The sequence below is a fragment of the Pagrus major genome, chromosome 1, assembly GCF_040436345.1.
Source record: "Pagrus major chromosome 1, Pma_NU_1.0".
NCBI classification, from domain to species: domain Eukaryota; kingdom Metazoa; phylum Chordata; class Actinopteri; order Spariformes; family Sparidae; genus Pagrus; species Pagrus major.
The window spans coordinates 37,839,074-37,983,252 of record NC_133215.1 but is presented as its reverse complement, the minus strand read 5'-3'; the positions used below and the strand labels follow the sequence as shown (position 1 = coordinate 37,983,252).

The window sequence follows — 144,179 nt, the reverse complement described above, 5'->3', positions numbered from 1 at the left end:
AAAGTGTGTTTGGTTCTATTTTGACCTCATCCCACACCGTACACTTTACTCGTATTTCCCCGTCGCACATGTACATGGAAGACGTGCGAGCGCTTCATCCTTGACTGTCAGTCACCAGCTAGCCGACCCCCTTAGCAAAACGAAATATTACCAGAACAACATGGCCTTGCTAAGAAGCGCAAGGTTGACCAGGAGAACCGTCAGTTCAAAGTAGGGTTGGGCGGATCGATCCAAATATCAATAGTATCGATACCAAGGTGAGTATTGGTATCGGATCGATACTAGCGTGATGAGATCGATGTTTTTGTTGTAGTTTCTCTTCTATAAGTTCAGCAAATCACTCGTATTTCTTCAGAGTTTGGTGGGCGCAGCATCTAGTCCTTATGCGCAGCCCTCCTCTCCACCTCTCTCACTCCGCTCACTCAGTTCACTAGGCCCCTCCCCTCCCCTCCTGCGCTGCCTGCCAGAGCAGAGACAGACTGGCGAGATGGCAGAGAGGAAGAGGAGTGCTGTTTGGAGTTATTTCACAGTTTCAGACAGAGAAACTGCTGCCTGTCACGTATGCAATACTTGTATAAGCATTTAAAAGCAGCACACCCAAAAGTTGCTGAGCTGCAAAGCAAACGGAGGGAGGAGGAGGAGGAGGAGGAGGAGGGTGCTGCCCAAACCCGAACCAGACCCCTGGCACAGAGACAGACGTCACTGACAGAGACCTTTCAACAAAAACCTCAACAATATCCAGGTAGCAATTTCTAGAAGTGAAAGTTATTTCCAGCATTAATTAATGTTGTTTTTCAAAGTGTAATTGGTGGTCAGAGATGTAATTTTAGCAGAGTGATTAAACTATTATCATATATTCAGACAGTTGAAATAAATATTAATTGTTTTACTGGAACTCAAAAATATATACTTATTTTAAGATATATAGCCTACCTCAAACCTGAAGTATGAATATGGCAGAATATAACAACCCTTTTGTGTATCTGCTGAAGGAACATTAGTATTCCGATTTAGGCTACATGCAGATTTTCAAGTAAAAAGTATCGGTATCGGTATCAGCAATACTGGCCCTGTAATTATTTGGTATCGGATCAATGCCAAAATTTGCAGTATCGCCCACCCCTAGTTCAAAGCTGACTGGACAGAAGAGTTTTGTTTTATTTTACTGGACCATGCCAATGGAAAACCAACATGCTTAAAGGAAAAGTTCACTCTAGAACGAAATTCAGTCATTACTGACTCACCCTCATGCTGATGAGAAGTCCGGTGTAGTTTCTTATTCCTCAAAGTGCAGCTGGAGACCCGCAGGGGTACCCTCCAGCAGGAATAATCCATATAACGAGCATTAATTGTGCCCGAGAGGAAAAGGTCCATAAAACTACACAAAAACTTTGTAATATTCCTCCATACTGCTCGTCCGCTGCAATCCAAGTGTCCTGAAGTGGCGACATCCAGAGTTTACTCGAAACAACGTCATTTAGTACATTTTTCTAGCCTAAACAGTCACTATGCTATATTTGCCTGGAGGCATGCTCCGCGTTCACGCGAGTCTCCCTCACAGCCGATTGCACTACGGAAGCCGCGCCGGACAAGATGAACGAGACTCGCGATAGATACACACCGGTATTTACATCCTGCTGTGAGTTTCAAAGTTTCAAATCACTAGTGCAGGCAGATCCCTCTTGTGTTTGTGTGTCGCGCGGTCGCTCAAAGCAGGAAGTAAATACCGGTGTGTATCTATCGCGAGTCACGTTCATTTGGAAGGATTTTTGCAAGGATTTTGTGTCGAGTGTGGCAGAAAACTTCAAGCAACGAATTCAAAGCTTCCCTAAGCTCTCATGTGACATCCTCCTCTTCCTGAGACAGCCGTTCTCTGTTCTGGCTGATGGCCAGTGGACTGCAGAGGCCAAAATACTGGTGCCTTCTATTGATGAGGAAGCTCTTCAGATGGAGGTCTTGGAGATGGCAACATCTGATTTGCTCAAAGCACAGCACAGGATGTTGGGGTGGGTGACTTTTGGATCAACATGGTTCCACAGGCTCGATTCAAAAACACCAGAGCTGTTGCAATGCTCTTACTCACAATGTTCCCCTCCACATATATATGTGAGTCATCCTTTTCTTAAATGAACACTATCAAGAGTCAGGACAGAAACAGACTCTCCAATACACATCTTGGACAGTGCCTCAGGATTGTGACAACAGAATACAAGCCCAACATCAGAAAGATTGCCTCATCCTGTCGCTCTCACTTCTCTCACTGATTGGTGAGTTAACAAACATTAATTTTTGCCTATTTGTATCAATCAAAAAGAGTAAATTAATGAAATGAGAGAACAAAATTACTTCAAAACTGTTAAAATGTCATACAACAATAAAATAAACAAAATAATTTAAATAATTAAAAAATGTTAAATAAAACCAAATTATATTGTTTGCCACAAGAAAAGCAAATATTTGTTGTTTACGGCCTGATATTATTTGGTACACACATATTTTAAACATGCTTAAAGCTATAGTTGGTAATGTTGGAGAGCTCGCAAGATTTGAAAGTGGCACCTCCTCTAAGCTCCACCCCCTCCCCCCCCTCCCATCAGTGCTCCGTCCAAAGCCACGCCCCCACAAACTTGAATGCGCATCTGACAGTAGGAGTCAGCAGGGCAGAGGAGAGCCGAGTGTCATATCCTATAACCTCTTCAATACGAGCGCCCCCTAATCAGGGACCAGCATGAGATGCATCAAGTACAAACGCTCAATGCTCCGTGCAGGAAGCACAGATCCTATAAGTTAGATAAGCAGTATACCGACGACCTGTAACGTTACTGGCTTACACCGACAGAGAAGCTTATGTTAGTACTGGGCTAATACAAGCTACAAAAGTAGCTAAATTGGCTAACGTTACATATTTCATGAAAATAACAAATCCCCCCGAAGCAAAACAAATAATTACCTGTCCAACAGAAAGACAGCAACCTCTGCATCACTTCTTATTCCCTTCAGCTCCCTCAGTTGTCTCCACCGTTCAAAAGCTGAACCGATGTTGACTCTGCTTTTCCCTCTGGTTTTATCCAAAGCCTTCTTCGTTGCAGCCTTTTCTGCCTCCGGCTTTCTTTTCTTAGCCCGTTTAGTGGGGCGAGCCGAACGCTGGAAGTGCTACTTTTGGCTGCATTTTCTCTGCCATTGTTCTCTCCTGCTAACTCGGTATGGAGTCTGCTGAATATTTCCGGCAACAGTGACACGTGATGAGTGCACGCAGGGAGGAGGGAGGGACAGAGGGGGGCGTGGGCAGTATGAGACATGAAGGCATCTGATTGGTTCTTTCCACTCGGACCGAGAGGCAGGGATTGGTCAGAGTTTTTACAGGCCTGCAGCTGCCACAGAGGTCTGATTTTTTTCGTTCCTTTTTCTGAACACATTATGTATTGACTACTGTCAGGATGGAAGGACCATTTCACCCAGTATAACAAAAAGTGTTTCTGAACAGGATTACCAACTATAGCTTTAACTAATAATATTTTGTGTTCTTATGTTATCTAATTTTAAAAGAGACAAACTGATAATCTCTCTCTCTCTGTCTGTCTCTGTTTGTCTTCCTGTCTGTCTCTCTAAGTGTGTGTGTGTGTGTTTGTGTGTGTGTGTGTGTGTGTGTGTGTGTGTGTGTGTGTGTATGTTTGCTGGTTCTGATGTCCTCCAGTCTGACTGTATTCACACATTCTGACTTGGCTCTTCTTGAGGTGAATGTGGTTGTAGAAATGCTGCTGACAGCTGTCTGTGTGGAAAGCTGGAAGCCATTTGGACATTTTGCTGAGGGGGACACTGTTTAACAATCAGCATCAATGTTACTGATATTGGTATGCAGAAATATTCCAGGTCTGTGTAGAAAAGTTATCAGTTATCTTTGCCTGAGGATACTCTTTTTTTCCCTCTTGTGCACCACTTGCTCTAGTGCTGTTGTTTTTTGTTGTTGATCAAACTGGTCATATTATGTTGATCAAAATATTCTCCAGGGGCATTCAAATAAATAAATCGTTGATATTGGACTTATTTTCTTTTAAGTGTGCATTTTTTTATCTTGTCTGTCCCTCAACACAGGCTATGACTACTACTATATCTGCTACTACAACCAACTACCACTGGTAGTACTAATCATTACAATAATACTACTTCTAATAATAGCAGCAACAATAACATTTGCACATAAAACAATGTTTACTGGTCCAATGAAAAAAAAAATCCAGACAATTTGGCCTCGACTTGGCAACCTGGACATAATTTGGCCCTCAGTGAGAACTAATTGGGGAACCCTGCTCTACAGCCACCCTACAGAGGTAACTCATTTTGGCTGCTAGTATCCGCAATCTCGTTCTCTCGGTCACTACCCACAGCTCGTGGCCATAGGTGAGGTTTAGAACATAGATGGACTGGTAAATTGAGAACTTCACCTTCTGGCTCAGCTCTCTCTTCAGGTCCGGCGCACTACCTGCAGTACCAGAGAGAATTATTTGCCATATTGGCTAGGGCGATATTTTACATCAAAATCCAACAGCCAAGCGACTCATCGCAATTGAATAGCCCCTAAATTGGCTTTGGAGATGTGACACAGTGGGCTGTTATCTGTGAGGATGGTAAACTTTGACCGTGGTAGGTAACTTAAAAATAAATGTAAACCTGCCACATTCTGTTCCTAGTGCCAGGAAGGCCGGCTTGGCTCCCACACTAGATTGGCTGCCCTGCCACTGATTTGAATGTTTTCCCTGCTCCTCCTCCTCAGGGGGAGCCTGTGCTCTCTGGACAGGTTCTCTCCCACTGCCTAGCACAAAAGCTGTCCAACTTCTTTACTTTTTGTAACAAAAAGTGATACAAAAATGTAGAATTTATAAGATACATGATTTTTATCCTCGATTGTGGATGATGGTACCTGTAGAGTCAAGTATGAATGGGATGATTGCTTTCTCTACTTTCTCTGCTTATAGTAGATTTGCCAGATATTAGCTTGATTTGCTACTGTGTTGAAAATGTTCATATTTTAGCAGTTAAATGAGGAACTGTTTAAAAGTAAATAATAATACTAATTAAAGCTGCAAGCAGCGATGAACAGGCCCTCGCAGTCCACGCGCGTCGGGGTGTGCTGCTTACCCGGCCCCATTGCCCAATTATTGTGCACACATGTCTTAACTGTCCGTGTTTGGGTAGGCTGCTCCTGACTGTAGTAAAGAATGTGTGCTGAAGTTCAAAGAACTCCCTGCAATCTACATGAAGAATAAAGAATGAGACAACTACACTGCGTACCCTACAGATTGTTAAACAGAGGTTTGTATTCATTAGCAAGGCAGCACTGCCATCTGTTGGAGAAAGCCTGAATTTACAATCAAAAGTGAAGGCAGTGAAGCGGTTCTGTCGTCATTTAGCAATAAAAGCGCCACCTATTGGCCGATTGGCACCAAATTTTGCAGAAACCGTCAACGGGGGATGGAACACAATTAGCAAAAGTTTTGTGGTAATGGGACTATTTGGTCAAGATATGCAAGACTGTCTGTTTGACCACAATGTGCAGGAAATTGTTGTTTAATATTTTGGGCGTTCTTTAGACTAGCACAATTCTTTTAATAACTTTTTGTCAGGAGGGTCCACAGATGCTGTGTGCAAAGTTTGGTGCAAATCAGACAAATTGCCTGGGAGGAGTTCGAAAAACTAGTTTTGCGACATTTCGCGAGCTAGCGAAAAAAAACGGTAGGCGGAAATGGGCGTGGCCTATATCAGGAGATTCAGCACAATTCACTGAACGCGCGGATATACGGTTTTTGAATGTGTGAGAAAGTATGTGGGAGTTATTAGCCAAAACGCACTTTCCTTAATAATAGCGCCACCTAGTGGTGGAAATTCACAACGACAAGAGATTATAAAATTTTTCGCCAGGTGTGACATATATTCTAAGTTTGGTGAGTTTTGGGGTATGTTCAGGCAGTGAAAAATGCGATCATTTTGGACAAAGAAATAATATATATATTATATATATATATAATAATAATCATTCGAAAAACAATAGGGTCCTTGCAGTTTCACTGCTCGGGCCCTAAATAATCACTACAAAAACAATAGGGACCTCGCAGGTTTCCTGCTTGGGCCCTAATAATAATCAGTAGAAAAACAATAGGGACCTCGCAGGTTTCCTGCTCGGGCCCTAATAATCACTACAAAAACAAAAACAATAGGGACCTCGCAGGTTTCCTGCTCGGGCCCTAATAAATAAAATCCTATTGTCTGTCTTGTTTATTGCTTTGGAACTGCGTTACATGACAACACCTGAACAGAACACACACACACATTGGCTGTTTCTGCCGGAACTTTGAGGTGGGGGTCCCGCTGGTACTTTTCTGGTGGACTTCAGTAGTTGTAACTTAACGTTACGTTACTAGCCTAGCTAAAACATGGAGGACGCCAAACAACATCTGTCATCTGGTAAGTTTAAAACTACCAAAAACCACGCAGGGAAATCCACGGTATGGAGGCATTTTGATTTAGTCGTCAATGCAGAAAATGACGAGCCAGTTGGATTTGTAATGTGTAAAACGTGTGTGGTTCTCATGAAATACGACAGCAAGAAGACTGGGAATTCAGCTATGATGAGACTTGTGGAAAGAGGGTGCAGGATGCAGGATGCAGGCTGCAGGTGATTCCAATTTTTCCAATTGAAATTCCTGATGAATTAAATAATGTCGGGCTCGGTTCGGTTTCGGACATAACAAAACAGAATGACTGTTGGGTTCGGACGGGTTCGGGTACTATTCTCTCGGGCTCAGTCGGGTTCGGACAGAAATATGCAGCCCATGCCGCACTCTAATCTGCAAGGTCTAATAACTCATTTCGTTTCTGTGCTTTTTTAAAAATGTCTGCCACACCAGCCATTGTGCAGTTGACTGTCCCACTGCCTGACACCTCATGTTTGATTGTGGTTGGTAAGTATGTGATTTTCAATGTGAATAAAACATGTACAGCTACACCCCTTGTTTACAAATTAAATAACTTGACTGGAACTTTAAATCAGATTCATTTTTACCATACCAGGTAAAAAAGCAAATGCGCCATACACATTAATTGAGTTCATTATGGTTTGATTCAGCATTTAGAGTTTAAAAAGCAGATATCTAAATTATTTATAATTTCCAACAATACAGAACAATGGAAACAGCAAAAGTATACTTATTATTGAATGTTTATTGATGTATTTGTGGTTTTGACTGTTATATATATATCCTATAGTTTTACAGTAACTGTTGTATTGTCTTATTGAGGCAATATTATGATCAAACATGCTCTTTTTCATATTGTCAGACTTAAATTTGAAGTAACTGACTTACGTCATACAAACAAGATCAATCAGAAGAGATTGATTATATAATTTTTTCCCTTTTCTTTTAACTTATTTCTAATTTGTAATCTTTTTTTCAGGTCCAATGACAAAGCCAAACCAGTGATGGATGACGTGCATAGAAAAAGAGGTGCTGTGTGAAGGAATGTCCTTTGTGCTTGGGCTTGCGGTACTCTTTGACTCCTACTACAACTTCAACCTTCAGTATCAACCTGAGGCAGCATGCACACTGGAGTTCATTCAGAGGTAGGCACTTTTTCACACAGACTGTACTACAGAGCTTGACTTCATTGACTGTTCTTCACACATTGCCATTGTCCAATAACCTAGTGAAAACCACTGTTGCCTCTGACACAAGAAGAGCAACTACCACCATTACTGCTGCCTCTTCTAATATTGTTATGGCTAATAGTATTTCCTTTCCATCATATTCTTCTTTTAAACTTGATTATTGGTGTGAATTACACTGAACAGGCTCTTGATATGTCTCTTTCATACAATGATGTCACCTAAAAGAAAAAATATTTGTGTTGTTTTGCATTGTTTTTCAGAGCCTGCATTGACATTAATCCTAAGAGGGGCACAAAAGCAAGCCTGGGGAAGGTGCACAGCAAGAAGAGTGGGAAGATGGTTAAAAAGAGGGCAACATCAATTAATCCGCATTTCTGCACACTGATCAAGAAGCTCAGTGACTTCAAGTGGTACCTTGTCTGATCACACACACACACACACCGACATGCACACACACACACACACACACACACACACACACACACACACACACACACACACACACACACACACACACACACACTCATCCAAACATGCATTCACTTGTTTTACTTATGCCAGTAAATTACTGTAAATTTACAGTGAAAAGTTTTACAGTGTGATGTCATGGATAAGTTAACACAAAAATGAAAATTCAGTTATTATCTACTCAATCCCATCCCGATGAAAAGTCAGGTGAAGTTTCTTGGTCCGCAAAACATTTCTGGAGCGTCAAAGCAAAACAGTGTTGAAACATTCTCCAAAATAACTGAAGTAGCTGGAGACTTTTTTTAAAACATGTGAAGCTGCAGACATCCCGACATTCTCTAAATGAATTGAGAAATGCCATTTTAAAATTTTAATTATTTCTGAACATTTCTGGCTAAGTGCAGTGATGCTGATAATGCTGTCATGCTTTAGCATTTTTTTCTGATACTATACAGCAATAATCTATGATTTAGTCTCATTTTTTACATACTGTGTGCACCTAACACTGTTGCCTGAGCATGCAATGTACAGTTTTTGAGCCATATGTATAAGCTTACATCAATGCAGTCACATGAGCAACAACATCTGTTGGTGAGCCTGGCCTCCACCTCAAATAATTCCACTCAATCATTTTGGGTCATGGGCTTCAACACAGCTAGAGTGACTAGGTGAGAAATTCGGGACAGGGGAGATGACGTGGACGTGGTCACATGGTCAAGGTGGCAAATGAAATGAGTCAAAACTCAGTGCTGAAATAATTTTTATTCTTGAATTCAGTTGTCAGTGCAGTTGAAAAAGCACAATGCCTGTGTTTTACAAAGGCCAAACAGTGTCTAAATAATTATCCATCACACCTTGAATATAAAATACTTAAATACAAATTATTTTTATTCATGAAGTCAAGCCATAAAGTCAGTCATTAAGAAAAGGAAGCAATGACTGTTGCAATTGTAACAATGTGTAAATCAACATCCAAACAAAAATTCATTTTATTAGACTATCTCTTCTTTCATTTCATCAGTGCAGTGCCTATTACAGTATATTTGTCCGTGCAATGCGCGTATCTGCACTGCCTGCCATTTCCCTGCCCTCGCAACGGCAACTTCCGCTATGCAGACTTTGCAAAAACACTTTGCATCTCACAAGGCAGCAGTAATCCACTGGTTTTTCCTTCCCCACTCTTCCTGATACCTGCAGTATTTTTTGCTTTTTGGCTGGATGGTTTAATTTCCCTCTGTATTTTTATTTTTTATTCAATATCATCATAACATCACCCTCATAGTAGCTATAGCACAGCTAAGGAAAAAACCCAGCCTTGATTCATGTAGGATACGAACTACTGTAGCCAATGCAGAGCCATCTGCAGGATGACACCAAAGAAGTATTTCACAACAATCAGTATTTCATGTTGTATCAGGCTGTAACTAATCAAAACTCTGGTGTTGTCTAATTTTTGGGACATTTAGGACGTCTGGTCAGCCTGAACACAACAGACCAGTTTAATGTTTGAAATGTTTTCACAGGTTTCATGCTCTGAATCATCTGCACAGGTCAGCAGTAAAGCAGAAAAGGCAACAATGCAGATTTCAAGCCAAGCTCTGAAAATGCAAGGCAAAACCTGGATATAAACAGAAAAATATCTCACATTTAGGGCAAGGGGAACAGTAGGAGAGCTCTCCATTTGTTGATTATATAAAGGTTGATTTAATTTAATTCTGGTTTGATTCCCCTTTAAATAACTTTTGATTAAGACATGATCACATTTTAGTTATATCAACCCTCAGCTCTCTTCACTGGCTTTCTGTCAGTTTTTACTCACAGAGAACTTTTTTTACTCCTCCTCCTCCTACAACTGTGCATTTTATTTATCTTCTGGGCCACAATACAGCCTGATATAATCTTACATAGCTTCTGTAGTTCTCCCTTTTCTGTCTCCCTCTGTTGGTGATGTCTCATCTGTGTGTGTGATGGCGTGGTCCTCCCTCCTGGCCCTCCTAGACTCCTGGGGCCTCATTTATTAAAATTGTGTAGAAAAGCTTCTAAATTCTCTCTTACAAATACAATTTTGAAGACAGTGCGAAAAAATCACGACAATCACAGTGCTTTCTATTTATAGTTTCTTTATTCTACCACCAAGCACAAGTTAATGAATTCCACACTTGGCTTAGGAAGCATCCTAGCACCCATTAAGTACATATCTGTACATAAGCACTGTTGATAAACTGGTCTAGCATTGCACTGCTTTAACACTGTGGGACTCTTTATGGACAGTTTATAAAACAAATGATCAAAATCAATACAGCAGAACCATAGATATCACTTTTTTTTATTCCAGTCTTTTTTCTTTCCAAAACCAGGTGCTAACATTACCCACAATGCAAGTTAGCCACTGAGTGTCATAACTAGAGGCAAATTATGAGATTACATGCGGCTTCTTCTGGAGCCACAAAAGGCTTTCTACTACTTATTTCACATATGCATTAGTACTCCCCGAGACCTATAAACACACTTAAATGTGTTAGATCCTCTTGTTTAAAACTTTTTGTTGTTTGTGCCTCAGGATCACCTACTTGCCTTGCAACCTGCATTCAAACCTACCAGGCGTCATACCACTGTTGCCAGCCATGATTCTGCTCATCTCTCCCACACTCACACCTCAGCAGCCTTTGCCTTCATCCTGCCTCACCTGCTGCCACTGGACCTCATTCCCTCATGAGAAAACCTACCTCATTCATTATTTCATTTCATACATCATCCATAAAGACCTCAGTAATAGGGCAGAATAACCTTTCTGACAGTGTTGACATAAACTGAAAATGTATAGTTCTATGAAAATAGAACTCATTGCAGAGCTATTTTACGGGATTTCATTAGATTGTACAGCTTTAGCTATTGTGGCTTTAAGTGGCCACTTAATGTATGTTCTTATTTGAAAGATGATTCTCATAAACAACTGAAACATTGACTTTGTGTAACTAGAGAGAAGTCTAAGGAGTTTTGCTTTGATTTTGATATGGTCCCAGGTTTCTTGGAGCCAGTGTCTACTCGGGCAACTACAGGTTAAAACACCAGAGCACTGGAGGTTGCGGCATATGTTAGACTTCAAATATCACTTGTCTCATGTTGATGTAATTGCAAAAGTAGAATTCTGTAAGAATGTATATCTTTATTTAAATGATCTTTGAAAAAAGCAATGACATGAATTCATTGTCACCTAACACTGTTTTCTTCTCCTCTGTCTCTCTTTTATTCTCCTGTTGATTTACTGCAGTGTGAGCAGGTCAGTTGTACTGCCAATTTATTGGTCATTAGTTGTGATGTTGGCAGGTCTTGCGCCTCTTAATCCTGGGTGGCCGTCTCCTCCTGCTTCTGCCTCCCTCATGGTCAAACCCAGGAGTTTGTCTGAGAACATACATCAAAGCTGCTCTATTTCAATATTTCCAAACACGTTTTTAAACAAATAAATAAGATAAAAATGTTTTGGTCTCACACAAATTGTGTCAAAATTGTAAATGTGCAGACAAAATTTGTCCTTTCTTGCATTGTGGAAATTTATAGTGCTGTCATAAGCTCAATGAAAAGTGCAATACATAATACTAACCCTAACCCATTTATTAATGTAATAGCTAAAATAGGGCACTGTTAATATTACTGCATAATGTCAACTTTGTCATATTCTATGCAACCAGCTGTTGTTGAAAATCGAAGTGACATAATTTTTTTGTGACAGACTGCACTAAAAAGCAAGAGGTCTCCAAAGAACTCAGCGATGACTTTCAAATGCATAAGCTGCATGTTCAGAGAGTAGAACCCTTGAAGAATGCCGACTGACATAATCCTGAGAACCAAGTTTATCACTGAGCACATTTATTAATCACAATATCAATTAAGAATATACCCACAAAAAAAAAATTACAATTGTACCTGTTTTTATATAACAGGACTGGGGCAGTGGTGGCCTAAAGATTAGAGAAGCAAGCTTTTGAGCAGAAGGTCGCCAGTTCAAATTCCTGGACAGGCAGGATAAGTCTGGGTGGGGAAAGTAAATGTGAAAAGGTAGCATCTCCCCCTTATTACCACCTCTGAGGTGCCCCTGAGCAAGGGCCTTAACCCCAACCAATCCAGTGGAGTTGCTTATTGGCCAGCAGATCAGACTGTGGTTGTATTGAGCAGCTTCCAGGTGTGAATGTGTATCTGCATGAATGTGATCAATGTGTTCCTGAAAAAAACAAACAATTCTCTCTGTGAACCCTTCCTGAATAAATAAAGTTTAAAAAAATGACACAGTGCGCTCCCAGAAGCCTTTTGTTTGCACCTAGCCGGAATACAGAGCATTCATTACAATGAAACTGGGTTTTTTTTTAGTCCCTTTAACTTATCTTAAACATAAGTATAACTAACATTAATTTCTCTCAGGAAATGTTATATGCTGTATTTGTTTTTGTTTTTTCGTTTTTTCTTATTCAGTTTAAATCTCAAAAGACTATCATGGTGGCATAAAAGTCAAATTAAACAAAAACAAAAATAAAAAGTGATAGTATACTATGTACTGAAATCAGTTAATTAAATTAAAGAATAGAATAGAATAAACTTTATTGTCTAGCCGAGCAGGAAAATGTACTTTGCTCTCATCTAGGAAAATATTAACACAGACATGTCCATAAGATTAAAAAAAAAAAAAAAAATGCATGGTGTACAGCTTACACTCTCATATTTAAAGTTACTGTAGTTGGTTGACCACATTAATTGCATTTGGGATGAAGAACCCTTATAGAAATTTTTCTTTGCTTGGGGTTTTCTGTAGCCTCAGCCTGAGGGGAGCAGCTCAACCTGGTAGAGGGGATGCGTTTTGTCATAAATGATGGAACAAGGCTTTCCTGTGTGCTGCTGTTCTGTAAATACCATATCACCTAGTTGCGTCTGTTGGCGGCCTACTGTCTTCCCTGCTGTCTTAACAACCCTAGCCAGCTTTTTGTGATTTATTAAAGCCAAGCGCACATACAAAACAGAGATATTAAAATTGAGGATGCTCTCTATCAAACTGACCCTAAACCCCTTTAGTTTCCTAATTAAACACAGTCTCTGACTACCCTCCTTACATATAAAATCAACATTGTCTGTGAAACTCAATTTGTCATCTATATATGTTCCCAGATACTTAAAATAGTTCCAGTGTTTGGTCACACAGTATCAGTGATGAGAGTGGGTCTTTGGTTTAGAACAAATCACTTTGTTTCTCAAACATTAATTAAAAATGAGCTAGACTTGCACCACTGTTGTAGCTTTGAAACCTGAGCAAAACCTGAGCACAAAAATAAAATACATTTAAAAAAAAAACAACTTTAGGGCTACACTGAATTTTAAGAGACAATTCAAAAAGAGAGTACTGTCTACGTCTAGAGCGTGAGGATAACAATGGCAAAATTTCTTTTTCCTGAATTTGAGAACTGCGGATGGTTCCTATTTGACAATCTCAGGCAGATAGATGAAAGAAAGCCAGGTATCATCCAGTTTAGCACTAATCCATGCTAGACGGAAACAATGCTGGACAAAATATAGCTGCATGGAGAAAAAAGAAAAACAGCTCCTAATGATTCATTCATGCTTTCACTTTAAATGAAAGGAGTTGTGATCATTCTATACCCATGGGTCTGTGACACTCATTTAGCACACTTGATCAGGAAATGAGACAGTTGTAAAGACATGCAAATTATCCAACAACACTGGTACCTAACAAGTACCCCAGAACACAAACACACCTTGCATTAAATCATGGGACCACCCGGGTCCGAGCAGACCACCTGACTGATCAGTCCACTGCTGCATGTTTTTGATCAGTACGTCTGGGAACATGCATATAACCTGGTAAAAAGGGGGACACACACACACATTCTTACACATGGGTAGCTATAACACTGTCACATACACAGCTACACACAGACAGACATATGGACAATAATGGAGCCCTGGGTTTTATGTTTTATGTCCAGCTGTGAGTGCATGCGTGTGTGTATGTGTGTGTGTGTGTGTGTTTCTGTGTGCACCTTGTGTGGCTGACTGAATACACAGTGGGGGAGTGGATGGGGATTAACATGGGGGGATACCAGAAACACAGCCAGGCCTAATTAATTAGAGTTTAGCTGATGCAGACTACAGGTCAATGTTAAAATGTTTTTGTATTGAAGCTACTTATAGTAACAGATTTGAAATCTTTGCATTATGTATAGTGTTTTGCAGGTGGAGCATAAATGAGAAAAAAAGTTTATGAATTATGTAAGATGTCATTAAATGCATTCTGTGTGAAAGAAATGAAAAATGATTCACAATTAGGACCACACAGACTTCTGTGTGCAATAAACAATATGTAACTCTTTGAGAGTAACAGGGACACCAATAGTAGTGTCCAACAAAAATGGATTTCTGAAATAGGGGATTATCTAAACGAAAATGAATGTAAGCAAATGTGCGGAGACATTCATAAAACAAAAAAATATTAATATTGGTGAGAATTTGCATGGAAATTATATACAAGATGTTTCATTACTCCAAAATACATTCAAAAATGAATAAATCAGTGAAATCAAACTACGGGTGAAAACATGGTGAGACAAAGGCAAAGCATACACACATATTCTTCTTCTGTTCATTTCTTTAATTTTTCATCTGTCTGTTTGGTTACCTCAGCATTGTGTAATGAACAGGGTTTTTCAAACAGTTAATCTGTATGTAGAGTTACATATATTCAAATATGCATGTTCATACATGTATGTACATGTGTGGATATGAACGGATAAATATATAGATTTTGTGGTTTGTTGTTGTTTTTAGTTTTTGATGTTTTTGTATCACTACGTATATAAAATACAAAAAGAAAAAGGAGAAATAAAAATTGCAAATACATGTTAAAGGAATAGTTCACTCTAAAACAAAATTCAGTCATTATCAACTCACCCACATGCTGATGATAAGTCCGATGTAGTTTCTTATTCCTCAAAGTGCAGCTGGAGACCCGCGGGGCTACCCTCCGGCAGCAATAATCCATATAACGAGCATAAGTGGCGCCCGAGAGGAAAAGGTCCATAAAACTACACAAAAACTTTGTAATATTCCTCCATACTGCTCGTCCGCTGCAATCCAAGTGTCCTGAAGTGGCGACAGCCAGAGGTTACTCGAAACGACGTCATTTAGTACATTTTTCTAGCCTAAACAGTCACTATGCTATATCTGCCTGGAGGCAGGCTCCGCGTTCACGCGAGTCTCCCTCACAGCGTTTGCACTACGGAAGCCGTGCCAGACAAGATGAACTAGACTCGTGATAGATACACACTGGTATTTACATCCTGCTGTGAGTGTCAAAGTTTCAAATCACTAGTGCAGGCAGATCCCTCTTGTGTTTGTGTGTCGCTCGGTTGCTCAAAGCAGGAAGCAAATACCGGTGTGTATCTATCGCAAGTTTTGAAAGTATCCAGCCAGTAAATCCCACCCCCTTCACTTAGGCCTCTCTCTAAAGCCACTCCCCCCAAACCATGACTGCCATGCACTGTCCAACGACTGCCAAATACCGCCGACGGAGTCCCGAGTCCTCACGAGTGGTTGGGCGAAGAGTGTATCGGTGCATCGTTTTAATCACAACATCTACCTACAAGTAGCTCATTCACCTGTAAGTAAACACCTAATATTATCATATTGAACATAAACAACCAACATAGCCATTGCTAGTACTGATAGCTGTCAAGCTAGCTTTGTTAGCATTCAGTAATTGTTTTGAGAGTGTATTTTGATGTTGTAACTTATTGCTGGTTACCTAGCAGCAGCAGGTTACAGTAATGTTCGATATGGTAAAGCTAAAACATCAAGATTAGTGGTGGGCCTGCTACACGTTTATTTTGTTATCTTCAGTGATTCACAGACAAAGGTGAATATTGTATTGGACTCATGATGACACAATGTTTTGCATGTTAGAGCTTCTACGATGAGAGCATCGTTGACTCTGATGACAAAGACACGCCAGAGCGAAGCACATCATCCCGTCAGAGAGGACGACAGGAGGACAACCAGCAGTGTCCGAGGAAGTGGAGGCAGAGGCCGTGGACATGGGAGGGTAACAAGTCAAGGAGCAGATGTTCATACGTCAAGTAGAAGATCTTCAAGCTCAAAGGATTGCATATGAGTAGGTCAGCATCTAACAGTGTTTTTTTTTTTCCTGATAAACACCACCTCCAACTATTTGTGTCTGTACAGTATATTGACCAGGCATGTAACTTGGGCACACAAGCACCCTAATCAGAATCATATTTCTTGCCAAGTAGTTTTTGACAATTTGACTTTGTGCATAACAATAAACACAGTAAGTAGAAAAATGTAAAGAAAGATAAAGGGCTGGTACTTCAAGTCAAAAGCATGAATAGATGAAATGAAAAAATGTCATATAAACTGGGACTTCTGTACAGTTTTTTTGGAGAAGGCCTTCGACCATGTCCCCCGGGGAGTACTGTGGGGGTATTGTGGGAGTATGGGGTACCGGGCCGGTTTCTACGGGCTATCTGGCCCCTGTAAAATCAAAGTGAGAGCTGTGTCCCCAGCTGTGGGGAGGAAAGTGTCTGGCTCAGGAAACTCAGAATTGCATCTCTGCTCTTTGCAGATGACGTGGTTTTGTTGGCTTCTTTGGTCCGTGACCTCCAGCAGGCACTGGGGCGGTTTGCAACTGAATGTGAAGCAGTCGGGATAAGGGTCAGCACCTTCAAGTCTGAGGCTATGGTACAAACTGCTGGCGCTTCTAAGCCTGCTGGTTTCGCGACCCGATCCCAGTCAACCTATAAAGAACAAGCATCTCTTTGGGTCTCTGCTCAAAAATTACATGCCCATAATTAGCAGAGTGTATCTCTGCAACTACAAGGTCTATTTGAATAACCAAGGTATCATAATAAAAGGGAACACTCAAAATATTTGTTCAGATGTGTAAGTATAAGTACATATGTCACTGGGTCTGAGTAAATTAAGTTGGCATTCTCCGCCTCAAAATAAAGACAATTTTAGAATGCATATCCCCGAGGAATGATGCAGCTGCAGTTCCAAATCTGTTACAGTGGGGTTTTGTTTAGACCCAAAATGCAGAGACCAGAGACTGGAAATCAGGTTCTTTTGGGAGAAGCAGACAAGAAGGGCAGGTAGGCAGGCTGGGTTGTCTGGTGGCGGTGTGGAGGGATCTCAGGCGAGTCAGTGGAGCAAGAAGCACAATGAAAATTGGGCTGGAAGTTCTGCACACGAGGGGAAAAAACACAAGACATGAGACGAAGCCCAGTTAGGGAAAAAACACTGGAGCATAAGCACCAGAAAATCTCAACACTAGAAAAACACTTAGAAGATAAGCTAACACAATAGCAAGCGGCACTGATATAATCACCATACAGGACGGAACAATCTGGCACCAGAGTGGCGAAGAGACTGGGATAATATAGCAGAGGCTGATGAGAAGATGATCTGCAGGTGCAACTCTCTGCTGCTGCAGACACCACTGCCACGCCCACAGACACACACACACAGTGTAAGGAGCAGATGAGGGAGAAGGGAGGGGGAAGAACAGAAAAACGAAACAACAAAAACCCTGACTGCCATAGTAGAACCGTGACAAAATCTCTAGCAAACCATAGCAAAACATCTGAACATTACCTCTGTAAACTTTTATGCTAATACAGTGAATCAGAGCAAAATTATAGAGGTTTTAGTACAGAGTACCCAGGGGGAATCTCCAAATGTGCCATTTTGGCATATTTTGGCACATTTTGGCACCATCTGTACGATTAAAAATGTCCCAGGTGCCAAACTTTATATTTCATTTACATTTCAACTTTATATTTAGTTACTAAGTTGGGCTCCAACTTAAGCAGAAGGCATGGATGGATGGATGGATGGATGTCCTGTTTAGGATGACTCTGATTATAAGCATGACAAATTTAGATTCATGTTACTGTACAGTTTTTGAAAAAAAATAAATGGAAAGTCAGTTCAAACACATTTTACGATAAATAATATTCTCATTTTTCACCTGTAATAAAAATGCTCCAACAATTGTTAGGACTGAGGATAAGACAAAGGGCAAAACTGTGCGCTGTTGGCTTTCTGAGGTGCTGATCCCGCTGCTGGGGGCAAAGGAGTGCCTGGCACTCGCTGACAGTGAAGTGACTCTCCAGGTAATGCTGCTTTGTCCCTCATTGCCCACCTGCCCAAACTCGTGATTATTTTCGGTTTATAGGTCAACCTGCACATCACTAATAGTGAGTTTTTCTTAATGTTTTACAGTTATTTTTTATTCCTACGATGCACTGGTCAAAACTGAAGTCACATTGTCAAAACTCTTCAGTCAGTGAAACAGAAGTCTATATTGACCAAACTTTGAATAAATTTTCATTGCTTTCACAAAAACAATGCATTTGTTACCACATTGTCAAATTCCATGAACTTTTCATTCATAATCCACCACCTGTCAAACACCATATACAATATGCAGCTGTTTTTCAAATGCTTATACACTCTGTTCAAAACTGTTAAAAACACATTAAAAACGAAAAGATCGCAAATTTTATGTAGTTCTAATAATGTTAAACTACACAAGAAATGTCAGCAGAATATTTGCAATACAGTTTTCCTCAATTGCATACACACAAAAACTGGAACTATGTACACAATGCTCAAAATTTGTATCAGGCTACAAATCTTTTAACACAATTCCAATGTTTTAACTCAAATCTAAATTCAAAAAATCACATTTTTTGCTAAACAAACAAAAAAACCAAATCAAAACAAATTTGCCTCCAAATTTGGAATCTGTCAGTCTTTCTGTCGTTCCCATATCTCGAGAACTGTTCAAACTTTGTTGCTGAGTACCCAAGAAAGTGCAGTGACTAATACCATTGGTGCAATCTGGACAAACAACAATTTCAATATTAAGAAAGTATAAATAAACTGGGATCTCCACTCTGTGCAGCAGTGGGGGAGGGGCTGAGGGCTCAACTCAAGTCACTGAGAAACACACACAATACACACACTACTTTAGCTAAAGCTTGCTCTAGAGCCAGACAGCCTGAAGCATGCTAGCCCCCAGCCGACCTCCTGGCAGCTCCAGCTCCAGCTCCAGAGTCGCCTACCTACCAGTCTGCTAGGCCACTGCCTGCTTATGATACAGAATCAGCTAGCCTCCAGCCAATTGACCAGTCAATTACCACAAAGCCAGCCAGTTCCTAGTCTTATTATGCCCTAGAGTCACCTCCTGGGAGGCCCTCCAGGAGGAAGTGAGGCTCTTGCCAATGCCATACCTCATTGCCGCCTAGCTCCTTGTCCTCACCACTGCCCAGTTGCTACTAAGAGCCACTGAGCTTCAGCTGCCCGGCAGCCCTGGAGGTCTTGCTGCATGAGGTACGCACCTTCTCACATCACATTCTTCCTATCTCTAAGTACAAATTTCTGTGTTGGAAATGGTGTACGCATGTTTAAACATCTGGCCCCAGAAGGCGTTGCTGCCAGTTGCCAGCCCAACCTCCAGCCTGACCATCAGAGCTGGTCTGCCCAGTATGCAAAGCTTCGTCAGTATTTTCCTCCTCCAGCCATCAGAGCAGCTCCAGCATCTTCCCTGTTTTCCCGTTGCTTCACTTCATTCCCCTCACATGAGCTTCTCTGCCTAACTCATGCACCTAATATCCTCGTCGGTTTAGTTTGTATTTAAGTCCAGTTGTCAGTTCAGTCTTTCTTGAGTTGTCTACTGAGTTTGCCTGTTCCTGATGCTTGTTTTGAATAAAACGTTCTACTACTTTTCCTGTGAGCCTGCCATCTACTGTATTTGTGTCCACCTTCATGCTATTTATGTGACAGTGACAGTAGTATATTGGTACTCTCTCAACTGTTGTAGAGCACAACAAAACATGGGGAGGCAGCAACCTGTGGTGCAGAGCTAATCTGCTTTTTCAGGGGTCCTGCTCACTAGCTGCATGCTGTTACACCAGACTGGACCATCAAATCTGGAAACCTATCCAACCCTAGTCCATATAATGCTGCATTATAAGCGAGTTGATCTGATGCCATCTGGCAGTACAGTGTGTATTTTACACTGCCTTATCACCAGACAACAGACCAGCTCTTTTCTCAAGCTGTTAGATACCTATTTTCAGCACTAAAGGTTAGGCTTAAACTGAGTATTCCCTATCTTAGCCTGCCCTTCTGTAGGGCAGGAGGCGTGGCTTCGATCCTCCAGTCGATCTTTGTTGGCAAGTTGCTCCATGTGTGGCTGCAGGCATTAAGAGTTACTACATATGAATACCCAGTCTTCTCACTGATGGGTTTGTTTGCTTATGTAGGTCATAGGCATCAGTATTAAATTGAGACTGTTTTGTAACCAGTTAAAAAATGCTGTTTTGGGAAATGTGTAAATTAAAGAGTTTGTAGAAAACACTCCATAACATCAAGATACTTTAAAAAAAAAAAAAATCATATTCAGATAAGCTGCAGACTATCTGTTACATTCACAAAAGCATGTCTACTTAAGGCTACACATATTGACAGATAAAGAATAACCTAACTGGAATTTCTTTCTGTAGCACAGTCTGTTTTGGAAAGGTGAATGGAGGGGTAGTGGGAAGTATATGGAACAACACTGACACACAGAGGTGCATAAGAGCTATTACAGTAGAAGGATAACAAGCTTGAAGCCAATAGTGGCTTGAAGACGTATGTGTCAGAGTTGCATCGAATCAGTCACCAGGTCCTCTGAAATACTACCCATCATTCATTGTATTCAACATTATAATAGCTTCAACATACTTTACAATTCCATATACCATATAAACGCAAAAAGAAAGTTGTTGACAGTACCAGATATGGTATTTTGGATATTACTCATACAATTGTTAAAACAGTTACAATATAGACCGCATTAATTTAGTAATCACTTGCGATTAATAAAGCACTCGTAAATAGGGCACCACCTCCATTATTTTATCTCTTTGACTAATCCGGAGGGAATTAATCAAATTCAACTGGACAAGGTTAACTTGGATCAATTCTAATCAATTTCAGATCAATTTATTCAATCTCATAACTGAAGCAGGGACTTCTACACACAGTGACCCTTGGTTCTCCACATTAAAACAAACCTGCACAGACAATGACATACAGTTAAAAATGTTTATTGACTAAATAATTCAGAGTAAATAAATGAAATGGCAAATTAAACAAATGATAACAGATAACAGAAAGATGCTGAGTCTGTAATGACTAAAGTAATGAGATTATGAGTGAAATATGCACGGATGGTGAAATTACGGGTTGGGTGAAAGCATTTGAATATTACGAGAATAATTTACTAACGGAGCCCTGACCGAATTTCTCTTAAGCTCAAAAGATCTGAATCAAAGCCAAAGACACCAACTCGTATTTCATGTGTGAATCCAGCAGGATGAGTGATGGTTAGCCTACTTTATTTGAAGAGTTGTGGAGTCAGCAGGCTGCAGGCTGCAGGTTTTGTCTCCAGCGGGTGTTTTGTAGCTCAGATGCAGGCTGGCAGTCTCGGTCCAATACCCGGAGGGAGGCCGCGGCTCGTCCGGTACCCAGCGGGTGACGCAGCTCGTCCGGTACCCAGCGGGTGATGATCTTGGTCCAATACCCAGCGGGTGACGATCTTGGTCCAATGCCCAGCAGGATGGCACCGCTAGTGAGTGTTGGGGGCAGAGCTGGTTTGGTTTGGCAAAGAGTCTTATTTTCGTTGGAAACCGCTTGCATGGTTCCTGTAACAGCCAGTTGCTGTAACGTTGTGATGATGATCTTAATGAAGATGATGGTCTGCTTTTGTCGCTTTGAGTGGTGGTTCTTAGGCTCTGACTTATAAACTAATTTAACTTCTTTGCTAAAATAACTGAAGGATGATCCGCCGCGATCAAATTATCCTTTGTTACTTAACACAAGAGAATTTCAAATTAAAGTTCACTTCCTCTAGGTCAGGTTACGATACTTAACTGTATAAAACAAATTAGAGCAGAACTTCGTTCTGGTAGAAACTTAACAAAAGTTAAAGTACTTAAAAGAAATTAATCAATACAACGAAAAATATAAAAGTAAGAAAAATTAACGCATGAGCAACTCCAGAGAACGCTGTCTTGAAGCGAGCGTAAAGCAAAAGAAGGTTTACGAGACAGCGTACAATTAAAAAGAGTTATGAGAGTGAAAGGGATAAGAGTAAGTGTGGAGTTACAAGAGAGTGAGAGAGGGGGTGCCTCTCAGTTTCATCCCTTCTGATAGCAGGCCTGACCCAAGTGGGCGGGCTGAACTAAAACTAAACTAACATTTTTAATGTTTCAAGATCGTGTTTCACCTTTCCCAGAATCTCACCATGGCTTAATATGTGGATCCCGTATTAACACATATCACATGGCATCACTAAATCATTAACATTCGAAGAAAAATAAAACTTGATCAAAACATCTAAACACACTTGATTATATTGTATAACTAATCACTTATACACATTTCTTTTAGTTCTAGCCTAATACTTATCATGACAAGGAATATTTTAAACATTTGACTCGTAAGCGTCTATTTGACGGCTTTATTACAAAAGAAAGTTCTTCTTGCTAGATGGAGGTAGGGGAGACTGCAAGGCACCCTTTGGAATAACAAAGCCAGCTTGAAACTCAAAGGAATGTTTAATGCAGAGAACAAGGCCTCAATCAATAGAAGAGACATGAGGCATGTGTCCCTACACTGTAAACTTTGGCAAAGATTAGAGTTAGTGGATGTCTAATGTTTGTATCTTATTTAAACATGTTTGTTCATGGTTTAGTGGTCAACCTAAAATTATATATATGTTGTTGTTTTTTTAATGACTCTGTCAAGTATTTAATTTTTTTATTCACTGTTTCAAATTCACTAAAATTCTTGTATTTCACAGCCCAGTATCATCAGTAATGCACTCAATACAGATGTGGTCAATGTGAACACACACAACAATGAGATTTTTAATGTATTTATGCTGGACCCTCCGCTCAGGTGGTAGAGCAGGTCATTCAGTATTCGGAAGGCTAGTTCGATTCCCTGGATCCCCGCTGCACTTCGTAGTATCCTGGAGCAAAATAATGAACCCCAAATTGCTCCTGATGATCAGGTCCGCACCCTGCATGGCAGCCTCTGCCATCAGTGTATTACTGTGTGTGTGAATGGGTGAAGTCAAGCTGGAAAAGCGCTATAGAAATGTCATGAATTGGATGATGTAATCTGTTTCGTGAGTATTGTGAGCTTGTATCTTTTTGTCAACTTGTTATGTTTTGAAAATAACTTTTCCTTGTTGGAAGATGTTTATATGCCAATTCATCACTTCATAACTTCCATTCTGAGAATATTTTATCAACTGATTTCAAATATGTGCAGTTTTATGAAAATGTATGTCAAATCCAAAATATGCTCCTTCTTTCTTGGAGATGAGAAGCTCAACAAGTGCCTGCAGGGGTAGCTAGCTAGCCAGCCAGCTAACTGCCTCGATTACAGATCCCTCTTGCCTCATGCTCACACAGACAACTGCAGCCAACGCAGCAGTCAACTTTAGCAATATGTACTACTGTATCTCATTTGTTTTCTTTGGGGTTTGACATGGTTAACATTTACAGTTCAAGAAGAGCAGACTAGAGTTCCTATTGTCGTGCTGAACACAACATATATATTCTGTGATTTCAAACACAGCCATATTCTCAGCCACCATCTTGAACTTGAGTCCATTCCCGTTTGGCCACATTGTAGTTTTCTTTTGTCAGCTTTTGTCTGGTAATTATTAATTATTAATGATAGCCAAATTAACCTAAATGCCTTATACATGTTGCATAAAGCCACAACAGTGTTCTCTGGCAAAACTTTGTTTTCTTATTGATTTTTCTCGCCTTGTGTTACTCACAGCCCTCATTTACACTTTTTCCCATTCCCCTGATGCTCAAGAAGAAGAAGATTTTAGCAGTTATTCTAGTGGCTCCAGAATGCACAGGTGTGTCATGGTTTCTGAATGATACAGCTGCTGTGTAACACAACGCACATATGGATATTGTGTTTTGGGTTTGCCCCCTGAACTGGAACGCTTTGGCCAGCTAAATGCTGGTAAATGCTGAAATGCCCATTGCTGGATCTGCAGAAATACAAACCCTGGCCCACTGTTGGGAGGACACAGCCATTGTATACGAGGCAAATGCTCTACCAATTGAGCTACTGGGGCACTCCTGAGATGTGGTATATTTTAACATGGCTAAATCCAGTAGTGTCTGTCAAAAAGACACTGACATTTTCTTGCGATCCTGTGCATGGACATGAGCTCTATGCTCTAATGCAGGGTTCCCCAATTAGTTTTGCCCAAAGCCCAAATTATATCAAGCATGCCAAATGAAGAGCCTAAACATCCAGGGTTTTTTTTTTTCCTCATTGGACCAGAAAAAGTTGTTTGATGCAAAGTTGTTATTGTTGCTGCTATTTTTATTAGCAGTATCATTTACTTTTATTTCTTTATTATTTTAATTTTCTATCTTATTCCAATATTATTTTATTGTTGTATTCAATTTTACCAACTGGTTTGCTGTTTTTTGCAGCTCTCTCATTTAATTTCTCTGTTCTTTGTAATTTAATAACTTTAATTAAAATCGAATTATTATTATTGTAATTATTATTATACCACAATAAAATGCAAATGGGCAAACAACAATCAACTGCTGAGAGAAGTGAGAGCAATGGGATGAGGCAATCCTTCTGGGCCTATTCTGTTGTGGCAATCCTGAGGCACTGACCAAGATGTGCACTGGAGAGTATGTTTCTGTCCTGGCTCTTGATAGCGTTCATAAAACTTTTTGTCCTCTGGTTGCCTGTCGGCACCTGCTTTAATAGCTTTGCCAGCCATATCAACTGCACACTTTTTAATCAATTTAGCGGCAGTGAATGGCTTCTTAGCTTTAGCAAGGGTCCATGAAACGTGCAATGATACAGCTGTTGCGCTCCCTTGTGCTGATTGTCTATCGGTGACTGGTGATCATTCACTTGGATGACAGGCGTCTTTATTGGCTTCAGCATTCACAACGTATGTTCTTCAAATGTTTTATGGTTGTGAATGCTGGATGCATTCACAACATATCTTCTTCTACACATTATTTTTTAATTTTTATTCTGCAATGTATTTGGGCACCTAACTCCTTCCACATTTTTCAACGTTGAAACTTAATTCAAACATCAAAATGTTGAGTTCAAGTAGGACATTCCTGCTATCATTCAGAATTTTGATATATTTCATAATTTCAAAAGTATTCAACATATTCCACGATTTTTCACCATTAAAATGAATGGGGGAATAATGTTCAAATATCCCACATTTTCATACTTTTTTACAGCATTTTCAAAACTTAAATACGTATTAATACATTCAGCTAGAAACTCCATTCAAACTTTTGAACAAGTCACAAGACTTTAACGTATGAAACTTGTATTCATCTTTTATACTTTTTAAAATATTACAGTTTTAGTGCTGAGGGGTTTTTTTTAGCTCCTCTTCAGATTTCATAATGGGTGTGTATTGCAGTGAGTGATAGCACCTGTGAAGCTACACACACTGAACTCTTCTCCCTTCCTGCCTTTTTCAGTTATTCTTTTTCCTTTGTACTTTCCACAATTTTCACTTCTCATACACAATTTAAACCTAAAATGTAGGAAATTGTGTCTTCTTTAAGCTGATTTGCTTATTTGAGAAATAGGACTTATACTTTTGGCTGTCTAAGTTTTCAAGCACAAGCACTCCAGCCAACTCCCTCATAAGATCCGATGTAATTTTGAGCATACATTTTCTTGAGCAAAGCAGTTGGCACCAGTTTTCTAATTTGCTGTCACTCCCTCATTTTTGACTCTACAAAAACAAAATCTACAACAAGGCGTTCAACAACTTCTCCTGTTACTCATGGTGTGACAAATCTGTGCAATAGCAGCGGTAGTAGCAGCAGTTTGTTTTCTATTAGATTAACTGAGCTCAGTGACACAGCCAGTACTATTTATGCTGTGTTGGTAGTCCTAGTATTACTACTACTACTACCACTAATACTATAGCTTTTACTAAGAGTGAATGTTTTTACCACTACTACCACCAACATTACTACTACTACTAATGCTACTACTACTATTATAGCTTTTATTTCTAATTTCAGTCATATGATTGTGTACAATTTGTGCTGATCTGTTTCAGGTTTAAACTCTCTCTTTGACACGGTCTGTCTCTCTCTGTGTTTCTTTCTGTCATTCTCTCACAGACACACACACCTGTCTGTCTGTCTGGCTGGCTGGCTCTCTCTCTCTCTCTCTCACACACACACACACACACACACACACACACACACACACACACACACACACAGTTTGCCTTCAATCAACCCTGCCTTGTCTCTCTGCTCTTACTTCAAATCTCTTCTCTCTTCATCCATTTTGTAGTCTTCTCCCTCATCATCCTCTTCTTCTCCATTATTTCACTTATTCTTCCCATTCCTTCTCTCTGGACATTATTAAATCCCCTGAATTTGATCCACTTTCAAGTTCTACCACTTCTGTACACATAATGAAACGTTCAAATTTTAAGAATTTCAGCTTTTTAAGACAATTTATGGTTTTCTACTTTTTGAACTTTTGAAGTTTGATGCTGTTTTCAACTTTTACTATAAAACTAATCCAAGAAATTCTTCTTAAAAAAAACATTCAAGTGTAAAACATGCTCTTAATGGACACCTAGCTTCTACACCTTTTTGTACCTTTTCTGTTCTTTAAAATATATTACGCCTTTCGTCATTACAATATTAGTATCTCATTTGAACTTCCAGCTTAAAAATACTAGCCAGGCACTAGCTTTATTAACCAAAAATTTACAATGGAGGTAAATGGAGAATACGTTCACTGAGTGTGATGGCAGCAGTTGCAGATATCCCACACATTTTCTTCAGAAAATCCTCCTTTCCTTTTTCACAACAAAGCATTTTCTCAGTTTTAACAGAATTGTTTTTTGTTATACTATTTTCCCTCTTGTTAATACAAAAATGAGAATATGCCATTATAAAATGAAAACTGTAATGCAAATAACATTTCTCCAATCAAACTGTTAATGTGAAAGTCAGAATGATGAAATGTCATACAAATTATGTTTGTAATGATTTATTGAATTGAGTTACAATTGTTTTATTCTGTGTATAGTCTTATATGTATTTTTAATGTCTTATCCAGTTGTTATAGGCCATTTTGGAATTCTACACATGTAACATGAAGTGTTACCAGTGATATTAATATAAAGCATTGATGTCTAATGCACAGCGTAGGGGTACTGGGGCAAACACAGAAAGGTTTAATTTACATTAAGCACAATGTCCTGTATCAGACAGAGACATACATGCAGTGCCTACATAGTATTAAAGGGGACTCAAACCAACAACCTCTAGGTTTTGTTGTTTTGGATATACACTTACTCCCAGGGACCCCAGCAGTCTCTGCAGCTCTGAAAACATGGCTCTGAAATGTTAGAAATCTGGATTTTACCAGTATACTGTATATTTCAGTACATGAATTTGCCATGTTATGCAATATTAGTATGGTGGCAAATGGCAGGATACAAACAACTTTATTTTCACCCTTTTCTTTAGCTTTTACAGATAAACAGACCAGTAGACAACATTAAAGAATAGGAAGGAGAACGGGAACAGGGCTCTTGCATAGAGGTCAACGCGTTTAGCAGCAGCAGGTATGACAGGTTTTGGAGGTGGGGGTTTCTTGTTGGCCTTGTTTTGGGACTTCAGGGGCCCTGTCACTTCAACTGGTTTGCCATAACAGTCAAAGTTGGATAGTTCAAAGTCTCGAGGTAAAGATCCCACGATGCTGAAATCATTGGAGCGAAGGTCCGACTTGGAGGTGCAAACTTTCTTACAACGGGTTTCTACCACCTGTTAAAAGACAGAGAGACTGAATAAAGTACGCTGCTCAAAAACATTAAGGGAACACTTTAATCACACATCAGATCTTGATGAACGATTATTCAAGTAGAAAATCTTGACTGATGTACATTGTATAATTGGTTGAGAACTAAGTGACATGGCAACGCTCAATGGAAACCAAAATTATCAACCAATTGAAGGCTGGATTCAAAATAACACTGAAAGTCAAAATAAAAAACTGAAAACACAGGCTGATCCAACTTGCATGAATTTTATCATGGCAAGTCATTATGTGACTCAGTAGTGTGTATGGCCCCCACGTGCCAGTACGCACTCCCAAAAAATGTCTGGGCATGCTCCTGATGAGTCGGCAGATGGTATCCTGGGGGATCTGCTCCCAGACCTGGATCAGGGCATCAGTGAGCTCCTGGATACTCTGTGGCAGTACTTGGGAGCGTTAGATGCACCGATACAAAATAGATACTCAATTGGATTTAGAGCAGGCCAGTGAATAGTATCAATGCCTTCGCCATCCAGCATCTGCCTACACACTCTGGCCACATGAGGCTGGGCATTGTCCTGCACCAGGAGGAATCCAGGGCCCACTGCTCCAGCGTAAGGTCTGACAATCGCTCTGGTCTCCGAGTATCTCCTCCATGCTCTTAGGACTGTGCCAGGAGATACAGCAAACCTTCTTGAGACGTATGGATGTGCCATCCTGGAAGAGCTGGACAAACTGTGCAACCTGATTGGGTTAGGGTTACTGCCTCATGCTACCAGTAGTGAAGAATCAGTCAGGGTGGATAAGGAGAGAGAAATTGTCCATTGCCCATGCCCTCTTTGGGGGTTGTCTTGCTTTTGCCTATCCATTGAACCTGTTGTCATTTTAATTTGCACCAAAGCAGGTGAAATTAATTGAAAATCACTTGTGCTTCCTAAATGGACAGATTGATATCCCTGAAGTTTAACTGACTTGGTGTTATACTGTGACAATTAAGTGTTCCCTTATTATTTTGAGCAGTGAATTCTGACACTCTGTCACTCATGGCATTTTGCTGTATAAATAAACATTCATCAAATGGGTTCAGTCTTGTCTACGGCTTTTTAGTTCCACAACTTTTAACTATCAACTATGGTTAGCTGAATTTAAAAAAAATGAATCATAGTCATATGGAACCTGCTTCCATTCATGGGTTTAACAGTCAACAAGACCTCACTACGGAATCAGTTTGTTGAAGAGGTCAAGCAAATTCTGGAGGCAACAGTGAAGGAAGGGGGCTGAGACAAAGCTACAAGCCATCACATCAGTCATTGTCAGCATTGCAGATGTACAGTTTGTAGCAGAGGAGAAGGCTCCAGAGCACCTTACTCCAAGAACCAAAGAGTGGTCAGGATCTACAACATCAGACAGGAGATAAATGCATTGAAGTCTCAGTACAAGGAAGCAGGAGAAGGAGAATACATTGGCCTGACCCAGCTGATGTGCATCCTATGAAAGAAGATCAGCGTCCTTCACCAAGCAAAGTGGCATCAGAGGTGGTGCAGCAAAAGGGCCCAAAAACATGCAGCCTTTATCGCCAATCCCTTCAAGTTCACCAACGACTTGCTGGGGCAGAGGTGAGGTAGGAAGCTGGCCTGCTCACAGGAAGACATAAACTAAAATCTGAAGCGCACTTACAGCTACCATGAAAAAGAACAGTAGTTGGGACAGTGCAACATCCTAATAGGCTCCCCTGAAATGAGTGTGCAGTTCAACATGACAGAGCTGCCGCTCTGTCAGGAAAGCAGAGAGGTTGTCCATAACGCAAGGGCAAGCTCTGCTCCTGGCCAAAGCGGCACCTCGTATAGAACTGTTCCAGACTCCTGCTGTAGAAGATTCTGCAAGTCTTCTGGTGAAGGGGGGAAATCCCAGAACAGTGGAAACTGGCTGAAGGGGTGTAGATCCAGAAGGAAAAAAAACTCACAGATAGATTAGATACACATCATCCCCCTGCTAAGTGTCAAGGCAAAACTCTTCTTCAGCACCATTTCAAGAGGACAAGTTCAACCATCACCAAGAAGCCAGGCAAGAGCCTATGCAAGGTCTTTTGGTCAAGTTGGATGGCTGGCTGAAGCTCATGGACAAGTCTGGCCTCTCTGGGAAGTTCAGAGCTTGAGTGAATGAGCATGGCATTCTTCCCATAATCATATGGCCCATCCTCATCTATGCAGTCCAATCTCAATAGTCAAGACCTCAGAGAGGAGGCTGCCAGATCAGCCTAAGGTGTGCCTGAGCAGCATTAAAATCAGATAATGCCTGAGAAGCATTAAAATCTACAGACATCACAACAAACTGCACCTGCCCTTGAGGACAAATTCAAGGTCACAAGAGCCAGAGAAGTGGTTTAGTACAGGGACTCAAATGATCCAAAGGTGGCTAAAGGAGGGATTCAAGTGAGGACTGGCATTAAGTAGAGGGCAGAGAAGGCTGTTCAGGAAGCAGACTGGAAAGCAATTGTTAGCAGGCTACATTGAGAGCAAGTGTTGCCCTGTGGAGGTTGGATGCAGGGGATTCATAGCCCATTCTTTAGCCAGAGCCTTCAGACTTTTGCCCGACAACCCAAGCATGAAGTAGAACTTAAACAAATACTGTACATGAGACATCATAGCAGTATTAACTTTTGAAAAATAAACTTTTCGCGTTCTAACAATATAAATTATCACGTTATAACGTGAAACTTTTCACATTCTTACAATATAAATTATCATGATATGATGTGAAACTTCGCGTTCTTACGATATGAATTATCACATTCTTGCTATATAAATTATCACGTTATAACGTGAAACTTTTCATGTTCTTACAATATAAATGATCATGTTATAACATGAAACTTTTCACATTCTTACAATATGTTAACAGGTTTTAACGTGAAACTTTTCATGTTGTTACAATACACTACCATTTTCATCTAAAGGAATTCAATGAATGTAATGGATTTTGTGCTGTCCAATCTCTTCACAATTTCTTCTAACCTGTTTTGTTTGTTTGTTGTATGTTTGATTTCGCTTTATACTTTCTCCTTTTTTAAATAGTCATATAGGTTTATATATTGATATGGATTTAAACAAATTTGTGCAAAAATCCGAGAGGAATAATTCTGTGTGTTTAAATATCTCAAATCTTTTTGCTTCAACTTGTGAAGTGTTACCTTTATATTTTTGTGGAGTATATATTTTTTACACTGATAATTATAGTCTCTTCAAGGATGCATGTGATGCATTATTTGACTAATGTGTGTGACAGAAATACTGGTCCATTTAACTGATTGTGTTTACCTGCAAAGTGTTGACATGTATGGGTGTTCCACCGGTCCCATTCACCGTATTGTTAGTCTTATTTGAAGGCTTCTTTCCTTCTTTTTCTTTCAAAGCTTTTTCCTTCGTAGCCATTTTGGCCTTCTCCTCTTCAATCAGTTTCGGACTGTTCAGCATCACCTATGTTTCCAAGAAAGATGGAAACATACAGAGAGAGAAAGAGAGATTGAAATAGAGAGGGGGAGAGAGAGATGATGGATTTAGCTGATTTGAATGGACACATTTTGTAGCATATATAAGTAATGTACAGTATTATACACATAATCATCCTTTCAGGCAGTCAAACAATTGTAAGGTGATTGTTTAAGGAAAAGCTGTGCTATCGTGTTCTCTCGCTCTGCTAAATAAAAGTGTGCACACTTGAAGTGGGAGTCACTGTTACACTTTACAAAGATGTCAAACTATTGCATGATCCATAAATCTGACCCACAGTTTGATAATAATAACCATAGCTATGTTTGAGTTTGTCACACATCATCAGTTTGCCTACAGAGATACTGTTCAAGAAATCTGATGTCTAAAAATGATCCACATACTGAGTATATGTCCTGTAAGGTTATGTGTGTAAGGGGAGCAGCATGAGTGATTAATGACTGTGTATTTGTATTTGACTTGTATTGTCATAAATCTTATTAGCATTAACAGCAGCTGACTTCTTCACTACACTATATATAACACATAAGTATTGGACAGGACAGGACTATAACATCTGAAACTTAATATTTACCAAATTTTCCACCATACAACTTCTTACATTTGACATTATTTTACATTTTATGCTTAGTAATAAAATGTACATCAGAAACACCTATGCCCATTTTTTGGGCATGCTTAGTTATTTCTGGGCTTCTTTTCCTGCCACAAAAAGCTTGTATATAAATGATTAATTTCCTAAAACCATTGCTGGAGAAACTTTAATGGTATAGCTGACATAAGCTGATATAAGGGTCCTCCTGCTCCAAAGTCTCCGTCTCTGTCACCTTTGTCCTGTCCTCCGGAGGAGAACTACCATTTGTGGTCTAAGACCAACAAATGTGTACAAAGGTCAGCAGCATTTGTTTTCAACTCCTGTCATATCCAACTTAATAACAATTCCTTTGTCAATACAAAGGGGGGAAATTGCATGCATGAAATGTACATTCTCCTAGAATATATCCATATGTGTAATAATAATAATAATAATAATAATAATATGCAGTGTAATAAGTGTCTGACAATCGAGGAGCGAGGAGTTGAACAGTTTGATGGCCACGGGCAGGAATGAGTTCCTGTGGTGCTCTGTGGTGCGTCTTGGTGGAATCAGTCTAGTACTGAATGTACTCCTGTGGCAACGTCATGGATTGGATGGGAGTCATTGTTCAAGATGACATGCAACTTGGACAGCGTCCTCCTCTCTGACACCACCATCAGAGAGTCCAGCTCCAGTCCCACAATGTCACTGGCCTTGCGGATCAGTCTGTTCAGTCTTTTGGCTACCCTCAGCCTGCTGCCCCCAGATACTTATAATCCTCCACAATGTCCACACTGACCTCCTGGATGGAAACAGGGGTCAACAGCACCTTGGTCCTCCTCAGGTCCACAACAAATTCCTTGGTCTTTGTCATATTGAGCTGCAGATGGTTCTGCTTACACCATGTGACAAAGTTGTACACAGTAGTCCTGTACTCATCCTCAGCACCCTCATTGATACATCCAACTACTGCTGAGTCATCCAAGAACTTCTGGAGATGACGGGTCTCTGTGCAGTAGTTGAAGTCCGTGGTGTAGAGGGTGAAGAGGAAGGGAGAGAGGGCAGTCCCCTGTGGGGCCCCGGTGTTGCTGACCACTCTGTCTGACGCACAGTGTTGTAAGCGCACACACTGTGGTCTGCCAGTCAGATGGTCAATAGCCCTCAATGGAAACATTGTCATCAGGAATGTCCTGGTGCAGCCATGTCTCCATAAAGCACATTAAACTACACTCCTGGTACTCCCTCTGACTCCTGGCTAGCGCCATTAGCTCCTCCATCTTATTAGCCAGCGATCTCATGTTGCCCATGATGAGAGAGGAAAGACACGGCTTATAACTCCTCTTCTCCATAAGCCTCCGTTGTCTCAACCTTGCTCTTGGATTCCGCTGCTTTATTCCTCCCCTGCAGCCTCTGTGTGTCCTTCTGCAGATCTCTTCAGGGATGTCTGTTGATCTGGACGCCCTGCCAGCCTGCTTCATAGCAAACAGCTGATCCCTTGTGTAAACAATGCGGCCATGTAGTTGCTGTGCAACAATGGCTCGGAAATTTATAGGAAAATCACCACGTCCACCTAAATATGTTTCCACTTTTATCTGTGAGCTTGCCAAGCTGTTTTCTGAAATGTTGCCTCTTTTTGATATGTTGCTCAGTCCAGGTGATTTTAATGTGCATGTCTGCTGCCCTGGTGACCTACTGGGCCAGGAGTTTTTGAAACTTTTAGAGTCTGCTAATTTTGCCTCTTTTATTGAGAAAAATGAGATCTACTACCAGTATCTGTTCTGAAGTTACTGCAAAGTTCAGTCCTTTGGCAAGGACATCCTTCTCCAGTTGGGTGAGCTCTCTGTTGGTCAAGCTTTTCACCCAGTATGTTGTTAAAGGGATAGTTCAGGTTTTTTGACATGAAGTTGTATGACATCCTCACCATCAGTGTCGTGCATCAGCAGTGACTTTTCCCCCACTGCGTCCTGTGAGCCGAGGTCTGTCCCGCTATTGTTGCTGAAGAAAGTAGTTACGGCTAGTTTGCGGGGTCACGAAGATAAAGCGTTTTGCTTCAAAAAACAATATCCGTTCAAAAGAGTAAAACATTTGCATCACAAAATCGTTTACGACAAAAAAGTCAGACCTCACCTTCATATCACTGCGCGCTTCCGCCTGTTGACACACCGCACTGCTCCGTCAGCTGTTTCACGGTGTTTACATGCTCGGATGTGCGAGAGAGCTAACGTGAGTACTAGCAAGATTATTAGACAAGAGGATATATAAAAATGGTGCGGATTTGCGATTATCCGGGTTGCAACAACAAAGATCACACCAAGTCGCCGTATATATTTCACCACTTTCCTGTCACGGACATTGCTATTAGGCAACTTTGGCTTCTTGCCATAGGCTTGAACATTGAAGCGAGACTGCCAAGGGTGAAAAAGCTTCGTGTGTGTAGTGCACACTTCAGCAAGGACGATTATGTTCCTACACGCCCAGGAAAGAGGAAGAAACATGTTTTGAAGAGCGCTGCTGTGCCACGACCCCAGGTAAGAACAACTATCTACAAGCTAAAGATGGTGCCTTTTTATATAATGACTGTTTATTATTATTGTCAGCAACTATGTACTGTCTGTACAGGTCCAACTTCAGCTTGGACCGCTTCTCTGTCTCTCTCCTCTCTCTCTGCCCGTTCTAACTCCATTTGACGAAGCTCGGTGTCTGTGTATTCGGGTTCATAAAGATATCCCTTCGGCTCTGTGGTAAAAGGAATGTCTTCATCACTCGTTTCGTAGTCAGACATGTTTACGTTTACCATCCGAGCATGTAAACACCGTGAAACAGCTGACGGAGTGGTGCGGTGTGTCAACAGGCGGAAGCGCGCAGTGATATGAAGGGAGGGGAAATAGTGCCAGGTGATCGTGAGGTCTGACTTTTTTGTCGTAAACGATTTTGTGATGCAAATGTTTTACTCTTTTGAACGGATATTGCTTTTTGAAGCAAAACACTTTATCTTCGTGACCCCGCAAACTAGCCGTAACTACTTTCTTCAGCAACAACAGCGGGACAGACCTCGGCTCACAGGACGCAGTGGGGGAAAAGTCACTGCTGATGCACGACACTGATGGTGAGGATGTTGTAGGAGATACACTAATAATAAATTAATTAAATAAATTAATTTAATAAAACACTCGTTAATGGGGCACCACCTCCGTTGTTTTGTCTATTTGAATAATCCGGAGGTAATTAATCAAATTCGACTGGACAAGTTTAACTTGTATCAATTCTAATCAATTTCAGATCAATTTATTCAATCTCATAAATGAAGTAGTGAATTCTACACATATCCATCGGTTCTCCACATTAAAAGCAAACCTGCACAGACAACGACATACGGTTAAATATGTTTATTGACTAAATAATTCAGATTAAAAAAATGAAATGGCAATTTAAATGAATAACAACAGGTAACAGGAAATATGGAATAACTAAGTAATGGGTTGTTAGTGGAATATGGGCTGATGGTGAGATCACGAGTTAGGTTGAAGCATTTAAATATTACGGGAGTAATTTTTAATACTAACGGGACCCTAACTGAATTTCTCTTAAACTAAAAGATCAGAATCAGAGCCATAGACACCATCTCATGTATCATGTGTGGATCCAGCTGTTGTGAGTGATGGAGAGCCTACTTTCTTAGCAGAGTTGCGGAGTCCGCGGCGGCGGATTCCCTCGGGTGATTTGCGGCTCTAGCTGGCAGTCCCGGTCCAATGGCTGAGGGTCAGCTCGTCCGGTATCAGTCGGTTGGGCACCTCGGTCCGCTGTCTTAGGAAGAGGGCAGCTGGTCCCGTACCGACCCGGTGAGATCTTGGCTCAGTGCCCAGCGGGATGGTACCGCTAGCGAGCGCTGGGGGCTTGTCAAAGAGTCTGTCTTTCGTTGGAAACCGCTTGCACGGTCTCGGACACAGCAAGTTGCTGTAGTGTCGTGATGATGATTGTGATAAAGATGTTCTTCTTCGTTGCTTCGAGTGGTTCTCAGGCTCTGACTTTGTTAACTAAATCTAACTTCTTGAATAAAATAACTGAGGATGATACGTTGATCAGGCGGATCTTCCGTTGTTAGTTAATGCAAGATAATCTAAATTAAGTTCACTTCTTCAAAAGCAGGTTACGATACTTAACTGTATAAAACAAATTAAAACAGAACTTCATTCTGGTACAAACTTAATAAAAGAAGCTAATCGATACTGCGAAAAGTATAAAAGTGAGAAAAATCAACGCGTGAGCACTTCTGCTGAGATCGCTGTCTTGGAGCGTGTTTCAAAGTAAAGTGAAGAGCTTCAAAAATAAGTTACAAAAGAAAAACTTAAAACAAAAAAGAAAACTTAAACTTAAAAACTTAAACAACAACTGAAACTACAACTGACTCGAGAGACGTGATCTCTCCGTTTTATTATCTCCTAATCGAGGCGTGTCTGGGGGGGCAGGGCTTCCCAGCTTTTGTCTCCAAGATTTAAACATTACAAAACCGTGCTTCACCTTTCACAGAATCTCACCATGGCTCAATAGATGTACTTTGTCTATCATGAAAAGGATTATGACGTGATTGAAATCACTTATACATATTTCTCCTAGTTCTAGCTTAATACTTGTTAAACAAAGATATATCAGAGACATTTACGGGTTATAACCATGAACATATTAAACAGAATATTTCTCGTCCAACTGTACCAGGACTCACCATCAGGAGGTGCTGTGGTTCCACCGAACACAGGACAGATTAAACATTAAAACTTGATCTCAGTCAATCTTAATCGTAGAGAAACGGGAAAAAGATCAGTTTTATGAACTTCTTTTACTGTTCCTTAATTTGTTAGAATTAAGAGGGTGAGATACTGACTTAATGGTTAATTAGAATTGGTCTGAAATCTGGAAGAATACAGAGGCCATTTGAATGGAATGTCCCACAGATAGTGAGACCAGATGTGTTGTAAATAACAGAAGACAGAGTGAGAGCATAGAACAAACACCAGAAGGTGTCTGGTGTCCACTCTGGAGAGTGTGTTTGTGAATCAGAAGTCAGAGAGACAGAGAGGGTGAGAGAGAGAGAGGCCTCAGACGTGTTACTTAATTTCCAAATGTAAAGACATTAGTATTAACACAGTCTCTGATGACCAGATAGCTCCGGCCCCTCCTGATGTGGAGAGAATAGGTGACTCCATGCTCACTCCGACTGACCTGTGAGGGAAGAATTTATCTGTTTGGAGGGGAAAGAGAGTTCAGAAATGGGAGTTTAGGTTGTAAATTAATTAAAACTGTCCTCATCTGAAAACTTTATGGTCAAGGAAAAACACTGTCCTCTCTGCCAGGAGATAAGGTGGCAGGCTGGAAGGCGCCTCCTTCCTGTAAATCGTCTTCATCCAGATGAAAAGAATTAACAAGAACAACAGGGCCTCAATGTAATGAAGAGGCGATGGACATGTGTTCCTACAATGTCATACAACTTCATGTCAAAAAATCCGAACTATCCCTTTAACATTGTAAGCCGTGTCATGGATCCTTCTTTGGGCAAGATTTCAGATGCCACCCTTGAGAAATGCAAAGAATTTCTTTCCTACTTCACTCAAAAGGTCACCAATATCAGACGATGCTTCTCTCCTCCAGATTTCCGCATCATAGTCAAGAAGCCATTTTTAGTATCCCTCTGTTCATTTAATCCCATTTCCTTAAAGTGAAACTCTCGCCAAAATGCAACCTAGACTTTTTTTGTGAATGTGTTTGAGTCAAACCTTCATGTAAAAGCATAATTACGATGAAAAAGCCACTTTTAAGATTCGCCATAGTTTCGTTTCCGGGTCAAACTCATTTTCAATGGTGTGCAGGGGCAACTTTACAGTAGAAGACTCGACACAACATGAAACTTTGCTCGTAGCATCACCAGGGTCTCTACACATGAATACGAGCATTGAGAACATCGTTTGTGTACACAAAGTTTGCTAAAAAGAAGGTTTTTGAACAACTCACGTTAGCTTTAGCTTGCTTCGCTCGCCACCGTCCTGCCAGTCGAGATGCGTCAATCCCCGATCCCCGGCGTAACATGGAGCTTTCTCCTCCATGTTACGCCGCACTCGGGCATGAACAAGTGCATTGAGAACATTGTTTGTGTACACGTGTACACGTCAATCCCCGATCCCCGGCGTAACATGGAGCTTTCTCCTCCATGTTACGCCGCACTCGGGGATCGACGCATCTCGACTGGCAGGACGGCTACTGCTACTGCTAATGTGAGTTGTTCAAAAACCTTCTTTTTAGTAAACTCTGTGTACACAAACAATGTTCTCAATGCTCTTGTTCATGTGTAGAGGCCCTGGTGATGCTACGAACAAAGTTTCATGTTCTGTCGAGTCTTCTTAGTGTTTTAAAATAGCGATTTTGATGCTACCGTAAAGCTGCCCCGAGCACGCCATTGAAAATGAGTTTGACCCGGAAACGAAACTACGGTGAATCTTAAAAGTGGCTTTTTCGTTGTAATTATGCTTTTACATGAAGGTTTGACTCAAACAAATTCACAAAAAAAGCCTAGGTTGCATTTTGGCTAGAGTTTCACTTTAACATCGCTAACTGATCTGGTCATGAAAATGAAACCCTCAACTTGTCCTTTAGATCTTCTCCCTGCAAAATTTTTAAAGGAAGTTTTCAACCGTAGTTCCCCCCTCTATTTTACAAATTTTAAACTGCTTGCATTCAGTAGGTTCTGTTCCTGATTTTTTTTAGACCGCCCCTGGTTCAATCTCTATTAAAATGACAAGAAAAAAAAACACAGCACTGAAACTGTGCTTCTTACGATTTTAAATTACTTGTTGCTGTCAGCCAATGCAGGCCATAAATCCATTCTTGTCCTCCTAGATTTAAGTGCAACATTCCATACTGTTGACCATGACATCTTTTTGGACTTTCTCCAAACCTGGGTGGGTATCAATGGCACAGCTCTACAAAGGTTTAGGTCATACCTAAAGTGGACATCCACTGTGAGGTGCCCCAGGGGTCGGTGCTAGGTCCGATCCTCTTTTCAATTTACATGCCCTGTAGTATCCCTTGGCAACAATAATAAAAACAGAGAGGCTCCAAACGGGTGCATTTGTTTAATCTGGGATCTCTTCGAGCACCATGAAACTAAGAACTAAAAAAAAAAAAAATGGAAAGACAAAATCTAAGTGTTTGACATAACATCATTAAAAACATGTCCTTAATTTTCTACAGTGTAGTTTTTGGAGTGTAGTAGTTACACTTGCACAGCTATACACAGCTTGTCAACTGTTTTAAAAATCTCAAATAACCAAACACATGTATACAGAAAACAGGGAATATTCAAGTGCTGTTCAAATTAGCACATATAACTTTCCTTACAGGTTTATTCAAGTAAAACACCATACACAGTAAATATCAATAGTGTTTCACAGAATTAACATCTTATTTACAATCCACACTTAGAGCAAACATACCTCACTCCACTTTACCAAGGGTGCAAAACTTCCTCAAACTTGGTCAGCCTTGTTGTCTCTCTGATATCAGCATTACTATTTCATGCACAGTTATTTGCCGAATCGAACTCCACACTGATGCGCATGCTAACTCATCACACAGACACTGTACACATTCCTCTGCCAGGTAATAAAGACCACCAGACTGAAAAAAACCTACTCCTGCTAGTTTCTCCTGTTAGTTTCAATTTTGCTTGCTATACAGATTCCTGAGAACACGTAACGTAACGTGAATGACGAAGGGAACTTCAAAAAGACTGACAATTCAGTGGCCACTTATTTGCAGACATAGTTTCAGTTTCCATTTGTATGCAGATGATACTCAATCTATTTAAACTGTGATACAACAAATAACTCTGTTAATCTGCTAAATTGCCTTCATGACAAACAAAAGTTGATGTCACAAAATTTATGCAGCTTAATGCTGATAACATAGAGCTATTGATCATAGGACAAGCTAGCGCTAACTTCCAAATATCAAACAGTCTTGGATCTCTGTCCCAATTAGTAAATCCATATTGCAGAAGTCTCCGTGTCATTTTTGATCAATCCCTCAGTTTAGACAATCATGTAAATTGAGTAGTTCAATACAACTTCCACCATCTCAGAAATATTTCCTGGATCAGATCATTTCTTTCTAACAAACATCTGTTAACTGTTATTCGTAATCTCCGTGCACCTCTTCCACCAGTCTCACCAGCCTCGGATCGCTCTGAGCCACTCACCAGCTCTGAACCTCTGCCTGCCACGGACTCACCCACTGCACTCCTCTACGCTGGTCCACACGCCACTCTGCACTCATCAGAGCAAGCCTCCACCTGTTCACAGAGCCCCTGTGCTGACCTCCTCTCACCCCACAAGAGAGCCCTTTGTTCCCCCACCTAAACATTACTCCGGTGATCTGGGTGCCTGTGGTCAATTCCTGCTCCAAGTGTCTCCAGTATTTGATCAACAGCCTTCAAGTTACCCTACAGATAAGTCACGCAAAGCATATGTTATTAATTTTTTGAGAGGTAAAGCTGCTCAGTGGGTCCTGCTTTATGAGAGAGTAGCAGACCTGCCAACCTTGAAGACATTTTATGTGTACAACCACCCCCTGCCCACCCCTTTTTACCTTTTCAATGCTCTTTGCATTGGCTGAGAACTATAGGGATACAGGCGATTAGCAGTGACAGCAAGCGGGCAAAGAGGGATTGGTTATCTGGCCACCCTGGCTTGCTTGAGGCACTGAATTGAATTGAACGCGCGAAGCATTTGGCTAGGAGGGGCAGGTGGGCGAGGGTGTTAAAATGTAGCGCTCTGATTGGCCAAAAGCTTTTCACTCCACTTACACGCAGATTGTTGTGGCTCAGCAGCAGAATCAACTTCATAGATTGTATCTGCATAGAAACTGAAACAGGCGAACTGCGAGATGCAACAAAATGCATACCTGGAGAGCAGCAATTCGTACAAGCGTACTTAAGGGTCAAAATGCGTGCCGAGTATGAAAAATGCGTACATTTTGGCAGGTCTGGAGTAGATCTGTAATTCTAGACTCATATTTCACAACTTACATCAGTGAGTTACATAAGGTTTTCAAACATCCAGTTAGGGTCCTGAGGCAGGGGACTGCCCTCTAACCTTATGTTATTTATCACAGTCAGCTGCAGCTTACTCGATTTTGGCATATTAGCCACACAGAATGGGTGGAATGCGCAAGCTCTGATGAGGGTTTTCATTAGAGGGTTTGTAGAATAATATAATCAAAATAAGTAATAATCAATCGATAATAATGGCTGTGTGTGTGTTAAGTCATGTGTGAAGATATGATAGATGGATAAAACTGTATGTTATTCCACATCAGCTGATTGAATAAGCACCCAACAGTTGAAGCGCTGTAATGTAAAACTAGCAGAGACTCAGAGGAGGGGTGGAGAGGAGTTCAGATAAAGCTTAATGCCATACTCTGTAGAGCGCTTCTGTAGAGCCTAATGAATTAACGCCACGTTAGACCATCTCAGAGGTCTTACAGCAGGCTTTTGTAGCTTTAAAGGCAGCTGAATTCACTCAAGGATGAACACCTCATTAGCGAGCCCTCTGAAGTCGACGGACGCGCCGGCGTGTCCAAATCACATGAACAATTTAAGATGCCTTGCCGAGTCTAAGTTTCAACTTGTGTCGAAAGTGTGGACTTCAAATGATATACCAGTTTTTAAATTGTGTTGATAGGCCAAGTAAAACCAGACTTATGATAAATAATTTACGCCATGCTTTTCCCTGAATATTGTCATCATGTTTGGTGCGCGTTTGGTGCAGGAAGAGTGCTCGCAAGCAGAAAGTGCTTGCAAGCAAAAAAACATGGCTACCCCCTTTCTTATTGGTGGAAAAATGCACCACATCAACCAATCAAAAAATTATATGGCAATGCACGGCATTTGGTTGCTGAGGAAGAGGAGAAAGTCAGTCTGCAGTGACGGCGGCGAAAGAGAGACAGCGTTAGCGATAGCGAGTTTTGAGATTTGAGAGATTTGTGACATTTAGCATGTTTGGAGTGTATAGTTAGCGTGTAGTGTAGTGTGTAGTGTAGTGTGTTTAGTGTGTAGTGTAGTCATTTTTTTGTTTTGTGTCAAAGTAATCAGGCGACTACTGAATGTGGAGCAGGAAGTGCAGCTCTTCCTTGAGCTGGGAGTAGCTGAGGGAGTAATGAGGAGTTGAACAAAGAAGAGTGGTTGGATTAGTCATGGGGCCCACCGTCCCGTCTTGGTGAATATAAGGAAAGCACTCTGTATTCAAAGCCAGATTTTTTTATGGGTTTTTGTCTGTTTGATCTCATGTTTTTGCTGCCGGCAATAAAAGCATTACAGCACTCAGCTTTTGGGGACTCCTGGAGATGATTTTTTATTGGTGACTTTTGAAACTCTGAAAAACCTTTTTGAACAAACAATAAGAAGTCATTACACGACAGGTTAAATGATGAGCTGCAGGATGAGCTAGCTACGCGATATGTATTCGAGGCCTTAGAGGAAGCTATCTCCCTAGCTATTCGGATAGACAATAGACTCAGAGAGAGGCGCAGGGAGAGAACTTCCAGACCACGCAGGTTGACTCCACACTCACCTCAGACTCTCACATTCCATGAACAAAGCCCTGTGTCCTGACTCACTGGCCCGGTTGGAGCTCCGCCTGCTGTCTTGGAGGACCCCATGCAACTTGGTCGAACTCGTCTATCACCTGTTGCACGCCAAAGACCTCTCCAAAACCAACTTTGTATCTACTGTGGTTTGCCTGGTCACCTCATTGCCTCCTGCCAACTAAACCAAAAGAGTAGGCTCATCAGTGAAGGAGAGCACACTGATGAGCCAGACCTCCTCCTCCTTTAGCTCTTCTCATCGGATCAACCTCCCTGCCTCACTTTGGTGGTCACGTGACTCTCTACCTGTCAACATTCTGGTGGACTCGATGCAGCTCTGGTTGAGCAAGCTAACATCCCTGTGGAGCATTTAGAAGACCCCAAGACAGTAACTGCACTCGATGACCCTGCTGATCTCAAGCAATCATCACAAACTCATCCAACTCTTTCTCATGTTGCATTATTACTTACCTGGCTCAAATTCCACAGTCCCCATATGAATTGGTCAACATCCTCCATCTTCAGCTGGAGCGTTTTCTGTCATTCACCTGAGTATCATGATCTGGCGAGAGTGTTCAGCCAGGAGCTGGCTCTCTCTCTCCCCCCTCATAGACCATACGATTGCACTATTGATCTCCTCCCTGGCGCACCGCTTCCCACCAGCAGACTATATAATCTGTCTCGACCCGAGAGGGAGACCATGGAGGCCTAAATTTCTGACTCTCTCTCTACAGGTCTGATTTGTCCCTCCTCCTCGTGGCCAAGAAGGATAAGACTTTGCACCCCTGCATCGATTATTATTATTATTGTGGACTAAATTTAAAAAAAAAACTGTCAAAAGTATCGACTCATCTTTTAAACCTCTCTGTCAGGCAAAAGTCTTCACTAAGATGGATCTTCATAATGCTTATCATCTCTTGGGGATCAGAGAGGGAGATGAGTGGAAGACTGCTTTCAACACACCTCTAGGTCACTTCGAGTATAAGGTGATGCCCTTTGGCCTGTCTTATGCCCCAGCCATGTTTCAAGTCCTTATAGATGATGTTCTCGCAACATGCTAAACCACTTCGTTTTTGTCTACTTAGATGACATACTGGAGGGACACACTCAGTTGGTGTGACTGTTCCTACAAAGGCTCCTTGAGAATAAGTTGTTTGTAAAACCCAAAAAATGTCATGTCTGACACTGTGGTCAGCAGCATAGGAGCTCCGCAGGGGACTGTGCTGTCCCCCCTCCTCTTTACTCTGTACATAGCGGACTTCTGCTACAACTCTGAAATGTGTTACATCCAGAAGTTCGCAGATGACACGACCATCATGGGGTGTATCAGAAACAATGAAGAGGAGGAATACAGGAGCCTGGTGAGGAACTTTGTTGTCTGGTGCCACACAAACAACCTGCAGCTCAACACCTCAAAGACTAAAGAACTGGTCATCGACTTCGGGAGGGACAGACCCAGACCCAGACCAGTTCTGTTAGGAGCAGAGGAGGTGGAGGTCGTGGAGACCTATAAATATCTTGGGCTGTGGCTGGACAACAAGCTGGACTGGATGAGCAACACAAAGCAGCTGTACAAGAAGGCTCAGAGCAGGATGTACTTTCTGAGGAGGCTATGATCCTTCAACATCTGCAGGAAGCTCTTGTGTATGTTCTAACAGTCCGTGGTAGCCAGTGTTCTCTCCTATGCTGTGGTGTGCTGGGGCGGCAAGACATCAAAGGTGCACCTTTCCAGGTTGGAAAAGCTGGTCAGGTGGGCCAGCTCGGTGGTCGGCATGAAGCTGGACCCTCTGGTGACAGTGGCAGAGAGGAGAACTCTTAACAAACTGCAGGGCATCCTGGATAATGCCAACCACCCTCTGCACACTGTCATCAGCAGCCAGAGGAGCCGGTTCAGCGACAGGCTGCTCCTTCCAAAGAGCCGGACAAACAGAATAAAAAACTCCTTTGTCCCCCGTGCCATCAAACCGTTCAACTCCTCACTGGGGGCGAGGAGGGCAAACAGATGAGTAGATGAACAGTGAGACAGAGAGACTGAAGGACAGTCTAGAAGTATATGTATATATATATATATATACAAGTGTGTGTATATAATATATTTAACTTTATACTTACAGTGTTATTTTATATTTATTTATTTATATGTATACTTTTCTACTGTGTGTGTAACAGTGCTTTGAGTGACATGGAGCTTCAATTTCCCTGAGGGAACCTCCCAAAAGGATTAATAAAGTCGTCTGGGTCTGAGTCTGAAATGCGAATTACATTCTCTAGCCATCAGTTTCCCAGGCTATGTGGTGGCCGAGGGACAGCTCCAGCTGGACCCAGCCAAGATTAAAGCCATGGAGGAGTGGCCTACAGCAAACTCCTGCAAGCAGCTCTAGCGTTTCCTGGGCTTTACTAACTTCTCCAAATGTTTCATCCGTACAGCAAGGTAGTCACAGATCAATGGCCCTTTAATCTTAGGTAAGATTGTCCTGGGAAAGACATGATCAATATTTAAATATGGGGCTGATTGAGTCTGCCTTGTCTGCACTTTTGTCCTGTTGTGACAGTATATAAATCAAGACAATCTGAAAGTCTGCAGAGAGCACCGTGTGTGCCCTCAATGCCGCATCTATTTCAGACATCTGATTCATCCCACTAAGTCTATAATTCTTCAGAAAGTTAGCAACTATCAAACTTCAACAATTCCCTTCACACCAAGATGAGGCTGCTCATTTTTTCTCTTCCTGACTGGCAAAGCCAGGAGTGCTTTTGTGGCCATGGACCCAGCATACACCACAGACCATGATTAGCTAAACGTCACTATCTTGAGGAAAAACGAGTACAGACGAGATCAGCAGGGAAACTACCTGCAAGCGTTTCTTGGCCCTTGACACGCCACTAGATGAGTCTACCAAAAGCTGTACACCCGCTTTAAAGACCTGTCCTGCAATTGGGTCGACTTCACCACAGCCACCATGCAGGACAAGAACTTACCGCTCTGCTGGCTAAATGCACCAAACGAGAGGTTGGTCTGAGTATTTGCAAAAAGGGGCGTGGTTTAAACCAGAGACTCTATTAACCAGTAAGCCTTGGCCTTGTGAACCAGTGGTACAGCAGTATCATCAATAACAAGTTTATTCTTGTCATGTGTGACTATACCACTAGGCTTGTCACTTATGGTTCTGTCTGGTTCTGTCTGGTTCTGTCTGTCTCGCCTGTCTCTATTTGTTGTCTATTTATTGTTTTTTGTTTATTGTTTACTGTATGGCACACGTACCTTCGAGACCTAAACAAATTCCTTGTATGTGAAAACCTACTTGGCAATAAAACTCTTTCTGATTCTGATTCTGATTCTGATTCCGATTGCTGCGGTACTGTGTGGCCGGTGTTACATGGTGTTTGGTCATACACCAATGAATTACTTGCCCACTGTCATGTTGCCTGTTTTATCATTATTTGCCATGCCATGCCATGCTGAAATCAAGTTTTAAACTGAAGTGCGTGCTCTGCACAGCAGCAACAGAAGCAGGGTTGTAGCACAGAGGATCAGGAGTCAAATTTAATTTACGTGAGGAGAATATATTTACCAATATAATGAAATCTCCCTAATCCCCAAAGATCAAAATTATCTCAGTGACTTTGTCCGAATATTTCAAAACATTGGCAGACTGGATCACAATGATCCTGATATGACCAGATAGGGATTTCCCACTCTCAAGTCCCACTGCCTAGCTCCGAACAGGAAATAAAAACTTGGCAGACCATTACATGGAAGTGGTAGCAGTGGCAAAGTGGTTGCATCAAAATGTAAGTATACTGTTGTCTAATACTATGTGCTGTATCATAGGCAAGTGGACTTTTCTTGAAATCATTTTTATGTCTCATCTTCAAGAAACTGAAACAAGTCCAGTTGCCTATGATATAGCACTTAGTATAACTATGACCTGGATGACTGAGAACCTTCATCCACATGTTGTCTAATGTATGGTATTTGTAATACTGTAAAAATAGCAACAAAGATCATCACACCAGCTATTTGAATTGTCACAAACTTAAAACAAGGGCGTGACGATAGTTAATAAGCTATTGACATTGCTAAAATTAACGTCCTTAAAATGCAGGGAATTTTTGTTTTTCTGACAAATTAATTGCTTTTTAGGGCTTTGACATTCTCAAAAACTTACAAAATTTGCACTAAATTCAAACGAGGCAGAAATGTACAGATTTTATGGATTTCGGCCACTGGTGTGGCTTCCAACAGGAAGTTGCTGGAACTTTAGTGTACATGGTGAAATTTGCAAAGTTCACTCATTTGGTAAGAGTACCTGCCTGAACACATTTACCGAGTTTTTGTTATCTTTCACTAATAGACTAAAATTATTTTATGTTAAAAAATCAATACTATTTTCAAATTCGAGGCTCTGCTACGGATCACCAGTAGCTCCAAATTATGCTAATCTGTTAATTGGGAAATTTGAGTTGGACTTTATTTATAACAACAGTCCCTTTTCTAAGTTTATTAAAAGCTATTGGAGGTACATAGACGAGTTATTTTTCATTTGGAGTGGAAATATGAAAGATTTCTATAAAATTCACATTGTTATGATCTTGAGCGTATTTCATTTTTGGATGTTTGTGTGGATGTGAAGAAAGACGGTAATTGTCTTCACACTGAAGTGTATAAAAAGGAGACTGACAGAAATACTTTCCGCTTCAAAGAGAAGGCTTCCATATAGTCAGCTACTAAGATTAAGACGCATTTGTAATTCTGATGAATCTTTTGAGCAGCATGCTAAAGATCTTTGTAAAAATTTTAAGATGAGAGGTTTTAGGAAAAACTTGTTGGAGAACCATCTGAATAGAGTAGGCCAAGTTCAATAGTCTGATTTACTTGAATCTAGGTAAAGAGACACGTCTTCTCAGGGTTCTACAGTAGTATCGACCTACAGTCCTATATCCAAGTCAGTTAAACAAGTAGTGAGTTGGCAATGGCACATCTTGAAAGGTGATGCTTACATTGCTAGCTCATTTGAAAATCTGCCTAGACATTTTTTTAAACGGTCTTCGAGCTTGAAGGATTATTAAGTGAAGTCAGATTTGCCTAACAGGCCTACTCATCATGTCTCAGATCCCTAGTGGTAATTTCCCTTGTCATATATATATGTGGTTTACCTGTTAATATGTATTATGTAGGCAAAACAAAACGAGAGCCAAAAACCAGAACATGTGAGCATAAGTGTTCTATTCATAACTTCGATGTTAAATCATGAGTAGCCAGGCACTTTAACAGTCATAACCACAGTTTGAGTGAACTACATTATATGGGCATTGAGGCAGTGAGAATGCCATGGAGAGGTGGTAAAAGGACAGAATCCTCCTCCAGAGAGAAGCCTATTGGATACACTTCCTCAACACTCTGGTTCCAAAGGGACTGAATGAGAAGATTTCATTTACTTGTTTCCTGTGATGCAAACATGGGCGATTTTGTTTCTGTGATACAGTTAGGTGCTATTCTGTTGTGAGTTTTTGTTTTGGTTGTATGAGACCCTGTGTGGTCCTTTGCTCTCCTTCAAAAGGTTATAGCTCTCCCTATTGGGCTATATCTGTTTTGCAGTTTTGGATAACCTATAATTAGCACACCTGTGTAGTTTTACTGTGAATTTGCCAGAATACACGCTGAAGAAGGTCTTGCCCGAACATCCATGTGGCAAGAACAAACAGGTTGATGGGAGTGCTGTCCTTTATTTTTCCTCTGTGGGAAACACAATAATGTATTTTTACTGAATTTTGAAGTGATGGTTCTGTAACATTTTTGAACATTTTGTGTATTACAGATTAATAAATGTCCCCAGCCCATCTCTAAGTGATACTTTCTGACACTGATGTCCAGAAACTGACATTACCTTTTGGAATCCCTGGAACAGTTGAAGAACTTAATTCCGTTTTTTTGAGACACATCTGGGATTCTTGGGGATTTCTGTTTGCACTACAAGGATGCAACAACTGGCATCAAGGATAAGAACACTATCAAGGTTGTATATATCCAGGAAACCCCTGCAGTAGCTTCAACCTTAACAGATTTAGACAGCTCCTTCTCAAGCATTATTGATGGTTCTCTTTGGCCTTCTGATGATGTCTTCTCATCTTTGTCCTCCCATGCCATTTTGCCCATCTAGCACAGATAAAAGAAAGCCTAGCCCAGCGGTCAAAGGGTTGACCGTCAGAATTTGAGGTCCTCTGTTTCTCTTGCACTAGAGAGATTCTGCTTCAGTCCAGCAATGAAAACTTCAGTTGCTCTGGTGTGCTTTTTGGTACCAAAAGACCATCTCATCTCGCTACTTCCAGACATTCTAGGTGGTTTAGCTGAGGCTATTAATGCGATCACTGCTTATCCATTAAGTGCACAAATAAGTCAAGTAGCAGTAGGCCAGTCAATCTAGCCCAAAAAAACCCCAAAATTTGCAAAAGAAATGTCTCATAGTTTTTATTGGTCCTAATACCCTCCTGAATAATATACTAAAAGTCTACCGCCGTAGATGGAGTGGAACATATTGTTTTTCGAGATTAAAGGCCAAAGTTGTGCCCAACACTCTTAAAGTAAATTGAGTAGAATTGGGGAAAATTTTCAATGAATAGCTATCACTGTGAAACTTCTCCAGTTGATTAGTGACATCATACCAAAGAAAAAATGTATTACAAGTTTTTGAGATTTTATGTTTATATATGCAAATTAGGTATTTCTTCATAAAATGTACCATAATTTGCATATATTACAAAAAACAAAATTTGAAAATTGGATGAAGCCAGATTAAAAATTATTGTTTCATTGTTGACACATTAGCAAAAAGACAAAATTAAAGAAGGGACTGTGGCTATGTTTCTCTATCATCCCATACATTAGAAAATACTATTTAGAGTCATCAAAAAATCTATGTTTGTCATGTTTTTGGTATAAAAGGTTTTTGACCAAAAACCAAAATAAATTGCAAAAGTAATGGTCCTATGGTTGTATCTGCATCCAAACTGGTTAAAAACAAAACAAAAAAAATAGTCCACCTAGTTTTAAACACTGATCTGATGGGAGTCTGACAATTGCACAACGTGCTGCAATTGCTGTTGTCAAGGCCTCGACTGCTCCCTAGCTTGCACAGAGTGCAGAGGCGTATGTGCAAATATGTCGTCAAACTTGGATGAGAACATGGATTGAACTTTTTTTGTTGTTGCCACAGAGTCAAATCTATAAGTGTTATGGCCTACCTCTTATCTTGTATATTAAAGTGCCTACTGGGCTCTCTTCTACATCTGTCTCTTGAGTTGTGGTTTTTGGTACGTATTGTCTATTTATAGATTTCAATATCAATGACTTGTCTGTTAATAGTGGTTTCCTCTGAAAAATTGATTCCCTTTCACTATAATCTTTAAAGGGTGTTTTCTCAAAATTAGGTTTTCGTACACTGTGGAGGAGAAATCTCCACTTCAGTAACACCTACATAAACTATTCTTTACAGATTTCTTACTATCTATATTTTGTGTTTGATTAGGGAGGAGTTCTGTTGATATATTTTCAATAGCCTGATATTTTCTACATTTTATACCAAAAACATGGCGAAAATAGATTTTTCTGATGACTCTAAAAAGTATTTTCTAATGTATGGGTTGATAGAGAAACATAGACACAGTCCCTTCTTTAATTTTGTCTTTTTGTATTGTGTCAACATAATGAAACAATAATTTTTAATCTGGCTTCATCCAATTTTCAAATTTTGTGTTTTGTAATATATGCAAATTATGGTACATTTTATGAAGAAGGGCCTGATTTGCATATATAAACATACAATCTCAAAAGCTTGCAATACATTTTTTCTTTGGTATTATGTCACTAATCAACCGGAGAAGTTTCATAGTGATAGCTATTCATTGAAAATCTTCCCCTATTCTACTCAATTTACTTAAGAGTGTTGGGCACAACTTTGGCCTTTAATCTCGAAAAAAAATATGTTCCACTCCATCTACAGTGGTAGACTTTTAGTATATAATTCAGGAGGGTATTAGGACCAATAAAAACTATGAGACATTTCTTTTGCAATTTTTTTGTTTTTTTCCGGCTGGATTGACTGGCCTACAGAGGACCTGGTCAAAAAACATTCCTGCTTCAAAGAACCAGGTTCTTGCAATGGATGTTATGGATTGATCCAGTTACTCAAATATAAAATTAACTTCAGATTCAAAATTCGAGGTATTGGCTGGCCAGAAACTGTGGCGAACTTACTAAAGAAGAAGCCAGCTCACAAGCAGGCTCCTGCCAAAAATGTTAAAAAACCTACATTACCTACGTCCTCATCCTCAAGGTGAAACCAGTGGAAGTTTGGAGAAAGCGAGAGTGGAACTCTTTTATGGAATGGTAAGGGATAATTGCCAGGTGGTTGGTTGCCTATGAAGACATTCTCTCTTCATAGGCAAGAAATCATCTATGAGGCCCCTGCAATCTGGGACTTAGAGGCATGTTTACCTGCATTATTTGATGCAACACAGGTAAGTTGTTCTGTTATATTTTAAACTTAAAACCATGATATTGATTGTTTGGTAGCCAATTCACAAGTTGAGATCTGCTTGTAACAATTGTTACCATTTGATTAAGCAGGGCACTTAAGTGGCTCTACTTGTTGATTGGTCTTTGGTTCCAAGTGACCTCCAAAGAGAGTTAATCACTTGGAACAAAATACAAGTCAGTAATGGCTGTCATTTCAGTGCACTGCTTTTTTTTTTAACTTCACACAGATTTAAGAGTTGTTTCTCTTCAAGTAGTGTGTTACAGTAATAAATAAATGATTTTTTTTCATTTGTGTGGTCTACAGATAAATGAAGAATTCAAGAGAATAACCATAAGTATTGAGTCTGCCCTTATGTTCAAAGTCAAAGCCATTGCACACCCAAACTGTTGGACTTAGTCTCATTAAGAAGAGGAGCTACAGGAATGAAAATCAGGCAGATCAAGGACATGCTTCTTGGGGTATGATTATTTAGACCTGTCTTTGAAATGTAAGAAGTTTTTCTTGAACCCTTTGCCCTTTTTCTTGAATATCACAATACCATTTAAGTACACAGATAAGTCACCATACGCTGCCTTTTTCAAGGGATTTGGTTACAAGTAAATCAAATCTCTCAAATCTGAATTCACATTGGGCATAGTGTAAACACACAGGGCAGAAATCTGCTCTTGTGCTGCTCCCTCAATTCTTAAGCATATTGCACTTCTGGCCAAAGCCCAACCAGTAGTAAAATAGCAATGGTCCTTTCAGCATGAATGTCTAAAATAAGTAATGGCTACACTGATTAACTGAATTCAGTTACAGTCTAAAACGTTGGTCATCCAATTCATTATCTCTAACCTTTATTTAAATTTGCTTTGCAAGGATACAGAAGAATTTGAGACAAGCCTTGTGAGGCAAGTAATGAAAATGTAACCAGTCCACCCCAGGATCTGACTACAAGACTGCAAACATCGTGGTTGAGGGAACCAAAATCCTGGAGGTAAAGTATATGCTGTTCTTTGCTGATGGACATAATATATGCTCTGAATCTGAGCTATCTCAAGGAACTTGAATGTACATTCATGTTTCAGAAGCTGTTCTTGGACTTGATGGACAGAAAGCCAGTACAAAAGTAATGAGTCTCAAGAACAGTATCCTCTGAAGTTTCTTTTCAGGGCACTATCAGATATTATCCCTATTATTTTGATTTGTATTTTGAAGTCTACTGATGAGGCTACAAAACTGATAGTGTTACAGAAAAGGGAAATCAAGACTTGTTGTTTCTCTGTCAAGTTGTTTTGCTTTAAATGCAAGAAATCCTGTCTTGACAGTTGACAAAACACAGATGATGTTTCAAGGAATACATATTTTAGCCCAAAGAGGGATTTGGGAATGTGCAAAATTTGTGTAGGGGTACAAAGAGCATACCTGACCAACATGATGTATTTGACAAGTTGGGAGTGAGAGTCTGTTGGATGTGCCATCAATGTTGCTTTTGCCATAATCCTAGACTCTTTGGCCAGGGAGGGTCCAACCCAGTGATGGAGATGTGCTGTAAATGTTGTATGTATGTGTGTCTGTTTACAATTAACAACTGACCTGCACGACAGCATATTCCACCAGTGATGAAAATCCAAAAAGGAGACAGGCAATGAGCCAGATATCAATGGCTTTTACATAGGAAACCTTTGGTAGCTCTGATGCCAAGGACATACTCTCACTGGACAGAGAGAGTACTGATAAAATACCTAGAAACACACAGATGTTAACACATTAATGTTCAACATATGAATATTTATTTCCAGGTAAGTAACATTTGTGTTAATTATTTGTTAATTTTAGGTCCTATCCACATGTACACAGGTATTTTTTTAAATGCTTTTTCTATGCGTTTTGGCCTTTCAGGTCACTGAAAACAGACGTATTGGAAAACTCGTTCCAGGGTGAAAAAACTCAAAAACTATGTTTTCAGTGTTTGTGTCTATATGGGCAGAGGTTTTTGGAAACCATGGCGCAGACATCCATATTCATCAGTATATGTAGGATCATTGGCAAATGTGAATTCTATGATATTGTATAAGTACTTGAGTTTGTACGGTGACGGAATGGATGTTACATTGTTTGTTATATTTAAAGACTCAAATGGAAATAGATGATACAATGATGGAAAAGAGAAACACAAATGGCTGCTTGCAATATTTTGGTAGCAAGCTATTTCAGAACCTTCTGTGAAAAAGGTTTCCCTGCCTCATAAATAGTACTTTATGTAACTAAGTAACTGACTGGAGTATACAATCTTCCTCCTGTTTACAATGGCACGTGCATGCCAAGAGATATGCGTTTTCAGTTGTGTTAGAATGGACAGAGGTTATTTCTGAAATGCTGATTAGTCGTTCATCTGGACAGAGATATCTTTAAAAAAAACAACAACCTGTGTACATGTAGACTAGGCCAAAAGAAGACAAAAAAGTGGTTGGTCAGTAGCAATGATGTGTTTTGTGTGATGATGTCACAATGCAACTTTCCATCAACTACATTGTGGGATGGCGAGATAAGGGAAGGGTGGTTGAATGAATGTGAATGGACAGATTAATGGACTAACAGCATATAAGGACACTTGAATTGAAAAAAAAACTATAATAAATTAAATATTCACAATAATTTTTTCATTAGGTTGCAAGTTCAGTAACAGTGTAATCAGTCGTGAAGACCTGTGTCAACATTTTAAATCATCATATATAACATACAGTACATGACAATACATGGATATAGCAGACACTTCTGTTGAAATTGACTGACAGGGAACTTCTGGTTTGACTAATGACGGAGTAGGTCGCACACCGGGAGAGCTCTGTTGAAATACTAATGTTGGTCAGACCAAGCAACTATCGACCGGCACAACCAGACAATTCAACACATGGAGACGTCACTTAACAACGATATGGAAACCAGACTGGCAACCTTCGAGTCCACCTGCATAGCCCTGTCCAAAGAAAACGATGCCCTCAAACTCAAGACAGACTATCTGGACCGGCTTACCTGAAAAAATTGAGAGCTCACAGCCAACCACTTTCATGGAGATTTTCCTGAAAGAAATGTTTGGTCCAGATGCTTTTCCTACCCCTCCATCTGTCGACAGGGTGCACAGAGTCGCTACCCTCCGTAAGAAACAAGGCGACCCTCTACGGCCATTCATCACGCGGATCCACCGCTACCAGACCAAGGAGCACATCCTGAAGCTGGCGAGGGAGGCCGGCACGTCCCTCTCCTTTCATGGGTCCCAAGTACACATCTTTCCCGACTACAGCGTTGAGGTCTCCAAGAAAAGAGCGCATACTCCACGGTCAAGTCAGAGTTGAGAAGCGCCGGTTTTGTGTACAGGATGCTTTTTCCTGCTAAACTCCAAGTCACCGAACGGCCAGGCAGGCTCGCCGCACACTCTGTCTCCCTCATAATGAACTGGTTGTCAGTCAGTCACTTGGGTCCAAACGCAGCCACATTTAAGTCTAAAGGTATTCACCTACGCTCCCTGATTACTTTTATGAATATTCCTGTTTTGCTATATTCTTTTGTTATAGGTTTCTGTTATTAATGTAACTTTATTAAGTACTGTCCCCTTGTCATACTACAGACGCGCTCCTGTTCACATGTGGATGCGCATGACAAACATTGTTTATTTTTTTAAAAATATTTTTCTTTTATAAGCCTTTATACTTTTTTTTATATACAGTAGTTAATTAGCATGGTATGTCACCTCTCACACATTCCCTATCATATATGGATGTGCATGCGTGCACACATATAGACACGTGGATATAATGACAAATGAAAGTAATGCTAGTTGACATATCCTGTGCATTCATAACACTTCTCTTCCATTGTTATGGCTGCTCTGTTCGCTGTGTGTGTACACATACTGTGCACATACTGTACATTCTACTGTTGTTGTTGCTGTGATTCCATTTGCTAATGCCAGTGTCTTTTATACAGAGTGTCATGCTAAATCCAGTATGGTTTTATTTCCTTGTGAAAACAGAGTTCAAGTGTAAGTTAAGTGTTCTTAAAGCTGGTAGTTGAGAGTACTATTCAAGTCCCCTGTCCCGATTCAGATAGTCTTCTTTCCTTTATTGGTAGTCTTTATTTCACCATCGCTATTCTGTCTTCCCATATATCTATTTATTTTGTGTTCGCCAGTCTTTTCATTTTGGTAAATGTTTATGCCCCAAACTATGATGATTGTAATTTCTTCAACAAGCTGTTTTTTACCATACCCATTGATAATAATTACAATTTGATTATAGGAGGCAACTTTAACTGTGTACTCAACACCATATCAGACAGGTCACCAAACAAGGTCCAACCTCTCACCAAATCTGCCAAAGCTATTAATGATTTCATGGCCCAGGATGGTGTCTCGGATATCTGGAGATTTAAATTTAACAATAAGAAGGCGTTCTCCTTTTTTTCCAGTGTCCACCATACATACACCTGCATCGATTATTTTCTTCTAGATAACAGGTTACTGGGAAATGTTAGCTCTTGCTCTTATCACAGTATCACTATATCAGATCATGGAGCTGTCTCATTTCATGTAACATTACCCAACTGCGTTAGGCCCTCTCGCAACTGGAGACATAACCCTCTTCTCCTAGCTGACGAAGAATTTGTGAAGCATGTTTCTTCTCAAATTCATTTCTTTATGGAAACCAATGCCTCACCAGAAATTTCCCACTCAACATTATGGGAGACCCTCAAAGCCTCTTTGTGGACAAATAATTGAATACTCCTCCAGGGCTAAAAAAGCAAGAGACTCCAAACTTAACGACATCTCGCGATTGATTGCAGAGATTGACATTCACTACTCATCCTCTCCCACCCCAGCACTTTTTAAAGAAAGACTGCGACTACAGACTGAATACAACTTAGCCTCCACCGACAAAGCCACATACTTACTCACAAGAGCTCAAATCAACGTTTATGACTCAGGGGATAAGGCCAGCAAGTTACTAGCGCAGCAAGCCCACCAAGCCCAATCCTCTCGTCTAATTCCTAAGATTTATGATACAACAGGCAAAATAGCTGCAGACCATATGGAAATCAACAACACTTTCAAACAGTATTACAGTAACTTATACAGCTCAGAATGTTTTGATAACCTTTCACAGCTTAACCGCTTCTTTGACAACCTCACTCTACCTTCTGTTTCGGCTGAACAAAACTACATACTTGGAGGTGAGATCTCCAATGCAGAGATACTGACAGCTATCAACTCTTTAAAATGCAACAAAACACCTGGCCTGGACGGATATACCTCTGAATTTTATAAAAAAATTGCACTTGAGCTTTGCACCCTGCTCCAAGCCATGTTTAATGAATCCCTGTCATCTGGACATCTCCCACTCACCTTACATCAAACAGTGATAACACTTTTACCAAAAGCGGGCAAGGACCCCCTCCAGTGCGCCTCCTATCGTCCAATTTCTCTACTGAATGTAGATTACAAAATTTTATCCAAAATTCTAGCAACGAGACTGGAGAAAATTGTCCCACAAATAATTTCACCAAACCAAACAGGTTTCATTTTAAATTGGCACTCTAGTTCTAACCTTAGGTGACTCTTTAATATTGTCTACTCCCCCTCAACTCGATCCCCTGAAATGGTTATATCACTTGACGCTAAAAAAGCATTCGATCGAGTCGAATGGCAGTATTTGTTTCTGGCTCTAAAGAAATTTGGTTTTGAAGACCCTTCCATCTCCTAGATAAAACTCCTCTATGCTCGACCTCTAGCAGCAGTAATTACAGATGGACAGCGATCTGAATAGTTCTCTCTTGGCAGAGGTACTTGCCAATGCTGCAACTTATCCCTCTTCTCTTCGCCATTGCAATCGAATCTCTAGCTATTGCTCTAAGACAATCCAATGAGTTTCTGGGCATAGAACGAGGGGGCCTAACACACAAATTATCCTTATATGCAAACAATGTTATTTTATATGTTTCAGACCCAAAGAAGAGTATATCATCGTTCATCTGGAATGGTAGACCACAAAGAATCAAAAGTAGGGCCCTTCAAAGACCTGAAAAACTTGCCGGCCTGGCCCTTCCCAATTTTATTTATTATTACTGGGCATGTAATATAAAGGCGATGTTACACTGGATTGGCAGAGACCTACCAAGTAAGTGTGAGGCCTGGGTACAAATGGAGTATGCCTGTAGCTCACTTAACCTAGCCTCCATATTATGTTTCCCGTCCCTCCCTCCTCAAAGCCAATTTTGCTCTAATCCCATTGTCTGCCATTCAGTCAGAATTTGGTCACAATTTAGGAGGCATTTTAAGTTGCAAACAACATCGATGAACTCTCCTTTTAATGATAATCACAACTTTCCACCCTCTCTCTCAGATTCCACATTTGGAGTTTGGTGCTCAAAGGGTATGAAATCAGTTTCTGATTTATATGTGGATGGCAAGTTTGGATCGTTCGCGCAACTCTCCCAGTCATTCAATTTACCAAAATCTAACTTTTTTAGATATCTTCAAATTAGAGATTTTGTCCGAAAAAATATTACGTCCTTTCCGAACCTTCCCAAAAACAACACAGTTGATAACATTCTCTCATTGTCCCCTCACCGCAAAAGTTTAATCTCCATTCTCTATAACAATATTTGTGATATCACCCCTCATTCATTGCAAGATATAGAAGACTCTGGGAGAACGATATGGGAGAGGAAATGACAGACGATCAATGGGAGATGGTGCTTGACTTAGTGCACACCTCCCCCCCATGTGCTAGGCACAACTTGATACAACTTAAGGTTGTTTTAAGAGCACATTTGACTAATGCAAGACTGGCAAAAATCTTCCCTAATGCAGACCCTTCATGCCCTCAGTGCAAAGGTCAACCGGCAAATCATATACACATGCTATCGTCCTGCCCCAAACTCTACACATTTTGGTCCAATATCTTTAGCGCCTATACTGAGATGTTTTGAAAAGACATCACCCCTACTCCTATATGTGCCCTATTTGGAGTTACCCCTGAAACTTGCTCCATTAAAAGTAAAGCTTATGTAATCGTTTACTTCCCTAATTGCAAGACGTCTCATTCTTCTCTCTTGGAAGGAACGAGCACCTCCTAATTTTACGAGATGGGTTAGAGATACCATGCATTTTTTGAAACTTGAGAAAATCAGATATACTCTTAAAGGTTCTCTGCATAAATTTAGAGATATTTGGACCCCTTTCTTAGAATACTATGAGAGTTTACAAATACCATTAAATAAGGACGATTAGAACACCAGTATTAAAGTGAGGCAGCAGAGAGCTCCAAAGCTACTCCCCCAAATCCATGAACAAAACTAGCTGTCCAAATTCAGGGGCTGCATCCTTCGAAGGGCGCATTTGAAGGCCAATTACGTCACAACGCTGCGCAAAGGCTGTCCAAATTCGAAGGCTCCTTCAAATGCAGCCCACAAATGCAGCCTTCTTTTCCCTCTTTTCGGAGGACGCACCGCTACTATCCTTCGCGGCCTCCCATATCCCAAGATCCTTTGCGCGCCGCTGCTCAGTCCCAAAAAAGAAGAGGGAAAACTGAACAATGGCGACATCAAGTGGCGCGGACATGACATTCAAATGTAAGTATTGGGTTCATACTCGTTTTTTACTCATTTGAACATCCAACGCCAGATATGTTAAACTTCAGGGGACTTGGAATACCTCCAAATTTTAACTTTCAGTTACAATACGTGACGCTGGTAATGCATTAGCATACGGCATAAATTAGCATTATGCCGTTGGAAGTAAAGCCTTAAAAGCCTTCACTTTGAAAATGTTAGACGTTCAGAGGTTGACTTATATCTTATTGTGACAAGACTATTTTTACTTCATGTACATAAATGGACCAAGATGAACAAATTTAGATTAGGCTGTGATCCCTGCTTTATTTCCAAACTGTAAAACTGTTAATCCAATCCAATCCAAACATTTAACTAGAGTTAAACTCTAGTTAAACGTTTAGATTGAATAAAGAGCTAAGTTTAGGATTATCATTATTATTATTATTATTATATTTTTGCTATATTAGAACCCTTTTGTCTGTTGACATAACACAACACGTGTTTTACATTTCATTTTGTTTTAGGGAGCAAGGAGCAAACGAGGAGTTTATCAGGCTCAGAGGTCGAAACGACAATTTGTTCACGGGGGTAAAAAACTCGGCTGCTGTTGGATGGAGGTAATTCAATAATAAATAGCCCATTTGTCAGTGTCCTGATGTCACTTTTTGTAAATCTTTGCATCCCTGTGTTAATGTGATCCTGTGTTTACCTTTTCTCTTACTTCTCTCTGAACAATTCTGGAAAAAATGGGCTTGCAGGGCAAGGTCGAGCCCCAACAGGCCCAAAAAAAATGGGATAACTTAAAAAAAAAGTACAAAGTAGGTGCCAGTTTGAATGATGATGTAGAAACTACATTTTATTTGTTTTACCCATGCAAGTTAATAAATACTTTGCTGAAAATTGCTGACGTGATTGATTTCCACTTTTTAGGATTGCAAATATCCAGGGACAGGAGAGGGGATCAGTGGGAAGCCAACCGCTACTTGGCCCTGGTTTGTCCCCATGGATGAGGTGTTAGGACAGAGGCCTTCCATTGCCCCCCCTGTCCTAATTGCCTCCATTCCTGAGGACACACCAGGGCCAAGTGGTGCGGTTGGTGACCAGGAGGAGGACAAAGAAATTGAGGAGGAGAGCCAGCCAGGGCCAAGGAGGAAGAGGAGGAGGGAGGATGAACTCCTGGAGCTGATTAGGGAGGACATGAGGCTGCAGAGGGAGGCAGAGGAGAGGAGAGAGCGAGAGAGCAGAGAGCGGATGGAGAGGCTCTTCTCTCTGCTCGAGAGGATGGCCGATAGATAAATAATTTTTTTGTTTTATATTGTTATGACTGTTCTCTTATTTTGTTAATTTATGAGTTCTATTTTTGTTATTGTATTCATATTGTTATATATTTCTTATATTAAAATCTTGTTAAATTGTTACACGTTGTCTATTCCATTTAGTATTTACAACTTAAGTGCAATTTATAACAGGGTTAGCAAACGGCATCAAGTGCTACTTTTCAGGGACAAAAAGGGATTGAGTTTGTCCTTTTATTATCAAAGGACAACTATTTACAAAATAAATAATTATTTACAGATTATTATTAGAAAATGATGTACAATGTTCAACTATTAACAAAAACAAAACAACAACAACAACAAAAAAAACAATATTAAAACAGTTTCAAATTATTTAGAGTAATAGGCTGAGCAGGAGTCCCTGGCAGTGCTGCTGGGCTGGATGGGATGCCACAATAAAGACCTTGGTGTCAGAGGGACACCATCTGGGGTGGTATTCAGGGTGTTTGGGGGTGTAGTCTCCACTGTCCACCACATCATCCATCAACAGGGTTTGCAGGGCTGACCGGATCGACGGCTGCCATGTCACTAAGATTTTTTTAAGAAAGAGGCAAGAATTAAAATTTCATAATATAATTATAATAATAATAATGAATAATTACAACAAACAAAACTATCTACCAAACACTTTAAATGGGAATAATGTCTTTAAAATTATTTTACTTGCCAACTAAAGATAGTCGTGGTCGGGGATCACCTTCTCCAGGGCAGACACCTCCGCAGACAGCTGGTCCCGCCATGGAGCACCACTGGCTGCCTCCAACGTGTTCTCCCCCTCATCTTCCGGCATGACGTCCTGCAGCTGATCCTCTGGGGGCATGATGTCACCTGCCCCCAGGCAGATGTTGTGCAGGATGGCACAAGCTGTTATGACCTGAAATGAAAAAAAATATTCATTAATTTTGATTTACTCTGCTTCAGTACTCAAAGAAACAAAAAAGAATCCTGTTGAGTTATGACATACCTGAGACACAAAGGTGTGGTGCACCTCCAGCGCTTGCAGGAAGATGGACCTGAACCTGGTCTTCATCATTCCAAAGGCATGCTCAATGGTAGAGCGTGCCCTTGAATGATGGACGTTGAAGCGCTGGGCTCCCACATTTTGCACAGGCCGCTTGTAGGGAGGAATGGGGGGGAGTGGATGTTGGAGGCACGGGTACCCGCGTCTGCAAGGATGAAGTGCCCTGGAAGAGGGTAGATAGCCCGCCTGTACAGTGGGCTGTGCCGGAGTACTCTGGAGTCGTGCACCAACCCCGGCCAGCCCACGTACGTGTCTATAAAGCGGCCCTGATGGTCACAAACTGCCTGCAGGATGATGGAGGAGAACAGTTTTCTGTACTTGTAGCAGTGACCATCAGGGCCGCTTGGTGGCTTGATCCTCACATGGCAGCCGTTGATCGCTCCAGCAGCTTTTAAAAAAGCTCTGTGTCTTGCCAGCCCTGCAAACTCACGAGTTACTGCCGCCAGGTCTTCAGCGGTCTTTGGGAGGTAGATGACCTTGTGGCAAATGGCCACCACCTCCCCAGTAACTCGGTGGACGATCCAGTGGACGGTGGAGCGAGGCATCCCAAACACCCTTGAAACCACCCTGTATGATGCCCCACTCGCCAGCCAGAAAAGGAACACCAAGGTCTCTATTGTGGCACCCCATACATGTCTCCGATCCTGTTGGAGAAGGTTCAGCAGCACTGCCAGTGACTCTCTGCTCAGCTGGAAATCCTGTCTGGTGTCCCCGTCCTCGAAAAACCTGTCGAGGATGGGAACGGCCAGGTTGACCCTGCAGTACAGGGGTCTGGTCTGGATTGGGAAGGGAGAGGTAGAACAGGAGAAGAAAAATGGTTAATTAGACAATAGCTACATAATTTTAGTTAATAAGATAATTCTAGTTCATTTTAGAGCTTTGGTAGATAATGCTAAATCTGTTTATCGATCCACTTATCAGTCTATCTTCTAGCTTCTCAATCTGGTTTTGATGATTCATGACAAACTATTTTAATATTAAATTAAGGTCAGGGTTCTTTAACTATTAATCATTTGTCAAGGTTATATGGCATTAACCATATCTGCCGTTCTACAGTTTATATGTCTAGCATTAACGTAATGTATTGGTATGTTAATGACCCCTCACTGTTAGCTAGCTAATAATGATAATAACGATAACATTACTGTGGGTTCAAATAACAGGTTTACCTCTCCACGTTCCGCCCTCAACCGGAGATACACCAGCTGCCGGCAACGCCGACGGAGCCGCATCTCCTCTTCCTCCAAAATAAGAAATATTAAAAAGAAAACCATAAACTCATCAGCTCAAACATGTTTAACTCTCTTCTTCTTTCTTCCTCTTTTGCGGTCCTGGGCGGCAGAAATCGTGACGTAAGGGTAAGGGCGGGAACATCTGGTGACGCAACCAGGAAATACTCCGAAGGCTAGACCGTCCAAATTAACAACGGTTGACGCGGCCTTCAAAGGACTCTCCGAAGGACTCGCCTTCGGAGACTGCAAAGGCCGGGTCCTTCGAAGGATGCAGCCCCTGAATTTGGACACAGCTACTGTCTGACAACTGCAAAATACCACTGACAGAGCGCAAGAATCACATTTTTTGCCAAGTATTTTTCCACAATTTGACTTTGAGTTTTGGTGCATAAGAATAAACACAGTAAGTAGAAAAATGTAAAGAAAGATAAAGGGCTGGTATTTCAAGTCAAAAGCATGAATACATAACAGTCGACTATCACAAGGACAGTCGAGCTCTGTTGCATAAAAATATCTAATCATGTTGCTCATCTATTGCTTTACAGGCCAGAATTCAAGGACTACGTATGGAGCAATCACATCAAGTGCTGGAACTCTGCATGACATCTATTTATTTGCCGTTCTGTATTTACTCCTTGTTTTGCATTATCTCTAACTTGTTTGAATAAAGTCCTGAAAATGATAAATGCCTTTTCTTTACACTTCCAGCATAAACAACCAACCCATTACAGTTATTACACTTTACATGATGCACTTATAATAACAACTGAATAAGGTGAGACTCTTGTTTATTGAATTTTTTTGGAACACATAAATAAATATCACTACAAAAATAGCATACCTTTTATCATTATATTTATAAAGTATTTCCGATCATTTAGACAATATATATTACAATTAGCATAAACAACTATATACAAGAAGGAGGTTTTTTGAATGGTTATAAAAACAGATCAGCATTTTATATTTTGATTGCTGTCTGGATGTTGATGCTGGAGATTGTATACAAATATAATAAAAAATGCTTCTGAACAGAATTTCCAACCCCAGCTTTAAAATTTCCTTGTAGTCACGTTAACTGTGAATTTGGAACTTTAACTAATAATTAACTCAATAACTAACCAAAATTTTAACTTCTAACCATAACCCTTTGTTGGGAAAACCAAACAAAATGGCTAAGATTTACAATGGCCATGCTGCATGTCATGTACAAAGGAAACTACAAAAACTGACCAAGTGGAACTAGAACATGGCTGACGAGGGGTGGCAAGATGGCAGCTGACCCCAGGTTTCTTTGATAGCAGAGATAAACAAGAAACAATTGAGATCACATGTTCATGTAGTTAGTGTTCATGTTCATGTTCATTAGTAGCAAACTACTAATACCTCACTATGCAGAGGTCACATTATCACTCGCCCATGAATAGACCAAAAACATTCAACACGTGCATAACATTAACCAAAGTAAAACAGTCCTGTGCTTAGTGGTATTACACTATGCTGTGTGCTATCTAGGTCCATTTAAACGTTACCAGTCTTTGAAGAAAAAGGTGCTGATGGTTCCTTAACTGCTGTCAGTTGGGGAAAGTAGTGGTTCCAATGTTGAACAGTGCCTTCCTGCTGTGCACTGTCTGAAGAGAGAAGGTGCTCTTCAGAGAGTGTGCTTACTTGCTTGTGTTCCTCTTGCTTGTAAAGCTAACTGGCAAACTTTGTGTCACAGCTGCTGGTCCTAACTGAGCTTGGGTACTAGCAGGACCTTTCATGTGGAGGGAGATGTTCTGTGGAGAGAAGTTCTGTGGACCTGCTGGAGCTGCAGGTGTACACAAGTGGCCCACACTGTAGTGAGCATTTATACATGTTCGCTGGTGTTTCTGTGTTGCTGCCGTTGAGTGGACTGCTGGCTGTACTTTCCCACATTAAACACACCAACCCTTCCATACACAACTGTGTTTCTGGGCTAAGCAGAGTGGACAGGTTGCTGCACAAAGGGCTGCCACTTCATACACACAGAGGTAGAACGATGCAGTTTCAGCAAGTTAGCGTTTGCCACTGGACACAGCGAAAAGCAGTTCCTCTATAACCCGAGAAAAGCAGCAACCGGCCGGTCAGGAGGGACTGCAACAGCTGAAGAGGGAGGTGTGTCCAATTGGGAAAATACAGGTCACAGTCCACTGTAATAGCACTATCGCTAAGCACCGGAGGACAAGCCTGACAATTCTCCCTTCTGAGGAGAGGCTGTCACGTGACATGCAAGTAAGAGCACTTGTAATTATACTTTTTTTCTCCTCACAGTTTCTTTATTTGGCAAATTACATTATTTACAAAAAGTTCTGTTATCACTTCTAAAGTATCTTCAAAGACACCGACGGTAGTGCTGCTGGACACACACTCTTAAAGTGAAACTCTCGCCAAAATGCAACCTAGGCTTTTTTTGTGAATGTGTTTGAGACAAACCTTCATGTAAAAGCATAATTACAACGAAAAAGCCACTTTTAAGATTCACCGTAGTTTCGTTTCCGGGTCAACTTTACTGTAGCATCAAAATCGCTATTTTTAAAACACTAGGAAGACTCGACACAACATGAAACTTTGCTCGTAGCATCACCAGGGTCTCTACACATGAACACGAGCATTGAGAACATCGTTTGTGTACACAAAGTTTGCTAAAAAGAAGGTTTTTGAACAACTCACGTTAGCAGTAGCTTGCTCCGCTCGTCGCCGTACTGCCAGTCGAGAAAAGTTTATCCCCGGTGTAACATGGAGCTTTCTCCTTCATGTTACGCCGCAATCGGGGATCGACGCATCTCGACTGGCAGGACGGCTACTGCTACTGCTAACGTGAGTTAGCCCATACCATTGATCCAGTTTTAATTTCTTTTGAAATTTTAAGTGATTTTAATCATGTCATGTTATTTCATTGTTAGGCAAAGTCCACCTATTTAGCCATGGTGTGGTTTGGGGAAAGGTGAAACATGATTTGGAAACATTTAAAATGATAGTTTAGTTTTAGTTAGTTCCTGTGAATTTTCACACTACTCTGAGACAAAAAGCCGGCAGCCCTGCCCCCAGGCACACCCGCCTCCAAGTTAACAAAACTAAGAGACATCGCTCTCACTAGTCTCTTATTCTTGAAACTTGCACTCTTACTCGTAAAACTTACTCTTAAAAACTCTCTCTTAATTTTTCCGCTCTTTACTTTTACTTTGAAACACGCTTCAAGACAGCGATCTCAGCAGAAGTGCTCACGCGTTGCTTTTTCTCACTTTTATATTTTTCACCGTATTGATTAACTTCTTTTTTATTAAGTTTCCGCCAGAACGAAGTTCTGTTTTAATTTGCTTTATACAGTTAAGTATCGTAACCTGATTTAGAGGAAGTGAACTTAATTTAAATTATCTTGTATTGAGTAACAACAGAAGATCCACCTGATCAACGTATCATCCTCAGTTATTTTATTCAAGAAGTTAAATTTCGTTTACAAAGTCAGAGCCTGAAAGCCACTCAAAGCAACGGAGAAGAACATCTTTATTAAAATCATCATCACGACATTACAGCAACTTGCTGTGTCCGAAACCGTGCAAGCGCTTTCCAACGAAAGACAGACTCTTTGACAAGCCAAACCAGCTCTGCCCCCAACGCTCACTAGCGGTACCATCCCGCTGGGCATTGAGCCAAGGTCACCACCGGCTCGGTACTGCACGAGCTGCGCTCTTCCTACGACATCGGACCGAGGTCGCCAACCGGCGGATACCGGACGAGCAGCGACACTAAGCCATTGGACCTGGACTGCCAGCTAGAGTCGCAAATCACCAGAGAGAAACCCGCCGCTGCTGACTCCACAACTCTGCTAAGAAAGTAGGCTCTCCATCACTCATAACAGCTGGATTCACACATGAAACACGAGTTGGTGTCTATGGCTCTGATTCATATCTTTTTAGCTTAAGAGAAATTCGGTTAGGGTCTCAATAGTATTAAAATTACTGTTGTAGTATTTAAATGATTTTACCCAACCCATGACTTCACCATCCACACATATTCCACTAATAACCCATTACTTAGTCATTACAGTATCCAACATTTTCTGTCATCTTTTGTTATTCGTTTAAATTGCCATTTCATTTATTTACTCAGAATTATTTCGTCAATAAACATATTTAACCGTATGTCGTTGTCTGTGCAGGTTTGTTTTTAATGTGGAGAACTGATGGAAACTGTGTAGAAGTCACTACTTCAGCTATGAGCTTGAATACATTAATTTAAAATTGATTAGAATTGCTACAAGTTAACCTTGTCCAGTCGGATTTGATTAATTCCCTCCGGATTATTCAAATAGACAAAACAACGGAGGCGGTGCCCCATTTACGAGTGCTTTATTGATCGCCAGTGATTAATAAATTACATTTATTATTAGTGTATCTCCTACACATAGCAGCTGAACAGTGCTGCATAAGCGTTGCAAAAAAGAGGGGAACAGTGGACGGTGCCTACCTGTGCAAGTGTGAAAGTAGATGGCAAGATTGATGCCGTCAGCTTGATGCAGGAGGATGAAGAGCATGTCGGTGTCATGGATACTCACTACTACTGAGTTGAAGCTCAGCTTGACAGCTTGATGCAGGTAGAGCATGACCTGGCTGACTGACCTCAAACCTGAAATGGCACATAACACCCCAATGTATGTACCTTATATTCCTACCATTTTGGATTAAGGTCACTGAGATCCATGCTCCACAGGAGGGCTCAAGGAGGGGACAGACAGCCAGATAATGAGCTACCTGCATCCTGCCGTCAAGATGGTCTTCAAGTTGGCTTTAGTGAGGACCAAGGACACCAGCATCTTCTTCATCCTCTTGAATCACAATGCCATAATTATGATTATCTACCTTGACACTGGCATTGGCAGGCACTTGCAGCTGGTCAATGCCTCACAGGTGGCCCTGGTCAGCTTTAAATTTGCATTACAAATATTGCAGCGAGTGTTGCCATGATTCACTGTGACTTGTTGCAAGGATGAAAACCCACTCTCTCTTTCTCTCTATAACGTTGCTCTAAAGCAGGGGTATTCAACTAAAATTCAAATAGGTCCAGTTAGAGAAAATTTCTTCAAGCAAAGGTCCGGAACATCGTAATGTCTAACTTGCATTATGATTTAGTGTGATATATATTGAAGTAGCCTAGTAGTTGTATCAACGTCTGCATGTAATCAACAACTGACTGTCAAATCAAATAAAGACAGAACATTTCAAAAACATTTTGACAATATTTATTGTCACTTAACATTTAATTATACAGAAATATAATACTGTAGATATGCATTATTTTCTTCTCTCTTTAAGGAAAAGAAGGGCTGCATTTAAAAATAAAATAGTGAAAATAAGCTTTTTAAAAATTGTGCATCTTAAAATAAAGTACTTAATTTTTGAAAAATAAAATTTCTGTTTCTGTTTCCCCTCAAGTAAGGTTTCAGCTACTGCACTCATGCACTCCTTGACAACCCCTCCATCAGTAAATGGCTTTTTGTATTGACCCAAAATCCAAGCGACTGTGGGGGAACATTGATTAGCACGCAGTTGGTCAGTGAATGAATGGGTCAGGATTCGGCTGGTTTGTTCATATTGGGTTCTTAGACTGCTTATTTTCTGTGACCTCAGTTCAGACAGAGGGTATGTGTGGGTATGTTTGGTCAAAAATTCGTGCTTTGTCTCATAGTGGCGTTTCACATTGACAATTTTTATGAGTGCCATGGTCTCTGAGCATATGAGACAGACTGGTTTTGTGCTTCCAGTGGGAAAAATGAACATGAATGATTCCCAAGCTTCCAGTGGAGAGAGGAATGGAGTAGACGCATGCATCACGCTGTCTCGCACTGACCTGAAAAACATAACTTTTTATAACCCAAATTTGACCCGGCTCTTTAGTAATAGTGAGTAATATCTTTTACACGCTTCATGGCCTCCGGAACCAGGTTGGCTAAGGAAAAAGACACCAAAAGAGACGACACATCCGTCGTGGCTGGCCAGATTAGCATGCCTGCTCTGGCTAGCTTGTTGGAGGAGCACCGCCAATCCATATCGGCAGCGCTGTCTGCTGAGCTCAGGTCGGCTTTTTCCTCTCTTGAAGCTTAACTAGACACAATACAGGCCACAGTGACTGACTTTGGTGAACAAATTGCGAGTTTGGAGACCAACGCCAATTTAACTAAAGGATGCATCCAGGCCCCTGAAGTATCATGCTCCACTTTATCAGAGGAGTCCATAGAAGGTCCAATACCCACAACCTTTTTCTCTGAAGTCCTGATGGAGATATTCGGGGACCAAGTGCTGCAAACCCCACCAGAGCTAGACTGGGCCGACCGCTCCCTAGCTGCTAAGCCACAACAGAGAGACAGGCCCAGGCCTTTGATCGTATGCTTTCACCGGCACCAGACCAAAGAGCTGGTAGTCCGGGAGGCCCGCAACCGGAGGAATAACCTGAAGTACTGTGACTTGCCGGTCCACATCTACGAGGATTACTGCCCCGACATATTAGAGCAACGTGCGGCCTACCACAATGTCATGGCTAAGCTGTACAACCTGGGCCTCTGACCATCTCTGCTTTATCCAGCAAAGCTCCAAATCACCAAGAAAGATGGCAATAAGAAACGTTTTTCCTCAGTCAAAGAAGCTGCTGCCTTCGTGAGGTCCATGCCCACCCCATGATGCTGCTTCATTGCCCCGACTCTGTAGTCGGTGCACGGGCTAATCTACTAGCAGCTAATGCTAACACCGTTACCGGTGCGGGCTCCGGGATGACTCGCCCAGCCGGTAAGAGTGTCTCACCACGATATTATCTAACACAGTGACTGTGAACTCTTACTAGTATCGTACGATGCTTTTTGAACATTGGGACTTTTTTAGTTTTTGTAAAACTCCATCTGGGCTTGTTGAACCGATGTGTGTTGTGTTTGTTTTGGTTAACTATGCCATATGGCCCATTTGGCCCTTGACCATGCTTTTAATTTTTATTAGGGGTAATATCAGTTAAATACAAAGATGCCTGTTACGTCGCAGTGGGAGTTATGATGATTGTCTTTTTCTTATGTTACATGAAGAAGCAGCCTCTCTACTTATGTCTTTGGTTTCTATTCCTGGGACATACCGCCTTCTACTGCTCTAAAGGGGTTGAGTAATGGGAAAACTTGCACTGTTCTTTCTTTTTCTGAACTACTCAATTTTTCCATAGTGACTGCACTTAAACTTTTCTCTGTTATTGTCTGACTGTCTGTGCTATAAGGGTTACATTTTGTCCTGCGGGAGTGGTGAAGTTATGGGGATCAGTGAGTATAAAAAAACTGGAAGCTATATAGGGGTTTCAAATGTGTTAATAGGGTTTTTTGTTGTTGTTTTCTCTCTCTCTTTTCTTTCCCTTTCTCTTTATGTTGTTTGCCCCCCCCCCCGCCGAAAAAAGGCATCGTCGCTGTACATCTCCACTTAACAAAGGGTGAGTAATGCATAACACAATTACACTTCAAAACCAGGGCTGCAGGTTTGTGTCGTCAAATGTTAGGGGAGTCAATGGAACAATTAAGGGGCAAAGTGATTTCACATTTGAGACAACTCAGAGGGGATATTTATTTCCTTCAGGAAACTCACCTCAAGACCTCTGAGATTTCACATATTAAAAGATCTTTGATGAGTCATGTATTTCATTCTAAGTTTTCCGCGAGGGTGAGAGGGGCGGCCATTATTATGAGTAAAAATATTACATTTGAACCAACGAAATCTATTGAAGACTCTAATGGGCATTTTGTGGCTGTATCAGGCAGGCTGTTTGACATCCCAGTTATTTTAGTGAGCGCCTACGCCCCTGTCAGGGATGATGACAAATTTATAACCCATCTTTTCTCCTCCCTTCCTGATATAGACAGTCATTATCCGATTATAGGTGGCGATTTCAACCTTATTCAGGATCCTGTTCTAGATAGGTCGTCCTCTAGACCCCTCACTTTGTCCAACTCTGCTACCACATTGATATCTTTTATAAACCAGCTTGGCCTAAGTGATCCTTGGCGGTCTTTTTATCCATCCACCAAAGCCTTTTCGTTTTTCTCCCACGTTCATCGTACATACTCAAGAATTGACTTTTTTTTCGTTGATAATAAGCTATTGCATTGGGTCAACTCAAGTGAGTTGATGTCAGACCATGCTCCTACATCGGTTGTCATAAATTTCCCAAACCACAGCCCTCCACATACACAATGGAAGCTTTCCCACCTTTTATTGAATAATCCCTGTTTTAAAAAATGACAAACGACACCCCAGACATCACGAGTGGCACTCTATGGGAGGCGCATAAAACATATCTGAGGGGACAGGCAATCTTGTTTGCCTCTCGGCAGAAAAAGGCAGACACAGCTAGGATGGTCTGGCTCTCGGATCAACTATCAAAAATTGACACACATATTAAACTTGAGAAGGTTAGGCTCTCACTTGCGGGTTCTGGTAACAAAGAAAAAAACCAAATCTGGCAGCCCTTCATAGAATACTTAGACAGAACTACTATTCACCCAGAAAGTGACTATGCTCTAAAGAGAAGAAAGAAGAAGGGAGTACCACATATGTCGAAAAAAAAAGTCAGCTCATGTAATAGTGCTTATGGCCAAAAATTATACATTTAATCAGGTAATTTTCATTAATAATTATAATTAATAATTATTGCTTTTAAAAATTGTTTAAAAACAGAATAGATTCAAAACAGGATTAAATAACCAAATATTATTTGTTGAGTAGCAACAGTAATGTTTATAAGATCAAAGTCACGACAAACATTCAATGATATCTCACTGAAAACAAATCTAACAAATAAATATTTTCCTGACATTATAATACAGAGATGATGAAGAACACACAGACATCACTTATTATCATTAATTCCTCCTGTCCTCCTGGAGCTGAGGTGATTCACACTGGTGCGCCGCTATCAGATTGAAATATTGCTGCTCTACATGTTTCTGATTGTTGAACAGGTTTATTGATGAAGTACTAGCTGTTCACTTCCAAAGGTTTTATTAAAGCATAACGTGCATTAGTTGGAAGGGCTTCCCTCCTTGACACACATTGGGCTGGGAGAGCAGAGACAGCAGCCCACCAAAAGTTAGAAAAGGGACACTGAAAGAGCCACAGACACTGGAGCTAGCTGAACTTACACTAACGTTGCAGTCTTTATTAATTTAGCTATTATTTAGCCACAGGGCCCCATTTCATACCGTGCTTTAGTGCTAGGGGTGGGTAAAAAAATGATTCCCATAAGAATCCAGATTATCATCTTGTGCAATCCAGAATCGATTCACAAATGTAAAAAAAGAAAAATTGATTTTCTTGATTAATAGTGTGATGTTGACAGAATGAAAAAGGCAAACCTGCAAGGGTAGGAAAGGACCTGGACAAGTCATTGTGTGCACATGTTAGAGTTATCATGAAGTTCATCCTCCAAAAAGTTAGAGGTTGCAAGCATTTATTTTATTTAATGACTGAATCATAACCTTTGTGAGACAAAAGTGAAGTAGGTCACACGTGATTACTTTTTACAGTGTCACCCTGAGACTAATGTTGACAGAGTGGAGCAGCAGGCTATTAAAAATAAAGAAAAGAAAAAAAACTAAGTGGAGCAGCCTCAAAAGCAGTAACAAATGAGACCAGCCTTCCACCACAAACCGTAGCATTAAACAACTTAAACAACCTGCTCAGTGTCTTGAACAACGGTGGCCCCTCCTGGAGCCTACAGTGCAGCAGTGAGGCTGCTCTAACTGCAGGACTTAAATCATCCTTAATTAATAACCCCATTCGCCCACATCCAACTTGGACTAGTGTCTAGCATGACTAGTATTTTGTGTTTGTGAAATCCAGTATAATCTACAACCTGATTGTTGGTAACTTTGTAAATAGAAAGCTGTGTGTGGTAGCCCAGTAGGAGGGAGAAGCCTTTTCTTTAACCCCTTAACTCTCCTGTATTTCCTTATTTAGGAGTTAGGTAAGATTTCGTCTTTTTGTTACTATTTTTGATTCATGTAAGGAAGGTAGGGAGATAGACTCTTTTGTTTGTTGTGTTGGCTTTGTCTCCCTCTGAAGCAAAATTAAATGCTACCTTAAATATAAATACCCTGTGACACCCTGTGACACTGGCCTTCTTGGGAGTGGGAAGAATGGGGAGAAGCACTTCATGTCATGTCTCTGGTTCCCCTAGACCAGGGGCGTAACATGATATGGGGGCTCGTCCGCTCTATCCTTTATCGATCCTTGTCGTGACTCGGGTGAGTTTTGGTTGGTCTCTTTGTCCTCATCTCTGCTTGTTTGTTTGGCAGTTTTTTTCTTTTGTGGGGGTGGCAAAAATGGAGTTTAAGTTGGAAGAGTTTACTATAAATCTGTCGATTGAGACACTAAAAAAATGTAAGAAAGCTGATTTAATTTTGATTGCAGAGTTTTTTTATGTGTTTGTGCCAGTTAACATTAAGAAACAGGAGTTAAAGGAGCTTCTGGTTGATAAGCTAACTGAAAGAGGCTTGTTTGATGAGCCAGCTCCTGTAGTTGGAGCTGAGCCGGGGGTACTGGCTGGTATTCCTGCCCCACTCCAGGCCCTCCCTATTCAGACTGGCATGTCTGCAGAGGAATTGAAATTGACTCTGCACATAAGGGAGGTGGAGGTGCGAAACCGGGAGTTGGAGGTGGAGGCCATGCATCTTAGGTTGAAGGCTCTTGAGATAGAACGGGGAGCTGCTGCTGCGGCCAGTCCCTCAACCACACAGTCACCCTCCCAGACGCTCCAGGACAGTTTTGATGTTAGCAGGCACATTGCATTAGTTCCACCATTTAGAGAGTCTGAAGAAACCTTTGAGGGTTTGCGTGAGCTCTTGTTAATGGAAGAGTTTAAAAATCGGCTTCCTGATAAAATTGTGATCTACCTGAATAAGCAAAAAGTTGTGACTCTTGCTGATGCCGCTGTGCTGGCAGATGAATTTGCATTAACGCACATAAGTGTTTTTTCTTCCCCAGTCCGTCGGGAGCCGGTTGCCACAGACCGAAGAGTAAGATCCCCTAATAGTGCTCGTCGAAATACTTTTGCACTACTACTGAACTTGAACTGAACGGGAATGTTTTTACTGTCACGAACAGGGACATCTTATTAGCGCATGTCCCACCCTTAAAAGAAAAGCGCAAATTAGACAACCCAAAACACCATCTCCAATTAACCTAATCCAAATCCAACCACCCTCGGCCAAAAGCATGAATGTAGTGGAATAAAAAAACAAACAAATTGATTCTGTTTTCAGGCCATTCATTTCAGTCCGTTCGTGCTCTCTTGTTGGTGACGAAAAGCGCGTACCCCTCACTATCTTGCGGGATACTGGCGCTATGCAATCGCTCATTCATGGCAGCATCCTTTCCTTCTCTGCGAAGTTTTACTGTGGGTTAGATGTTTTGGCATGGGGGGTGAAAATGAGTGTTATTTGCGCACCCTTGCACTTTGTTCAATTAGTTTCAATTTCAGTACAATTTGTTTCAGGGAAATTCCAGATTGCCGTGCGTCCCCAGCTACAGATAGCGGGTGTGGATCTTATTCTCGGAAATGATTTGGCAGGAGGGAAAGTTTTTCTATCACCCGAGGTAATTGAAAACCCGACTTTGAATACACTGGTCTCCTGGCTCTGGGTTTACGTGCCAGTCTGTGCGCCAAATTGTAGTGCCACAGCCATTTTGTCCTCAGGTCCTGAGTCTGGCTCATGACCACAACATGTCCGGCCATTTAGATGTTAAAAAAACATATGATCATGTCCTCCGTTATTTCTTCTGGCCTGGACTTAAATCCGATATTGTGAAATTCTGTCATTCGTGCCACACTTGCCAGATCTCCGGTAAAACCAATCAGGGGATTCCAGCTGCTCCATTGAAACCAACCCCTGTCATCGGAGAACCATTTGAACATGTTATTGTTGACTGCGTTGGGCCTCTTGATAAAAAAGCTGTTGCACGGGCCTTCCAGTCAGGTGACCGTGTACTGGTTTTGCTCCCCGTTGTTGGTTCTGCTCTGCAAGCCAAATTTTCAGGACCCTATCTGGTTGATAGGCAACTCAGTGAGACAACACCTGACCGCAGAAAGAAAACTTGCGTATGCCACATCAAGATGCTGAAAAAGTATGTTGGACAGCCCCCATACAACACTGGGGATGATGGGCTGGATGACAGGCACAATTCTGTCCCCTGTGCACGCCTCCAAAATTCTGAGATTCTGAGTAATTTAGAATGTGCCATGATGCAAAAAGAAGTACAATACCTTCTTGATCACAGTTTCACCACCCGAACAGTAGCTCTTGGAGTCCCCTTCGATACTTGTCCCAAAGCCCGACCAGACCCCACGTTTCTGTAATGATAACCGCAAGGTTCACGCCGTTACCAAGCCAGACTCCTTCCCGTTACCATTCATGGATGACCTCACTGATCAGATAGACCTCCTGAAAGGGTACTGGCAGGTCCAACTAACTCGCCGTGCATCCGAGATCAGTGCCTTTGTCACTCTGGATCATTTTTTGCAGTACACCGTCATGCCGTTCGGGTTTAGAAATGCACCTGCCACCTTCCAGCGGCTGATGAGTACTGTTCTGTGTGGTGTTCAGACCTGCCAACCTTGAAGAAATTTTATGAGTACAAACAACGCCTCACACCCGCGCGCAGTACACCCCCCCGCGTGCGCACCGACAGCCCACCGCCAATGTGCGCTCCACCGTTGCCCACCCACCAGTGAGATACCATAACACATAATATACACATAATATACTTTCACCAATACAGATTTATTGTCAGAACAGCTGGACAAGTGTTTCGGTCATAAAGAAAAGAGAGTTTACATTTAACTGTTTTAGCTGTCTACCTGTTGCTTCACATGGGCTCTTAACCTTGTAAAAAAAATAAAAATTGAAATGTAGCTCAATGCTTTAGTTTTCCTAGTTACTCCATAATCATATACAAGTAGACCATAAATGTCATACAATTACTGCAACCACTCCTAACATTGAATTGGAAACAAACTTGTACAGGAGGCATAGCCCATGGAAACTTCTTCAACCTGAGAATCTTGCCAGAAATAAAAGTAAACTGAGGACAATCTTTGTAAATAAACAAATCAAAACATTAAATAAATGTGCAAAACTAACAGTTATCGATATCAAAATCAGTTTGCTAAAAACAAACATGCATAGTGTTTAAACATTTGCATTGTTTAACTTGTTAAAGGCTGCAGATTTGGCTTTTTTTAGCAGTGCGTCAGTGAAAGTTTCTTTGTAACAAGTGCTGCCTCTGGAGGCAATCATGACTTTTCTTGTCACCAGAGAACTAAGCATCTCTGTGCTTAGGCTAGCACAACATTGTGTTTTGTTTTTAGTGACCAAGCTAAAGATCCTTTCACTGTCTGCATTGCTGTGAAAAAATCACACACACCCCAAGCATAACTGTGGAGAGGTTTGCAAAAAGTTTCTTCCCTCCTGATTCCATCACACCCAATTCTCTCCAAGCTTCAGCAGCCCGTTTGGTAAGAATACCATGATCCAAGGTGGTGGACTGAAAGAGCCGAAACTCCTCCTCCACTTCATCCACTGTCACACCATTTCCCAACAAGCAGGGGTACCTGTCTATGAAGTATGTCAGTGAGGAGAATTTGGCTGTTTGCCGTCTGCTTATATCAGCTACGGCAGCATGACGCAGCAATTCGTCCCCATAGGGGAATTTAGAGGGCATGTACTCAACAGCTGCTGTGAAGTATTTCCTCACATCGCTGAAGAAAGCTTCAAGAGGTAAGTTAGCCTGACTTTTGATAAATGTCTGTGTGTCATCATCAGGTAGCTGGTGTTCACTGGATTTGTACAGAGTGGGATGGCATCCTCTCTTTACTTCTTCCATCATTTCCACAACACACTCAGATTTACAGAAGGCCAAAAACAATTTTTGTAGCTGTAGCTCCAATGTCTGCAGCAATGTGGGCACACATGGCTCTTCTTTCTGCAGGTTCTGATTTGCGGTTTCAAATAAAGGTATAGCTCTTTTTTAAAAAAGGGCATACAGCTTGGACTGTGGGTCAGTCAAGAAAGCATACACACTCTGTGGTTTTGTGACCTCTGTTTTTTTTATCGTCTTTTCCTTTTCTGTTTTCTTTTTGGACAGATCCTTCTGTTTTTTGCCCATTTCTTTTTGTTGAAAAACAAATTGGTTTAGGTCAAACCCCTTGGGTGCTTGAGCTGACTGCTGTGTAGCGCTTGGTCCTGCCTGTGGCTGTTTGGGTGTAGGTCCTACCTGCAGCTGTGTGGATGTAGACCCTGCCTGCAGCCTTTTGGGTGTAGGCCCTACCTGCAGCTGTTTGGGTGTGGGCCCTGTCTGCAGCTGTGTAGTGCTTGGTCCTGCCTGCAGCTTTTTGGTCGTAGGTCCTACCTGCAGCCTTTTGGGTGTGGGCCCTGCTTGCAGCTGTTTTGGTGTAGGCCTTGCCTGTTGCTTTGTGGAGCTTGGCGTGGAGCTTGGTGTGGAGCTTGGTCCGGTCTTGGACTTTCTCTGGTGGACTTTGGTCTTCAAAAAGCTGGAGGACAAAGTCTTTGAGACAGCAAGCTTACCCGAGATAGGTGTGAGAGTTGAGGGCTTAGGGGCAGCTGGGCTCTTCAGAGAGGGATGAGCTGAGGATGTGAGAGGTTTAGCTGCCTTCTTCCCTGCTGCCTCTGCAGCAAAAAACAGAGTCAGAGGTTCCCACTGCTGGAGGAGTCAATTGACACATTTGCCAAGAGCCAGCCATCTGGTCGAGGACATTTTCAAAATCTTCCTCACATCAGTGTCACACAGCATTTGGAGGTCACACAGCAAAGCTTTCCTCTTGCTACTTTTGTCAAGGTAGTAGTAGATCACGATGAGCATGTCTTCAATGTCAATACATAGACGTCTTGCAGCCTTTTCCGCAGCTATATGCATCGGGTGGCATGCACAGCCGACCATGTAAATGTGGGGATTCTGTGACTTAATGAATGCCACAACACCTTTTCTTAACCCCTGCATGACAGAGGCATTGTCAGCAGCAAAGCTTACACAATTGCCCCATGGTATTTTCCTTTTGTTTAGCTCCTGGTCAATGAGATTGTATATCCCTTTGCCGGTAGACTCTACACTCAACAATTTTCAGGAGTACTACAGCTATTTTTCCAACTCTGGGATCACAGACACGGACAACCAGAGGATAAAGCTTGACATCATCCATGTTTGTGCTACCATCGGTTGCAATGCTGAATGGGGAATGGCACATAAGCTCACTGATGACCTGTTCATCATTCGAGGACAGTGTGTTCATTATAGCTGCTGTCTTGGTTCGGGCACAGCCGTACTGCTGGGCAATTTGACTATCTGGAAACATCTTCTTAAATAATGGTCCAGCATGGTCAGCTATAGCCACTGGCAAATTGTGCTCAGCTATGAAGTTTGTGGAAAGTGTTTCTGCCTGGATGGTCCGTAGATCTTGATCTCCAAAAAACTTTGTGGTGATCTTAGGGACTGAGGCTATGGCACTTTCCAATTTCTTGTGCTTTTTTTCCTTCCACATGGCATCTACAATCTGAAAATGTAGGTGGAGGGGGGGGGGGATTATGATAGGCTACTATGAGTAGGTCATATTCCTGCATGTTGTTACAAATATTTTGAATTACATTACACATCAGTAACCACATTCAGCTACATTGTTTGGCTCATCACTACCTCCTAGATTACAACAAATGATTAATGTGTAGAGGAAGGAAGTGGATGAATGGCTGTATATGTAGTGAAACTACACAAATGTTATCTTATATCCTGTCCAATATTTTGTGCCCATGTATTTTCGTTAGTCTAACTAATAGGAAGCGGAGTGAGCTAATAAATAGGCCTAAGTACTCTGTGTTAAAGATGCGAGTCAGATCGGGTTAACACATAGACTACTTCATTTCCCTTCAGTAATCAGAAGAAGGCTAAGTAATTATTTACTCTTAAAGCACCAACTTTAAATAGGCCTAAAGCAACTACTACAAAAGCACAAGATTTAAGCCTGGCAGAGACACGATTATAGGCTAATAAATAACATGGGTCAGATAATTTCAGATAGGCTTTTAAAAGGGTGACATTGCATTAAATGCCTATTGTGTCAGTTGCCATTACATTGGCCTAGCCAATAGGCCTATGCTATGCATCATTAACTTGAGCTACAATAGCTTGTCATAGCTGGACTCCCTGTTATGATGTCATGGTCATTTTTAATGTTCATAAATTCAGTTAGGCTAAAAATAAAATAGCCTAACTGTAACCTAAATCCTGTTCTGTAATTCTATTTATTTATCTTACATTAATCAGCACCTAGTGTCACGGTCCTGCTGTGGTAGCCTGGTTATTTTTTGTTCCGTTTGTATTTTTCCCCTGTCTGCTTCCTCCCTCCTTTTCTCCCTCACCTGCTCCTTCCCTGTGGTTGTGGTGGCGGCGGCAGCAGCAGAGTGGCGCACCTGCTCCTCATCATCTCATCACCCTCCGACTATATTACCCCGGTCTCTCGACAACTTCAGCACCAGATTCCTCTCTTACGGTGATCGCTATGTGCCACGTATTTGTAGCTTTTCTCGTGACTGAAAACGTTTTCCTATGTTCTTGCTTTTTGCTAACGCTTGTTTGTTTGGCTTGCCCTTCAGAAAACCTCCGGCGCTTCTCCACTCATTTTACTGCCTGCCAGTCTGGTCATCTCGCCCACACAACCGCCTGAACACACCAGTCCAAATAAACGTTTTGCTCCCTGAAGCTCTGTCTCTGGTCTCTGCATTCGGGTCCACTGAAAACTCAAACCTAACACCTAGCCTGTCTAAAACTGTGAAAAATGGACTTTGCAGCCCACGTCCACACAGGATGGTGGCGACAAGACACACTGAGGTTGGGTGGTGATGAGGTGAAGACACAGCAACGGCAAATGTGGATTATGATGAAAAGTGCAGATTTATTTACAGTGCTAAAAAAAATAGGTGTTCCAGCCCAATGGCAACAAAAGAAAACTTAAAAAAAAAAAAAAAAAAATGAACCCACCGGTTCCTCAACTTCAAAGGCACCAGCACAATTCTCTGATTCAATACAACCTCTCAGCAAGTTGCCACCCTCCAGACTCCCCCCCTGAGGCAGATAACCCTGCTTTAAATAGCCCTTCAGTTCATCTAATTGGGAGAAACCAACGTGACAGGGTGTTTTTTTAGGTACAGTGATTCAGCTGATATTTTATCTATCACACACAGCTGCTCCAATACTACTAATAATAATAGTAATATATTAATTATTAATTATTATTATTAATTAATATAATTAAATAATATTTACATTTCACTACAGTCAAACATTTTTTAATGCAACCATAGCTTCCCCCGCTCAAATCAACCCTTTCCCCTGTCCCAAACAGGGAATAAATTAGTCATAGTCAGGGGGCTCGTGTTCCTTGGGGAAGCAAAGTGATGCGGGACCAGGAAGTGAAAGTGAAAGTTATCACTGTAATGTTGGTGTTTGCATGCACAATGTATGGACAAACGGAATGGAATGGGTTATGGAGCCGAATCGACGGGTACCGCGTCGTCCGCTATGATGTTGTCAGAAGTTTGGTGAGTAACTGAAAGATGTGTAAAATAGCGATCACGCATGAATGAATTGCGCTGTGGTTGCCGGTTGCAAACCCCTGAAGCTCCGTGTGTGTGTATGCGTGTAAGTGTGTGTGTGCGTGTAATAGAGAGTAGTCCGTTTAAATGTTGCAGGGAATGTCAGGTGAGTTGGGGGAAAAGAGGGCTAACTTTTCACAAAAACCTTCTAGATTTCTAGACACCACTTTTCCAACTTTTCCAACTCCCCCCGCTCCCCGATGGCGGGTGTGATAGGCTAGCCTATTGACACTATGAATGTTTTTTTCTTATCATCCTTTTATTTTTAATATCATTATGTTTTGGGGGGGTGGGGAATATTTGTGTGTGGGACTGTGTTCGTTACCTGTTGCCCCTTGGTGACTGATGTCGATGTCCATCTTGCAGAAGGCGTGGTGAGGCAGCCTGGACATGTGGAGGCAAGGCCACCTCTCCCGATAGCTTTCTAGAAATCTTTGGGGTTTCCGAACCTTTTTTTGAGGCGGTTCAGCCATGGCATGCAAGCCTACAGTTTTGTCTGTAGCAGTAAAACGTTACGGTTAGCGTACTATTTGCAACATACACACACAACATCGATGAACGGTAACTTTGACGAGTGTTTAACAACACCGTCGGGTAAACTCAACGTCTTAATTTTACCTTTTCAATGCTGTTTGCATTGGCTGGGAACTGTAGGGGTGCAGGCGATAGGCAGGGACAGCAAGGGGCCGAAGAGGGATCACTTATCCGGCCACCTTGGCTTGCTTGAGGCATTGAATTAAATTGAACGTGCAAAGCATTTGGCTAGGAGGGGCAGGTGGGCAGGTGGGCGAGGGTGTTAAAATGTAGCGCCCTGATTGGCCAAAAGCTTTTCACTCCACTTACACGCAAATTGTTGTGGCTCAGCGGCATCAACTTCATAGATTGAACTTGCATAGAAACTGAAACTGGCGAACTGCGAGATGCAACAAAATGCGTACGTGGAGAGCAGCAATTCGTACAAGCGTACTTGAGGGTCAAAATGCGTGCTGAGTACAAAGAATGCGTACATGTTAGCAGGTCTGGGTGTTAGTGACTCTGAAGTCTATTTGGATGATATTGTGGCATACTCATCTACTTGAACTAAACATGTCAATACCCTTCAGGACATATTCGACCATTTCACCCTTAACTTGGCGAAATGTGAGTTCGGAAAGGCCGTCGTCACCTACCTGGGCAAACAGGTGGGGCAAGGTCAGGTTTGCCCATTGAGGGTAATAGTGCAAGCCATCATCGATTTTCCCTCTCCCCAAATGCGTCACGAGCTCCGGCCGTTCCTGGGGATGGCGGGGTACTACAGGGCCTTCTGTAAAAATTTCTCTAAGGTAGTAGCTCCGCTCACGAGCTTGGCAAGCCCAAAAACTCAGTTTGAGGTAGATGCCAGTGCTCTTGGTGTGGGCGCGGTGCTCATGCAGGAGGATGACTGTGGTGTTTATCACCCGATTTGTTATTTTTCGAGGAAGTTCAAAAAACATCAGCTACACTATAGCACCATTGAGAAGGAGGCCTTAACCCTTCTCTTGGCGCTAGAGCACTTCAAGGTGTACCTCGGGTCCAGCTTGGTGCCTACAGTCGTGGTCTCCGACCACAACCCGTTAGTGTTTTTGAACCAGATGCAGAACAGTAATCAGTGCTGGCCGTTATTAGTGCAAGGCTTCAACATCGAGATCCATTATAAAAAGGGGTTAAACAACGTCATGGCTGATGCTCTGTCACGTGCTCACTGAATCAAATATTAATTAGGGGATAAATGTTTGATTTTCAGGTGGGGAGGTGTTATGACCCTGGGTCATTATTTTGTGTATATTGGATGCTGATATGTCCCTACTCCTCCTAGGGTGTGAGCAGGATTCTCTGAGTTTGTGTGTGTGATTGATAGCAGGTTGGACCTGCTGATTTGCTCGATCCGTCTGATTGCCGACCCAGGATTGGTCAGAGGCAGGAGAGGAGCCTTTTTGAAGCACTGACTGACTGCAGTCTTCCTCTCCACCTATTCGCCCACATCCAACTTGGACTAGTGTCTAGCTTGACTAGTATTTTGTGTTTGTGAAATCCAGTGTAATCTACAACCTGATTGTTGGTAATTTTGTAAATAGAAAGCTATGTGTGGGAGCCCAGTAGGAGGGAGAGGCCTTTTCTTTAACCCTTTTTCTCCTGTTTTTCCTTATTTAGGAGTTAGGTAAGATTTTGTCTTTTTGTTACTATTTTTGATTTGTGTAAGGAAGGTAGGGAGATATATTCTTTTGTTTGTTGTGTTGGCTTTGTCTCCCTCTGAAGCAAAATTAAATGCTACCTTAAGCTGACTGAAACTAGAAAATAGTCAATTCAATGCTCTGCCTTTACTGTGGCATGAGTCTGAATGTGTTGATCTGTCTTTGTTGGGGTTGAGTGTACAATTAAAGTCCCAAGCAATAATGTATTGCCCATTGAGTGAAGCTAAAGTCAGAAATAAGTTATTGAAGAAATTTGGGTCATCATGATTTGGTGCATAAATATTGAGGCATTCAGTGTAAAGCATACCTTGGATTATCAGAAATCTGCCGAATTTGTCTAATATTACCTTAGTGACGTTCAGAGGAATGGACCTATGAATCAAAGTCATGACCCCTCTTGCCTGAGAATTGAAAGGAGCTGGAAAAACTGTCCCCCGCCACCTCCTCCTTATCCTAGAATCCTCCTTCACTGCCAAATGCGTTTCCTGCAGAAAAATAATATTAGACTGTATATCATTTAATCTCCCCATTACTTGCTTAACTTTTTTGAGTTTTTGCAACCCTCTGCAGTTCCAAGAAGTGAATTTAATTACTACCCCACTGGACATATTATCTAACTAGGAGTGGACTACTCATGATAAAGTAAAAAGGAATATCTATAATCCGCCAAAACAACCATAAGAAAGAACCCTTTGAACAACAAACAAAAACCTGGTGTCCCAAAGCCCGGGATTCCACTTGTACACTCCAGGAGACATGGAGACCATTCCACATTCCCTGAGGAATGGTCAAGTGTCGCTGTCCACTCCATCTCTAAAGTGGTCTCCCCCTCCACGTGTCAAAAGGAAAAAATAAAATAAAACTAAACTCTATTATTCATTAGTATTGTAAGAGAAAGCCAAAGTAATGAACTCAATCTCGGCAGCACCGTTACGGGTGGCAAGAATATGAGAGTAAAGTGAAAGGTAATAAATAAATAAGAAAATAAATAAGAACCAAATAATAAGTAGTAAATGCTGTAGGCAGGTAGGTTTTTCAGAAATATGCATACACACAAACACACACACACACACACACACACACGAGAGAGAAGAAAAAAAAAAAGGTTTTCACAAGCACTGTTTACATTAGCACCTACTGCCAACGGAAGCTAAGTTGTTATGCTAAGCAGTAAAGCCATGAAGTTATCCCATTACAGCTACTCATCACGTCTTTCCTCCTCTTGAATGTGTCTGATGAAGTCCTTCACGTCAGATGGTTTATCAAAAGACCGTGTGTTGCCATTGTGGGTTAGCAGCAACTTTGCAGGAAACCGTATTCCATTTCTTATTCCCATGTTGCGAAGCTTCTGCCTCACAGCGTCAAAAGCCTTGTGTTTCTTGTGTAACCTAGACGCTAGGTCGGGGTAAAACCGAACTGCTCTGTCTTTGTAGAGTATCTCCTTTTTGTTTTGGACCACATTCAGAACTCTCATCTTGTGTCTGTCATTCATAAACTTCATAATCAGTGTTCTTGGGGGTGCAGACGGGTCGCTCCTCGGTCCCACATGATGGGCTCTCTCCAAGATTAGTTTTGTATTAGATGAAGTTAAGCCCAGGGTCTCTGGGATCCAAGCCTCGAGGAAAGAGCAGGCATCATTGCCCTCTGCACCCTCTGGGAAGTTAACCAGCCTTAGGTTAGATCTTCTAGATCTTGCTTCTAAGTCGACAATCTTGTCCTCCATTTCTTTGTTTTTGTTTTCGAGGCTGCGGACCCTGGCCACTAGGCTGCTAACAGCATCCTCTGTCTCGGAGATGCGAGTCTCTGCAGTCTTAACACGTTCCAAGCACTCACCAACTTCTTTTCTCACTCCTTCAATTGCTGACAGGACTCCATCAAACCTGCCTCAAAAGTCAGTTTTTAAGTCTCTGATAGCTTCAAGAATTGGCTGGGTAGTAGCTCCTTCAGCATTGTTTACGTTAGCATTCAACTCCGCCATTGGGCTAGCATTAGCTGTAGCCGCACCACTCTGTTTAGCCGGAGTAAATTCTATTTTAGGCTGTGAAGATTTGCCCCAACCTTTACCCCTGCCTTGCAAAGCTGCCATCAAGGTATTTTTAGCAACTCTTCCGCTTACTCTCGGTGACAACTAGTTAAGTTTATTGTAGGAAATTCGTCAAAAATTTTACGGAGGGGCGAGACAACCATCCACCTAGTGCACCGCCATACCGGAAGTCCTCCCTTTAAGGTACATTTAGAACAAATAAAACAAGTGTGACGAATTTGCGATTAATGGCAAGTATGGGCAATCGTGCGATTAATTGCGATTAAATATTTTAATTGATTGACAGTAGTTCTTGAATGCTGAAGTGGCCCTCCTATAAGATGACAATAACCCTAACCCTAACCTGCTTTAGGTGTTTACTAAATAACTGTACACTATCAGCTATTAACTTTTTTAACCGTCACTGTGGTTGTTTTGTATTTCTATTTTAATCTTGTTTGCTTTTTGTTTGCTTTCTTGATGCCTCTGTTCAGTAATCAGTAAAGAGTGCCAAATCCTCTTTCTTCCAAAACACGCCCCTAGACTATAAACCTCTACAATTTGTGCGTCCTCAAACTCTCTTTTGTTCTTTTGGCTCATCCTCTTGACCCTGCTGGTTCTTGTCCTGACTCTTGGCTTTTGCTCATCACCCAGCTCAACAATGAACTCTGAACTTAGAAGAAAGACTGCAAAGATCCTTATAGCCACAAGCAAAGCCGTCACTTGCTTTTTGGCTCCATACATCCCAACTCTGCAGCCTGTCACTGAATGCAACAAGACCAGAGAGCACATGACTTTGTATCTCCTCAGATAGGTCTTATCTAAGCCATCCTGAAGAAGTGACACCAGCTGCTTCACTGAACCTACTATGCAGCGATTATCGTCTGGCTGTCTCTAGTGATAACCTCCATTCATTGATTGATTCATTCATTCTGTTGGCAATAGTTTGGGGATTAATTCAACCCTTCACTCATGCTGTCATTCATTCATTCTTGCAAATATGTTTACATGTTTAGCTGCCTTTATTAATCCCTGTCCCTTAGTTCAATAAAAATCTTGAATTAAGTCATTGTATTTGTGTTTTTCTTTATGACATTATCTACAACTTTTGATTATTGATATAAATATAAATAAACTAAGTAAAGTAACCAGTAGGCCTGATGCTAACTAAACAAACTAAAACTTTAAAATAAATGTTGTGGAATAAAAGTGTAATATTTGCCTCTGAGATGTAATGGAGTAGAAGAATAAGATTTAGGTTTAAAGGGTATATATCCTGTATATGTTTTTTTACTTTGTAAAATAAATCCACAATATAAATTTGACACTTTTGACTATTTATCCACTTTTCTTTGACAAAAAGTTATTGCTGTTTCATATTCATATTGATAATCTTTAGATTTAGAAGCTGGTTTAGTTTGCTACAAACCAAAGTTGCTTCTATCCAACACAGGCCTTCATGGTTGAACTGCTGCAAAGAAACCACTACTTAGGGAGACCAACAAAAAACTAAATTGACTGGGCCATCAACCGCAAGGACATAAGATCATTGAACATCTGTACATTAGTCTGATGAGTCTAAATTGGAGATTTCTGGTTCGTACCTATGTCTTTGTGAGATGTGGAGAAGCTAAACAGATTTGTATGCGTGGTTCCCACCGTGACGCATGAAAGAGGAGGTGTGGGAATGCTTTGACCGTGACACTGATTGGACTGTTGACAGTTGACCTAAACCCGATGGAGATGATTTGAGATGAGTTGGACAGAAGAATGAAGGAAGAGAGCAGCCAAGTGCTAATGGGAACTCCTTCAAGACTGAAACCCATTCCAGGTAGCCACTTTATGAAGCTGGCAACCAAAAGGTTGCGACTTTAAAGAAATTAAAATATAATTGTTTTTTTTCCTTACTACAGAATTCCATATGTGTTCTTGTATTGTTTTGTTTTGTTTTTTGTTTAGTTTTTTTTGTCTTCCGTATAAATCTACAAGGTAGAAATTTTTTTTTTTTTTTTTTTTTAAAAAGACATTGTTATGAGCCTAAAATTTGTCATTTGCCTGTTGTTGTACCAATAAAGAGTGGTTGTATGTCAATGGCCTTCGCATTTGATTCCTGGTGTGAGAATTATATGAAAAGTGGATACATTTGTCTTTGAATGTGGTGTGATTCAGGAGTTATGAATATTGCTGTTTTTCGCCACTTGCATAGTGTAGGAACACATGTCCATCGCCTCTGCATTCCATTGAGGTCTTGTTTCTTGCATTAATTACTCCTTTCATCTGCAAGCTGACTGTTTTCAGGAAAGAGACACCGTGCAGTCCCTCACCTCTTCACCTGTAGTACACTCTCCAGAGTAAAAGTACTCTGGGCCTCTTTGTTTTTCTAATCCTCCTGTCCCTCAATGGTTACCATGTGTCTCTTATCTGCGACATTCTAATCTATAATGGTTTCTGCACTCATCCAGATTTCAAGCAAGTTCTAAATAACCATTAAACCAGGATCTCATCCTCTTAATTTTAACAAATTAGGAAACAGTTAAGAAAGTTCATAAAACTGATTTTTCCCATGTTTCTCTGCGATGAAGTTTGGCTGAGATCAAGTTTTAATGTTTAATGTGTCCTGTGTTCGGTGGAACCACAGCACCTCCAGTCCTGGTACGATTGGGACAGACTTTCAGGAGATATTTTGTTTAATACATTTTTTTTTTATTATCAGTAAATGTCTCTGATATGTTTTTTTAAACAAGTATTAAGCTAGAACTAGAAGAAATATGTATAAGTGATCAGTTCTACTGTATATTCAAGTGTGTTTTTATGTTTTGATCAAGTTTTAATTCCTTTTGAATGCTAAGTGATTTTAATCATGTCATATTATTTCATGTTAGACAAAGTCCACCTATTAAGCCATGGTGAAATTCTGGGAAAGGTGAAACACGATCTCGAAACATTAAAAACGATAGTTTAGTTTAATTAAGTTTCGTGAGTTTAGACTTATAATATTGTCTAAAGCATGAACGCTGTCAGCCCGCCCCTTTAGTCCCGTCTGCCAGCCGGGATGATAAAACAGAGAGACGTCGCTCTCTCTCCTCTCGCTTCTTTTTAATTGTTCAACTTTTTACTTTACTTTGCGACATGCTCCAAGACAGCGATCTCCGCAGAATCGACCACGTGTTGATTTTTCTCATTTTTATAATTTGCGGTATTGATTCACTTTCTTTAAGTGCTTTCACTTTTGTTAAGTGCTAACAGAACAAAGTTCTGCTTTGATTTGTTTAATATACCGTTAAGTATCACAACCTGATTCAGAGGAAGTGAATTTAATTTAATTTACCTTGTATTAAGTAACGACGGAAGATCTGACTGGCCATTAATTACCTCCGGATTATTCAAATAGATAAAACAACGGAGGTGGTGCCCCATTTACGAGTGTTTTGTTGATCACCAGTGATTAATAAATTACATTTGTTATTAGTGTATCTCCTACAATAGACATCAATTCAAGATGGCCTCAAAACTAACCTAAAGGGCCATTAGCTGAGCTTGACAACATTGGAAAAATTCTAATGTGGGGTTTATTTTGTTCTTAGATTAACAAGCAGCTGTGTTACATGACAAACATCTAGTACCAGTCACTAGATGCAAGTATCAGCAATAAAGGATAATGATACTGTTTTTTGGCAGTCTTGGGGAAAAAATAAATAAAAAGGTTAAATAAAACACAGTTGCAAAATTCTACAAGGTGTGGTTCAGCTACATGTAAGTGCTCAGAGATTGCCATGAGTATGAAGTGATGTAAATACAGTATATAAAATGTGTATTTATGGCACTCACCCAGTGGCACCCTTGCAGCTGACGCATCAGGGTTGATCCAGAATGATAACCAGGATAATACAACAATCAACAGAGTTGGAGCGTAAACTCCCATCATGTAGAAACCAACCTGCCGACGCAATGTAAAAATCACTTCCACACAGGTGTAGTATCCTAGAAAAGACAGCGAAGGAGAAAAAGAAAAGAGAAATTATGGATTACTCAAAAATATTCTCTTCTATAAACAACATTAACAGAGGATGAAAATTAGTGGGAGACTTAAGTAATCTTTAAAATTTCATAGTGCAGAAGAAAACCAGAGGTGCATATTCAGTGGGGTTTTTTTTCAGTTTGATTTCCTGACAAACGAGCTCTTGAATGTATTTCAGACAATTTATTTAATGACAGCAAAACTTTTTGCTTTAAATTGTAACATTACATTGTAGTAGATGTGATATTAGCACAATTTGCTAAGGTTAAAGCTAAACAATTATTAAATAAATGGGGAAATTCTACATGTGACCTGCTAAAAACGTGATCATATTGTAAGCGATTGTTTTAAGTTACTTATGTACTTATTGGTAACCATGGTGACATGTATGCGTGTATACGTGTCATGAGTGCAGGGATTTTACTCGTGTGGTGTGCTGCACTTGTATCCTACTCTGTGTACCTTAACAGTTCATCAAGTCCATTAGTTGATTATTTTGACTCCTACTTTAAAGTTGATGTTTTTGACTCCTACTTTAAATCTCACACACCCATTATCAATTTTTCTAGGGCCAGAGCACTGCTTGCATATAGGTCCTATTGTAATGTAAGGAATAATCGCATCACACATGGTTAGAAAGTTTCACCTAAATGTATGAAATTCTGTACACAAGCGTATCACACCTAGATCTACAAAAAAGCCTATTGGTGTCATAATCTAAATCCAACAGGAAGTCAGCCATTTCATTAAATGTCCTGGTAGCCCTTGCTGTATATTTCACTGAGGTGTACAAAAATTGGCAGGCAGATGAAACTTTGAAAAAAGTCATTTTTGCCATTTACACGGGTCATACTTGGACAAATCCATCATGTCAAACTGGAACGACCGTCTTCTTCCAGTTTGACATGATGGATTCCTTTACTCCTCTTTCAAACCATCTGTCCTCTTTGGCAAGATGTTTACATTGTTGTCCTCAAAGGAATGATTTTTTCTCCTTCAGATGTAAGTGAACAGCAGAGTCTTGACCTGAGGAGTTGGCCCTCCTGTGTTGTGCCATTCGTTTATAGAGAGGTTGTTTTGTCTCCCCAAAGTACAAATCTGTGCAGTCCTGGCTGCATTGAAAAGCATAAACTACATTACTCTGTTTATGCCTGGGTGTTTTGTCCTTAGGATGGACACGTTTCTGCCACATTGTGTTGGTAGATTTAATTTGAACCGGGATATGATGTTAATTGAAGATCCTCCTGAGTTTCTCAGATGTTCCCGCGACATAGGGAATGACGATGTTATCATTTACATTTATATTTAGGGCATTTAGCAGACGCTTTTGTCCAAAGCGACTTACAATAAGTACATTTGTCACACGAAAGAAACCACAACATATCACCGTTGATAAAGTAGAAAAGATAGAAGCAATATTCAAGCCCTCATCAGAGCAAAGTAGCTGCTATTTAACAAGGATACCTTTCATAAGTGCTATGATGTAAGTGCTGAAGGTAGGAACATACAAGTGCATATAAGTACTTTTTTATTTTTTTTTTTGGGGGGGGGGGGGGGGGGTTGGTGCTATGCGGGGTCAAGGTGAAGTCTGAACAAGTGAGTCTTGATTCTTTTGCGAAAGATGGCGAGCAATTCTGCTGTCCTGACGTTGGTTGGAAGTTTGTTCCACCACTGAGGTGCCAGAACAGAGAAGAGTCAGGATTTCGCTGTGCGGTCTTTGTTTGCTCTCAGTGATGGCGGTACCAGCCGGCTGGCTGATGTAGTAGAGCGAAGTGCTCGCGCTGGGGCGTTTGGGTCTGATCAGTGTTTGGAGGTAGACGGGTGCAATTCGGTTGACGGCCTTGAAGGCCAGCACCATGCTCTTGAATCTGATGTGGGCTGCAACAGGAAGCCACGGAGGAGGGGGGTCACATGGGAGAATTTGGGTAGATTGAAAACGAGGCGTGCTGCAGCGTTCTGGATACGTTGCGACGGTTTAGTCGCAGAGGCTGGGAGTCCAGCCAATAGCGAGTTGCAGTAGTCGAGGCGGGAGATGGCCAGCGATTGAACCAGGAGTTGCGTTGCTTCCTTTGTGAGGAAGGACCGGATCCTGCGGATGTTGTAGAGGGCAAATCTGCAGGATCGGGCCACCGCGGTGATGTTGGGGGTGCAGGAAAGTCCGTCATCGAGGATTACACCCAGATTCTTTGCAGTCGATGAAGGCGATACTGTGACGTCTTCAACAGTGACCGACAGGTCCATGTGAGGGCAGTCTTTCCCCGGGATGAAGAGGAGTTCAGTTTTACTAAGGTTGAGCTTGAGATGATGGGCAGTTGTCCAAGCGGTGATGTCTGCCAGACATTCCGAGATGCACGTGGCAACAAGGGTGTTGGAGGATGGGGGAAAGGAGAGAAACAGCTGGGTGTCGTCAGCATAACAGTGGTAAGAGAATCCATGTGATGCCTAGTGATCTAGTGTATAGTAAGAACAGGAGCGGTCTGATTACTGAGCCTTGAGGGACACCAGTTTCCAGGGAGCAGGGTTTGGACAAGGAGTCATTCCACATGACCTGAAAGGTGCGTTTTGTCAGGTATGATGTGAACCAGGTTAGAGCAGAGCCAGTAATGCCAAGTTTGGCCAGAGTGGAGGGGAGGATTTGGTGGTTGACTTTGTCAAATGCAGACGATAAGTCGAGGAGGATGAGGACTGAAGAGTGGGACGAGTCTAGAGTGGGTTTCTTTAGGAGTGGCTTTACTGTAGCTGTCTTGAAAGGAGCTGGAATACGGCCAGAAGTGAGGGAGGAGTTGATCAGGGTGGTGAGGTAAGGCAACATGTCGTGCGAGATGCTTTGGAGAAGAGAGGAGGGAATTGGGTCGAGGGAACAGGTGGTGGCACGGTTAGACGTCACTAGTGTGTGAACATCTTCAGAGGAGAGGGAGCTGAAGCAGGTAAGGCTGTCATAGGTGAGGGTTGGGGGAGGTGCTTTCTGGTAGGGCATCAGAGTAAATGAGGAGCTGATGTCTTTTACTTACTTCGTAAAGTAAGTTGCAAAGTCATCAGCAGTGAGGGAGGATGGAAGGGGAGTGGTAGGAGGGGTGAGGAGAGAAGAGAATATGGAGAATAGTTTCCTGGGGTTGGAGGCAGAGGAGTTGATCTTTGACAGGTAGAAGGGGGATTTGGCTGCTGAAACCGTTGACGAGAAGTCAGACAGGAGGTGGTAGTAGTGAGCGAGGTCATCAGGATGATGTGATTTTTTCCATTTTCTCTCTGCTGCTCTTAGCACCGATCTGTTGGTTCGTAGCGGTTCAGACAGCCAGGGAGGGGGGGAGATGATCGTGCCGGTCGGGAGGTGAGGGGACAGAGAGTGTTTAAAGAGGAGGAGAGGGAGGACAACAGAGCGGAGGAGGCTTCCTCGGTGGACAGCTGAGAGAACTGTTCTGTGGATGGTAGCGAGGCGAGATTTACCTCATGCGGACTTAGCGCCGCCCAACAATCAAGGCTATTCAACACACCTGGCTAGATAGAAACTCACTTGATAGCTACTTAGATTCAATGGTCTCACAACAACTGACACAAAGTACCTACACAAGATTAAATATTACAACTAACTTTCTTCACAGAATGCCTAAACACTGAGTCTACAAGTTCTCTTTACTCACCAGTTGCAGTTCAGTTTCATTCAGCTGGACAAAATGTATCTGAACAGGGGGAGGCTGACTGCTCCTTTTATGCAGACTTGGCTCCGCCCAACAATCAAGGCTATTCAACACACCTGGCTAGACAGAAACTCACTTGATAGCTACTTAGCTTCAATGGTCTCACAACAACTGACACAAAGTATCTACACTAGATTAAATATTACAACTAACTTTCTTCACAGTATGCCTAAACACTGAGTCTACAAGTTCTCTTTACTCACCAGTAGCAGTTCAGTTTCATTCAGCTGGACAAAATGTATTGTGATGTGACTGAGGAGGGGCGTGGGCTGGGGAGGTTTGAGGAGATGAGAAACAGGTGCGGGGAGAGACCAGGTGTGGTAATTAGAGGAGGGAGACGCTGGGTGCGGAGAGAAAAGGAGTTCGGCTGTGTGTGGAGAGAGAGTTTTTTGAGTCTGGCGGCTGGAACTCTTTGGTGGGGAGGGTGTCGTTCGTGGCTGGTAAGGGCCACCGGCGATGAAGACAGCCAGAGCAGGGGGTTAGTGGTTCCAGCGATAGGAGGGGAGGCTGGGCGCCTCCTGTAGTATAGTCAGGGCCGGGTTTAGAGAGTGGGAGTCTGCTGCTGCCCCTTGCCACCTTCTCAGTCGTAGCGTTTGAGCCTGCTGCTACTCCTGCCGCTCCTTGCCACCATCTCCGCTGGAGCGTCTCTGCCACCGGATGGACTGATCTGCGCCGTCCAACGAAGCCGTCTTCCCCGGGGAGTTGGACGGCGTCTCAAGCTCAGACCCCGGGGGGGGGGTCTCGCCAGACGGCGAGTTGAGTACCCTTTTACTATATTTACTTGTAAGTTATTGTAATGTATTGGACAGTGGGGGCGGGAGCTCAGTCGGGGGACTCACCTGCGCAGCGTAGCGAGGGGGGGCTGCCATTTCTTTGGTGACATCACGTGAGTTGCAGTGTTAATAGGTCACAGGTTTTGTGGCCGAACAGAGTGTAGTTGCAGTGCCTCCAGTAGAGGGTGATAGCGTGCTGTGTTATAGTGTGCCTTAAGCTTGCAGTGATTTGTAGTGGGTAATAGTGGGAGCCCTTTTCTCCTGACAGCTAGCGCAGGCTTCTCCTGGCCACAACCCACCCCTCAGTCCCCTATTTTATAATTGTGTCCTATTGTAATAAAGATTATTGTATTTTGTACCCACTGCTCTCTCTGAGTGTTATTGGACGGCTCTGACCTGGTGACAAGTCTGCCATCTTTTGACTGAACCCAACATTCATTACACTGGCGGCAGCGGTGGGATTCTCAAAATGTCAGAGCCTGAAAATAATTCACTTCGTACTGAGGCAGGTCCCAGTCAGCCGCCCCCCCTCCTTCAAGTGGTGGTGTGCAAACTGTAACCCCCCGGCCAATTTTCATGCCTGAAACCTTTACAGGTGCTGGACGGGAATGGACAGATTGGGCAGAGCAGTTTGAAATTGCAGCCGATGTTAATAACTGGGACGAACCCCTAAGACTAAAATTTATGGGTCTTCTTTTGTCAGGCAGGGCCCGCGAAGTCTATAGTGGGTTGTCGATACCAGCTAAAGCTAATTATGCGTCCTTGAAGGAGGCAATGGGGCGGTGTTTGGATCCATGTGACAGCGATGATTGGAACAGGGCCACTTTTTCCTCCCGGCGTAGACTACATAATGAGACAGTCAGAGAATTTGGCATTGCACTGCGCCGTTTAGTGGTTAAAGCTTACCCCTCTGCAGATATCCACACACAAGACCTGCTGGCAAAGGATCATTTTGTTACATATGTGGGAAATGGGGATCTGCGAGTCAGTCTGCGTAGTGCCAAACCTGCCACCCTAGAAGACACAATCAATCTCGCTGCCGAGCTTGAGCTTATTAGAGGCCTAGAGAGAGGATGCACAGTCTCTGATGCCAAGGTGCGTGGGGTTGGGGAAAAGCCTGACAACGGTGAGAGAGTAGATGCTCTTCTCACCGTTGTGGAAGGATTACGACAGGAAGTCAAATCTCTGCAAACCACTGTGCAGGCACTGGCAGGCCCCAGTAAACCTTCCCGTGCATCCTCCTCTTTAGGATCGGACTCCGCCACTTTTGCAACAAAAACAAGTTCCTTTGCACCTCGACGAGAAGTTGATCCTAGGGGGGGTTGCTGGGAGTGTGGGTGTAATCGACACCTGAGACGAGACTGTCCCTATTTGCAGGGAAACTAGAGGGGGCGCTCACAGAGGGCCAAATGTCCGCCCCCCTTCCTTCACTTAATATGGCCCCTGACGGGTTAAAGGGCGGCTCTGGCTACCTTAAAGCTAAAATAGGTGGGTTTGAATGTCATGTCCTTGTAGACACTGGAGCCGCTTGCTCTGTTATTCCTAAACAGTTGTGGCTTACAATAACAAAAGGGGGCTGTAACCTAGAGAATTATATGGGTAGAGCCACAGCAGCTAATGGGGGAGGGATGCATGTTGTAGGATGTTGGCAAACCATATGCCAGTTTGAATCTCTCGCTCTTGTTAACAAGTTTTTAGTTTCTGACATACCCTCCGAAGAAATTTTGCTCGGGTTTGATTTTCTTTCCCAGTATGGTGCTGTGGTCGACTTGGGTAAAAAATCTTGCCAGATTATGGGAAAAAACTTTCCCCAACTTTAGAACCCCAGGTGGTGTCTGTTCAATCTGATACCATCATTCCCCCACGTAGTGAGGCCATCATTTGGGGTCAGGTCCAGAGTGGGTGGGGAGATTATGCAGAGGGAATGCTGGAACCATCATCCTCCCTCCCTAAGCACTGTGATGTATTAGTAGCCCGGGTGGTTTGTAGGGTTGAGCAGGGTTTATTGCCAGTGAGAGTGATTAATGTAACCAATGATGCGCTAACATTAAAGAATGGCATGAAGGTGGGCACCCTGTTCACTAACATTGAAGTCGGGGAGGAGGTAGAGCAGTGTGGGGACACTGAGGGGGAAACTGTCCTGCAGTCTTGGACAGTGGAGACCCTTATGAGCCAGTTTGGGGTGGAGGACAGGGGTTTTTCTCAGGGAGAACTTAAAGCTATTCGGCAGTTGTTCCAGCAAAACATCTCTGTGTTTAGTCGGGGAGAAACTGATTTGGGGAGGACTCACCTGACTTTACATAAAATAGACACAGGTGATGCAAAACCTATTAAAATGCACCCACGTAGGGTCCCCCTCCACCTACAACAGGAGGTGGCTGATAATTTAAAGCAAATGCTTGCTGATGGCATAATCAGCCCCTCCTGTAGCCCCTGGGCAGCACCAGTGGTATTAGTAAAAAAAAAACAGGGTGGGCTTCGGTTCTGTGTCGATTATAGAGGGCTTAATGATGTCACCAGGAAAGATGCTTACCCCCTGCCAAGGATAGATGACGCTCTTGACAGCCTTAGTCACGCTTGCTGGTTTTCTACACTTGATTTAGCAAGCGGCTATTGGCAGGTGGAGGTAGACCCTGCAGATCGCCACAAGACTGCATTTATAACACGCCAGGGACTGTTTGAGTTCAATGTTTTGAGTTTTGGCCTTTGTAACGCGCCCAGTACATTTCAGCGCTTAATGGACTTGATTCTTGCTGATCTGCAGTGGACCACATGTTTGGTTTATTTAGATGATATCATTGTTTTTGGCCGCAGCTTCCAGGAGCATCTGACCCGCTTGGAGGGGGTGCTTGGGAAGCTTCGGCAAGCTAATCTTAAAGTCAAACCCTCCAAATGCAACCTGTTTTCTACCCAAGTGCATTATCTTGGCCATGTTATTTCAGCTGAAGGGGTGATGCCAGACCCTGCTAAAGTGGAGGCAGTAAGAGCATGGCCTGTCCCTAAAAGTCAGACAGAGGTCCAAAGTTTTGTAGGGCTGGCCTCGTATTATAGGCGTTTTGTCAAGGGTTTTGCTGACATTGCCCGGCCTTTGCATCAGTTGGTTGAAAAGGGGAGGCGGTTCCAGTGGACCGATCATTGTCAGGGGGCTTTTGACCAACTCAAGGCAAAGTTAATCACAGCCCCTGTGCTTGCATATCCTGATCCTAATAAACCTTTTATTTTAGATACAGATGCAAGTGATGTGGGGATTGGGGCGGTCCTGTCACAGGAGGAAGGAGGTCTGGAGCGTGTTGTTGCATATGCGAGTCGGGCCCTGACGAAACAAGAACGTAAATACGCCACAACAAAAAAAGAACTTCTCAGTATGGTTGCTTTCACAAAACACTTTAAACATTATCTGTTAGGGAGAGAATTTGTGCTGCGGACCGATCATAACTCCCTGCGGTGGCTGCATAACTTTCATGGCTTAGAGGGTCAGCTAGCTCGCTGGGTAGAACAACTTGCCAATTTTCAGTATAAAATCATTCACAGACCGGGCAAGCTACACAGCAATGCAGATGCTCTCTCAAGATTGCCAGCTTTTCTTGAAAAAAATAAACAGCCGGTGCAGATTCCATCCCAGGTACAGACAGAGGTGGTCAATCCAAAAGTGTGTGTTGTACAAGAGGCCCCGCCATCAATGGGGTCTGGTCAGGATGAAGAGTTTGATGAGTTGTCCCGAGCACAGATGGATGATGAGGAGTTGCGGCTAATAATTGAGTGTAAAAAGCAGGGAGAGAGTCAGATCCCAGAAGCCCCGGAACTGCAAAAATATGCTCCAGTCTGGACCCAACTTCAGGTGCATGGTTCTAGGTTGGTGAGGATCCCCCCTGTTCATTCCGATGCTGCGTCCCAAGTACAGACAGTTTTGCCCCGTTCAATGGTGTCCAGTGTTTTAGAACAGCTGCATAATGTCTCTACCGGGGGTCATTTGGGCGTACAGAAGCTGCAGGGGAAGGTCAAGGATCGTTTTTTTTGGCCTGGGTGGTTTGCAGATGTGAAGTCATGGGTCCGCCAGTGTGTGGATTGTGCATCTCGCAAGAGTTCAGGCAAGCAGCCCTGTGCCCCTTTACAGCCCTCTACCACCTCCAGACCTTTTGAAAGGGTGGCGCTAGACATCCTTGGGCCCCTCCCAGTGACACCTGGTGGGAGTAGGTACATTTTGGTTATTGGGGATTATTTTTCCAAGTGGACGGAGGCGTTTCCACTTCCTAATCAGGAGGCGGGTACAATTGCAAGGGTCCTGACAGAGGAGTGGGTGTGTCGGTTCGGGGCACCGCGTAGCATTCATTCGGATCAGGGGCGTAGTTTTGAGTCTACTTTATTTAAAGAGCTTTGTAGACTCTTGCAAATTCATAAGTCCCGCACATCACCTTATCATCCCCAGTCTGACAGATTGATTGAGCGTTTTAACCGTACACTTTTGTCTATGCTGTCTCTTTTTGTTGAAGACAATCAGTCAAACTGGGATGCCCTTTTACTAGGCATGGTACGGTTTATGTGGGCAAACCGAACCGTACAGTTTGCTTCTCACGGCACGGGGCATGTGTAGACCGTACGGTGTCCACGGTTTAAGTTTTTTTGGTGACCAGACGTTCGACGTGCGCATTGTAGCCCGTATGTTACCACGTGGTTATCAACCAAAGCAAGGAGGAGCGGCGTGTACAAACATGGCAAGTGGAAGTGAGGAAGGCGGGCCGCCTAGGCCGGACATAGAGGATGCACCATCGTCATTTAAGTCAGGTGTGTGGGACCATTTCGGATTCCGCGTCACTTATGATGATGCTGGCAAAAAAAGCGTGGATCGAACGGCCACGATATGCAAGCATTGCAGAATGCATGTTCCGTACGCTGATGGAAACACTTCGAACATGGCCAGCCATTTGCGCAGATATCACCCAAGTGTGTTAGTGGAGGGGAGGAGAGGAGCGCCTGCCAAAAAGCCCTTTACCATCAGCGCGGCATTTAAACAACCTCTGGCTGCGGACACCGCCAAGGCCAAATCAATTTCAAAAGCCATTGGTTTATTCATTGCGAAGGACATGCAGCCCTATAGCGTGATGGAAGGTGAAGGCTTCAGAAACATGGTGAAGGTGTTGGAGCCGTGATATGTCATACCCACTCGGAGATACTTTGGCACGAATGTCATTCCAAACTTATATGAAGACACAAGACATGACATAGTTAAAGAGCTATCGGAGGCATGCCAGGTAGCGCTGACGACGGATGGATGGACTTCCAGGTCCACGGAAAGTTACCTGACAGTGACAGCCCATCACATTACGCCCCAGTGGGAGTTAAGAAGCTGCGTGTTACAAACGCGCCCGATATACGAGAGCCATACCAGCGAATTTCTGTCCCAAAAGCTGAGAGAGGTGGTGGAGGAGTGGAAGTTGGAGAGGGGCAGCGGCAGTATTCCTGTTACAACGGACAATGCCAAAAACATTGTGAATGCCGTAGGTTTGACGGAGGGACTTGGGCCACAGATTTCCTGCTTTGCGCACACCGTCAACCTGGCAGCCAAAAGCGCAATATCCAATGCCCAAATCGCACGACTGTTGGCGAGAGTCAGAAAGGTGGTTACTTTTTTCCACCGTAGCACTACTGCCGCATTCGTCTTGAAAACGAAACAGGACTTGCTGACATTGCCAGATCACAAGTTAATTCACGACGTGCAAACTCGCTGGAACTCGACATACGACATGTTGGAGCGCTATGTGGAGCAACAGGCGGCCATATATTCCGCCGTGACTGACAAAGACATGAAAAAAAAAAACAAGGACATTATCCTGTTGAATGACGGTGAGACAAAGCTGGCAGAAGGCCTCATAGAAGTGCTTAAACCGCTGAAGAATGTCACCACCCTCATGAGTACAGAAACATCCCCATCCGTCTCAATGATCATGCCACTGCAGCGCATGGTGCTGAAAGCAATGGCACAACAAAGTGCAGATGACAGTTCTGCCATCAAAGACGCCAAGGCAGCCATCAGCAAGGATATCCAAAGCAGATACAGTGATCCTAGCCTTCAGGACTATCTACACAGAGCCACAGCACTAGACCCAAGGTTCAAGTCCCTGCCTCATCTAGATGAAGCCTGTGTTGACAAAATCTGGGGTGACCTCACAATAGAACTTGTGAACCTCGAAAAGCAGGTAGGCTATTCTGATGTTCTGTACATATAAAATAGGCCTAGCTTAAATGTTATTCATCATTTATAAACTGCATTTAATCTTTTTTTTGCTATTATAATAGATATATAATAGATGTATATTCCCACTGCCCTGTGGGAATTACTGTAACTGTTACTGTCACCTGCTTCATGCCATTAACATTTCCCAAATGTCTATCGTCTGATTCTTGTTAGGCTCAACAAGCCATTGAGGCCCAGGCAAGCACTTCATCCTCAGGAGCAGAATCCGGCCCGCCAGAGACCTCTCCTCCCTCCAAAAAATCGGCCATGGCAACAGTTTTTGCAGACTTTTTTACAACAGAGGCAACAACAAGTGCAAAACCTTTGTCAGATGTCATAAATGAAGAGGTCACATCCTACAAGCAAGCTGGCTGCATCTCTGTAGATGAAGATCCCCTCGCATGGTGGAGGAGCAATGCACACAAGTATCCCCATGTGGCGAAGTTGGCACAACGTGACCTGGCTGTCCCAGGCACATCTGTGCCAAGTGAGCGGGTTTTTTCTACAGCAGGGGACATTGTCACGGCAAGTAGGTCTCGTCTCTTGCCAGAAAATGTAGACAAACTGATTTTCTTGCAAAAAAATATGAGAATTAAGTGAAAGGGGGAGGGCTGTTATTAACAGTGCAGTGTTAAGGTTTATTGCAATATTTAATTGAACCTTTCTGTATTTTTTGTATTGTTTTAATATAAGAGTGGCAATTTAAGTTGAGATTTTTTTTAAATATAAGAGTGGCACTTTATGTTTAGATTTTTTATTGTTTTTAATCCATATGTTTCTTTTTTAAGCCATATGTTTCAAAGCACTGCACTTTTAATTTCAAGTGAAACAATACACATATTCTCTCTCAGGGATTAGAGTTGTTGATTTTGTTTTCTGTTGAGCTGGTTGGATGGTGGGCTCATTATGTTTACAGCCTCATGTTCTCAGGCAATTGTGTGTTCTTCTGTTCAAAAGACTTCGTCTGTTCCTGTAGATGCCACCAGATGCAGCAAACATTCCTGACACTTTTTTGAGTAATAAATGTAAAACATGTTGAAATCATCCATGTCTTCCTTCTTGCTCTATCAAAATACTAAGTTTCTGAAATAAAAGAGTGTGCTTAGAGGCAATTGAACCTCTGCATTATTATTACATTATAACTATAATTTTATACCCTTTTGCTGTATCCTAAAATATGGTTAGTTAAGGTAAATGGCAATTAACTTGAGACTTTACCCCTGTTATAAATTGGCTGTTACCAGAATGGCAAGGACCAAGGATATTACTAAAGGGCAAGGCACTGTAATTTCATAGTTGTGTAGTACTGTGGTAGTAAAATCTTTTCAGTGATTATTACAGTGTTCCACTGGTGTAATGGTGTGTATTATGGGCCCAAGATAAAAAGTTTAAAAAAAAACTAAAAAAAAACCGTACAAAACCGTAAACCGTAGACCTCATACCGTGATACACACCGAACCGTGACTTTTTTGAACCGTTCCACCCCTACCTTTTACCCTATGTAATGTTGGCCTATCGTAGTAGCGTCCATGCTAGCACCTCTTTCACCCCATATCGGGTTTTGTTTGGACGAGAAGCCGTGCTACCTGTTGATGTTATGTTGAATGTCAATAACCAAGAGTCGTTTTTTTCAGTGGATGATTATGTGTCAAAGTTGAATGACACGTTGTCATCGGTGGTAGAGGCAGTTCGAAGACATCAGGCTAAAGCCTCAGAACAACAAAAAGCCTCCTATGATTTTAGGGCTAGCTTTCAGTTTTATTCTGAGGGAGAGCTGGTTTGGGTGCACAATAAGGCCAGGAAACGTGGGGTGTATCCAAAACTACAGAGACGGTACAGAGGCCCATTTAAAGTGGTTGAGAGGGTTACCGACGTCTTGTATAGACTAGTACCAGTTGAGGGAGGACCAGAGAGTGTGGTTCATTTCAATCGACTCAAACCTTTTGTTTCTTCCCCGTCAGTGCCATTACAGCAGGAATCGGGACCCAGAGGGAGGGAGCAGACCAATCGGGGACCACGGCCTCCTCCAGGGCGGCGTTCCGAGGTCCCATTAGGTGCCAGCTGGGTCCACCACCGCCGAACAGATGGGGGCGCCTCTGGGTCTGCAGGAGAAAGAGCGTCGCCTGTAAGCCAGATTGGCGAGGGAGTCTTACAGCAAAACCGAGCCCCTGCCTCTACTGATGTTTCATCAGCCCTAGTTCCATCTTCTGGAGGAGGGGGGCCCACAGCCAGCTTGAGGCAAGAGACTCGATTGCTGGGTGAGGCACGTCCACAGCGACAGCGAAAGCCACCTGCCTGGGCACAAGACTATCAGATGTCGTCATAGACTCGGGGACGAGTCTTCGCTATAGGGGGGGGAGTGTGATGTGACTGAGGAGGGGCGTGGGCTGGGGAGGTGGAGGAGATGAGAAACAGGTGCGGGGAGAGACCAGGTGTGGTAATTAGAGGAGGGAGACGCTGGGTGCGGAGAGAAAAGGAGTTCGGCTGTGTGTGGAGAGAGAGTTTTTTGAGTCTGGCGGCTGGAACTCTTTGGTGGGGAGGGTGTCGTTCGTGGCTGGTTAGGGCCACCGGCGATGAAGACAGCCAGAGCAGGGGGTTAGTGGTTCCAGCGATAGGAGGGGAGGCTGGGCGCCTCCTGTAGTATAGTCAGGGCCGGGTTTAGAGAGTGGGAGTCTGCTGCTGCCCCTTGCCACCTTCTCAGTCGTAGCGTTTGAGCCTGCTGCTACTCCTGCCGCTCCTTGCCACCGTCTCCGCTGGAGCGTCTCTGCCACCGGATGGACTGATCTGCGCCGTCCAACGAAGCCGTCTTCCCCGGGGAGTTGGACGGCGTCTCAAGCTCAGACCCCGGGGGGGGGGGTCTCGCCAGACGGCGAGTTGAGTACCCTTTTACTATATTTACTTGTAAGTTATTGTAATGTATAGGACAGTGGGGGCGGGAGCTCAGTCGGGGGACTCACCTGCGCAGCGTAGCGAGGGGGGGCTGCCATTTCTTTGGTGACGTCACGTGAGTTGCAGTGTTAATAGGTCACAGGTTTTGTGGCCGAACAGAGTGTAGTTGCAGTGCCTCCAGTAGAGGGTGATAGCGTGCTGTGTTATAGTGTGCCTTAAGCTTGCAGTGATTTGTAGTGGGTAATAGTGGGAGCCCTTTTCTCCTGACAGCTAGCGCAGGCTTCTCCTGGCCACAACCCACCTCTCAGTCCCCTATTTTATAATTGTGTCCTATTGTAATAAAGATTATTGTATTTTGTACCCACTGCTCTCTCTGAGTGTTATTGGACGGCTCTGACCTGGTGACAAGTCTGCCATCTTTTGACTGAACCCAACATTCATTACAGTATGTTATGTTCGTCTCCTCCTCTCTGTCTGCTCTGGATCTTTTAGCAGTTTTGATAAAGATCCAGTTTGGGTAACCACAGGTTTTAAGTGATCCCCTGAAGTGCTTCTGTTCCTTCTCCTTCCCCTCTGACTTTGAGGGCACAGTCTCAGCCCGATGGTTTAGGGTTCTGATGACCCTCAGCTTGTGCTCCAGTGGGTGATGAGAGTCAAACAGCAAGTACTGATCTGTGTGTGTAGGTTTTCTGTACACCTCAGTGTTGAGGCACCTGTCTTCTTCAGTGTGTACTGTACATTCCAAGAAGGGCAGACTGTATCCTCTGACATCTTCTCGTGTGTTGTTGTCCACAGCATTTATATGTTCTGTGAAGAATTCCACTTCCCTTGCTCTGATTTTGACCCAGGTGTCAATTACATACCTGAACCAGTGGCTAGGAGCAGTTCCTGTGAAGGTACTCAAGGCTCTGCTCTCAACATCTTCCATGTAGAGGTTGGCCACATTGGGGACACCGGTGAGCCCATGTCACAGCCGTGCTTGTGTCTGTAGAAGCTTTCAATATACTGGAATCAGAATCAGAATTCCTTTATTTGTCCCGCAAATGGGGAAATTTCTGTGTCACAGCAGCAAAGGACAGGAATATTACAATAAACAATAATAAAAGCAACAAATAAATAATATAATAAAAAGATAAGAAATAGAATAGACTTGTATATACATAATATTTACAATATGAACAGTGTCATTATAAACTGTGTGGGCAGTGTATTTTTATTTACAAATAATAAATATGGGTATTAAAAATTGTCCAGTTAGTGCAAACCAAAATCAGAATGAGAATGGGATATGTGTAGAGTTTGAGTGCACATGTGAGGTCTACTGGGAGCAGTGCTGGTTGTACAGTCTAACAGCAGCAGGAAGGAAGGACCTGCGATACGTCTCCTTTACACACTTGGGGTGTATCAGTCTATCGCTGAAGGAGCTGCCCAGTGCTGTGATAGTGTCCTGCAGGGGGTGGGACTCCTTCACCAGCAGCAGTGACAGCTTATCCATCATCCTGCTCTCTCCCACCACCTGCACTGGGTCAAGAGGGCATCCCAGGATGGAGCTGGCCTTCTTGATAAGTTTATCAAGTCTCTTCCTACCTGCTGCCGAGATGCTGCTGCTCCAGCAGACTACTCCATAGAAAATGACTGATGCCACCATAGAGTCATAGAAAGTTGTCAGGAGTGCCCCCTGCACTCCAAAGGACCTGAGCTTCCTCAGCAGATGGAGTTTGCTCTGACCTTTCTTATATGTTGCTGCAGTGTGATCAGTCCAGTCCAGTTTATTGTTCAGGTGAACTCAATGTCCGTTCCCTGGATGTTCACTTGTGTGCAGGGTTGTCTGTGCCTGCTCTGATGAGACCGACAATAGCAGAGTCGTCAGAGAACTTTTGTAGATGGCGGTGGGGTGACTGGTGGGAGAAGTCTTCAGTGTACAGGGTGAACAGAAAAGGGGCCAGGACTGTTCCCTGTGGGGCCCCCGTACTGCATACAACCATGTCCGACACACAGTCCCGAGTCCTCACATACTGTGGCCGGTTGGCGAGGTAATCAAGGATCCAGGACGTGAGGTGTTGGTCCACCCCCGTGAGCTCCAGCTTGTCCCCCAAAAGTGCAGGCTGTATGGTGTTGAAAGCACCATACAGGTGGCCGTCAGGTGGTCGTCAGACAGAGGTCAAGTAAGGCACAAATGTGGTCTTGGTTGGACAAAGTGCTGTCCTGCAGCAGGCGTTTCTTCACCAACTTAACAGCTTCTTGAGTGGGAATGCATGGAAAGAGTGATGTGACATCATAAGAAACTGTTGTTTTGTCTGGGTCCAGTGTTATTTCTCTCACCTTGTTGGCGAAATCCTGTGAGTTTTTGATGTGGTGTTGAGTGTTACCAACCAAAAGTAACTGAGTTGATGCAGATGCTAATGGGTCTGAGTGGTGCTCCTTCCTTGTGTATCTTGGGGAGTCCATAGATACATGAATGGCTTCCTTGGGGTACAGTCTGTAATATAATGGCCTGTCATTGGCTTTGTGCAAAAACTGGAAAAGGACAAAGCCATTGACAGGCCGTTTTATTACAGACTGTTCCCTGGGTACCCCTTTACCCCACTCTAGTAATGGGAGTAATTTTACTTCGAAAATATGACAGAATGATCTGGGCCAGGTATTGAAACCCATTGTCCATCCGCTTAAAAGGATGACATTTAGAACCTTCAGATAATAAGCCATCTAAGTTATTTAGTAACAATATGCAGTCATTTTAGGATTTAACTGAAGAGCTAAGCATATGTGGGTTCTGACCCCTGGGAACACAGCTTGCCAGATGGGGTTGGGCCATGGGCACCACCCCTGGGAACACAGGCATGCTGCTGGATTGGCCAGAGGCTCACCTGAACCTCCTCCCCAACTTTGGGCATAAAAGACCATTACTATAGATACAAATTGGATTTCTTTTTTAACCCTCGCCTTGAACATTACACCACCTCCCTCACCACCTTTCATGCCCCAGATTCCAGCAGAGGAAAGACCAATCATTTCTAGCCCTGCTTATTCCTTTATTCATTCATTAGTCATTCAGCTTTCTGTTGCATTTCTGTAAAACTTTAGGTTCCATTAATTTATTGTTCTGGCCATCGTTGGTCCAATCTGAAAGGACATGGCGATCCACCAAACTGGAAGTGTTGTGTTTGGTCTGGCTAGATAGCCTTTAAACTTACAAGAAAGCCCTCCATAATGCCTAATTACTCAGCATTAATGGAGGAAAAAAACAACAACACCAAGTTTCTTTTCAGCACTGTAGCCAGGCTAAAAGAATCATAGCTCTATTGAGTCATGTATTCCTACAACAATTAGCAGTTACAACTTTATGGGCATCTTTAATTATAAAATTTTATTTATTCAATACAAAATTCATCATCGGACCTCAACTGGTACAAACTTACTCTCAAGCACAAAAACCTTAGAAACAACTGTCAGACCAGAGATATATCTAGATTGTTTCTTTCCCATTGACCATCACCAGCTAACTTTTATATTTTCTTCATCTAAACCATCGGCATGCCTCTTAGATTCCATCCATACTAAGCTGTATGAAGAAATTCTACCCATAGCTTTCTGTGAGACATGATCAATCTGTCCCTATTTCCAAGCTATGTACCACGGTCCTTAAAAGTAGATGTAATTAAACTTTTTCTTAAAAAGCCTTTACTCTTGTTCCAGATTTCCAATCAGGTTTCAAAGTGCTCTAGCAAAGAAACAGCATTGATAAAAGTTACAAATGACCTTCTAATTGCATGTGCAAGGACTTGTCTTTGTACTAGTCTTGTTAGATTTTAGTGCCGCATTGACCATCACATCTTATTACAAAGACTGGAATATTTAATGGCCATTAAAGAAACTGCATTGAGTTGGTTTATGTCCCATTTATCAGATCGATCTCCATTAGTTCAAGTTAACAATGAATTCTCATTGCATACATGAGTAAGTCATGGAGCTCCACAATGTTTGTTGTGCAGACAGTACCCAGTTATACTTATCAATTAGACCAAATGACACTAATCAGTTTACATAAACTTCAGGAATGTCTAAAGTCCCCAACAACCTAGATCGACAGTCAGCCATAAGGCATTGTCAGGGCCATCAGTGAGTGCCAGTGGCACTAGCTGGTGCGGTGTGTCCAGCATCGTTGGCCCTGGACAGCCCTTGTTGGAGGTTTTTTGGCTTTTTCAGCTTGTAGAGTCTGTGGCGGCTTGTCGGTATGAGCAATCACTCTAATTGGCTATTAAGGTAAGTCGATCGATGTAGAAAAGAGAAAAAGAAAGCGAAAGCCACTAGAGCCTGTTGCTGTAGTATCCACGATTTCACCTATTTAGCGCAGTTTCTCCTTTGCAACTTTTTATCAGCCATACTCTTGATAGGAGCTGGAGTCAAATGCTGCTTAATCAAAACAACAGGTTGTATATCAGCAGAGAAGTATTTACATTGATCACATTTATTTATACACAGCTGCAGAACAGAAGCTTGTTGGCCACCGGCTGTAGCCTTTGTGCTGTGGTTAAGTGCAGCCTTTTGGCAGAGACACGGGCAATATGAGGCAACACAACAGTCGGCCTTCAACAGAGCTAGGTCTTTGATGTCAGTTTGGTGTGTCAGGGCTTGCAAGGACATAAATATCTGGATGACCTGTAATTTTCAGCTATTTAACTGAGACAAAACAAAAGTTATTGTACTGGGCCCTAAATATCTTAGGGTGCGATCACACTTGGCCCAGTTGCTCCGTACCATGACGAAGCACGCTTGTCCATCCTCCCCAGTCCCCTGCTGGCCTGCACTCACATTGCTCCGCCCACAATTGGGTCTGAGCACAGTTACCTCTTGTATATACATCATCACATCATAGCCGGTCGCAGCACAATGGAGAACAACACAGAGAACATAACTTTACTGACTTTTTTGTGGCTTATTATTTTATGTTGTTTTGGTCATAAACAGCCCTTTTCACATTCCTGTATTTCTTGATTATGCAAGGCAGCGTAATATGCATGACTATACTTGGGCACCCGTGCATGTGCTCATGCATGAGCAACTGTACTGTGCCGAAGCACACCTCTTCCAACCGTGCCAGGGCCAAGAAAGTTCATGGTACAGAGTGCTCAAACTACTCAAAAAAACTGGACTTTGGGGGGGTCAAATGTGCTACTTGATATGTAGTAGCCTACCTAAATCTGTCAGTGGAAAATATTATTCTTCAGCAGGTATGTTATAACAACCTTGAGCTAGCTTAGCATTTTTGTGTTTCTATGTGCAGTATTTATTCAGTTTGGGAAAAATTTTGCATTCTCTGGAGCATTCAAGGTGGACTCAACAGGGACTAGATATCATCATCGCTTCACCAAAATGCTCTAATGTGCCTTCCACATTTGTGGAAATACAGCAAAAAATAAGCAAATGTTTTTGTTTTGTTTTGTGTTGCATAGGATTGCCTCAGACTCGTGTAATCCAAACATTTCTCATAATTTAAGGTAGTGGCAATGTTAATGCTTTGTTAAAATTATATAATGAACAATTACTAACCTGTTCCTTGGTAGTACTTTGTGCAGTTTCCATATTTTATGTCCTCTTGTTTGATGTCAAACTGAGGGAGAGCAATCTCATCCATCTGAACGGGGTCAGACTGCCACATGAACACTAGATCACTGGTGGTATAGCCAACTAAAACATAAAAATGGAAAATATTTATGTATTATTTAATGTACAACAATAAAAAAAGATTACCTTCTATTTAATTATCTTAAGCCCTTTTGCGGCATACTGGTGACAGACCTGAAAAAAATAAACAATTATAAAACAATAAACAAGAATTTCAGAGTATACTTCGCATTAAACATTCAATACAACAGCAACATATTTTACTAATGGAATAACGTAAATTAAATGTACTTTACATTTTGCTCAAATTGTTTGTTATTATGGAAGAAGATAAGATCATGCTTAAGATAAGAAGGTTGCTAGATACTCCTGCAACCATGCAGCCACACTGTTGTCGTTGATTTCAGTCCTGTTTTTTTAACACTGTCCAATCATGACGCATGGTCAAGAAACTATTTTGTCCTAAACAGTGGAGTGTTTGATCACTAGAAAGCAATGTTTTTCACATCCTGCCTCTGATTTCATGCTATTATAATGATGGGCATTTTGTGGACAACAAAGACAGTAAAGACAAAGACTGCTAGCAAGCAAATATGGAAGTTAACAATACAGGATTTAAAATATACAAAGGTTTCAGAAGGAACTGCATTCCAAGTTTGTTAGGGCCTCAAGATGACACACAATGCAGTTTAGCGGGGAACTGTTTTACTTCAGTTTTACCGCTCTTGTCCACTGTGTTCCTAAGGGGGAAATGTAAAATAGTGCTGTAACTATGTTAAACAAACACTCCATCACTTTGCAAGCTAAGGAAAACTACATTGCTACATTTGCTACTGCAAACACTGCTTCTGTTACTGTGGCTCGATAGCAAACATCAGCTGACTGCAATCTCACATAGAGAGAGACCTGTCATTCAGTGCAAAGAAAATGATGACTGGTGACTACCAGAAGTGTATTTTTATTATATACAGTGGCAAAGGCAAAGAAATGTTTAACAAATCCTCAATTTGAACTACTTACAGGAGGTCAGCCACTAGGGGTGGGTGGTATCCCGGTTTAATCACCATCACTGGTTTCAGATTCTACTATGACATTTTGCAGTACCTTCATTACCATCATAAGTGTTCTAGCCTATTAAAAATAATGTGGTTTGGTGTGGCTGCGATAACATGCAATTAGAGGGCATACTCATAGAAAAAAGTTACATCCAGTAAGGCTGGATTCACACCAAACCCGGCGTTCCAGCGGAAACGCAGGTCCTCTCATTCATTTTGAATGTGGGTAGTGGGTTAAGGCTGCCTTGTGAAAAATTTGAAACAGACTCAACTTTTGGAAAAATGCAACCCAAGATCATGTTGCGGTAGCCACTCAAGTAAGCTTTTGACGGAGCAAGAGTGTTTGGGGATAGGCACGAAGCAGTAGGAGTGAGCTGCCTTTTCTTTACTTCCTGTTTTTTCTCCTGTTTTTGGTTAGGTTTGGGAGATAGGGTAAACAAATGTCTTTTTGTTCCTTTTCTTTCATAGGGTTTAGTTAGATTACTGGTCAGGAGTTAAGATTGGGTTTGTTTTGGCCTGAGCTCACCCTGAACACAGGCTTCACCGTTGTACATATTTTCACTCACACTATATAGTCGCACTTTGTCTTTGGCACCCCTAGGCCGAGTGAACACTAGACACACACACACACACACACACACACACACTCACACCCACACCTGTATAGTACATGTTAGTTATATTGTGTGTTTTCATTTTGTGTTAAATAAAAGACTTTTGAACCTTCATGCTGTCTATTTAATATTGTACAAGAGTGAATGTTGCCAACCTCGACTCTGTCAAGGACTCCAAAATCCTTCGACCAGTACTAGCTGTTATGGTAATTTTGGTTGTAGTTATTAGGTTAATTATTAATCAGAGTTACAAACTGACAGTTTAACTTTTTTTTATAAGACTGATTTGGTGAGTCAGCTATCTTTTCCCTTCTTCAAGGGTGCTTCCCCGAGCTGATCTTGTGTAAATTGGATCTTATTATTTATCATAATTAATGATTATCCCTGATAATCATTAAGCCATAGCCAAATTTAACCCTAAACTCCCTATTAATGTTGCATGAAGCACTACAAGCAGTATTTCAAATACTTTTTAAGTTATGAATTTCTGAGTTTGGCCCTCAACATTTTAGGAATTCTTTATATGTGTATTCTAAGCCTCAACAATCACTTATTTTTCACTTGATTGGGTTGAAATGTGTCCTGAACTTTCAAGAAACCCTAAGGATGTTGTGTGTGTGTGTGTGTGTGTGTGTGCGTACTCACAGCTCTCCAGTTGCATCTTACATAGCTGTGTGTCCATTGGGAAGAGTGTAAGATCCAAGGGGCAAGACAGCGTCACTGATAGCCTACATACAGAAAGACACGTATACATGAACACACACACCTCCACACATGCACACAAAAGCAAAAGGGTTCCAGAGGAAAGAACAAAGCAGCCCCATTTAAGGATAATGCTTTTCAAAGTTTTAAATTTATCACTTATATCTATAGTTTGTCTTCCAGTTTGAACTGCCAGTATTGTCCTCAGATGTTGTTAGCCCTCAGAGACCCAAAGATATTTTTTGAGACTATTACTCCATGTTCTGTATGTATTTATATTCTTCAAATAATTAGCTGTAAAATCCAAATGTTTCTAATTCTAAACAAATCTACCCAGCACCACTGCAATCTGGTTTATATGGGACAGTCTACAGAACAAAGTGGTTCTGTTAGGCTTTACAATTTTAGGTGCACTGAAGTATGTGTCAACGTCAGCATGCTAACATGCTCCCAACCACAATGCTAAAATGCTAATGTTAAGCAAATTAAATGTTTACCATATTCACTACAGGTGTGGAAATTTCTCGATTATAAGATGTATCGCTATGCGGACGTGGAAGATTCTGCAATAATGCAGAGACAGAGCATAATCTAGAGTCTGCAGCTGATGCTGATTGTTGATTGTCTGACCTCAGCTGGACAATAAAGTTATGTTGTGACGCTGCTCTCATGCTTTGAATTGTGGATGGACATTAGGCTAACGTTACTTATGTAGGAGGTATGTCGGAGGGAGGCAGACATCTGAAAGTGATAAAAACTACTTTTTTAAAACAGACATTTCGAGCCATGTGTCGGATTTTATGAACTTGCTGGGAAGCACGAACCGGACGAGACCCAAGCTGAGCCTGACTTCTGCTTCACAACAATTATAAATCATGTTAGCCATTACCATCTGAAGCTAGTGTCTGCAGCCATAAATAATAACTGTTAGAGCAGCCCCGCTAATTAGCTAAGATCTGAGGAGGCGCTGTCAACTTTGCGTCCAACTCTGAGAGAGGTGTGTGCAGCAGAGTCAATAAATGCCTTATCTAAAAGCTGCTATGTGAAAACAATATTATTGTAGATTACAACAAACGTGACTGCAGATGGATTAATGTTTTGTTTTGGTAATATGAATGTATTGAAAAGATGGAGCTTTTATTTTGTAGACTGCTGTAGTCTGATTATTGGAAGGACTTTCTGAATAAAAGGGGGGAGATTAGCTTAGTTTCAGTCCCTACTCTCTGGTACCCACCGTACAGCTATTTCTCTACTCAATGCAGTGAAAAGGAGGTAGCTGCCTATTTTGAATATTTTGAGCAGGCTGGCCTAATTTGAAGAATGATTTATGCAGTTTTTTATTAAGTGTTGCTGCTGGACAGTTTGTTATTGTACCGTGATTGTAACGCCATACTGATCATACTAATTATGTCACGGTTAAGTGTCTGTTTGGTTTCTGTTTCCTGTTTTACTTTGAAATTGTACCCTTGTGTGTCGCGTCCTGCTTGTCACTTCCTCCTGTGTGTTTTTCCGTTAATCCCCTCACCTGTCCGTGTCCGTCCTGTCTCCACCTGTACCTCGTCCCGTCATTAGTGTCTCTGTATATAGCCTTTGTTCTCCCTCATGTCTTGGTCAGCTCGTTTTCCCCTTCCCCCGTGTTGGTCCGTGTTCCGTGTTACTTCGTGTCCCGTCCTCTGATGTCCCGTTCCTGACCTTCTGTGTCTGTCTTTGTCCGTCATCCTCCGTCTTGGTTTGTCTTTCCCTGTGTTTGCCTCCCAGCTTCATCCCCGGTTTTTCCTCATGTCTCCAGTGTCTCCTCATGTCTCCAGTCTGGTATGTTTCTAGTTTTGGTTTTTGGTTTCTCCTTTTGATTTGTACTTTGCGTTTGTTTGCACTTTGTTTTAGCCTTTAGCTGTTACTTTGTTTTAGTCTGCGTGACTCATTTGAGTTTTTCTGTATCTTCTTTTGTCTGTTATTCAGCTTGTTATTAAAAGCTCGCTTTTTGTTTCCCCCAAAACTGCCTCCTGTGTGTGTGCCTGTGAGTCTGCGTTTGGGTCCTCCATTTAATATCCCTTAAAACATAACAGATTATGATGATGAATTTTAAAAAAGGGATTGTTTTGCTGGTCATGCTGTATTCAGGGGTATAGCAGGATTGTCATTACTGTAGTGTTTGTATTGCCGTTTTGATGATTGTGCTTGTCCGTTGATAAAGTGGTGCTGGGCCTATGGTATTTCATGTTTGCATTTCTTTTTATGTTGTGCACTATGCTGCAAAAATAATTCGCCTTTGGGGACAAATAAAGTAGAACTTGAACTTGCTCATAGCCTGTTCTAGTTCAACATCACATTAATTATGTAACTAAATAATAACCTAGCCCAAAGTCTGCTAAGGCCCTAATTTAGTGGTTATTTGGCCTGAAACGGGACTCAAATAAATATATCAATTATATATTATAATCAACTACAGTATAATTAAAATATATAATATACTCATCAAGTTGTATTTCAGCATCGTTAAGCAAATTGGTCCATTTGGACAGGAGACGCATGGCAGCTGACACACGGCCCAGGACTTTTAAAAGGTTGCTTATTCTGCTCTATGCTATGCTTATCAACATGGGAGTGGACAAATATGCTTGCTTTATGCAAATGTATGATTATTATTATTATTATTATTTATTATTGCAACAATCCAAAACACTGACAAATACTGTCTAGAATATTCTCCAGAATATTCCTCAAAGGTACTGCATGCTAAAAAAATATGCTGAAAGCATAACATTGCGAACTCAAGCCCAGCGAGTAACAACAGATGGGCATACTGACCTGAATGTAACATTCCTTAGTAAAACTAACACAATGTAGTGTCCAACTTTACACTTGTAAAAGTTAACTATACAATGTTAATCGGTCTGCAAGCTGTAGCCACCCATTTAGCTATCGCTGTTATGAAAGTTTGTTTCACGCAGAGTTGTCCAGGCGTCTCCGTTACAAACTATCCAGCATGGTCTGCCTTTGGAAGGGGAAGATGGCTCTGCATCAGCTGTGTGCTTGGCCAGCAAGTGGTATTTGAGACTCAATGTACTCTGGTGGTAACTCAATTCACATTGACAGTAAATGCAAATACTGCATACATTCACAATGCTTGAGAATATGAACAATGAAGTCACATCACGGTCTGCCTGACCATTGTAGCGCCTTGTCTGCTATGACTCTGGGAGTCCTAGTTTTAAATCCAGGAGACCAAGAATGGATTCATGGCCAGCATTAGCTAACAACAAGTCATTCAAGCCCTGAGACGCACATTTCAGTGCTGTGGTTTTATTTTCTAGAATCAAATTGAATTTATCAAATAAATTATATTCATGAATAAAAGCCAAAAGTTGATCTGATCAATCTTTTCTAACTTAACTAAATATGGAATCTTAGAGATAGGCCTGAAATTGTTCAGATCAGAGGAATCAAGAGATGGCCTTTTTAAAAAGCAACTGAACAAGAGCAGTTTTTAAAAATTTTGAAACAAAACCATAAAATTTGCTAAACAGAGAGGGGAAACTGTGTCAGCAGAGAAGCATGCATGGTGGTGGATAAACTTTTGTCTCGCGGAAAACACAGTCTCTCAAGTGGATAACCCATGACCACGTTGCAGATGTAGGAACACATGTCCATCGCCTCTGCATTACACTGAGGCCCTGTTTTTCTTGTCAACTCTGTTAATCTGGATGAAGCACCTCTACAGGAAGAGGGGCGCCATCTTATCTCCTGGCAGAGAGGACAGTGTTTTTCTTTGTTCATAAATACTTCAGATGAGGACACTCTTAATTAATTTACAACCCAAAGCCTTTGAATGAACTTTCTCTCCCTTCCAAACAGATAAATTCTTCCCACAGGTCATGTGGAGTCCTCTGCCAGTTCACCAGGAGGGACGAACGAACTGGTCATCAGAAGGTGTCAATACAGAGTCTTTACATGTGTAAATTAAGTAACACATCGAATGGCTCTCTTCCCCTTTGTTTTACTGTATTTCTTTTTACCTGTGTCTCTCTCCTCCTCTCTAACTTCTAATTCACACATGAGCTTGAGAGGACACTGGAAACCTTTTTACCATTTGTTATTATGATACTCCCGTCTGTTATTTACGACACATCTGGTCTCACTATCTGTGGGGCATTCCTCCAGATTTCAGACCATTTCTAATTAACCATTAAGTCAGGATCTCATTCTCTTAATTCCAACAGGTTAAGAGTCAGTAAGAGAAGTTCATAAAACTGATCTTTCTCCCGTTTCTCTGTGATGAAATTTGACTGAAATCAAGTTTAATGTTCAAATGTGTCTTGTGTTTGGTGGAACCACAGTACCCTCCAGTGGTGAGTCCGGGTACAAAGGAATTAGACTGTCGGGAGATCTTCTGTTTAATACGTTTTTCCTGATTACTAGTAAAAGTTTGTAATATGTTTCTTCGTTTACAAGTATTAAGCTATAACTAGAAGAAATGCGTACAGGTGATCAATTCTATCAGTTCTACTGTATCTTTAAGTGTTTTCATGTTGATCCAGCGTTAATTTCTTTTAAATGTTCAGCGAATTTAATCAGGTCATATTATTTCATTGTTAGATAAAGTACATTTATTTTGCCATGGTAAGGTCCTGAGAAAGGCGAAGCACGATCTCGAAACATTAAATCGATAGTTTAAATTTAATTAGGTTTCGTGAGTGTAGCGATATGGTCTACAGAGTGAACATCATCAGCCCGCCCCTTGGAGGCGTACTCAGGACTACAAATACCAAGAGACAGCTCTCGCTCGCTCTCTTCTTGTAACTATTCTTCTTGAAAATTTCTTCGCTTCTTTTAACTTTTTCAACCTTTACCTTTTGTATTTTTGCGACACGCTCTTAGGCAGAAATCTCCGCACAATTGACCACGTGTGATTTTTACCTCAACCTCCTAATTTGAGGATGCACTGATTTTAAGTGCTTTCGTTTTGTTTAGTATCATTATTTTACTCAGTAGAAGTTAATTTAACTTAATTCGTCTTGTTTTGAGTAATAACTGAGGACTCGCCCGGCCAGCGTTATTCTCTAGTTATTTTCATCAAGAAAGTTGAATTAGTTCGATCAAAAGTTCAGAGTCACCACTCCATGTAAGAAGAAGACTTTTATTACGACCAACACCGTTAATAAAGTTGTGCAGTAATTGCCTGCATCAACAAACCGTGTGAACGGTTTGCAACGAGAGACTTTTTGCCAAGCCGAGACCGGCCTGCCTCCAACGCTCACAAGTGGTGCCATCCCGCTGGGCAGCGGACCGGGACCTTCCTGCTGAGTACCGGACGGACTGCGCTCTCCCTCCGACACCTGGACGAGAGAACCACCCACAGGGAGATCGGACGAGCTGCGACTTCCCTCCAGCTCTTGGACCGGCACTGCAAGCCGCAGAGGAGACGTGACTCAACTCCTGCTCTTGGACCGGCACCGCAAGCCGCGGTCAAGCCATCAACTCCGGCGAAAGTTTCAAGGTGGTGGACGTCTCCAACTCTACAGGCAAAGTAGGCTAAACACCCATGCACACTACTGGAGTCACACGCATGTTTCCTGAGTTGGTGTCTCTTTACTTTTCATTCATAGTAATCTTTAATTAATAAGAAATCCGGTTAGGGTCTCGTTAGTGTAAAAATTACTCCCGTAATCTTTGAATGCTTCCCAGACTCGCGACTTTACCATCCGCTCATCTCCATATATTCATTACCATGATCATTTAGTCTCCACATTTTATGTTATCATTGTTGTTTGCTTAAATCATCCTTTCATTTATTCACCCTGATTTATTTAGTAAATAAACATATTTAACTGTACGTCGTTGTCTGTGCAGGTTTGTTTTAATGTGGAGAACCGATGGAAACTGTGTAGAAATCACTGCTTCATTTGTGAGATTGAATAAATTGATCTGAAATTGATTAGAATTGATACAAGTTAACCTTGTTTAGTCGAATTTGATTAATTACCTCCGGATTATTCAAATAGATAAAAACATCGGAGGTGGTGCCCCATTAACGAGTGTTTTATTAATCGCCAGTGATTAATAGATTACATTTATTGGTAGTGTATCTCCTACACAGACATTGCTTTGGGAATTTGACAAACGGCAGCAGCAGGAGGGGGTAAGCTGTTTGTTCAGTTTAGTTGCTAGCCATGAGCTCCGCCAGCCAAGCCGAGGCATCAATACTGCAGCTGTCAGCATCTAAATGTCTCCTCAGTTTCACCTGGAATGCAGGCGAGGAAAAAGGTAACTGGGATAGAGTAAAATCCGGAAGTGTAGTTTCTAAAAATTGTTAGTGAAAGCGACGAGGCTTGCCAATGGGTTGCCTTAACCACCAGGCTGAAAACAAAACCTAGCTAAGCTAGGTTAGCAGCTGAATAGGAGGACCAGTAGTAAACAGCCGACCCTAAAACTTCAGGGCCCATATTCCTAAAGATTCTGAGAATCCTCTCAGAGAGCTCCTAACTTAACCTAAAAATTCCCAGCAAGGAGTCTTAGTTTAGGATTGATTCCAGAACATTCTCAGAGAACTCTGAGCAAGGAATGGACAGAAACTCCTATCTTAGTGAGGAGGTGTGGTTGACCCCGTTGCTAGGTATGAGTCATCATTTCAAAAGCTGTGATTGGTTGATCCTAAAAGCTAGATAAAAAATATACTTTTGGTGATAATGGGCAAAGGATGGACCCTCAAATCGATAAACTTAATCATAGAATCTAATCTTATGAAGACTGTGTAATTGTAAATAATATTTCACATAAAAGAAAATATCTGTTAAGTGAATAGTAAGCTATACTTTAAAATTATCCTACAAAATGTGTGAAAACTTAGGCCCACTTGCACAGTATTCACATAGTGATAGTTATATTTATTTGCTTATATTAATTGCCATGCTGGTCATTTTTGCACTTTCAACTTTCAACATTTCAACTCAATTTGGTATTAACGAGGGTAAAATGGCTCAGCTTTCATCAATGTCTGTGATTGCTGACCAACCTATAAGAAGCAGTGTTGGTTGGCTTTCAAATCTACTACAAACCAGTGAACAGCAATGGAGAAGAAAAGAACAAGGAAACCCAACTGGACAGAGGAACAGAAATCAACCACAAACATGATTCCTGCACGATCCAATCTGTAGCGTTTCATTAATTCACTGCCATCCAGTGGTTGGAGAATATCTCTCCTGCCTCTTCCATCCGCCATTTTGTCCTCTGCTAAGGGAACTCCTAAGCCGCTTAAAAGTCCTCTTCCCTGCTCTTAACAGATCTCACCTTAGGAGCTCTCTTAAGAGCTAGGATTTTTTAGGAATAGCTTTTATCTTTACTAGGATCTACTTTTCACTTTTAGGGTAAATTCTAAGAAAACATCATGATTCTAATAATTTTCTTAGAATTTGGCCACTAGGAGCAACTCTTTGCACTAAGAATCTTTAGGAATACGGCCCCAGATCTACAAGTCTGATAGTTAAAATCATTTACCCTATTTAAACATTCAATTAAGAAAACCAGGATCTAAAAAGTGTATGTTAAATGTGGCTTAAAAACTGAAAAAAAAGACCAACAGACCAACATAACATCAAAGCAAAAAAGTCGTAAATATGTGCCAAGTCTCATGGCAATCCATCCAGTAGTTAAGATCTTTTATTCTGGACATTTCAATTAAGAAAACCAGGATCTAAAAAGTGTATGTTAAATGTGGCTTAAAAACTGAAAAAAAGACCAACAGACCAACATAACATCAAAGCAAAAAAGTCGTAAATATGTGCCAAGTCTCATGGCAATCCATCCAGTAGTTAAGATCTTTTATTCTGGACCAAAGTGGTGGACCCAACAAATATACCAGTGGTTAATTGCAAAAGAGGAGGCTCTGTTCCTGATACTGCTTCCTATTTAGAGCTGTAGGTTCTGGGTCTTGGGGTTGATTTTAAAAAAAAAGATGACAAAGGTGTGTCCATACCTCATACTGATCAAGACATCTCCATTCCTGAAGATGAAGAGCAGAATGTTGTCCTGTGTGACATCATGGAAATTGGCATTCTTCTCATTGGCAAAGAAAAGGTCTGGTTTCCACAGACACTGGAACATGTTTGGGTCAACAGTCAGTGCATCACTTTTAAAGTCAGTAGGAAGTCTTAAGCGTGGGTCATTCCATCTCTGACGAAGAAATATGTTCACTCTGTAGTCCTGTAGAGAGAGAGATTTTATTAGTAATTGCCATTGCTGCTAATTCTGCTGCTGCTACTTCTACCACTAATATTTTCCTCTGTTAGGGTTTCCTGCTATTTCAGGCACCAGCACTATGACAACACTGCTAATGTTAATAATATTAATGTGAAAATATTTTGCCATTGAGAAAGAGTTGGGTCAGTCAAAAATATGAAAACATTATTTCACATACCTTAGTGCTATCTAGCAGTAGCTGCGCTATACTGACAGAAATTCAGAATTCGAAAGTAAAGAAATGTGTTTTTTAAAAATTAAAAAGTGTGTTTGCGGTGTGTGTATGCATCACCATGGTGGTCTCCTGGATGGACCCAAAGCTATTAATGAAGATGTTGACCCTGGATTCAACTGGGATACCTGAAACGCACATGATAGATAGATAGATAGATAGATAGATAGATAGATAGATAGATAGGTAGGTAGATAGATAGATAGATAGATAGATAGATAGATAGATAGATAGATAGATAGATAGAACTTCAATCACAAGTATACCATTATTTATTTACACTTACATTTGTTTCCCTTCTGTCTGTGGTGGAAGGCTACAGTAGTGGGGCAAAATGGAATAGGTTCAATTTACAAGCACAAAAAGCAGCTGGCTAAGAAACTAAACTAACTGACATGTTCTGTCTGTCCGTCTGTCAATCTATATTCACCGCTTCATTTCAGTAGACCCGCTATGGACAGCAGGCAGCTATACACAGACACAAATCCTAAATAAGCCATATTCCCTTTACCGTTACACAGAACAAAAGTAATCATATTCTAATATTTAGATACTAAGGGTGTTACTAAGAGTGTTTTCACTTCAAGTGGACCAACAGAAGAGAGACTCAGTTCTGTTTGTGTTAACATTGTCAGTTCACATTAGAAAGGACTCTGTTCTCCTTCTGGTCCAGTCAGCTCTAATTCCTCTAATTCCGTTAATACCATAGTTCCAATGGAGCTCCGGGGGAGCTCGACTGCTTTGAGTTATGTATTTTGATGGCTGCTGCTTTACTTGTCTTATTCACACTAACTGTTAAATTCGATTGTATGTTTTTATCATGATAATTTAATGCTTGGTCATTTCAACTCGAAAGATTTTTAAAAAAATGATGTTGAAGATCAAGTAGGTGATTTTCTATTGTGTTTACCATCAGCCTTGTTTATCAAAATTTTTGACACAGCCTAATCAATTTTACATAATTCCAGTAAAATAGTTAAATTAGCATTTCACTGAGGAGAGAGAAAGAGCTAAACAACCAAAGGGCAGGCCAAAATCTCAAGGCACACCTGTATTCAAATTCAGGTAAAACTGCTTCTGTAACATGTGTTATCTAATCAGTCCGTACTTGTTTACTTTTATCCACTAATGCCAACAAAAATTTGACAAATAACTTTACTACTCATGAAATATTTATGACTAAAAATATGATGAGAGAAGCTGCAATTTGGGTGCACCAAGTCCTAATCTCGGCAATATATATGCCTTCATCTGGCCCTGCTCTGACAGCGGAATTTTGGAACTGTACTATGAGCAGGACGCACAGTTTAACTTTCTGTGACTGTGTGGAAATCTGATGTTTTCATATCACAGATGACAAAGAAAGGTGTCAAAACATGAGTCTGAGGCTGCAGGTAAAACACACTCATATAGACTGATATAAGTTTAGTGCAGAAAAAGGATAGTTAAATATTTTAATTTAATATCCAAATCTTGATTCAACCGTCAAGTCCCGAGTCCAAGCAACTTCAATGGGAATTGAAAGAAAGCTGGCAGTCTTCAGTTCCAATGATTTCTACAACTCTCATTTTGTGTGATGGAAAGTGTGGTTCAACCATGAATGTTATTAGCACATTTTTTGTGCTTTTCACTAGCTGTAATGTTACTTTAAGTGGTTTTAGTTCATCTGTACATATTTGCACTGACAGACACTGAGCCTGTTTTTTATTGAGTTTTGGAAATTTGTAAGTTACAGCTTGTAATGGCTTGGTTTGATGCACACGAGATGATGTCCTCTTGTTCCATGTGTCTGGACAAAACATTCATTTTAATTCCTAAGCTCAATACATATATACTATTTCACAATGTCAGACTTCTCCTAACACATTTCTGACATAATCATCTACTAGCATTGAAACCAATGGAGCAAGTCTGAGGTATCCACCTGAAACAGGTTTGGGTGGATTACTGCAAAATGAATTGCAATACTAAAAGAATTATTTAATAAGTGTAATCATAATTTATTTCATCATTAAACAGTTTGATGTGACAGTGAGATCATAGAGTCCTGCTCAGTTGAAAAGTGCTGAAACTTGTACAAACGTAGTACAAATATCTAGTGATAAAATAAAATCACTGAATGTAACTTTATAGCCACTGAAAAGTATAAAAACATTATTTAGCTAATTAAAAGAACAACAGACATAACACATCTTGGAATTTTTTATATGCAATGAATATTTACACTTTCACATACAAAAGTTTCAAGGAAATTAAAATAATCCTTCTTGGAAAAGTCTAGTCAGACTCCTTTTTTTTGGAGATATGAATTTTTTGAAATGACAGATTTTTCGTTCTTGTAAAAAATGCTCTGTTATTTTATTAATTTGATTACTGTAACCATTCAACTATTTAAATGAATGCATGTTGAAACACAATTTTCTTTATGCTCTCTGGATGTTAAGGACAAAAGTTCAACCCAATCAAGTGACAAATAAGCAATCGGTCAAGCTTAGAATGGATATACAAAGAATCACAAAAATGGTGAAGTTTAGCTCAGAGGGCCAAATTTTTTGGTTTCCACATGATTTTTTTAAAGAAAATACATTACATAATATGGGAAAAGTTCTGGGGTGTCATTTGAAAAACTCTTCAGAGAATCTGCTCATGGATCGGCCTCATATCCCATCAAACCCACAGTCAACCAGAAATGGTCAATGCAAAGCACCTTATGAATGTTGATGCATGGAAATGAGCCTGCTGATTGACAGTTCTTTACAGTGAATCATGGCCACAACCAAGTGAAAAACAAAGAAATTTCTGACATAGACAACGAGATGTTTGTGGATGAGGCAGAGATTAAAAAGCACATGTTAGGGTCATGTTATTTTATTCTCGTAGTCCTCTAGCAGGGTGAGGACAGCGAAAGTCTGTGCGTCCATAATGCATCATTACACACTAGTGGCACTGCAGTATTTATGTTTACAGCAATTAGAATGACTGTTTCACACCCACCAAAATGATCACAACAATCAGTGGTATCCCCCACAGGGATCTTTTGAAATGGAAGTTTGTTACGTGAACACTTTTTATTTAAGTTTTGTTAGAGTGATCTCGGCCTGCATTATGATTAGGATTCACGATGTCACTGACTTTATTTCGAGGGTTTCGATAATTTCTACAATGTGATAATGGTGAAGATGTACCGGGTGAGATGCCTGGAGAAGGCAGAATTTCTTTGCGTGTGTGGCACCTACATATAACCAAACAATAACCCTAGGTCCAAATTATACAAAATTATTTGGCTTCTCCACAAGCATATAATGCAGAATCGAGGGTAGTAAGAACACAGTAAGAATCACTTGTACAGGCAAGCAGTGCACAGAGGTAAACACCAAAAACGAACTACTACAGTAGCTCAAAAGTGGGTAAAATTGAACCAAAAGCCCCAGGGAATGAAGAAACATGCAACGAAAGGACTACTAAAGGGTTGAGTTGGCAAAAACAACAACATGGAAGTCCAACATGAGCTACCAATGGCTAGAATATTCAACTAGACAAGTAGGGAATTACTCTAGGATTGCATGTTATAGAAGTAAAGACCCCCTCCAAGGAGAATGCCCTCAAGTCACCTGTAGACCCCCAATCAACAGGTGGCCCCCTCACCTAGAAGGAGCCATTCAATCCTTCTGATCTTAACATTCTCATACAGGCACTCCTCGTTCACAGTGCTGACAAGTAGCTCACTACAGCAACACCAAATCTTCCACAAGTCCTGGTAGCGATCTCATCTAAAAGGTACTGTGGTTTGGTGTCCGTTTTGCCTTCACTTGGTGTGCACCCTAAGGGTCAAGACACAAAGGAGCAGACAAGCTGCAGCCTACAAAAACGGCAAAAGCAGCGTTTGCTGGAATTGGAAGCTGCCAGTTGAGAGTTATATCCCCTGTTAGCCAAAGCTAATAGTATTCTTTAAGTGTACGTGCGTGATGAAGGATGACTCTGGAGAGGATTATCTCACTTTACGGACTTTTACTGAAGAGTTGCCGAACACACAGGTAGGTACAGATACCATGAAACGCTCTAGCTCCGATGCAGACAGACTTTTAGTCCACACCGAAGCAAGCGATCTTCAACAACACTGTACTCAAACCGGAACTCCCTGACCACAACACAGGAAATCTGTCACTAACACGCAGTTCCGGCAGAGGTCAAATGCCATAACTACATCACAAACAATAAACAATATCTGTTCAATAGAATAATAATAACATTAACAGCATTACAATACCAACCACAAATTGGAAGCCATCAATCTGGATTTGGTGGAGGCTAATCTCGAATTTGAGGCTACCCACAACATCTTTGCAGAACATTTGACAAAGCTCATGCAAATTCTGGAGGGCTACCAGTGACTGAGAGGTATTGGACTGCGACTCTTGCGACCCCCTCACCGGTGGCTTTAAGTGACACATACAGGATCTTATATATCATGCATCACTGCACAGCCACCCATTCGCCCTGAACATCACTGTCACTAAGAATCACCTATTAAGGGACTCTATAATTGGACTCTTTTATTTCATTAAGTAACCACCACTACTGATGTTAATCTATCTAATGTGACTCAGCAACAAATGTCCATAGATGACGTAATGTTTTAAAGTTTTGTTCACCTTAAATTTAGTCTTCCCCATTTTGAAAGTAGCGGTTGCAACCTAATGAAATGCATCAGTACCATCAGTACCTTGAGTAGAAGCCCTGACTTGAACCAAAGCGAACATCTCTGGAGAGACCTGAAAATGGCTGTCCACCAATGGCCCCCATCCAACCTGACAGAGCAAAAGATCTGCAAAGATGTTTCAACTAAGTACTGAGTAATGGGTCTGAATACTTATCCATCCATCCATCCATCCATCCATCCATCATCTGTAACCACTAATCCTTTTCAGGGTCACATGGGGCCGATCCAGGCTGACATTGGGCGAGCGACAAGGTACACCCTGGATAAGTCGCCAGTTTATCACAGGGCTGACTGAAAACTTATATTAATGAGATATTTCAGTTTTTCCTTTTCAATAAATTTGCAAAAAATTCTAAAATTATATTTCCGCTTTGTCATTCTTGTGTATTGAGTGTAGATTGATGAGGGGAACAATTTAAAACATTTATTTGAATGATTTTAGCATAAGGCTGTAACATAACAAAATGTGAGAAAAGTGAATAGTGTAAATGAACTGACAAAGATGGTTTCTTCTTACATATCCTTCTGTGTGGAAGAAAAAAAAATTACAGTATACCCTTATAACAAACCATGGGTTACTAAAGAATAAAAAAATGTCATTCATGAGAAAAGAAAATCATTTTTCAGTCAGGAAGATAAGGAAATTGACAGAGAAGTAAGGAATGAGATAAGGGAAGCTACAAGAGCTTATAAGAATAAGGTGTAACATAAGTACAGTAGTGGTGATCTAAGGGCTGTCTGGAACAGTATCAAATCAATGTCCTCAGTCACTCATATAGCACATGCATATATACTATAGAAAGTGTTGCTGGGGAGAAGGAGGTCTGGAGCTCCCTACTGAGCCTGCTGCCACCGCAACCCGACCCTGGACAAAGCGGAAGATGATGAAGATGATGAAGATGATGATGAAGATCTCCCTTTTGCTTTTAACAATTTTTATTCTCATTTTGAAAAACATGACTCTCTTCTAATTGTGACATTGTCATCAGCCAGCAACGTGTTAGAGATCTTCTGAAACATGTGAACATCAGAAAGGCTCCTGGTCCAGATGAAATTTGTGGGCGCACATTATGATACTGTACTGACCAACCTATTGGTGTCCTCCATCACGTTTCAAATGTCACTTGATTGTAATCAATCCTTGCTATATGGAAGTCTTCCGCTGTAATTCCTTTTCCTAAGAACACCATTCCTAAGCAACTTAATGACTTCAGACCTTGCTTGCAAGGTTATTACGTAATTATTTTAATCTGCCCCACCAGCTAGTTTTATGGATATTAGACTTTTTAAGTAACAGAGAGCAGAGGGTTTGTGTTAATGGCTGTCTCTCAGATTCTACTGTTTTGTCTACTGGCTCACCACAAGGGTGTGTTCTCTTACCTTTACTCTTCATCATGTACAATGATGAATGCAGGAGCACCCAAGACAGCAGCTACCTGGTCAAATTCTCTGATGATACGGCATTGCTGTCCCTTCTCCATGGATAAGTATCAGACCACGGGAATGCTCTTGTTGATTTTATTTCTAGGTGTGATGATAATTTCCTGGAATTAAATGTATCTAAAACCAAGAATTGATAATTGATTTTTGACGCAACAGAGACACAGCCAAAGAAAGCATTATTTACAATGAAACTATAGAAAGGGTCACCTCATACAAATATCTAGTTATCTTGTTTGATGTAATATCAAACATCAAAAACCAGCTCATGTCTCTGCTGTCTCTACTGTAGATGAGCATTCAGATAATGAAATGATGCAGAGGGAGGTCTGTTACATCCCACAACTGTCATAATGCAGCTTTTTGTAAATTCAACTTTCATTACAAGCAATTCATATGAATATAACTATCAGGGGCGGATTTACTCAGCCATGTCTCAGATAAAATCAAATTTCAGCATCTGTTGGCTTTGCCGATATTCTAATAAATATCATATTTTTCCATCTTTCTGGTTAAAGACTTGAGTTCTCAGATGGCATGAAACAGTTATTTAGTTATCACCCAACTTTTCCCGGTGACTTAATGTTTGCTGGGCAGAAATCAGTCCAGTCGAACCTTGGATGTCAATTAAACATGTCTCCAAAAGAATTAAAAGTTCTGATTAAAGATAGTCAATGACAAACACTGAACAGAAAGCAAGCCCCCAGGAGGAGTGCCAGGCTATGAAGTCAGTTTCGTAGTGGCCCACCCGTGTAATTATGTCATCACGTGATGCACTGCAGCCCAAAAATACTTTTTCCCATTAGCTAACATTGTGAAAGACAGTGGATACATTTTTTTGAGTGTCACAAACCCCGCGAAACGACTCATGTCACTGTCATAATTTGATCCATTTGGTCCAATAACATTTGGAAAGATTAAATTATTCTATCCTCATCCAAGTTAGCCGGGCACTAAACTGAAAGTTAGCTGGCTCGGTCGGCAGAGGTCTCTAGTGAGCATGCTCTATGGGCCACACAATGCAGAAGCTATGTGTTTTTGGTCAAACAGACAGTCCTGCATATCTTGACCAAATACACTCCCATTATCACAAAACTTTTGCTAATTGTGTTCCATGGCCCCATGATGGTTTGTGCAAAATTCCGTGCAAATCGGCCAATAGGTGGCGCTTTTATTGCTAAATCACGAAAGAACTGCTTGACAGTCTTCACTTTTGAGAACAAGCACTAAGACACATGAAACATAGTGCATATCTCAATAGTCCAGATTCCCATCTTGACCAAACCTTGACCTGCACTGTCCGATAGCAGCACGCCCTGACACACGTGGACTGCGAGGGCCCGTTCATTGCTGCTTGCAGCTTTAATTATTAATATTATTTACATGAGGTGCAATAGTGCATCAGACTAATACAAATCAGCGACACAGGACAGCATACAACAGGATAACAGAGGTAGTCAGATCAGTCCCTGAGTGTTGAGGAGTCGTATGGCCTGGGGGAAGAAGCTGTTTTGTAGTCTGGTAGTGACAGACTGTATGCTATGGTACCTTCTGCCAGATGGAAGGGGGGAGAAAAAAAAAAGTCTATGTGAGGGGTGGGTGGGGTCTTCCACAATGCTGGTTGCCTTACGGATGCAGCGTGTGGGGAGAGTGACTCCGATGATCTTTTCAGCCGTCCTCACCACTCGCTGCTGGTTCTTGCGGTCTAGTTGGGTGCACTTTCCGAACCAGGCGGTGATGCAGCTACCCAGTAGGCTCTCTATAGTCCCTTTGTAGAAAGTGGTGAGAATGGGGGGGTGGGAGGTGGGCTCTCCTCAGCCTTCTCAGGAAGTGGAGACACTGCTGGGCTTTCTTCACGGTGGAGCCGGTGTTTAGGGACCAGGTTATGTTCTCCGACAGGTGAACACAGAGGAATTTGGTGTTCTTCATGATCTCCACCGGGGAGCCGTGGATGTCCAGTGGCTCGTGGTCTCTCTGTGTTCTCCAGAAGTCAACAACCATCTCTTTGGTTTTGTCTATATTCGGGGACAGGTTGTTGACTTTGCACCAGGTTATCAGTTGTTCCACCTCCTCTCTGTATGATGACTCGTCGTTCTTGTTGATGAGACCCACCACGGTCGTATCGTCGGCAAACTTGATGATGTGGTTCGAGTCATGTAGTGCTGTGCAGTTGTGGGTCAGGAGTGTGAACAGCAGTGGACTGAGCACACAGCCTTGAGGTGCTCCTGTGCTCAATGTGGTGGTGCTGGAGGTGTTATTCCCGATCCGGACTGTCTGGGGTTCCCCGTCAGAAAGTCCAGGATCCAGTTGCAGAGGGATGAGTTCAGGCCCAGGATCAGCCTCTCAAAGCACTTCATGATGGTAGGGGTGAGTGCGATGGGGCAGTGGTCATTTAGGCAGGACACTGGTGACTTTTTGGGCACAGGGACAATGGTGGTGGTTTTAAAGCACTGCTCAGGGAGATGTTAAAAAAATGTCCGTGAGAACATCTGCCAGTTGGTCTGCACACCCTTTGAGCACACTCCCTGGAATGTTGTCTGGGCCAGCAGCCTTATGCGGGTTGACTGTGCGCAGTGTTCTTCCTCGCTGGAGTTGTTGTCCTGTAGTTTGTGATGGCTAGGATGCCCTGCCACAGCTGCCGTGTGTCTCCGCTGTCTCTGAATACTATGTAGTAAGATGGTGGATTTTGACCACTTTATTGAGTGGCTGCGTAAAGGACAATTTTGTACTCTGTGGTGGATGTTTGAATACCTTTAATGTGATTACTTTGGCATATGACATTAGTTTTGTGAAATCAACCCACTGGTGGTAATGTTGGCCATTGGTGATGTGTAGAGTACCCTTATCCAATTAACAAAATTACTCTTTTCTAATGTTGCAAAAAGGATGTGTTAGATGATGAGCTGCAGGCAACAGGATGTTGAGGTAACAACTAATTTTCGCTCATTTACTTTAACTCTGTTGCTGGCCAGTCATAGCGTCTGTCATTGGACTATTGATTTATTTAAAAGTGAGATGACGGTGGGGTCGGTGGCCAAGTAATCTAATCGGTGTAAGCTCGACCACAGTGTAACGCTAGGATAATCGACTACCATGGCAAGCCTAGTGTAAGGTTTAAATGAGTTTTTTATTAGGAAAAAAAATTTGCATTGTTAAAAACTAGCATGCAAACAGATGTATAGGCCTACTTCTGTTCGCATTTCTTTTTTGAATATGAAGATAATATGAGCAGAACTGTTGCCAGGTGTCTGGCAAAAAGTCAATAAGTTATTCAAGATGTAATTGCAGCCGTTTTCGAATTTATTTGAAATATGTGCTTTTCTTTTGAAATGAGACAAACCGGAAGCGGTGTCTGTTAGCTCCGTAAGCATCACTCAGAGACTGAAGAGCACCTGTAGCGGTGATGTTACCTTGTTAGTTTGTTTTCTTTTTTATCACTCCATGCTTCTTGGTGTTTGCTACAGCTGTGTGAATGTGGTTTCATGATAAGTTTATGTTGAAGAATCGTATTTTTTGACTGTGAAGATTGCCTCTGGGGGATGACTGTGCCGTTGGTTGAGAAGCAGGCTAAAGTGGTCAGTATTATCCTATGTATTCTTTATCGGTATTAGCTACAGTGCTAAGCAATGCTATTTCTGTAATGGCGGCATACAAGAGTAGGGGGAACATTGCACCAACTGTTAGAAACTATTCATATAAAAATGTATACAAACTTCTGTAAACATTTTTGTATTATTATGTTAATAATGGATATAAAAAACAAACTTTTCTCCAATGAGATGACAATACCGGCAGTGGCCCCAAACTAATTTGAGTTTGAGACCCCTAAATTTAGGGTATTCATTTGGTCTTCTGTAAAATGGGGTAGTTTAAAGTATTTAAGAATTCATGGATGTAGTCAATGTTTGAGCTTTCATTTATATTTTCTTAATTTGCAATGTAATTTTTCTGGGGTTGGGAGCATATCTGTTTTCATTTTATATTATGGTTATGGAATGATCCTGCCCCTGTGTTGCTGAGGTGTTCAGAGTTTTTATTCTTTTATTTCCATGAAGGAAATCCACTTCAACATACAGTATACAACATTCAGCCTCACAGGAAACAAATATTTGCTATGATATAAGATATAGTGGATGAAATACATCCTGAGCAAAGGGTGATGTCACACTCTGCGTGTTGTTCTTAAGCTTCTCTGTATTTCGTTTTGGACAGCTGGTCTGGCCATGCCTGCATGTTAGTGCATGTGAGCTCCCTCCCTTCAGATCTGCCCCATTTACTGTACAGACACATTGAGCAGGGTTGTGTGCTCTAACTTCCGCCAGAGCACAAAAGAGTCAAGACTGCATTTGCATGAAAATACATGTAAGTTTACCTAAACTTCAACATTTCAAAAGTAGCCCAATTCCACGGGAAAACTGCAGACTTCTGCAGGAAAACTGCAGACTTGGGCTACTAATTATTTTCATGCCAAAGTGGTTTTGACTGGTGTTTGTCAGCAAAAGTGGCAGAAGTCAGAACACAAACACATTCGACATGCCTATCCTCTCCGCCTGCCAGCGCCCACCTCTTGTTCCCAACTCTGCTAGTTACTGAAGCAAATAATAGCCAAGGTGTACATCCTCTTGCTTGCCTAATGTATTATGTATATGTATTTACATTGTCACTTGACATGGTCAACAAAAGGGTAACTTTATCCCATAATCTCCTATGTTGAGTGGATGCTTCCTCTGTGTTTTGCAACACCTGCTGCTGCTAAGAACGGTGAAGATAATGAGGGTGGGGTGTGTGGGGGGCAAAGGGAAAGGGGAGGTGTGACCCTCACATTTAACACGTCTGTTCTATAGCACAGACGTGTTAATCCTTGATTTTTTTTTTTGAGTTTCAATGAGACTGGTGCATGATCGCTCAAAGTACTAGCATGAATTTGTTAGATTAGATTAGACTAGATTAGATTCAACTTTATTGCCATTGTGCACAGTACAAGTACAGAGACAACGAAATGCAGTTAGTGTCTAACCAGAAGTGCAAAAAGCAGTAAAGTGCAGCGTATGTACAATATAAATAGTGCAAGACAGATATTACAGTATGTACAGTATATAAATAGAGTGTAAGTAGGTCTAGGTACAGTATGTACAGTATATAAGTATTACTGGCAGTACTAAATGAAGGTACAGTTTGTACAGTAAATAAGTGTTATTGGCAGTACTAAAGGTGGGGTATAGATTAAGTGAAAAATAGTCAAATGTAGTGCAGTGTAGTGGTAGTGTAGCTTCCCCTGAACCTACTGGTCCGGGTGCGAAGAGACCTGTAGTGCCTCCCGGAGAGGAGGAGGCTGAACAGTCTGTGGTTGGGGTGAGAGCAGTCCTTGGTGATGCTGCGCGCCCTTCGCAGGAATCGCTTGCTCTGGAGAGCCTCGATGGAGGGGAGTGAGGAACCGGTGATGCGTTGGGCAGTTTTCACCAGAGTCTGAGGAGACAGATGGACCTTCTTTAGTCTCCTCAGGGTGTTAGTTGATCAGGGTGGAAGTGTTGAGGGTCCATGAGAGGTCCTCGGAGTTGTGGACACCCAGAAACTTGAAGCTGGTGACACGCTCAACCTCCGTCCCATTGATATGAATGGGGGTGTGTGTGCCACCATTTGATTTTCTGTAGTCCACAGTGAGCCAAGAGCCAAGTTGTTGCTGGCGCACCACGCTGTTAGGTGCTGGACCTCCTCCCTGTAGGCTGACTCATCGTTATTGCTGATGAGACCAATCACCGTTGTGTCGTCTGCAAACTTAACGATGGTGTTTGAAGTAGGTGAAGAAGAAGTAAAGGAGGGGGCTCAGCACACATCCTTGTGGAACGCCAGTGCTCAGGGTGAGGGTTGAGGAGGTGCGGTTATCTAACCTAACATACTGTGGTCTGTTGTTTAGGAAGTCCAGAATCCAGTTGCAGAGGGATGTATTGATGCCCAGGTCACTGAGTTTGGTGATCAGTTTGGAGGGGATGATGGTGTTGAATGCTGAACTGAAGTCGATGAACAGCATTCTCACATAGGTGTTACAGTTGTCAAGGTGGGAGAGGGTGGAGTGAAGCGCTGTGGAGATGGCATCTTCCGTACTCCTGTTCTGGCGGTAGGCGAATTGGAAGGGGTCCAGTGTGGGTGGTAAACTGGTTTTGAGGTGAGCCAGGACCAGCCTCTCGAAGCACTTTGTGATGATGGGGGTGAGTGCAACTGGGCGGAAGTCATTAAGGCTCACTGCAGTGGAGTGTTTTGGCACCAGCACAATGGAGGTGGTTTTGAAGCACGCGGGGACAGCTGCTTGGGCTAGTGACAGGTTGAATATGTCAGTCCAGACTTAACTTATCAGAATTGCAACTCCTCTTTGTCTTGAGTTATAATTTGCTAGGAAGATGTGGGGAACATGTGATAACTGTAAGAGTCTGCTTTTTGAATCAATGAACTTGCAATTCTATAAGATGGTTGATAAATACTTTTTTTTTTTTTTTTTGCCTGATTTCCAGTGACAAATTTAGACATTCAAGACATAACTATATAGCACAAATGTGTGCATGTATACAGTGCCTGGCCAAAAAGAAAAGTCATCACCTGGATTTAACTAAGTGAATAGGTAAGAGCCTTCCATTGGATAATTTCTGCCGTGATTAATATGTTTCAGCTGGCAACAACTTATTTAACCCTAACTGATGCAGTGAGTAGCTTCTCATTTCTTAAACAACCATATCAGAAGGCATATCCTGTGGCCATGGAAAGGATTTGACTCTTTTTCATACGGGTCAAATTATTGGCCCACATCAAGCAAAGAAAAGAAAGAAGATCACTGAAACTACTAAAATTGGGTGAAGAATTGTCCAACGCATTACACCTGGAAAGATTGTGGTGAACCGTCGTCTTCGAAGAAGAAATGTGCTCGGAAAAAATTCTTGCCTGATCGTGTTTGGAGATCACTCGAATGTTTGGTAACATCAAATCGTAAAAAATCAACAGTAGAACTCATGGCTATGTTTAATAGTGAAAGTAAGAGCATTTCTACACGCACAATGTGAAGAGAACTCAAGGGAGTGGGACTAAACAGCTGTGTAGCCTTAAGAAAACCACTTATCAGAGAGGCTTATCGAAAAAAAGGCTTCAATTTGCTAGGGAGCATAAAGATTGGACACATGTGGTCTGATGAGTCCAGATTTACCCTGTTACAGAGTGATGGGCGCATCAGGGTAAGAAGAGAGGCGGATGAAATGATGCACACATCATGCTTAGTGCCTTCCATACAAGCCTGTTGTGGCAGTGTTATGATCTAGGGTTGATTCAGTTGGTCAGGTCTAGGTTCAGCAACATTATGTGCCCAAAAAATGAGGTCAGCTGACTACCTGAATATACTGAATGACCAGGTTTTTCCATCAATGGATTTTTTTTCTCCTGATGGCATGGGCATATTCCAAGATGACAATGCCACGATTTCTCAGGCTCAAATTGTGAAAGAGTGGTTCAGTGAGTATGAGACAACATTTCTACACATGGATCGGCCACCACAGAGTCCAGACCTTAACCCCAATGAGAATCTTTGGGATGTGCTGGAGAAGCCTTTACCTAAGCCTGTGTGTGTGTGTGTGTGTGTGTGTGTGTGTGTGTGTGTGTGTGTGCTTGTGTTCATGTTGCACACATGTGAAACATGTAACATAAAACAGAAAGAAGTAACATGTTACATACAACAACAAAAATGAAAAGAGAATGTTGTGTATTTTGGGTTACTATGAGATCCATAGTAGGGATTACGCCATGCATTATGGGTAGCCTTTGACCCCGGGTTGTTGTTATCAGCCATGTGCTATGAAGTCGTGTTGCTGTGCTAATAAACAGTTAACATTACGTCGAAGTCTGGGTTATCATTGTTATATTAAGTAACATGAAACAGTGAAAAATATAACAGAGAATGTAGAAATGTGGAACGTATAGTTATGAATGAGAGTGTTCCTACATGGAGACTGTGGTGTGTGTTTTTATGATTATCTATTTTTGCATAGTTGCTTCAATATAACTAAGGTTTCTGTACATTGTCACGGTAAAGCTGTCCATCTACATACAGTATGTCAATAGCGATGACTGTCTTTTTCCCCTTCTCAGTGAACTGCCTTCGTATAAGAAAAAGAACTTCGCATTTTTCCTTAATTTAGCTATTTCCCTTGGTCTTTGACCAGCTCTTTGTGTTTATAACATTCTAATTTTGCTTTTATAGGTCTGGGGCGTTGGTTTGTTTTTGCTGCACCAAGACGGTGGACACAGTGGAAGAAGATTTGTCTGACTGTGTCTGATAGGATCTTAAGTGGCCAGAAAAGTTTTCAGGTTGGTTTTTGGGATCGGAGGAGATATGGTCCCTGGGCTTTGGTGCCAAATATATGTTTCAGTTCAATGAATGCGTAACGGGCGAGCCTAGAAACCCAGGGTTTGTCATCATATAAGTTAGAGGGTTGTTGTCAGTCCATACTGTAAAAGAATGACCTTTTTATCCAATGGCTGAATTTCTCTCAAACACTACATTTCAAAGCTACAAACTCAAGCCTGTGGACTGGGCATTTCTTCTTAGAGCTCCTTAGAATCTTACGAGGGAAACCAATGGCGTGTGCCTTTTTCTTCACCGTCTGGGATTTGTGACAGCAGAGCCCCAACCCCACCTAATGAGGCATCAATGGAAAGGTCATTTATTTATTTTAAAGATCCTTTTATTCCTAAATTTGTGCTAAAATAAATACAATGATGCTGCAGAATTTTTCAAAAAGATCATTGGATTGCCTTTTTTAAATACATAGACTTACAGACTCTAAAGGACATAGCATAACCCAGCACCGTAGTACTTGCTGGCTGCTAGTCTAACAAGTCGGGGTTTTGGAATGGAAACTTTGAAAAGTGTACCTGTTGTAGCAGACTTGCCTCAGCACTGTTCATAGTTAACAGCAAGATCATCTTGGTACACTCAAACAAAGATGATTTCTCCCAAACTTTGCAGCCACAAACCTATCAGTACAATGCAAATCCAGAAGGGAGAGTTGTCTCACTTCTAAAGTAGTGTAATTTAGTAGTACTTCTAACTGCTTTTAACATTTCAAACTGATTTACTATAGTGGCCAAAAGGACAATTGACACCTCCACAGGATGGAGATGAGGTTTGTTCTGCAGTTTAATAAATCAGACCTTATCTTGAATTAGTATTGAATTTTTGTTTAATGGCTATAAACACTAACATCAAATGGATTGTAATTAACTCTTCAATGTGAATGCAGCAGCCCTGACACAGAACACATGAAACTACTCTGTGTTTAAACAGTTATTTACATGATGTTAACGTTCTTGACGATAATTTAACTAAGAGGAATCTCTTTTGTTTATATACTCCTAGTTCACATATTACTTGTTCTTGATATTTTAATGGGTCATAGTGGATGACATATATGTAGTTTTAGCAAAACTCTGTGTTTTAATAGAATATTGAGAATTACCATCTCAACCAATGAAAGGACAGAAAAGGGGTTCTGATTGGTTTAAACACACATCGTATTCTCCAAACATAAAACTGCTGGAGATTGAGGTTTGCTCTTTCTTATTTTTCTTACTCTCTTAGTTTCTTAGTCTCTTATTCCTCTTGCCCTCTTTATCCTCTTATGCACTCTTAATACGCTTGTCACTCTTGTACCTTTTTGTTCCTTTTTGTTTTGCAAGCTAGTTTCTACTTTTCTTAATTTGATAATTAAGTTTCAACGACAACTGAGTTTTTTTAATAACGTTCCTACCAGTTTTATACAACCTTGTGGTTTTTCCCGAATGAAGCCAATAGAATATATATTTAGTAATACTTTGCCATCAACCAGCTGAGACCCAAACAGATTGCTTGTATGTACTACACCTACAATCACTGAGCTGCTTTCAGTGAGAAGTGTCAGACTTCCAATGCCGGACCACCATCGAGAAGAGATTTGGCAGAGCCTTTTGACCGAATCGTATTTCGTATCTGGGACCACAATGCCCAGAGTTTGCCATGAGGGGGTTCCGTCCATCACATCCAGTGCTTTGGTTCTGACCAAGTTCTCAACTCCAGACTGGCCGTCACATCTAAAAGTAGGCTTAACTACCCTCTCAACTGCTTATGACTTGGTTGATGTCAAAATAATAATAATAATAATAATAATAATAATAGTATTATTGACAGTAATTCAACCTCTGAATTTCACATTTTCCTTCAGTATTAGTTACTAGAATCTGTAGTGAACATATTATTTCCTCCACCATTCCCCATTTTCTCATTCAATTCACTATCATCATTTTGACTGCTTGTATATGGTAAATATTCATGTCTAATAATCATTTCATTTAAGTCATTTGTGTTAATATTTACTTAGTTAGTAAACATTTTCATTTAGACCCAGTCGTGGTTCTGTGTACTCCTTTTGAAGTGGAGAACGGAGATCAATTTAATCAAGAAGTCACACTTTTAGCTATTTGACTGATAACGTATTGATTCAAAATTATTGGTTTAATTTTGTTTTTTCTCTTCGAAGGTGGTGCCCCTAAAACAAGTGCAAAAATGTTGAGATTCCGCTACACTGTATTCCAGGACACATTTAATTAGGTAGGGCCGGTGAAGAGGAACGTCATGTGCAAGGGTGGGATATGGGCAGTATTCAAAAAACATCATGACTACCTCCTGACGAAAATCTTCCCTATGTCATCTTCAATAAAATGCTGTCTGTGGATGATTTTTTGATTAATTTTTTTTTTTTAGGCTTCATGGATAGCCTGCTTCTATGTCCTTAGCCTTGCCCGTTAACTTGAACATTATTTTGGTGTGCTGTTCTTTCCAGAGTGTCGCTAGTGTCCTGAAAAAACACTTACATTAAGGGCTGAAACACATATCTCGTGTGTGCAGTGCATGACAGCTGTTGCTAATGATGGCGTGATTTTCCTTTATCTTCATTGAAAGAGAGGGAGATTGGGAGTGAAAGAGAGAGACGGAGGGAGATAAAGAAAAAAGAAACACTCCCCCTCACCTGTTGTATATATTTTTTTCATGTCTGTGACATATCTTACAGATATAGACATTAAAGCTGTAGTGAAACACTGGTATGATGTCGATAAGACTGTCCACTGATTGTTTTCAAGTGTATTTTTTCAGAAAACCACACGTGACTTGCAAGAATCTGAACCTTTAGATGATGCCCCGCTGCAGCCTAGCATTAGATACGCATGAGTCATGCCGCTCACACCGGCTGTGGGGCACCAAAACGAAAAGCAAACCATTCCAACATGCACACGCGCTGCTCACGCAAGATCTGTGTTACACCCTTACATAAGGGCTGCCGGGGTAAATTTTGGGCCAATAATGCAGACATTTGTGTTCACACATTCAGCTCCTCTGGGTAAACTCTTGATTAATCGGAGTTACAGTGCATGTGTGAAGGGGGGGGGGGCTTAAGACACCTTTTGTTTATTCATTTTTTCAGTTAAGTATTAATTTTTAACCTCATATACTCCACTTCACAGCACTATTAACTTCACTGTACGTCACTTAACTATACACAATAAGAAAAACTGAAATGGCAAATTTACCTTCACAAAAGGACATTGAAAATGACTGAAAAGAAAAATGATGACATGATTTTTCTTCTTTATCCTGTAAAACTTTGACACTAGATACAACAAAGTAAATTAACATAAATGTGTGATGTGCAGCAACCTCTGGTGAGCCAGCTGGTGTTGATCCACAGCTCCAGGAACAACAATAAACCAGTCTGAAGCGGTGTGGATCAGAGTCACACCACAGTGGCTGGTCTGGCCTGATATTTTCTTCTGTTATGGTTTTTGCGTTTGTATGCGAATGCAATGAATAAGATGTAGGCATCTGCTATGCCCATCTGCATTATCAGCACAGCAACTTCACATGCTCATGTTTCTATATGCACACCTCTCTCAGCACCTTTCCTTCATGACTAAGACGTGACAATGATGAAAAACTACAGGTCAGCATTACACTCCCAGTGGGGTATGAATTCGGGTGGAGGACGGAACAAAACAGCGTCACACAAGACAGGTAACAGAGATGTGCCCAGCGGAATAAAGGGGTTACACAAATTACTAATATGAATAAAAGTCTAACCCTTTTGTCTGAAGACTGAGACAATGACTAAATCTAAAATAGCTGCCAATATTAAAGCAACAGCTTCAGAATCATTTTGATGGTGCATTCTTGTAACAGGGTGAATGGTGTCTCCTTCACAGCCACTCCACCCCCTGCCGCTTCTTTCAGCACAATGTAACTTCAGTGAGAGGGTAGGATTACAGAGTTACAAACATGTTTACTTCGAGATACACATTTTAAAGACATAACATTGTTGTGATGTAATGCGTTTTGTTTGCAATTGGCACCTACATTAAGTCTGACAAATTGTTACAGACCTGGAGTTTGTATTTACGACAGTGGTGTTGCACACAAAAACTGTGGGGGTTGCCAATCTGCATGCAAAGCCAATTTCTACATAATGTTGCTTTAACACTTCATAGCTGATTCTCTGCCACTGTGTGCTGTAACCTTTTACCTATGTCACACAGAGGAAAGCTGGGCTAGGCAAGGAACAGTCCTGGAGACTGACATTTTTGGAAACAGCGTTTTAAAACAAAAAAGAGCTCTGTCCAGATGAGTGTATAATGCTATTTTCATTAAACACTGTCAACAGGCATTTTTGTCTCTTTTCCATCATTGCATCTTTAATGTCTGTTTGTGTCTTTCTAAATAGAGACAATATGACATCTATTTTGTCAATGTACAAAAACTCCACAATATCATGAAACATGAGTTCACATTTTGCCACTGATGCTACATACACTGATAAGACCCAGTTAGGAAACAAACATGTGTCCTTGTTTCCAAAAATCTCAGTCTCTGCTCATCCAAACATAAACACTGAAAACTCTGAGTTTGTAAATATCTTCACTCTGGAAGGAGTTTTCCAAAAAGTCCGTTTTCATTCATTCCAGACTGGGAAACTGTGAGCACACAGAAACCTACTTATGAACTTTGTTGCTACTGTCATTCTTTGACAAAATGTTTGTGTCACTTACTGTATAGACTGCATTACCTTGAAAGTTAGGCCTTATTCTTGGGTCATAACTGACCATCAGTCGGTTCAAGATGTTGGAGGTAGAGTTAGCTGGAACCTGGGCCAAATCTTCTGGGGACAACTGACTGTTAAATAGGATAGCAATAGAAAAAGACAATATTAATGTCCAAATATAAAGCAAAAACATTGTTTTCTTCCAAAAATGCTGGATACATATAAGATTACTACAAACAAGGAGAACTAAAGGTATTAAATAGTCAAGTGCATTTAACAAAATGTTTTCAAAAACTACCTAACAACATAACAAAGCACCATTTTTTTCTAATCTTAAAAGCACTACAGGAACAAATTGCAAACAAACAGGAAGCCAGAATCAAAACATTATCTAAATACCACAGTGGCCTCCAAAGGGGCATTGCATGAAGATATCACCTAGATTATGGTTTACAATACAATTGCAAACTATACAATTTGCACTTGTTCCTGTTAAAAAGGATGATTCATGCTTTTGGTAAACACGTCTTTGGTCAGTCAGTGGCACATAATGGGTACTATCACTAATTTTATATATAGCCTGAGTTCAGCATTAAGTGAAATACTTTAAAATGAAGAAATATTTTAACCTATGTCAGTGTTGCTACTGCTGAAGACTGTGCACCAAAAGTACTCTGTTTTCAAATGAACACTTAAGAAAACTAATGAATCATGTCATACTGCGAAGGTAAGTGAACACATACATGACTCCAACCCCATAAATCTTAAATAAATATAAATATAGAGACCTTATTTTATTTTGTCAGATTAAGAACCAATACCAATACCATTTATCATGCTGTTGATCCAGTGTTTCAAACACCTAAACCTTACTTGGGAGGTCCACCCAGGTATATTAAAAGTGGCCCAAGTATAATTGGCAAACAATTTTGGCATTTTTTTGTTTTATCCATTAGTGAGAATGCCACCCACATCAATTGACTAGTAAACAATCTTCCCTTGCTCTTCTCCTCACCTCTCCTGTCAGTTGCACATGCTCTGCAGACCGACAGAGAGAGATGCTCTCTGGTATTACATTCCTCCTGCAATTCACTGATTGTGATGCAACCTCTCCTATTTAATGTAGGCCTACTTATGCTGTTATTTATTATGAACTTGTAGGATCACCTGGTTTTTGTGATCCTTCTGTGTACGTTTGGTTTCAATTGGCTACATAAATAACAACAAGGCACACGGCTCACCTGCTGTTATGACCAGAGGTGTCGAAAGTATTCACATTCATTACTCAGGTAGAAGTATAGATACAAGGGTTTAAAAATACTTCTGTAGAAGTTGAAGTATCAACTCAAGCTTTTTACTCAAGTAAAAGTGTAAAAGTACTGGTTTCAAAACTACTTAAAGTATAAAAGTAAAAGTAATGTAAGGGAAAAAAATGCCATTAAGGACAAAAGCTTAGGCCGCGCCACAGGGGCCTATAGTGCACTACCCCACCTCCCCAAAAAAACATTTTTCTAAAAGCCATAATGACTATAATGTTATGGGGTGATGGATCGCGTACAAACCAATAGGGTGTTGGACAGGGTTGGAATTTCATCATTTTAGGGGCACCAAGGCCACATGACAGGGCACAAAGGCCATTGAGTAAAATTCGATGGTTTTACCTTTCAGATTGATACCATAACAACCTAATTTATAATAAGATGTGGATTATGTATTAAAACATTTTTTAATACCAATATCAAGTTAATGTTACATTAGAAAACAGTTTTTTTAAAGTACATACAAAAAAGAGTGTAAAAGAGTGTAATTCACACAGAAAGTTGGCGCCGCGGCTCCAAAAGAGGCGTGACGGTACACGTCATGATGATGACGTGTGTTTTTTTCAACATGTTTTCCCCGGTGTCCTCCTGTTAATCTAAACATGTATCAACTGACTGTTTATAATCATATGGATGCTGTTATAATGTGCTGTGATTGGGATCCTGACCCACCAAACATCCTGGAAAATGACAAAGTTACGTTTTTCTCTTAATTACATAATCGCCATCAGTAAACGGGATGCTGTCTGACTCTATCACTTGCGGGGAGGGAGGCTGTTTATGGGGGAAAGTTCACTGAAGTCTTCACCGCAACAAACAGTTGGCAAGTTAAAGTTTTTTGCTGGGGACAGACGCTGTTTTTCTGGCAGAAATGTGACGAAGAGTCGGTCGGACAGACACTTCTCCACGAATAACTGCGGTATTTTTTTCCTCATATAAGTTGCCAAAGACACAACCAGTTACTACGTTACTGTTGTATGGTCATGTAACGTTGCTTTGTGGGACATTTATCTATATTTTGTTGAGTGAAGGATCTGTACAGTTATCAGACAGTGAACACCAGACCGACACGCCCCCGCTCCGCGCCGCGCCGCCGGCTTATCCGTTCACACTGGTTCGGCTCGCCAATACTGTGCCTCTCCGGAGGCGCATCAGAGGTGCAGCGAAATTTCACGAGTAACGAGGCTATTTTTAAAATGTAAGGAGTAGAAAGTACAGATAATTGCGTGAAAATGTAAGGAGTAGAAGTAAAAAGTTGGCTGAAAAATAATTACTCCAGTAAAGTATAGATACCCAAAATTTCTACTTAAGTAAGGTAACGAAGTATTTGTACTTCGTTACTTGACACCTCTGGTTATGACAACGGAATTGCAGGTGAAAAGATCTTGAATGCAAGGTGTGTTTTTTAGGCAGCTTATAAAACTTGCTGCTGATGGAGAGAGCAGATAACGTTGCTGATAGAGAGAAACGGGAGGAGAAAGGTGATAGAAACAGAAAGGCGAGGCAAGCCAGTGTTCATGCATTGAGGTAGAAAATTGTATGTAAGCATGTAAGGAAACTCTGAAAGTGATTCTGAAAACATAGTTGATTTTTGAGTCTCATTCTCAGGTCTCATCACATCTAAGTGAGGCTGTCTAATAGGGTTGGGCAGTATCCAGTTTTTGAGTCTTCAGTATACAGTATTAGCAATAGGGGCCAGTATTTCAAAAATTATCTCACGGGATTATATTGGTTCGATTGGATTTTTCAAACTTTAAGGCAGAGACTTGGATCAATTTGATGCCAAAATCCAGGAACATTTGGATTCCACCTCAGAATCAGCTTTACTTCTCACACATATTGTTACCTACACTAAATATAATGTTCCCCTTAAATGTGACAGTGTTTCAGCTCAAAGTGAGACCAAGAAACCTAGGTTCCCTCTGCACCTGGCCTAGCCTGGTCAGATGTGATTTCATTTTGTGAAAAGAAGAGACATATATGATGTGACCATAGCTGATGTAGTCATTTTTATTATTTTTTCTTTCTTGTCTCTTTTTTTTCCAGATGATTTGTAATTACTCAATTCATCTCAATTATTTTGTTTTATTCTAATGCTTTTCTTATGTTTATTATATGTTGAAAACAATAAAGACAATATTTTTTTTTTAAATCGCAATGTGATTTTTTCACCATATCGTGCAGCTGTAGTTAAAATGTATTAATTGAAATCAGATCAATCCAACTAAATTATGTACTGGAGCACCTAAATAAAAAATGGGGCGCACAAGTGCAACCAGTATAAAAAGTTAGTGTGGAGACCTGGGTCTATAGTAGGCCGCCCGTTTTGTAATCTGTCAAAATGACAGACAGCCTTCAGACTTTTCCATTGTTAAAAAAAAGAATGAAGAAAATTGTTGATAAGCATGACCTCTGCTCAGTATTAGTTCTGTTGTCATCATTGTGCATACTGTATGTAATGTCATGCACACATGTGGCATGGTGGTGTGACAGAATGATGACAAATTGTGAAGATAATGTTGATAATAACAGCAACATATTGAGAAAGGGTGCATTTGAAAAATATAGTATGCTTACTTACGAGGGACAGACGACTTGCTTGCCTTTCTTTCCCTTCTTTGTGGATTTTCCTTCTTTGGCTGTGGTCAGTTGCCAACAAGACAGCAGCAACAGCAGACAGATCATTGGCCTAAATCCTGCAGCCATGGTGCCTAAAAACAAAGTTAATACTGACCTTAACAAGTGCAATATATAATATGCAAAATTCCGCAATAACCTTAACAATAACAATGTTGCCATCATGGTGACTTTCTAGCTAGATTTGGAGACTTTTGAGCAGTGGCGTCTAGTGAATTTTTTTCCCCCCAGTTGCCAGGGAGAAATGCTAGCAATTAAGGTTTCTGTAAAACACAAATACTATCATATGTATGTATGTATCATAGGCTAAGCATCATATTGACATTTCTAGAAATGTGTCATATCATGTTAATATGACCTTTTCTTACCTGACTTTCTTATCAGGAGATGGAGGGGATGTGATGGATTTACAGGGGACAAGGCCAGCATTTCAACGTTTGTATGTGCGACACCACTGGATATTTCTAAGGAGACCTCGAGTCATCTCCAGCCAGGTAGTGGTGACAAAACCAGGTATTCTAAGCCAAAACAGGTGTTTTTTTTTTGTGAAAACTTAACCAGATCATAATCACAGCCTTGTCAAAAGACATAATTGAAAAAGATAACCAAAGGAAATGTCATGTTGCAACCTACAGAAATATAGAGGTTTTTTTTTGTAAACAACTGTTTTATTGAGATTATGATTTCACATGACAAGGTCGAACAGTGCAAACATTTTTAACATATCCATGGTCAAAGATTCCCAATCTGTGAATTTGTGAACCAAACAACCAAGACTTGACAGGCAAGCTCATCTCCCATGTTATTGCTGTACATCATTTAACTTAATTATGTTTTCATTACACTGAGTTAACGAGAGTATGTTTATTCCAGGGTCTTGAATAGTAAGCAGCTGCTTAGCTTATTTTTGCACAAAGACTAGAAACAGAGGGAAACAGCAGGCATTAAGAGTGAAGTAGATTGGAAAGTTTTTCCTCACTCGAATCGAGGGTCTAAGGACAGGGGATGTCGTTCACTGTACAGTTTTAAAAGCACACTGAGGCGATGTGATTGTGATTTTGGGCTATATAAATGAAATTATATATCTATATATATTTACAGTCTTGATCAAAAGTTTAAATACACTTGTTAAGAACATGTACTGAATATCATGGCAGTCTTGCATTCCAATGAGTCAAACACATTCTACTTTTTCAAAAAAAACATTCATGAAGTTTGGTTCAATAATTAATTGAATATAGGTCTGATTCTGATTTATAACAGCTAGTGACTTTTCTGGGCCCATTTCAATAGGACTTATTTTATACACCCATTAGACTCAGCCACAAACACTACAATGGGAAACAACTGTATAAACTATAATGAGAAAAAAAGTGTTTGTGGTGTAATGTCATGCTTTTCATTCTGTTGTCCATTTTAAAAGGTTAGAGTAGCCACACTGCCGGCGTGAGTTGTACTTCTCACACGTGGGTCAAACAAGGCTGCAGCAGAGCGTCATCAAAAGATTTGGAGTCTCGCCTATTTTTCCCATGACACGCATGCAGTTCTTGGCAAAAAAGGGCGAAGGGCAGTTTTTAAAAAAAACAAAGATTTTAGAGCTCCAATTGACCTCAAAGTCCAGCACACTTCCTTGACTGTCTTTGCCATGCCTCTTTGGTTTTCTAACAGGCAAAGGACATTGCTGTCATTTTAAGGTTTTCTTTCAATTATATCCTCGATATTTTCCAACAATAACACAGTTTTTGACAGCAGAAGGCTAAACTACCCATGATCATTGGCATCAGAGCCATTACACTAGGATGGGTCAATTCCCACGCACTAGTTCAAACTATTAGTTTAGTCCCCCCCACTTTACCATGTAGAACATGCATCACTATCCATTCCGCTTTCTTATTGGGAAAATTCTAAAATCAATGAAATTCCATTCTGCATTGTCACTGCTAGCATCCAGGCAATGATACACGAGTGCCCCGTTCATGTTAATTAGTCATTGAAGAGCCGTTGCCAGGCAGCCGAGTTAAGATGGGTCACACATTGTCACTACAAAAGGTCTTGAGCACAGAGAGTATACAAGGTAGGAAGAATGGAAACATAACAGGAAAGATGGAGATGGAAGATGGCAAATCTGACTGAAAGGAAGAGAAAGAAAGGGATGAAATGAAGAATAAAAAAAGGAACAAATAAATTACTTATAATACTGGAGAATTTATTTTATTTTTTAATTTTTATGTTTTGTTTTTCACAGATTTTTGTGATCAGATTTGATAAGATACATGCTTAGATCTGCTTGTTTAAATGTAATATAAGATGGTAACTACTTCAAGACCTTAGTGCTTTGAAAGAAAGTTTAATTATTTAAAATTTGGCTAAAATAATGTCCAAATTAATGACATTTTTCATTGCTGTAGGAATTTGGATTGTTGAAAATTAATGACAA

General features: G+C 41.4%; 1 protein-coding gene across 2 annotated transcripts; it reads right to left on the bottom strand.

The window, feature by feature from the left end:
• Positions 1-27,801: 27,801 nt before the first annotated feature.
• On the bottom strand, positions 27,802-141,811 carry LOC140998533 (glycine receptor subunit beta-like). Of its 2 annotated transcripts, XM_073468859.1 has the most exons (11): positions 141,687-141,811; positions 137,811-137,917; positions 118,587-118,654; positions 118,032-118,258; positions 110,003-110,085; positions 107,614-107,751; positions 88,285-88,437; positions 52,918-53,066; positions 31,405-31,563; positions 29,690-29,692; positions 27,802-28,095 (listed from the first exon to the last, which is right to left on the bottom strand). In XM_073468859.1, the coding sequence occupies exons 1-11, from the start codon at positions 141,809-141,811 to the stop codon at positions 27,802-27,804; spliced, it is 1,506 nt and encodes a 501-aa protein (XP_073324960.1). The 2 variants fall into 2 exon arrangements, with proteins under 2 accessions (XP_073324960.1, XP_073324953.1); XM_073468852.1 differs by lacking the exon at positions 29,690-29,692.
• Positions 141,812-144,179: the final 2,368 nt, after the last annotated feature.

What these genes read in the sequence shown, in the direction of transcription:
- LOC140998533 (XM_073468859.1), bottom strand. Translation starts at nt 141,811, where the DNA reads ATGGCTGCAGGATTTAGGCCAATGATCTGTCTGCTGTTGCTGCTGTCT. An exon ending in TAAGATGCAACTGGAGAGCT is followed by an intron (nt 107,752 to 110,002) that starts GTGAGTACGCAC and finishes TTTATGTTTTAG; the next exon opens with TTGGCTATACCACCAGTGAT. An exon ending in AGCTGCAAGGGTGCCACTGG is followed by an intron (nt 53,067 to 88,284) that starts GTGAGTGCCATA and finishes GTGTGTTTCTAG; the next exon opens with GTATTTTATCAGTACTCTCT.